A 144,179-nucleotide genomic window follows, 5' to 3' on the forward strand; every position below is an offset into this window, starting at 1 on the left:
AAGCTATTTACCTGTGTTATATTTGCATTCTCGTTGGCATTTCTGTAATGTTTGGACATTCTTTTATTGCAGTACCTTTTAGCATTTTGAACTGCATTTTGTAAAAATGTCTATGCTTTCTCTGAGGGCTCAGATTTCTCCTACTATATGTATGCATCTTTAGGACTTACTGTGTACTGAGTTAGTGTTCAGGATACAGATTTTGTTGGTTGTAGGCCTGACTAAAGGGAATGCCCTTGATTGGATGGAAAGGCCACAGATTGGAATCTAATCATCTCCTTGCCCAAGTGCTCCTCTCTTCCCAGCCATCATCCATGGGAAGTCAAGGTCACTTTCCTGAGCAGATTTGAGATAAGTGGAGCCTTTCCTCCTTGCAGGTCTCTAAGCCAGGGGCACCACCACATGCTAGCCCATCAGTTGGCATACTATGTGCCTAAGGGTAAATATAGGTGATTGTATGACTTGAGACAGATTAACTCATCACCCAGAGTGAGGAAACAATAGGACCACTCAGGTTCCTTGTTATCTTTAGAGCAATTGAAATAAAAACATTAAAATAAATACAGTGACAGCCTGGGTAAGTGTTCTAAGGAATAGCGATTTAATAGGACTGATACTTCTGAAGTTTTCTTGCTAGTATGGTTGCTAGCTATCCAGTTCATCCACATGATTGGCAATAGGCTGCTTGAAGTGAGAATCCTAAGTCTGGTATAAGCTGTGAGTGATGATTGGTATCTTGATGTGCATGTAGGCCACATGGGTCTCCTAAGCAGCTGAGCTCTCAAAGCCCATCAGTGGATGGATCCCAGAAGGGAGTTTCGCACCAAGCAAAGAGCAATTTGAATGGGGCAGCTGGTATTGGTAATAATAGCATAGGATTTAGGAAATGGTAGAGTGGAGGGGTGAAGATGTTGAATGTGACATGAGTCTGGCAAGTACAAAGAAAAAAATACTTCTGAAAAACTTCAGAGTGCTCCTCTTGGTTGTGTCCTGAGTTCTCTGACAACAACATTGACCATGTAAGATTGGAATGAAGAGTAAATAACCCGTAAAATGCTTAGATGGGGAAGAAGGTAAAGGCTTCTCTGTAGAATGTCTGTGCTTTTGGCAAAGTGTTGTTAACATAATACAGAGAAATCCTTACCTTCCTTTCCAGTTGAGGATTTTACATGTTACCCCTTTTAATCTTTAGATCAATCTTACATGGTTAGTGACTTCATTCTCAGGGTATAGAAAGAGAAACTGAGGCACAGAGCATTTACATAGGTTGCCCAAGGTTACACAAGCACATCCTCAAGAGATGAGATTTGAGTGTAGTTCTGTATGAATCCAAAACTACTCTGCTTGGCCACTCTGTGCTACCTTCTGCTCCTCTGCTTCTTCACACCCAACAATTGAGCTGTAACTTACCCTCCATTCCTGACAGGCCCTGTGCTTTCTTTTTCTCCCCATGTCTCAGTGCCAGCTTTCTGGTCGATGACTCACCTGAAGTGGAACTAAGGTCTTTTTTAGTACTACTCTATTGCTTGCTTGCCATATACCCATGACTCCTCATGATCTTTGGGGAGGAAATTCAGTGTTTAACCTTTTTAGCTCTTTAAATCTTACCTCAAGTTGCATTTTCAGTGTTCTTTCCCAATGGACTTCTCGTAATCTGTACTACATCAACTACATGAAAGTGCCCAAATACCCCCATGTCTTTACTGGCCTATGTCCATGGTGTCTAGCTAATTCCCAGAGGGTGTTTCAAAACCTCTTTTAGGGATCCCTGACTGACAACCTCAGGCTAGGTTTGTGTTATTTCTTTATGTTCCTGTAATACCACACCCTTCATTCTGTCAAAGAATGTTTTACTCTCTATTGAAATTTTCCATTTATTCATCTAGCTTTCTGATCAGATTGAGAACATATTGAAGGCAGGAACTATGAACAATTCATTATGTTGTTCACAGTGCTTAGCATGGGATCTGGCCCATAATAGGCCCATGGTAAATTAACGAAAAGAATAATGAAAGAATGAAAAAAATAATTTGACTTTAATTTATTCACTCCTTTAACAAAATTTATAGAGTACCAGTGATATTCCAGTCTTACGCTAGACACTGAGGATGCTAAACAAAGCATATAGTCCTGCCCTTAAGCCTGTCGTACCCTAAGCAGAGACACAGATGTTTAAGCAAATAATTGTAGCAGTGTGCTATAGGGTAATTTAGATGAATGTGTATTACTATGGAAGCTCAGAGAAAAATGCCTACAAAATCAAGTGAAACTTTGCCTTTGGTAGTATAGAGTACATTCTATTCCAAAGTGCTGAGAACCCTCCCCCAACCTTTTTTTTTTTTTTTTTTTTTTGCACTTGGACTTCAGTAAGTTATCACACAATAGTTGACAGCATTGAGTCAATCTGTTTGAGTGCAAATCTTGTTATGTGATCTTGGCCAGATCTTTGACTGTCCCTGTGCTTCAGTTTCTTTAATTTTAAAGTATGGGTAATGACTATATTTATCTACCTCTTAGGATTGTTGTGAGGGAAGATGTAGTAATATGTTAGAATGACATCTTACACTCAATACATACTAGCTTATTGGTATTTTGATTATAGTTATTGTGCTCCTCAGGAAGCTAGCCATCTCTACGACTCTGGGATAGACATGCTCAAAGATACTAACATACAGACTGGCAGCAACTATGTACAGACTTGTGGTTTAGGGATTTGTGATTGGGACACCAGAAGTAGGAGAGAGATAGAGACTTTTCTTTGAGAAGAGAGTGTCCATTTTAATAAGCTAACAAGTTAGAAAGTAAACAACAAAGATACCCTAGAATTTGTCACTGCAAGTACTGGAGAGACTTCCTGATTTCTAGGAGCTGGAGAGAAAGAAATATTTATTCTCTTCAACCCAAGAGCAAAACTGTCATGCTACAATTCAGCTTTCTCAGGTAGATGAGAAAAACAGACTCAAAGCTTTCCAATGCCTTGAATGTTTAGTGAAAGATGTGAGTCTTATGGAGTCCCCTGGTCCCAGTTTGTAGCCTCATTATGCTTTCTCCTGGAATTTTCCAAATTCCTCTTATGCTCGTGAAGAATGGTGAGTGCAGTTCTGACTCATCACAGCCAACTTTGCCACATGTCCCCTTCTGGGAATTTTCACCAACCCCTGAATAACTCTTCAGTTAAAATTTCACAACCACTCATGTCATCCCCCCCCCACTTTCAGGTCTTGAAATTTGCAGTTTTCTGCTCTTCAATCAGTTCCCAAACTTAGAATTACTATATTCTTTGTTTTATATTTGCTGAGTTTGCACATGTATTTCATTCCAGGGATGGAGCAATCTGACATAACTAACCTATCTTGCCTAGAGAGGGAAGACTCTTGGTAGCAATCTCCCTCGGGCTATCCTAGTGTTTTTAGTTTATTCTTGATTTAGAATCTGTCACTGTGCCTGTTGACCCATTATTCTCAGAAAGAAATCTGATATTCTCAAGCAGCCCCAAACACCTTCACTGGCTGCCTCCCCATTTCTCTTTCCCTGTTCTCACCCGGCAGCCTCCAAGGACTAACTCCACACATTTTCCCTACAGTTCTTGGCCTAGCACTTGCTCTACTCCTCTATCCTGGCCTCCTCCTGTCCCCCTTCTGGTGACCTCAGGCTGTAAAATGCTATAGTATCTCTGGCTTGGGTTCCTTATCTGGCCTTAAATTCTTTCCTTCTTCCCTCCACTGAGGAAGAAGGAATGTTCATTTATAATATTTTACTTCTCTTTTTCCTCCAGGCTCCTTTAGATGACATTTTTGCTCATGCTGCCATAAAATTGAAATGTTCTTTTTTCACTTGCCCTAGGAGATGTGGCATTTCCCCAGAAGTAGTTGGGATGTGATCCCTAGGTTTTTGTAGAGGATGAGAAATAGTTTCACCAAAGCTGGTGACGGGCTGTATATCAAAACACAGAGAAGTGGGAGGCACTAGCTGCTTTGAAGACAGCATCCTCCTTCCAAAATGGAATTTCTGGCACAATCTTCAATTTCTTGAGTTTCCTTTTCTCCTTTATTCCCAGGACTGTAGAAGACAGTGATTTCATATTATTTGGGCTTCTTACCACCACTTTATTGTCCTGCCATGCTTTGTAACATGCTGTAAGTGAAAACTGAATATCACACAAGGCTTCCAGGTTCAGGAAATGTGTGCAATGACTATTCTAATTTTTCTGAACAAGATATAAAATTATGTTAATAATAGTATCTTCCGGGTGCCTGGGTGGCTCAGTGGTTTAAGCCTCTGCCTTCGACTCAGGTCATGATCTCAGGGTCCTGGGATCGAGTCCTGCATCGGGCTCTCTGCTTGTCAGGGAGCCTGCTTCCTCCTCTCTCTCTGCCTGCCTCTCTGCTTACTTGTGATCTCTCTGTCAAATAAATAAATGAAATCTTAAAAAAAAATAATAATAGTATCTTCCACTGCCTGTACTTTCATACGTTTGCAGAGCACTTTCACATACATTTTGATCTGACTTCAAAACCTGGCCTACCTATTTTCTGTCCAGGTGGTTGCCTGTGACTGAGTGGCTACAATGTGGTCAGGGGAGGAGCCCCTCCCACCTGTTAAATTAAAAAATTGAAACCAACAGAAGTAGGGAACTTGGGTATATAATTTTTTTCTGAAATTCAGAGATACTAGTACCTGCTGGAAAAATTGTTACGGGAATTAGAAGTTAGATCATAGAAATTGCTTTGCACATAGCTGGCACTGAATAGATGGTAGTATTATTGTTATAAGAAGGCTTTCACATGTGTTCTCACTTGATTCTCACAACCACACCTTGAAGATTTGTGTTTTGGCAGAAGCTTGGGGTCTGAGAGACATCAACAGTGACCTCAAATTTTGCATACAGGAGACATTGAAGTTAGGACTCAAATTTTGCTCTTCCCATCATACCTTACTGCCTCCTATAAGATTTAATTTTTACTTTGTTTATTTAGCTTATAGATATTTATTAAATACCAACTGTGTGCTGAGTACTGGACTAAGCACTGGGGATACAGACCTAAGTAGACCCAGAAACTCTTTTGTGCTCTCTTCAGAATGCTCCAGGCCTACTTCTGATGACTTTGAGGAAATATGTGTATTTGCAATATTTTGAAACCTGAATTTTAGTAAGATGTATAGCTTACACATTTCTCCCTTTTATAATAACATAAGCCAAGAACTTTATAAGGTACTAAAAATATTTTATGAACAGTTTATGAACCCAAATATAAATGTGATCATTCATTCTATGGTGGAGTTCACATATAGGTTGCAAGGAATTAAGAGACTGCTGACAGATAGTCTGAATGTTGGGAAGTGGATCTATGCAAAATGTATAGATAAATATATATAAATGTCTATAAATAGACATATACATATAGATATATTGCAGAGTTAACTTTGTAAGTTATCAATTTTTTCTGAATAATTTGTTTACTTTGTGGACAAATAAATTTTATTCTTACAAACAGCATTTTCTCAATAGGATTCTACTGAAGCAACCTTTGGTTCATTGCAGTGATTAGGAGCCTAGTGATGTTGACTTGGAAAACTGGAGTGCCTACTGTCATCACTTGTCACAAAGACCTTGGTGTAGGAGATGCCTCTTGTGGGTGGGCGGGGGTGAGGGGTACTCATAGGGAGAGAGTTTTTTTGTAAGGGAGTCATCCAGATGTTCAAACAGCTGTTTTAGCAGGGTTGTTTGGACAATTTTACATAGTAATATTTTGTGATAAAAATTTGGTATGTGATGGGGCACCTGGGTGGCTCAGTGGATTAAGCCGCTGCCTTTGGCTCAGGTCATGATCTCAGGGTCCTGGGATCAAGCCCCACATCGGGCTCTCTGCTCAGCAGGGAGTCTGCTTCCTCCTCTCTCTCTGCCTGTCTCTCTGCCTACTTGTGATCTCTCTCTCTGTCATAAATAAATAAAATCTTTAAAAAAAAAAAATTTGGTATGTGAAATGCCCATTGTTTCTCAAACTTCTTTTTTTTTTTTTAAAGATTTTATTTATTTGTCAGAGAGAGAGGGAGAGAGAGCAAGCACAGGCAGACAGAATGGCAGGCAGAGGCAGAGGGAGAAGCAGGCTCCCGCTGAGCAAGGAGCCTGATGCGGAACTCGATCCCAGGACGCTGAAACCTGAGCCGAAGGCAGTTGCTTAACCAACTGAGCCACCCAGGTGTCCCATCAAACTTCTTTTATTTGGAAACAGAACATGAATTGAGGGGGCTCACAGTTTAATTGAAAATATAAAATATATCCTTTTGAGACATTATAACAAAACATAAATGGCTTTTCTTACATCCCAGACATTAATTTGAAGCAAAGCATTCTGCTGGAGAAGAAACCCATAAGGGCTTCTTTAAATGGGATACACTTTGATTGTGATCCAAAGAAGAGCTGATAGTGAGAGATTAAAACATTTTCAGGATAATTTATAGCTTCCTGCATTTTTTAAGGTTACTTTATTTTATGCCTTAATGGTCAGGGATAATTTATATATGCCATGGCAAAAAGAAGCATGACCAGAGGCTTTCTCTGCTGCTCAGACTCTTGGTTGATTTAAGAGAGGAGATGCTATCTTGTGCTGTACCAAATGGAGCCAAGACCTTTAGACTTCATACAGCAGCCAAGTATGTCCATATATGTTGACAAGTCTTACAGGCAATATATATTTCTGAGTTCTTGATCAAGATAATAATGATATGAATACTAATGGCAACAACAACAATAGGATTCAAAGAGGAGAAGGAGAAGAAGAGGAGGAGCAAGTGGAATTGCTGCTGCACCAGAAGTACTAGGATTTACATCAGTAATTAATCACACTAAGTCTTCTGTAATTCTAGTGTATACATTAACTAGGTTAAACTCAGTAAATGTGTTTTGAGTGTGCCACATGTGCCCACCACTGTGCTAGCTAAGGACAAGTTAGAAAGATGTATCAAATTCAGCCCTGAATGGTCTAGTTGGGAGATTCTCCTGCGAAAATTGTTACCACCACCCAAACCAAACCAACAAAAAGCAACATTAAATGCAGTATAGAGGCACAAAGAAAAATTCTATAGGAACAAAACCTAGAGATTAAGTTAGATTTAGAGATTGGGAAATACACATAGAAGAAGAGAGAGATGGGGGAAAAAGAAGGACTTTGTTGCAAGTGTGAATTTTGGTAAATGAATACGGACGAGGGATAGTCATTCTAGAAAAACATGCCATGAAGAGAAGTGTGGAGATAGGACTATATAGACTCTGTCTGCAGAATGAGGAGCAGTCTGAGTAGCTGGAATGAAGGATGCTTGGTAGGGAGTGTGGCATGGGAAGGCTGGATCATGATTAAAAGAATGTTTGTTCTGAGGCACCTGGGTGGCTCAGTTGGATGTGTCTGCCTTCAGTCAAGTCATGATCTTGGAGTCCTGGGTCGAGTCCTGCTCAATAATTAACCGGGAGTCTGCTTGTCCCTATCCCTGTCCCTCTGTGCTCTCTCTCTCTCAGATAAATAAAATAATTTGAAGATAAATAAAATCTTCAAAAAAAGTGTTTGTTTTTAGAAAGATAGGTTTACTCTAGTGCCAATTTAGAATATTCCATATACTAAATAAAACCTGATGTACATCAACACTGCTTTATGTACATAAACACTACCTCCTATTCTATTCCATCTCTTCAAGCTGCCGTTCCACAGTGCATTTTGGCATAAGGTTATTTTAAACCAGAGTAGATTCTAGGAAAACTGAAGAGACCTCTAGTCCAAAAGAGATTCTCTACTGGTGAAAATGTCAATCAACATGTCAGACTAGAGAGGATGCCTGGCTTTTCTTCAGTCCTGTTCCAGAACATCCATCCTTGGGCTAAGCTAGTCCTCTCCCTGCCTATATCCTCCACAGAGTTCTCATTTTGTTTCTGGACTTAATGACTCCTTTGTACAACAGAGAAGGAAATCATGGACATTAGAGATTGATTGTACATGATTCTGAGAGGTGCTGCAGGAAAAAGTTGTAGATGGAAACCCTGACTGTTCTGCTGACTAGCTGCAGAGGAAGCCTGGAAGGATACTGTGTTATAACTGTAAATTGGTCATTGTGCTCGAGTACCCATTAGTATGATTGGACTGAGAGTCATTGTCCTGGACTTTTGTCCTGGCTCAAGTAAGATCTAGCTTGGACCCGTTACTTAACCTGTTTGAACTCTAGTTTAAGCATTTGTAAAGTGATCTAGTTCTTCTTCTTTTTTTTTTTTTTTAAGATTTTATTTATTTATTTGACAGAGAGAGACCACAAGTAGACAGAGAGGCAGGCAGAGAGAGAGAGAGAGGGAAGCAGGCTCCCTGCTGAGCAGAGAGCCCGATGCGGGACTCGATCCCAGGACCCTGAGATCATGACCTGAGCCGAAGGCAGCGGCTTAACCCACTGAGCCACCCAGGCGCCTGATCTAGTTCTTCTTGATTGCCAAGTTTTCTTCTAGCTCTCATTTTTATTGTTGTTCTACAGAAACATTTTGGTTATAGTTTTCAAAACATTAAGAATATGAAAATGGGTGAAACTTTGCATTTCTTCTTGACTTTCCAATGAAGTGTGCATTCAACTGATATCATTTGAATTTGATATGAAATGTCAGACATATCAAACCATTCCTTCCCTGCAAGTGCAATTCTAAAATCTTTAAGTCTACCAAGGAGAAAAAAATGTCAAATATTTTTGTAAACAGTTGATAGGAATGCTAGGTTTATTTAAGTTTTGGAAATCTGTGCAGAGGAAGTAGTATCCTGTAGTTATTTAATCAAACAGTGATATTAGGAATTCTTTACCCAAATTGGGTATTTACACTAAATTTTGTGGTGGTATGTTGGCTAGTTTCTGTATGGTTGTGAGGTTATTTTGCTTCATCTTGAGAAGAGTAGGGCATTAAAAGAGTGCCATGAACATTTTACCCCAAAGCCTAGATGCTTTTTATTTTAGAGAGGAAAAGGTAAAAACTTTGGAATCTAGTAGTATTATGTAGTGTAATGTAATATACAAAGGAATGCCTACATGTTTAATGCCCCACAAATGGAACTTCAGAAAAACCACAGTAGCTCTTAAATGGTGCATTGCAAGAATAAAAACATGATCCAATCCTGAAAGCATTCCTGCTGGGTGGCTGGGCCTTACTTTCCTCAGGAGTAAACCAGATCTTGTACAACCTTTTATAGAGTGAGGCCTAGATTATTCCATTATGCTTAGGAAAATATGGAGAAGGAGCTAAGTGTTTCAGCAAATTTTTAAGCTAATTGAATCAATAAGGCAGAAGCCAAGAGAAGGAGAAGTTCTAATTCCCTCTCTGGGCTTTTGTTTTGGGTGATGATATTGGAGGCAAATGCATAAAACATGAATTATATATGCCTGTTGGCTTGTCTGTCTTTTTGACTAAGCTGAGTTCCTTGAAGAAGGGACATTGACTTATGTGCATTTCTGTCTGTAGTGACCAGGGCATGTTTGGGACATAGCGGGCCACTAGTACTTATTTATAGAGTTGAACAGAAAAAACAAAACAAAAAGACAAAACCCATCTCTTTAGAGTATAGAAAAATACTACCACTAGTAAATAAATGAGAAGAAAAATAAACAAAAAATGTTCAAGATTAAATAATAGGAAGTTTTAGTTTTATGGAGTTAGGATTCTTAAGTGTTTGTTAGCTTTCATAATGTTCTTTTAAAAACACATCCAGCTTACTAAGCCCTTGTTTCTGTCTCAGGGTGATTTTTGTGAAATTGGAGTCTTTGCATTTCAATAAAAATAGGAGTAAATCTTGGAAATTAAATATATATTTCACAAAGTTTTTTCTTTGAGGAACTGTGTAGTAGATGGTATTGTCTCCTGGTATCAGATGCTGGAATTTGGCCCATGACACAAACACAACTTTCTACTACCCTTTTCCTTACTGCTATGAAGTTAGAATTTTCATACTGGCTTCCTGGTCATCCATCTGGGGACAAACATTTTGATGCGGTATAGGGAGAGACTGCTAGAGCTCTGGAAAGCATTACATTTGGCATTCTGGAGTGGTGTGTGGGTTCATAGATCAGATTATATATTTGTGTGTGTGTGTGTGTATGTGTGTGTGTGTGTGTGTATCCTTGCCTATTTGACTTCTTAAACCCCTAAATACTCAAAGTGAAAAAAAAAGCAGAAAAAGGTGTTTATTCTCCTTTTCCTGATACTGGTTTGCAACATCAAAGCAAAGTCCCAGAGACTGGTAAAATATTTAGCAATTAATTTTCTGTCTCTGCTTTTAAGCATGCTGCTGGTTTATAACTACTGCCTTGAAAAAGCGTGTGTGGTTTAAACACAGATTTTACACTTTAAATTGAGGCCATAATCTCAGTTTTAGAATGGGGAATTCCTAAGATAATTTTGTTTTGTAAAAAATGAGGTCACTCAAATGGTAGACAATCCCAAGTACTTTAATTGTCATCTAAAAACATGAAGAATAAAGTGTGCCGTTTCCTTTTTTATCTTTTTCCCTTGCTTTGTTTTGGAGAAAATAATTTCCTTATCAATTCTGCAGACATAGTGCTAGCTTATATCTTAAGAGCGGATACTATCAGTTTTAGTACATTCACTGAAGTTAAACTGTCTACAGTAAGAGAGGGGAACTTCCCTGGCATCAAACCCAAACAGAAACTTAGTAAAATTTATAATAAATCTACTTGATTATTGCATTATGTAAATGGTCTTGATCCTACAAATTGCTATTAATGTGGTGTCCTTTTTGTATTTTGGTACCACAAGCATTGAATGTGACATAAAATTGGATGAAAGATGAGATTCATTCATTTGAGTGTGTTATTTTTTTTTTCTCCTCTTAGCTATGCTAGAGATTACAGCTAAGGAAATTTCTCTAACTGTGATATTCTTTAGGTGCAATGCAAATATGTTTCCTTTTAGAGATTGCACGGAAAGACATCATATTAAGTATTTGCTTGTAAAATTAGTCAGGAAATTTTTGAAATTATTATTTAAATATGGATAAAGCTGCTCTGCAGAGCTTATAATTGGAAATGTCTCTGATTCAAAACAAAACAACAAAATGAAGTAATTCTGAGTCACTCAATACATTTTTTTAAATTTCATTCAGCAGTTAGGTACTGACTAAGCATGCACTATGCTCTGAGATACTGACCCTACAGTCTATTCCTATCTCTTCATCCTTGGGCTAATATCCAACCAGCTCACTGTTTATACCTCCCTCCCTGGAATGATTCTACTGTATTGAATTTGGCTATTTATATGTTTATATATATATAAATATGTGTATATTTATATATATATATGATATATTTATATCTTCTCAACCAGACTGAGATTGTCTTCCTTTTTTTTTTTAAATATTTATTTATTTATTCTTAGAGAGAGAAGTAGAAAGAGAGAGAGAGGGGGAGAGCAAGCAGGAGGAGCAGGGAGAGGGAGATAGAATCTCAAGCAGACTTTGTGCTGAGTGTGGAACCCAAGACAGGGCTCCATCTCAGGACCCTGAGATCATGACCAGAGCTGAAACCAAGAGTTAGACGGTTAACTAACTCACTCAGGTGCCCCGGACCCTGAGATTTTCAAGTGCAAGAGCAATGCTTCTTATAATCCCGTGTCCCAAGCAAAAAAGGGTCCTGGTACAAAATGCTTTGAACCCCTACCTTGAGTCATTAGGTTGTTTCCCTTTTTTCCAGCTTTGCTATATGTAACACTGCAATGAATATCTTTTTGTACAAAGCTCTGCTTGCTTTGTCAAATTTCCTTAGTAATACTGATAATAATAATCATAATAATAACCCATTTATATTTATTATTTTAATTACATCAGTAAGTACCTTACGTGGGTTATTGTAATAATATCCCTCTGAACAGATTACTAGCCCCATTTTACAAATGAAGAAATGGATATTCTGAGAGACTAAGCAGTCTGTCCAGGACTGCACAGCCAGTAAGTGAATCCAAACACTATCTGAGACTAAAGCCTGTGCCCTTATCCATTATGCTATATTTTTACTTATTTTCCAGAGTGGGATTAATAATGTTTTAAATTCAGAACCTAGAAAAAAAAATTTTTAAGGTTCTTAAAAAACACTGGATGTGCTACAGGTAGGTAAACAAGATATCTTGCTATAGTGGTCAAAGCTTTGCATCACTAGTTTCACAAATTCGCAACACTAGTTGGCATGTGTGCCTTACTGTGCTTCCCAAGGAGAGTTCTGTGTTTGTGCCATGTAGGAAGAACACTAGGGCAGCTCAGCAACGTAGACTGTCCTGGCCTTCAAGTTGTTCTAATACATCTCCTTGATAGGAATACCTCAGAGAAGAAGGTGGCCAATCCTGTTAGGTCACACCAAGAACACTCTATGGGCCAGGAATACCTCACTCTCGTGGCATGGAACCATGATGCCGTTTTGATCCCTACATGCCCTTCGTCTGTTTGTGACTCCTCTAAAAAGCAGTGGTGGCTGCTGTTTTAAGCCAGGCATGGCCACAGCTCTGGAGCACAGACAGCGAGTCAGAAAGTGAGGCAGGAACTATTCGCCCAGGGAAGCTAGTTGACCAGTGTTAACTTTCCAGATTTAATCACCATATGCCCTATGTCTGGTTCTGTCTGAGAAGCATAGGCCCAAGGATTTCCCTATTTGGTGTTTCTTTACATTTGCCCTAACCTCCCAATAAATATAGCATGCATAAAACAGCATAAAGGGTTCACTGAAGGGCGTTAATACTGCAGGAATGCATGTACTTGACATGGTATACTGGGAGGAAGGACCGAAGGCCTGTGTTAACATCATGGAGCATCTTGTGTGTCCCTAAGTAAAATTCATCTCGTGGATAAAATTTGTTTCTTCATCTGTTAAGTAGATTACTAGATATTTTATTTAAGGAGGCTTAAATAAAATAATCTGCTAAATTTCCTTTTCACTTGGGAGATAGTATAATGGAGTATTCTATAATGTTTAAGGGCTGATGATTCTGGCTTAGAAAGTGTATTCACATTCTGGCTCCACAACTTATTAGGGCTATGATCTTAGCTACATTACTGAACCATTCCAATTTATATAAAATGGGACTGGTAATACCTTTCTTATTTGATTGTAGTAAGAATTCGTTTAGAAATATGAGGTGCTCCGTACCTAGCACACAGTCATTCTATAGTTATTGAATGCAGGGTAATGACAATAGTGATATCTGTGACTCTACTTATTCCAAGACTTTCCATAATAAAACATCACATCAGATGTTCACATGCAGTATGTTCCTTGGTCTATACAGCATGTTAGTATCCTTGAGATGCTATTTAACATAATGCCACAAATTGGGTCGCTTAAAGCAACAAAAATTTATTCTCATAATCCTAGAGGCTAAAAGTCTGAAATCCATGTATTGGCAGAATTGGTCTCTTCTGAAGACTCTGGAGTAGAATCTGTTGCACGCCTAACTCCTAGCTTCTGACGGTTGCTGGCAATTTTTGACATATCTTGGCTTATAGCTACATTACTCAAATTCTGCTTCTGTGTTCACTTGGTCATCATCCTTTCATGTGTATCAAAGTTCCCATGTTTCCAGATGATCTTAAAAGGACAGCTGTTAATTGGATTTAGGATCCACCATAATAAAGTGTGAACCCATCTTAACTTGATTGCATCTGCAATGACATCACACTCTGGGGTCCTGGGCATTAATATTTCAACAAATATTTTTGGGAAACACCGTTGCACCCACAATAGTCTATGGGGAGCTGTACAAATATAAAGTAGTGAAGTTAATGTTACTGATAATGATGAGCAGGATTATGAAAAGTCAGACTATGAGTGACTGATTTGTTCAGGTTCACCCTGATTTCTCAATATGCCAATTGCTTCTAGAAATCAATAGTCAGAGAGTACTGGGCACTTGGGTGGCTAAATGGGTTAAGCATCTGCCTTCGGCTCAGGTCCTGATCTCAGCAGTCCTGTAATCTAGGCCTTCATCAGGCTCCCTGCTCAGCAAGGATCCTCCTTCTCCCTCTCCCTCTGCCTGTCACTCCTCTGCTTATGCTCTCTCTCTCTGCCAAATGAATAAATAATTAATCTTTAAAAAAAAAAACAGTATTTTAGATACTCTCAGAGTTCATAGATTGCCAAAGTAATCTGAGTTTTCCAACTTTTGGAGATGGTTGGCATTCCTAAATGAGTGTTGAATTGCCACAGAAAAAAAACTTGCATTCATCTGTCTTTGGGGATGGTAGTTGGCCAGGGCAGTTAAAGAATCTTAGAGTTCCAGGGAACTTGAAAATGACCCATTTTTAGAATGGCTACTCATCTTGTGTCCATCAGGTCATGGAGCAGATAATCAGCTAGGAGTGATTTATTTATTATTCTTGTGACCTAGCTGGGTTTGTCCTTCAGAAAGCTCAGATCTGTTTCACCTGCAATTTGGCCCTACCAGCAAGAGCCAGGCCCTAAGGCTGCACAACACATCCCTGCACCAAGAAGTAGTTCCTTTCTGAACTACTGAGAGGAAATTCTTTGATCTTAAACCCATCATCCTTATGCCTAAAATTGGGGTTTAAATTGTCATTTTCCTTGCAAGTGTGAATTTTGGGAAGTAGTTTCCAAAGGCCCCAAGATATACAACCTCCACAAGGATGCCAAAGAACTGTGACAATTTAGGAAAAGCTTTGGGCTAAGAAAAACATCTTTCCTAAGAACCTCTAAGTTTTCTCTCTCCCCAAACACATGAATTACTGATCCCCTGTGTGATTTTCAGAGCCAGACTATGATGATTCTGACAAACCATCCTCGATTTATTTTCTCTTGTGTCCAATATGCTTGGAAAATAATATTTTGTTGTTGGCTAATTTGTAATTTAGACCTACCAATGAATGTCTAAGATTGCCAAATACCTACTGTTTTCTTCTCTCATATACATATCTGAAATGTCGTCTAGAAATCTAACTTCCAGGTCAACACTTTGTCAAGGCATAACATAAAGCTGCCTTCTTTCCATTGAGGATTCCTGTAACTTTCGTTGTTTCCCTCTGCTCATTTCTGCAATCTTGTGATTATAGTAAAGCCCTTTCTAGGCTCTAAAATCTATATTTATATCGGTCTGCAATAATATGTTAGTTCTTTGGCTATATAAAAAATTTTAATGAACTAAAATATTTAATGAACAAAATCAGAACTAAAAATAAGAATAATAGTAGATTCTTTTCCAGAAATAATAAACAATTTTTCCATGAGCTCCAGTTTCCCCATTTCCCCCCTTTATTCTCATTATTTTTGAACTTTTACTTGTGATTAACACTTGTATACCCTGCTAGATTTTCATTTTCTTGGTGTTTTATTTATTTTTCCCATCATCATATCTTTCCAGATTACTTTTTTTTAATCCCTGTGTTCTCTCCTCCCCCTTCCCTCCTGTTTCTCTCATTTCTTTCTTTCTTTCTTTCTTTCTTTCTTTCTTTCTTTCTTTCTTTCTTTCTTCCTTTCCCATCTCTTCCACAATGAATAAAAATTAAAGGTGTGTCACAAGATTTAAAGAAGGCAAAGAGAATAAGAAACAAAAGGAGGAGGAGGAGAAGTAAGGAAACAAAGAGACAGAGACATAAGGGGAAGGAAAAAGAAGCACAAAGTGGGAAGATGGGAAGAAGGGAACAGGAAAGAAGACATTACCAAGAAATGCAAACTATAATATTAGTGGGAACTATTTTCAGCTTTGAATTTTGGTCTAGTGAACACTAAAAGGAAGTAGGACTACTTGCAAAATGTACATTATCCCTAACATAATATCATACCATTTGCTTAACAAAATAAGAAAATAATAAAGGTTCAAAATTAAGGTAAGGTAAAGACATCTTAAGTAACTGCCCTTAAATTGGCAAAAATTTAGGTCTATTAATTTCAATTCAGTGAGAAATAACGCTGGTTGGGCACTCAGTGTAAAGCTGCACCCAGAGCTCTGTGTCAAGGAGGCCCCGTGGTGACAGCCAAGGTTTGGGATCGCAAGACCAGGGTCCAAGTGTTTCTGTCACTTACACCTCATGTGATTGCAGACAAGTTTCCTCCTCTCTTTGCTCTTCAAGGGGATAATGAAGGAAAAAGTTCTTCTATATGTGCAAGCATTATTACTAGTTGTTTTTAATTAGTGTGACTCAAAATTATTATGTTACATGTAAACCTCACATGACACCATTGTACTTGGATTCTATTTAATTCATTTAGTAATTGGTGTTTTCATGAAAAAACTTTCGAAACTTTTTTTTTGGTCAAAGTCTTTTATTTTCTAGTTTTCAGGTCACGTTTTTCTGTTGAAACATAAATAAATAAGTAAGTAAATAAATAAATGCTTGTGGAGGGCATCTACTGTAACAGTTTAATATTCTTTCAGATTACTTTTTCAGAAAAAAAAAAAAAGAGAGAGAGACAGAGAGAGAGAGAGAGAGAGAAAGAACAAAACACTTACAACAACACCTGCTATTCAGCAGAATTTGACCTGACCCCTTTCTCCTTTTTTTGTTATTATAAACATCAAGCTCTTTAAGTGAGAGCTGTTTAAAGGATCCAGGGTCTTGAGTGTTCCTTCCTAGATCCCAGATGCACGGGGAGACGGATGGGCTTTCTGATCTTTATTTTATGAGCGTCTGATAAATTACCTCTGGCACCTGGCAACTAAAATTTCACTATCTGAAAAGTAACCCTCATGTCAAACAATGTAGCCAGCTTCGGCCTCTCAGCGGAGGACCTCTGTAGCTACGTGGAGGACGCCTTCTGCTTCCTGGACGGGTCTCCTGCCACGCTCAGGGATTCACATACTTCTAATCTTGGAGGGAAGAAAGGATTATTAAAGGCTTTATATGCTATGCAAAAATGTGTCTTTGGAAGGATTTCATCATTGCTTTTATTTTTGGGTTTTTGGAACCAGCCAAATAAAGGCTTCAGAACATGGCCTAGCCTGAAAAAAATGCTGGTAACCGGATAAAGATTTGCAGCTCCGGGTCAGGAGCCTCCCCGCACCAGTCTGGCTCTGGGTGTTGATACAAGAAGAATGCAGGTGGTCTTTTTCTAGGGACAGAACAGTTATAAACAAAGTCATCAGTGCAGGCTATTATCGCCTTTCCTTTAACGTCTTATCCGGGGGCCCAATGAACTCAACCCCAAGAAGAGCTATATATTTTTCTCTCTATTTATAGAGATTCAAATATATGCCGATTTTTAATTTTAATGAGAAGAAAGAGAATGATATAAACACTTCTACATTGTGTTAGTTCTTAAAGGAAAATGAAGTCCAGGAGTGGTGATAAACAAAATATGAAACCCTCCGAATCTTCTAGAGAGTGTGTCATGGTTATAGAGTGCGGCTCAGCCCTCATCACCACCATTGCCCCCCCACCCACCCCCACCCCGCTTCCAAGGCATCTCTGTGGACCACCTCCCCAATGATCACTCTTTGTCTCTCTTCCTTTGCCTTTTAAGCTTGCTGATTTAGAAATCGCTGTTAGCCCGGGAAGGTGATAGAGCTGAGGTTTGTTCTCTTCTCCCAAACTCAGAGGGGATTGTTGATTTTTGAGTTGCCTTCTGGATTGCTGCCTTAGGTATTCTCTGGGATATCATACAGAGATCTAATATTTTGGCTTAGTGCATTTGGGTTTCCACAGGCTGACGTTTTAATTTTTTTGTTTGTTTGTTTTTTGCAGCTAATAAGAAATTTCTATGTTAGGCTTAGCCGTCTGAAATTCGGTGAATCTGCAATAAAAGCAGAAATGCTCTCAATCATTAATTTATCTAGCAGCATCTGTTTATTATTTAGCAAACAATTTATTAGGCTTAGCTCTGAGTATATAGAAGTAAACTGGATGTGTATCTTGCCCTCCAGGAGCTCGTAGTCAAATGTAAACAAATAAATGAACCACAGTTTTTGTTATTGCTTCTTAGAGGTCTGTATTGGAAAGAATGAAGCTACAACAGAGGGGAGGGGACGTTTAGAGGTGAAATTTGGGCTAAGTCTTAAAGTTGAGTATTCTCCAGGTAGGAGAAGGATAAGGAAATTTAGACAGAGACGGCAGCTTGAGCAAGGCAGTAGGGGATGTAATGAGCCGCAAACAGGTTGTAATATGTAAAGTGCTTAAAGGAGGGTCTGGCACATAATGAATGCCAGTGAATGATGATTCTTATTTCTAACAATTCCCCCACAATATATTTTAATGTACTGAATATCCTCTTTTTTTTTTTTTTTTCCAAACATGTATTATCTCATTGATTTAACTTTTAATCTGAATTCTATCCAGAAGATCTGGAAAGTCCTCTGACTCTTTTGACTTGAAACCTTTTTTATGAATCTGCCTCCTCCTGGCTGAGAGGTTGGAGACATTATTAAGCTTCTGAACTTGGGGCAGTAAAATGACTTACCCCAAATCTCCTGGCTAATCAGTGATAAAGATAGGCTAACCTCAAGGTCCCCTGTTCCCCAAGGAGACCAAGAACAGGGACTCCGATTTCGTGGTTCCTGAGGTGCTGGTGGTGCTCTTGCCCAAAACAATTTCAACAAGTTTTCCTTTCTATTGAGTACATTATTTGAATGTGTATTTTTTGAGCAGTGACTTCGGTGGAAATTGGTCCTTCGCTTCAAGGCACTTTCAATATATTCGTGGTTGAGGAGTTGGGGTGGGAGTGAGTAAGGGACAGAAAAGATAGCCATGACAGTTTGTAACAAAGGGAAAGAAAGAGAGAATGTATTTTAAATTTCTTTTCTTCATTTTATTTTATTTATTCACTTATTTATTTTTCTCTGACTTTTGGAGCCCTGTCAGCTGAGGCATATTGGTATCTGCTTCCACGGCCTTAGGTTTTCCTTGACTTATGACTCAAAGCCGTAAGTTCCATTTTTGTTATTAGATTCTGCATTCTGCTCCATTAGAGCATAGGCTGAAATGTACCATTCTCTTGTGTATAGACTCTGACAGGGTGGGAGGAAGGGGGGTCCTCTCCAGAGGCTCTAGGGAAGTCCCACATGGAGATCCAGAAGGAAATTTCTGAAGCTACTTGGATATTCCTTCAGTGCCCTTAAAAGTCTCCCTGAAGAGGGGAGAACACGCTGTCAACTCCTAGATTTTTATCCTGGGAGATCAGGAGACAAAGACCCCTGACATTTTCTGTTTGCTCCTGTGTGGCCCATACACATGTAGATGTGCCCTCTTCTGGGAAGCCTGGGCTCACCTCAGCACTGAAACCACCAAACCAAACCCATTGCCTCTGAAAAGAATTTAAAATAATTTAGTAAGATAGAGATATGAGGAATATTTCCTCACTAACTGTTGCTCCCAGTGATCTAAAGCCAGATAGGATTTTAAATTTTTGAGTAAATCGACTTTGTTTCCACACAACAATACTTGAGTTATTTTTTCAATGGGGAGTAAACAAATTCATGAAAATATGTTAATGCATCCCTGCCTAGGCATACCTGACACGTGTAATACAAATAGTGGGTTTTAAAACTTTGGATCCGTAGGATCTGCCCTGGACCTCTCTGGATATGTGGTAGGTTTTAGAAAGACAAGCAACCCACATAGTTGTTTGCACTGATATTTAGAGTATTTCCAGGGAACTGCAATTTAACAGCAATGTTTTTCATGTTCACGGGGAAAAAAAAATAAATAAAGGTTGGTAAGGTAAGTATGGGACTAATAGGAAACTAATAGGGCTAAAAAAAAAAAAAATGAAAGTACAGTACCAGCCCTCTCTCTGACCTTATCTTGCTGCTGTGGGTCAGAAAAACTGAAGCTTTGGGGACTAAGGAGTCTCCTATTATGCTGAATGGAAACATCATATTGACTTTTTTTTTTTTTTTTGGTGCATCTTCTTTTTGTGGGGTGATAGTTAAACTGGGTCTTGAATCCAGGAGTGCTTCAAAGGGTATTTGGTGAATGAAAGGAATGTCTGCATAGCTTGATCTTTCACTAGCTGACACAGAAACTAGACATTGTAGCCTGAATTTGTATGATGCATTATTTAAAAACTTAGCTCCGTGGTGAAGAAATCAGGCAGGAGAACTTTACAATGTTAGGTTAATTTTATGATGTTAGAGGCCTGTCACTACAACCAGCTTCATCTCTCCATAAGTCAAGGGTAAGGTGGATGGGCTCTCTCTCTCCCTCTTTTTCTCTCTCTTTCTCTCTCTCACACACACACATACGGCATTTGGTGTCATTGTATGTGAGTGCATACTTGGTATGGCTGAATAAACACATGTGTTACAGGCAGAGAAAGCTTACCATGAGTAGAAAAGAATTGGGCATGCCTTACATTTTTGTATTGCTACTTTCGTTGGAATCCAGAAGCAGGACATCTGCAGTGTGTCAGGGAACGGAGACATTGGGACATGTCTGGTTGTGATATCATTAAATGACCAATGAATTAAAGTGAGGGAGGGGATCAGAGTGTGGCTCTCTCTGCTTTACAGATAAGCTGATACTGGAGTGTGCGATCGTACAGTCTCGCCAGGCTAGGAGTGAATGATCTGTTACTGATGAGAGGTAGTTGAAAAATAGTTCCACTTTAATTGTTTTATTGTCTACTTTGTATTATCAGGACTCGTGGGAGAGAAGAGTTATAGATAACAAAAGTGACATAACCCATGTGCCTAAGAAGCCTCTGTCAAAAAGCCTGAGATGCTTCTCTGGGAATATCACATTGCATTTGGCAAGAATTTCTCCTAGCATATCTGGAAAAATACACAGGAAAGCCCTATATGTACTTTTAACACGAGGCCTACCAGAGAGCAGTTTAATCAATAGGATAGCAAACAAATATTTAGAAATGAAAAAGCTTGCCAAAGCCCAGCCTTTGCAGTGTCCTCTGAATCATTCGTGGCCACAGGAGGGACAGGTGTGGTCTTAGTTAGCTCTGGAATTCTGTTAGGTGGCTGACTACTGTGCTCTTCCCGTGACACATTAACTCCTATAATGTGGTCATTGAGCAATGGACCCCGACGTAAGAGGGACCTGGGCTCACAATCTGGCTTAATCCCCTCACAGCTGCATGATGAAAATGGATTTCATCACTGTCTGAATTTCAGCTTTCTTACCTGTAAAATGGAACGAATATATCTCTCAGATAGGGCCGATGTGAGATTTAAGGAGGTAGTAAAATCTAGAAGCTTCATACAATGCCTGGTAAATACCCAGTGATTACTCAGTTTTATGGTTTTGATCACATGTCACCAAATCTGTGATACCAACAATGATAAAGTGGTCAGTGGATTTAATGCTAACATTTTGGGGGGGAAATAGCTTAAGTGTGTTCTTTTAATTAATATTTAACTGACAACCATTAGAATACATTAATCCATATGGTACGTGTTACATTTTGCTTTAGGTTCAGCACCAATATTTGAGGCTAATCTTGCAAATACAGAGTCTGTAGGGTTTTTTTTCTGAATCAATTTTGGCCATTAGGGATTACAGAGAACATCACGGTGACTCTCTACCTTTCTCACTCAGGCTTGTTATCTTGACATAGCGCCCTTAGGACTGACAGTATAATTTGAGGTTTGTCAAAGAAGACCACAGAGTTTCCCTTTTTCCCTCCTTAATTGAATTACCTCTCACTGGAAGTTCAAAACTTCTTTTGAGAGAAGCCAGAGTCTTTTGACAATTTTCTAATGCTTGAAAGACAGTACCTCGTGTCTGAGAGGATATGGACAATATTGATAGTTGGTTTGTTTATCTCTCTGTTATCATGGCTTTGGCCCTAATTGCTGCTGTATCATTGCTGCTTTCTGAGCTTGAAAATCTTTGTTAATTTTGAGAAATTTTCAACTTTTACTGACTTTATTTGAATTGCCTGGCATGTGACAAGCAATCTGCTTACATAAAAAACTCATTGTCAGTGTTGCTTGTAGAGGACAATCTTGAAACATTTTAAGCAGCAACTGATGTTGTAAATCTGAGTTTCAAGCTGTGTGTGATGTTACCAATGAAAATTATTAACCAAAGGTGACTGTTGATTTACAGATATCCTGTGTGTGAGTCACGTTCACGGATGAGTAAGCAATGACAACAACCTCACAACTGCTTCTCTGTCCAGTTGATGACAAGTTGCTTTTGGCAGTCAGTGTAAGCTGTGTCCCAGTTTTGGAAAACAGCAAACATGCAAAAAAAAAAAAAAAAAAAGTGCGCCTTTGAAATTGAAAAGAATCAAGGAAAAATGGCTATCTGTGGCACATCATAGCTTGTTCTAATTATTATATATGACATTTCCTCAAATGCTCTTCCTCCATGAGGAAAAAGCCCTGTGCTTTTCCCTCTGTGCTTCTGCAGGATCTCATTCTACTTGATTTCTTTTCTGTTAGCAGATCCCCTGGAGGCTGATCTATGAACCTAATAGAGAACTTGAGCTTAGAGATGGTGCATCCCACTGGTGTAGACCCAAGAAGGAATGACTCCTGTAAAAGCGGATGACAGCCTTAATGTCAGCCCTTGCAACCTGGTAGCTGCATGGCTTTGGTCAAGTTGCTGATCTCTTTGAGCCTCAGAATCCTCATCTATAAAATCGCTGGACTATACAGTAAGTTTATTTCACTATAATATATACTAAGTTTAGATCTGACCTATATGCTCCACTCATCAATTACTTCTCCGAGTGCCAGCATATATGGTGCTCAAAATATTACAGCTCAGGAGTATCACCAGAGAGTATCACAATGATTGCAAATAAACTTGCTACTTTGTAGTTTACAGAATATTTTCTTAACGCTAGCTTCCTTAAGTTTTATAATAGTCCTGGGAGACAAACAGAGCAGTAATAACTTTCATAATTGAAAGATGAAAAGGGGCTAACTCCCTCTGACTTTCTTAGTGCAAGATCCACTACCTTTTTGGGTCACCAGAAGCCAGATTTGATATTGTTACCTATTTATGTCACATTCTTTCACTATTAGTGATTTCTGAGTAAATGTAGTTTGCTGTTGAACAGGAAGATACCCACATGTGTTGGTGTTATTTACGTCCAAGAAACATTCAAAGGGCTTCGCGTGGAGTGAAGTAGGATGTCGAGGCAGGGTTACTGGGCCCAGAACAGGGCAAAGCAGAAGGTTGAAGCGTTGCAGATTGGGTTGTGGAAGAGCTGAGGGATTGTGGGTGAAAGAAGCATATGCAGAGACAGCTCTGACGGCCACAAGAACGGTACCCTGTGATTTTAAAACCTTCTTTAAACCTCTGTGAGAGAATGTTGCATCTAGATATTTTTTTTTTCACTGCTGTCTCCTAACCCTAAACTTTCGGTTACCCCATGATCCAAGCATGATATCAGGCCTTGAGCCTGGATGAATTTCAGCCTAGAATCACTAGTGAGTTTCTGTGTGCCAAGTTCAAGCAGAGTGCAGGGATTTTGGAATCCAGCTTTGGTGCATCCCATCCTGTAACTATGATATATGATTAAAAGGGAAAATTACAGCCAAACTTGACCATGTTCAAAGCAAGGTGCTAGTGAAAGGATGGGATGGAAAATAAGTCCTAATGGATTAATGACTCATGATAAACGTTTTATTATAACAGCTGTGAATGATTAGATAATTTTTACTTCCAAGAGTATAATTTAAATATTTTTTGCCTGGACTATAACCAAAGTAAATAAATCACTCAAGTATCTAGTTAATACTCAAATCTTTATGTACAAAAAAGTTAAAAATAGGAGAGGCAATTTTTCTTGTAAATAATCAATATCCAATTTACTAACTGCTTACTTTTGATAATATTTACTGTTGGTTGAACCAAGACACTAAAAAAAAAAAAAAAAGAATACTTTTAGCAGACCATGAAAGATATTCCATTTGACATCTATCCATTCAGCAAAATAAAAATAGAATGGAGTGAAGATTTTTGGGAGCAGTTGTACTTGTTGGTAGAAACCAAACATTTAATGAAATATTTTACTCAAGTTTGTAAAAGTCTCCGTCATTATTCCAGGCAAATTCCTCCCTCACTAACACCCATGCTATTCCCACTGAGTCCTGCACGTGCCTGTCTGAGGCCAGAAATCAAACATGCTGTCCACTTGAGCTAATTTTCTGTCTCAGTGTGCTAAGGTCAAATTATCTTGGACACCCTTATGAATTTGATTTATATCTTTTTAAAGGCCTGGAATCATATCACCTATTGATTTAAGCTTAGGATAAAAAATAAATGTTATCATAATTTAAAGTGTGGTTCACGTGCTTCTTCCATCTGGATGAGTGATTTGGTTTTACTCATTTTTACTTAACTTTTAAAAAACTACTTTCAGACACAACTTCAGACACAACATATGAAGAATGACCATTTTGTTCTGACCCCATTTTTACAGCATTGTTGTTTTCTTTGTAAGACATTTCAGAGCTTTAAAATGACGATGGGAAAGCTCTACGAAGGACACATCTAGGAACAAAATATAATCCATCTTCTTTTGCTTTTGAGGCAACCAAATCAAAATGCCTTTCATTGCACTTGCTATAAGGACTTTTAAGGAACTAGTAGGTTGTGAAAGTCTCTTATAAATTCTAAAGTGTTTTAACAATGACAAATGATAGCATGTCTATGTGCTTTCCCGTTATTGAGATAATTGATCAGATGGTCTGACATTACATTGGTTAGCACAGTGCGTAGCATTTAAGAGGTGCTCTTTTTTTTTATTATTAGACACCTCTTTTCTTTGTTTTGTTCATTTCTGCAAAACCCATCTGACAAATAGTTATACTTTGTGACCATTTCTCTGGGCTACAAAACCCAGAATTTCATGTTCTTGCTCTCTTTTGACCAGAAATGTGATTTATTTATTTTTTTTAAAGATTTTATTTATTTATTTGACAGAGAGAAATCACAAGTAAGCAGAGAGGCAGGCAGAGAGAGAGGAGGAAGCAGGCTCCCTGCTGAGCAGAAAGCCCGATGTGGGGCCGAACCCAGGACCTGGGATCATGACCTGAGCCGAAGGCAGCGGCTTAACCCACTGAGCCACCCAGGCGCCCCCCAGAAATGTGATTTAAAAAAAAAAAAAGAGGCTGGATTGTCTGAAATTCACAACTATGTTCCAACCCTAAGGCTAAGTTTTCCTAAGAAAGTTCTGTCTTATTCTTTTTTTTTTTTTTTTAAAGATTTTATTTATTTATTTGACAGAGATCACACGTAGCAGAGAAGCAGGCAGAGAGAGAGAGAGAGGAAGAGGCTCTCACATGAGCAGAGAGCCCAACGTGGGGCTCGATCCAGGACTTAGGATCATGACCCTGAGCCGAAAGCAGAGGCTAACCCACCAAGCCACCAGGTGCCCCCTGTCTTATCTTGAAGCAAAGATTTGCACAGTTAATTTGTCCATTATTTTAAAACCAAATGTGGCTTTGGAGACTGCATATTTTTATTCTAATGGGTAAACTAGTAAAAGGAAAAATCAAAAATACAAAGCTATGACTTTTCCATTTATTCAGTTTTGCCTTTTGCTATAAAATTAGTTTTATGAAAATAATATGTATTATATAAAGTTCTTAAACCTAGGACACTCTTTATTTACTAAAGCACATTTTATATTCTTAGCAGAATTGGCTATCTAACATTTCTTGATGTCATCACCCTGCGTGAGGCAGATAGATGGAGACAGAAATGTGTGTGTGTGGTGTGTGTGTGTGTGTGTGTGTGTGTGAATGAACACATATGCATATATATATAAGATTTTATTCATTTAGAGAAGGAGGGGGAAACAGGGCACAGGGAAAGGGAGAGAGAGAATCTCAAGCAGACTACCCTCTGAGCACGGAGCTGATGTGGGGTTTGATCCCACAACTGTGAGATCATGACCCTGAGCTGGAATAAAGAGTTGGATGCTTGACCGACTGAGCCACCCAGGGGCACCAAGACAGAAATGCATATTAATTTAATATTCAAATCTATATTTCTTGGGGTTAGAAGCTATATTCCATAGAAATCAGTTTGCCCTTTTTATGGTCTTCTCTGTGGGGCATTGTGAGAAGTGATATATTGGAAAAAATCCATGGACAATTCTGTTTCTCTAAGCGAGAGGAAGGGAGTTGGGTGGGGATCTCTGTTGGCATAATGAGGGCAAGGAGGTAGACAGGGGTGGTATCTGGCAGGATTTAAGTTGATGTTGAAAGCAAGGATTTGTAAGAGGAGTACATGGTGCAGACTGACGTTGGCAAGGTAAACTGGTAGATTAGGAAATGGTCTTGGTGCAAGGGACTGCTGAAGTGACTCCAGTATCAGGATCAGGTGGCAGGGAGCAAATTCATAACATTTTAGAACAAAAATAAAATCAAGTGGGATCAAGTTTAGGGACCTGAGTATTCAACAAACGCACATTAAAAATTTTCACTCCTTCACTGGAGAGCAAAGAACACATCGTACTTTCCACTTTCAGTGTTACTGGCTTGAGGAGATTGATACCGAATTGCATACAGTGCAGGTTTCCTGTAAGAGAGAATCTTCTATATACTAAACACTGTGCTAGGCACTTTACCAACGTTATCTTAGTTCAGTCTCATGATGACCTTTTTTTTTATGGGGCAGTGGGGAGTGCTCACCTTTTGAAGAAAGGAAACAAGGTTCTAAGGGCTAAGAATATGCTCAAGATCACACTGCTGGTGGTTTTCAGGTCCATGATTTAAATTGAAGACTGTTTGAAGCCAAAACTCAGAGTACTAAAAAGTAGTGGACATTTAAATAGAACCTTAGTGCTTCTCTAGGCCTCAAACTGCTATTCTTTCTTCCAAATCTGCTGTGGCATGTCACGTTTGACCTGGCTTATATGGAAGTTTTATTAGTACCACTTATAAAGGTACTCTGGTGTATTTCTTATTTTGCAACATCAGTACTAAGTGTAGAACATTAATCCAGAAGAGAATTCTTATGGAAATGGAAAGAAGTGGGGTGGAAATTAGGTGTGTTTATGTACATGCATCTGTTTATGTAAGATTAATGTTCTCACCAAAATGCACATTGTCCCATTTGGTTCTGTTTTCCTAAGGTTTACGCTGGTATGAATGGAGTCTTCATAGGGATTGTGATGGAGTGGTATTTACTGCGGCTTGGAAGAGAATCTGGACCACACATCTAGTTTAAAGAAAATTGATTTCTTTAAAATAAATACTTATCACAGATTCTCTACACAGGAAAATGATTGTCCACCATGCATGGTAAATTTTGTTTACTTTCCTGGAATCCTGCTTTCTCATCCAGTGAGTTAATCAGCCAAGCATATATAAACAGACTACCGTTCCCTACACCTTCCTCCTTTTCTCTTATTGTTGTCATATGTGGTTGTAGCTTCCCCATAAAAGCTCGCCCAGCTTTTATTTCTTCTCCAAGATAATCATACATGTGTGTATGTGCATGAATGTAGAAAATGATAACCAGTTAAGGTTTCCTTTCATTTGTAGAATTTTCTGCTTCATCCTCCTTACTTAAATGTCTTCCAAAGTTTCTAAATTGAAAAAAAAAAAAATCTACCTTATTTTTAACTTCACCAAGTAATGGATTTGCAAATGACTTGGAAGTCATTGCTTCTCTAGTGGTTTATAGAATGTCTGACTTTTTCTTCTGGGTAAGGGGTATATGATAAACTCAATTTAATTTGATATTCTCTATGGTCCTCTCTAGCACCTAACATTCCTTGATGTGTTGATTCAGTGATTTCACATAATTTGGGTAATATTGCATGAATTATACTATTTTAGCAATGGAGTGTAGTTGTGAACAACAAATGTTTTCCCTCATTAAGCTTGCATACCAGTAAGGGGAGATGGATAATAAGCATATGAACAAATACACAGACAAATACACAGATATTAGAAATACTAGGCCAGATAATAGAAATACAAGGTCAGATTCTCTGCTGCAGAGAGAAGAAAAACACAGTATGGAGCATAGGGAGTTGGGGTTTCTTTTTTAGATAGGATGGTCAGAGAAAATGTTTCTGATAAGATGCCTTTGCACATCTGAACATTCCTGTTGAATGTCCAATAAAGTGCATGACCTGGAGGAAGTAAAGTATTAAGCTCTGCATATATTCAGGAGATGAACACTGTTGACAGAGGAGAGGCAAAGATAAGAGAGTGGTTATTGAGTTTAAGAAGCAGCAAGGCATGCTGTGTGAAGCAGAGCAAGGAGTGGAGAGAAGTAGCTGGTGCTCACATTGCTTGGGGTTTTTAAGGCCACAGCAAGGACTTTTAGGAAGCCATTGGAGGGTCTTAATCAAGGAGTATCAGGGTCATGATACTTGATACTGTACACCAAAGAATTGATTTTACTGCAGGATAATTTAAAAGACAAACTTTAAATATACATTTCAAAGGATCTCTTTGCCCATTTTGTGGAAAATATGTTTGGAGTCAAGGTAGAAGCAAGGAATTCTCCTAGGAGGCTTTGGCAGTAACCTGGTTCCATGATGATAATAGCTGGAATTAGAGTGGCTACAAGTAATTAGATACCAGAAATAAAATAATTTTCTGGCAGACTGGACATAAAGCACCAAAAAAAAGGGAGGAGTCAGGATGACTTTAGTTTTATGAGGGATGGGGGATGAGGTGAGCTGGAATTGCCTGGAGAATGGAATTGCCATTCACTAAGTTGGCGAAGACTTCAGGAGGAACTGGGCTGTATGGAATGGACAGGCTAAGCTTGATATTTCTCTTGGACATCCAGTGAAGGTGTTGGGGAAACAGTTGGGGTCTGGAGTTCAGTGGAGAAGTCCTCAGTGGAGATACACTTTGGAAATCATCCACACATAGGTAGAATTGAATCCTGTGTGTCTGGACAGAGCTATCAAGCAAGAGAATAAATGAAAAGAGATGGGGTCTGAAGACTGAACTTTCAGACACTTTGGTATTTAGAAATTGGGGATGTGGGGATGGATAAATAAAGGAGACTGAAGAAGACTCAGCCAGTGAGCAAGTAAGGAGTTTTTTGGTGACATTAAAAATAGCTGTTTTGGTTGATTGTGGGGACAGTAGCCTGACTGGAATGACTCCAGGAAAAATTGGAGGAGAGGAAATAGAGACACAGATTACAACTATTTTTTTCCTAAGGGTTTTGCTATAAAGAGAAGGACAGAAATATGGCTATAGCTGGAGGAGGACATGGGACAAGGGATGTGTTTGGTTCTTTTAAAATTTATTTTATTTTTAAATAAAGATTTTAAAGATTTATTTATTATATATAGAGAGAGAGAGCACAAGTGAGCAGTGGGAGAGGTAGAGCGAGAGGGAGAGAAATCTTCAAGCAGATTCCCTGCTGAGAAGGGACCCAAAGTAGAGCTCAATCCCAGGACCCTGAGGTCATGACCTGAGCCAAAATCAAGAGTAGGATGCTTAACCGACTGAACCAGCACCTGCCCTCATTTTTTTTCTTTTTAATAAGGGGGATGCTTTTTATCTTATATGGTGATTGGAAGGGTTCAGGAGACTATGGCAGCGGGTAGAGATTTATAATTGTGCTTTTTGACAAAATATTCCTATTGAATGTCCAATAAAACAGATGTATTTTGGCATTTGGGCACCTCTTGGTCCATGGGTGGATGGGAATTCCCTTTACATTTTGTAACAGAGTCAGCACCATGACAGAAGCTCACCCATCACTCCATTTGCTAAACTAATAAAGAGGCAATCAAAGGCCTGTGTGTTCACAAGGTAGGTTAGTACGATCAGAAAAGAGATTTATGTACCACAGTGAGCCACAATATTAAAAGGTCACAAATAACATTTCCCTATTGTATCTACTTTCTACATATTCTAAGCCCCTCTATTTCTGGCTTCTTTTAGGGAATTCGTTTGTGAACAGTTGTGGCAAACCATGATTCCTAACCCATGGGGTGGTGGATTCCCGGTGTAGGGATTGACGGAGGATGTTAAGAGTTTCACAAGGAGAACTAGCCTTGAGTCTTCCTGAGCAGGAATCCCTGCCAAACTAGCAGGACAGTGCCCCTTCCTGATGGAATGTTCTAAGACTTCCTTCTAGCACTGTGTTTCTGTGATTACAAGATAGATTTTCAACAACAGTGAGAAATCAGTTGTCCTTTCCAGCCCTCACTAATAAACAGAGCTCTGTTCTCTTCTACTTTGGGTATACTGTGACTATCAGATTGTTCCTCAGGAAATTTTCAGTTTGACTTTCATCTTCCTTCAGTGTCTCCTTTGCTTCACTTATCATATCCAAAAGAATGTTCAAGTGCCTTCAGTCATGTGGTGTTCTGCTGATTAAAGGGATTTGTAATGCTATTATCAACAGAGGCTAAACCAAACTTTACTTTTACTCAATCTGTATCAGAAAACAGGTGTTGTGTGTGTTTGTGTGTTGGGAGAATGTTAGAAGTATATTTGGATTGATAAAAATTGTCCTTGCAAATATTAGAAGCTCTTGTTTTTGTAGAAATAGCTATTTTTTCATTACAATAGGCTGAGCAGGGACTCTATGGGGCATTGTTATGATACTTAAATGATTCACGTGCACAATGAGTTTAAAACTGCATTTCCTTACATTCTTAATTCATTTCTGCACTGGATATTGGTAAGAATGGCCATGAAAAATGGTTTCAAGCGAGTCAGTGGTCAGTAGCACTAGAAGAATTTCTGGCCAATGGAAGCTGCAGGGTGGAAATAGCAATGACACAAAGATGGTCTCTTCCTGGTTTGTCAAAAACACCACCACCAAAATAGTAATTCACGTTCTTACCTTAAAAAAAAAAAAAAAAAAAAAGATGATAAGGGGCTATTTTTATTATCAATTAGGGAGCACTAATATGTAAAGCCTGATCATGGAGATATTTAGGGAACTAGGAATCTCCCTAAAAGTGGCCTTTTGCAGCATTTGGGCTAATCCCAGTGTTTTCTTTTGATTACTTTGGGTATCATTTAGTCCACTTACTGTATCATCTTATAATTGCTCTGAAGAGTTTTTCATCATGATAGTAGTTACGTTCTCTCATTGTTTGACACAGAGTATAAAGAAAAAAGTATTTAAAATGTCAGGCTACTTTGGTATGGTCTACCACAAAGGAGGGAGCAGATGTTTTTAAATAAACATCAGCCCTGGTTGTGTGTTAAGACACTGAGAGAGCTTTTTTCAGAAGCACGGGAAGCTTATGAATTTAGAGGAGGCTTAAATACTGTACTTTCACATAAAACCATAAAAAGTTGGCAGAAGTATCAGGGGCCAATGAATGGGCATAGAGTTGAACATGTTATAACTCAGATTACCAATAAAAATGTCAGCCTCAAATCTGAAGTGAATCGTTTTGTAATTCAGAACTGAAAGCATTTTTTAATTGCTTTCAAATGGAAAAACTTCATATAATTTAAGAAAATTTATCTACTTTATTATCAAGAAGGCTGTTATTGCAGTAAAGGGAAATGGAGGATTTAAATGTCATTCCTAGCATCTAATTTCCCAGCTCTTTTATTGGGATGTTATTAAAACAAAACCAAATGGAATTCGCTACATCCATAAAAGCCAGCCAAGCAAAAGAGTTAATCTGAGCACCGTAGAATCATTAAATGTGGCCCGTGGCTGTAGCCTGGCTGGTGTGGGGTGAGATGTGCCCTGGGAAGCAGGTGCGATGTGTCAGGAGCAATGTTTTGGCATTCTTTAGTTTGTGGAGCCTAAAGAGCAGCTGGATTCAGGGAGAGGCATGGCAGGCATGGTGACTATCTTTGTACCCAAGGGATCAATTTCATTCTTTAACATACATTGTGAGTCAGCTAAAGACTTTGAAACAAATGGTGGTAAGGTTGGGCTGATAGGGGAGGTCTTTTCCTCTGCTGGAAAGCAGTTCCACTAGCTTGCTAAGTGGGTCCCTGGGTCTGGTGTACTTTCTATGAAGCTGTGGAGAGAGATTCTAGGGTTGGCAGGATCAAAACAACCTGTAAATGGTGGTACTATTATATGAAGTGCAATATAAAGGAGATAAAGAGGTAGCTGTGATTATGAGAAGGGACCTGTACCTACTGGGAAGGCATGGAAAGAGAGAGAAACATTTTCTGAGCATGTTTAATGTGCTGGGTGTTACTTCATTTGCTTTAATAGTAGCAGTAATTATAGTTTGCTGAGAACTTATCCGCCAGCCATGCTAAATACTTTGCATACATTATTTCACTTACAATAATCTCCTGAATCTTCCCACTTCACAGATGATTCTAAAATCCAAGCTTGTTCTATTCTTTCTTTTTAGTAAAAATTGTATATGTTCAAGGTGTACAACTTGATGGTTTAATATGCATGTACATGGTGAAATGATTACTATGGTCAGGCTAATGAACACATCTCCTCTCACAGTTAGCATATTGTGTGTGTGTGTGTGTGTGTGCACGCATGTTATGAGAGCACGTGAAATTGATTCTTTTAGTAAATTGTGCCAGGATTCAATACGGTCATCATACTGTACATTAGATCTCCAGACTTACCATCTTACATCACTGTGACTCCTTACCCTTTGACCAATATCTACCTGTCTCTCCCACCCACTGCCCCTGGAAACCACTCTTCTACTCCCTTCTTCTATGTATTTGACTTTTTAAAATTCCACATATATGTGGATCATGCAGCTTTTCTGGTCTGTGTCTGACTTATTTCATACTGTACTCTATGTTCATTCATATTTTTGCAAATGGCAGGATCTCCTTTTATAAAGCTGAATAATGTTCCAGTGTATTTGGAAGCCACAATTTCTTTTTATATCCATTGATGAACACCTACATTGTTTTCATATCTTGGCTATTGCAAATAATTTTGCAATGAACATGGGAGCTGCCTCTTCAAGATATCAATTTCATTTCCTATGAGTGGATATGCAGAAGACAAATTCTAGCTTATATGGTGGTTCTGTGTCTTGAGGAACATCCATACTCTTCTCCATATCGGCTTACCAATTTACGTTCCCAATGACCATATACAAAGGTTCTCTTTTCTCTACATCCTTGCCAGCATTTGTCATCTCTTCTTTTTTTGATAATAGTCATCCTAACAGTGTGAGATGATATCCATTGTGGTTTCGATTTGCGCTTCCCTGATGATTATGATGTTGATTACCTTTTCAAGTAACTACTGGCCATTGTATGTCTTCCTTGGAAGAATGTCTCTTTCGGTCCTTGTCAGTTTTTTAATTGTTTTGTTGTTATTGTCATTGAGTTGTAGGAGTTTTTATGTATTTTGAATATTAACTCTTTATCAGGGACATGGTTTGTAATACATTTTCTCAATCTGTAGGCTTGTTTTTCATTCTTTGATTACTTCCTTTGCTACACAATATTCTATTCTTTCTATTTCTTGTTTCACACTCTCTTCCATGGTGGCATGTGTATCATGGAGCATGTAATGCCAACTTGATTTCCTATGAAAGGAAACATTACTCACAGTTTCAAAATATTACGAACATATGTTATAACCTGTACTAAGCAATCACAAGCCTACAATTGTATAGGCAGGTTGTTCTTCTGGGCACAGAAATTAGGTGATGAGTTCAAAGGTGAAGTCACATCCTTGTCTATAATGGAACACATCATGTATATCAACCTAAGCTCTGACCTGAGAATTATGCCATCCTCTTCTGGATGTTCTGCCTGTGTTCTGTATTCCACATTTCACCTGAAAAGAGAAGACAGATGGCCACTGTGAGTGAATCTGTCAGGTTCTTGGAAACCACATTATAGAATTACTGAAAGGAACTTCAGAAATCATTAATCTAGTCCCCTCGTTATTAAAAAGGAACTGAGGTTCAGAAAGGAGCTGTAACTAGATGGTGAGCTCTTTAAAAATGGAGGCTATCCCTTAGTCTCCTTGCAGCCCTAGCAGGCATGTAATGCCTGAGATAAAGTACGTTCTCAAGTACATGCAGCTTGAGTGATACATGCTTTGTATCTCAGGAAAGTGTTAAGATGAATACATATCAATAAACCCCACACAAAATATTTTTCCAATTCTTCAGCAAGCCTTACTCACCTGTGGAATCCTACAAAAGGCAGCCAACATTCTAGTTGGGGTTATAAATGCTTAGAAATGCCAGAACCTCCGGTTGATACCCTTTTAATAAGCCTACAGAGTGTGCTAGGGAAATTTAATCACACTGACATCTACCTTTGGGACCCCAGGGCTTGTGGAATGTTCTAACAAAGTTCTACTTAGCATACTGATACGGATTTGTTTGTTTATTTAATGAATCTCCAGAAAAAAAATTATATATATATATCTTTGGAAAGACCTTCTATCCAAAGTACAGTATTTATTGCTTTTTCTTCCAAGACATCTGGAATATAGCTGGAAATTTTGGACCCCTACCATCTTAGGTTTTTTTTTTTTTTTTTCCTTTGGGGTGAAAGCCAAATTATAACAATTTGGGATTTCTGGAAGTAATAATATTATTTTACGGTAGGAGTTTGTGCCCATTTCAGACTATAATTTCAAATTCTTTTTTCACACTCAAGGGTACAGGTGATGAATGGTACCAGCTGTGTAATTGTACTTATGGAGTTCCTCAGTAGACAGCAGTGTAATAATATGAAGCCCCAGTGCTAATGGTAGTCGAGGCTTGGCAACATTCCGCTTCTGCATAAGCTTTGTTCATCACTGTATTGCAGCACCCCTGAAGCTGCATAGATATTCCCAATTTCAAATCAGAAGGTAGGTGACTTTCTACCCATGTGAGCTGAACATCTAGGCTGGGAGGTTCAGGCAGTTTGAGGAATTGTACAGACTTTACCATTGTGGACAGAGATTGACCTTACTTTTCCTCTGCCTGGGGGAACCTTTCATTCCTCACCCAGTTGATCCTTTCCTACCCCCTTCAGAGCACAACACATTTAATAGCGATTTAACTTGAGGAAAAGAGCTGCCCTAGTTGACGATCTTTAGATAAGTTGTCCTATTCAGGAGGATGGCCCAGGGAGTCACCTTCTGTAGCATAATAATCAGCATACAAGCTGTTGGGCACACACCTGCATAATGGAAGCTGCTGGGGTCACAGCAAGGGGGTGGCACAGCAGAAATGTGCAAGTCCTCCTTCTGAGCCAGGCAGAAGTGGCAGACTGGCAGGCTGCAGGCTGGACCTGGCCTCAGGGTGTTTAGCTTGGCTCGTATAGCAGGGGCCCACACAGTGTTCTACATTTGCATGACTAAATGACAAAAATGGGGGAGGAATTTCACATAAATGCAAGAATTTCCAAACTCCCTTTGAAAAATACTTGGGCAACACTTGGCCCTGAGCTCCCCCCATACCATAGAAAGGCTATAAAACAGCAGTTTTTGCCCTTTTAGAGAAGCCCAGAGACTTCCAGTTTTCCCTAATTCCCTTGACTCCCTGCTTTTCCCAAACAGAAGTATTATCACCTCTTCTTAGACAACACTGGCATTTAAGTTCCTGCATGGGCTCTGTAAACATTTGAGTTTGTCAAGCGAGACTGTACTCCGACCTATTTTGTAAGGACTTGGGCTGAAAGGTGTTCCTAAGGGAATGGCAAAGTGGTCTCTTTTTCCCCAATGACTTTGGGAGTCACCTGATTAAATATCACAGACAGAACTCTTACCCCATGAAGAATATCGTGTTTGAATTTTTAAGCAACTTTATATACTGTCAGGTAAAATAATGAAGACAAAGTCTCTTTTTATACTTTGTTAATGCATTCATTAAACCCAACAAATATTCATTGCATGTAACTTCAGAAAAGGTTTTCCAAAATCCTAGTCAAGAAATAGAGTGTTGCCAGCCAGTGCAGAAATCTTTCCTATTTCTATTCCTATCTCAACTCCTTCCCCCAAGCCTCTAAACAAACTAAGTATTCATCTGATTTTTAGTATAACCCATTTTTTGTATTACTTTATAGTTTAAAACTCACACACACGTATTTCTAGATATTCTTGTTTAGTCTTTCTCTTTAAAACATTTTTTTAATATAGCTTGTAAGCTAGTAAGCTTTTAGTCTATAAGGTCTCCCTCCAGCCCTGTCTTTTCCCACAGTCTGTCATGTGACACTTATATTCATTCATTCATTCATTCATTCATTCATTTATTTATTTGCAATTGCACAGACATGGTATAATTCAACAGGTTCCTCTGTCCTCTGTTTTCCTGCAAATTGATTTCTGAATCCAGAGGCTTAATCAGAACTTTTTTGATCTCCATGTGTTTTGTGAGATTTCTTTATGTCTTACTTTCTGCATATTTTGACTTTGTCTCTTTTATCATTACAATATCTGATTTCTTGTTGTTGGGTTTGTTAGCAGCCATTGATCCTTATATTAACTTCTATCGCTTTATAACAAAGTGTGATGGATTTAATCATTTAAGACAACACCCACCTATTAGCTCACAGCTCTGTAGGTCAGAAGTCTAGCGCACTGTGGTTTTTCAGCTCAGGGTGTCACAAAACTGAAATCAGGATACCTGCCAGGTTGAGCTCTCATCTGGAAACTCTGGGGAAGAATCCTCATCCACAGTCATTCAGTTTTTGGTAGAATTCTTGTCTGTCTTCTTGCCGCCCGTTGCCTTGGTATTGTTGGTAAGTCCTAGAGTTCTCTAGGACTCTGAGGTCTTTCCATGAGGCCCCCAACCTTTTCAGCATCAGAGAGCCTCCCTTTGTTTTGAATCCCTCTCATGCTTCCAGTCTCACTGACAGCCTCTTATGAGGACACCAGTGAAAGAAAATTATTTGCTTTAAAGAGTTTCATTTGATTAGGTTAGGCCCACTTACATAATCTTCCTATTTTATGACCAATTGATTAGTGAGCTTAATTGCATCTGCATCTTTTGCCAGGTAAAATAGTAAAATTATACTTCTGCTTTCTGGTTCCACATGTAAGGAGTTTGGAAGCTGCCATTTCATCCTAACAACATACGAAGCTGAACAAACGGAAAAAATCAACAACTCTTCTTGGATCCGTACAGAGGGGAAGACACAGGACAAACTACTGCCCCCAGGATTGGAGAGACAGGCGAATATAGGGAGTCAAGTTTACCAGAGCAGACACTCACAAGAGGACCAGGGCAAGGTTAGGAAAAACTGAAGGATGATTTATGCATCATTAGGCTCAGTGTGGATAACCTTGAAAGTTAAAAAAACTCCAGGGGGATCCAGGTGTAGGGGGTCCCCACAACATTGTAAGATCTATCTCAAGCAGCAAAACCAGATTCCTATAGTAAATATCAGAGGAAAATTCCCTCAGGCTTCCAGCAGGGGGAGAAGGAAAGGAACCATTTTGAATTCGGCCAGAGCACGCAATTCTTCTTAACAAAACCTGCCCTCAGAAAAACAGCTAATGAGATCCTGATCTCCCGGTGTATTATCAGAGCCTAACTGATCTAAGGAAGTAGAATAGCCAACTCCAGTCAGCTCTACCCTTCCACCTGGGAGAAAGGAAATGCCCAATTCAGCCTAGTCTAGGCTCTTTTCCCACCTAAGCAAGGGGTAGGGGGAGGAAAACTAAAAACATTTGTGAAGCTTACAGCCTAGAGGCATAGGATCACTGAAGGACAGACCTAGTCACAGGACTACAGAATGCTCCCCCCCCCACCCCCACCTCACCAACATAGCACTAAAGGCCTAGTTACAGCAGTTTCTTTAACACAGTATGTCATGTCTAGCTGTGAAGGAAAAGTGATGACATACCAAATTAAAAAAAAAAAAAACAACACACACACAAACACAATTTGAAGAGATCAGGTGAATATCAGAACGATACATGACAGGGAGTTTTGTCATTATCAGACCTGGAGTTGAAAACAACTATAATTTTTTAAATTGAAGTATAGTTGACATAACAATGTTATATTGTTTTCAGGTATACAACATAGTGATTGACAACTCTACACATTATGATATGCTTACCCCAAGTGTAGCCACTATTGTCACCATATAGCGCCATTACAATGGCATTAACTATATCCCCTGTGCTGTCCTTTCAGTCCTGTGACTTATTCATTCCATAACTAGAAGCCTGCATTTCCCACTCAGCCCTTTTTTCCTGTCCCTCACCCCCTTCCCTCTGGCATCTACCAGCTTGTCCTCTATATTTATGGGTCTGTTTCTGCTTTTTCTATTAATTTATTTGTTTGTTTTGTTTTTTGGATTTCATATGTAAGTGAAATCATATGGTATTTGTCTTTCTCTGACTGACTTATATCACTTAGTATAATACCCTCTAGGTCCATACACGTTGTAAATGGTAAGATCTTATTCTTTTTTTTTTTTTTATGGCTGAGTAATATTCCTGCAACACATCCTCTTTATCCATTTACCCAGTGATGGATACTTAAGTTGCATCTATAATTTGGCTATTGTAAATAATGCTATCAGAAACATGGGGGGGTATAAATCTTTTCATATTACTCTTTTTTGTTTCTTTGGGCAAATATCATAATGGAATTAATAAATTGTATGATATTTCTATTTTTCACTTTTTGAGGGACCTCCATATTGTTTTCCACTGTGGTTGCACAAATTTACATTCCCACCAATAATATGAATAGGGTTCCTTTATCTCCACATTGCCAGTGGTTGTTATTTCTTGTCCTTTTGGTACTACTTATTCTGACAGATATAAGGAGTTATCTGGTTGAGGTTTTGATTTGTAGTTCCTTGATGATTAGTTATGTTGAGCATCTTTTCATGTGTCTATTGGCCATCTGCATGTCTTTCTAGGAAAAAATGCCTATTCAGGTCCTCTGCCCATTTTTAATCAGATTACCTGTGGGTCTGTGAGTGTGTGTGTGTGTATGTGGTGTGTGTGTGTGTGTTGGGGTTGTGTAAGTTCTTTATATATTTTGGTTATTAATCCTTTATCAGATATATAATTTGCAAATATCCTCTCCCATATGGTAGATTGCCTTTTCATTTTGTTGGTGGTTTCCTTTGCTGTGAAAAAGGCTTTTATTTTGGTATAGTCCCAAAAGTTTATTTTGCTTTGTGTTCCCTTGCCAGAGGAGACAAATCTAGAAAAATGTTGTTAAGGCCAGTGTCGAAGAGATTAATTCCTATGTTTTCTCCTGTGAGTTTTATGGTTTCATGCTTCACATTGAGGTCTTAAATCCATTTTAGTTTATTTTGTATATGTGTAAAAATGTGGTCCAGTTTCATTCTTTTGTGTGTAGCTGTCCAGTTTTCCCAGAACCATTTACTGGCGACTGTGCTTTCCCCCATTGTGTATTTTTCCCTTCTTTTTTGGTATTAAATGACAATAAGCATGGACTTATTTCTGGGCTCTCTATTGTGCTCTATTGATCTATATGTTTATTTTTGTACCAGTACAATACTGTTTTGATTATGAAAGCTTTAAAATATCTATGATTAATATGCTAAAAGCTCTAATGGATAAAACAAACAGCATGTAAGAACAGATGGGCAATATAAATAGAGAGATGGAAACCCTGAGATACAACCAAAAAGAGATGTTAGAGATAACAAAACAAAATGAAACAAAAATAAAAACATCGAAGCAGAAGTGAGGAATGCCTTTGATGGTCTATTAGTAGACTGCACATGGCTGAGGAAAGAATCTCTAAGCAAGAAGATTTATAATAGAATCTCAAAAACTGAATAACAAAGAAAACCAAGGCTGAAACTAAAAAACAAAAACAAAAACAACAATAAAACAACAACCAAAAAAAAAAAAAGAAAGAAAGAAAACAACACACACTAAAACAGAATATTCAAAGACAGGGTTTACTACAAAAGATGTAAAATCCACATAATGGGAATACCAGAGGAGAAAAAAAGAGATAAAGGAATAGAATAAATATTTGAAACATAATGACTAGGAATTTCTCCCAAATTAATGTCAGATACCAAACCATAGATCCAGGAAGATCAGAGAGAACATCAAGCATTGTAAATGCAGACAAACAAACAAAATCACTATAACCAGGTATATAATTTCCAAAGCACAGAAAAATCAAAGAAAAAGAAAAAACAAAACAAAACTGATGCTAGGCTTGAGGGGGAGACCCTTACCTATAAAAGAATAGAAATAAGAATTACATCCAACTTCTCTTCAGAAATAACACAAACAAGAAGAGAGTGAGGTGAAATATTTAAAGCGTTGAGTGAAAAAAATCATCAATCTAGAATTCTGTACCCAGAAAATTATCCTTCAAGTGAAGGAGAAATAAATACTTTGTTAAACAAAGAAAAAATGAGAGAATGTTTGCCAGGATACCTGCCTTCCATGAAATGTTAAAGAAGTTCTTTAGAGATAAGGAAGATAATATAAATCAGAAAGTTCAGATCTACATGTAGAAAGAAAGAACATTGAAGAAGGAAATAGTGAAAGTGAAATAGAAACTTTTATTTTCTTACTCTAATAGATCCAGTGTAGCAGTTTGTTAAAAATAATAATAGTAACCATGTATTTGATTATGTATGTTTATGTATATATCATATCTATGCTTATGTATGCTTATGCATAAGTGAAATGAATGACAGCAATGATACAAGGGATGGGAGGAAACAACTAGGGTTAATTTGTTTCTTTAAGGTACTCATACTATCCATGAATTTCTATAGTGTTATTTGAAAGTGGACTTGGATTAGTTGTAATTGTATATTGAACACACGAGGGCAACCTACTGAAAAAAGGAGGAAAAAGAGTATAACCATTATGCTAGCAAAGGAGAGAGAACGGAATAATAAAATGTGCAAATAAAACCATAAAAAACATAAAAAAAGAGTGAAAGATTGGAAGACAAAACTAGGAACAAGGAAACAAGAAACAAGAAAACACTAACAAATATGGTAGGTATGAATCTACCTATATTAATGTTTACTTTGAATGTCCATGCTCTACATGTACCAGTTAAAAGACAGAGGTTGTCAGAGTAAATAAAAAATGTGACCCAACTGTATACACTCTACAGGAAACCCATTTTAGATAAAAAGGCACATAAAAACTAAAAGCAAATGGATAGGGGAAAATACACCATGCTAACACTAATTAAAAGAAGGCAGGAGTACATATATTTGTACCTATATTAATTTCAAACAGAAAAGACTTCAAAGAAAGAAAGTTATCATGTATAACAATGGGCACTACATATGATAAATGCATCAGTTCTCCAAGATGACTTACTAGTTCTTAATGTGTATATGCCTAACAACAGAGCATCAAAATATGTGAGGAAAAAACCTGATAAAATTGCAAAGAGAAATACATGAATTGACTATCATTGTTAAAAACTTCAACACCACCCTCACAAAATTGGACAGATCTAGCAGGCAGAAAATCTGTAAGCATATAGTCAGACTAAACAATACCATTAATGAACAGGGTCCAATTGACATCTATTAACTATGTTATCCAATAAAAACAGAATATCATTTTTCCCCTCAATCTCACATGGAATATTCATGAAGATAGACCAAATAGGGCCATAAAAACAACACATTTAAAAGAATAGAAATGGTTGGTTTTAGACTACAATGGAATTAAACTAGAAATCAGAAGAGAGAAATAACTAGACAATATGTGGAGATTAAATAATACATATATCAAAGAAACTACATTTTAAAGTATTTGGAAAACAGTAAAAATGAAAACACAGCTTATTAAAATTTGTGCTCTGCAACAAAAATAGTGTTTATATGGAAATTTATAGCATCAATGCATAGATTAGAAAATAAGAAAGATCTAAATCAACAATCTAAGTTTTTAATTGGGAAACTAGAAAAGAAGAGCAAATTAAATCCAAAGTGAGCGGAAGAAAGAATAGAACCAAAGCAGAAATCAATGAAATTGAAAATAAGAAATCACTAGAGAAAATCAACAAAACCAAAAGCTGGTTTATTGAAAATATCAATAACATTGAGAGGACACAAATTACTAATATCAAAATGAAAGATGGCATGCACATCACTAGAACCCCTGAAAATTAAAATTATGAGAAAGGAATACTCCTGAACAATCCTATACCCACACACTAGATGAAATCTAGTTGAAACATACCAATTCCTTGAAACATACATTCTGTCAAAGGTCTCACAATAGAAATAGATGATCCAAATAGGCCTATATTAGAGAAATTGAAACAATAATTATTACAGTTCAAAAACAGAAAGCACTAGGCCCATATGGATTCATTGGTGAATTCTACTAAACATTTAAGGAAGAAATTACATCAGCTCTCTATACTCTCTTTCAGAAGATAGAAGCAGAGGGAATATTTCCTAACTCATTCTATGAGGCCAGCATTACTCTAATACCAAAACCAAAGATATTACAAGAAAACCACAGACCAATATCCCTCATGAATATAGATGCAAAGATTCTCAACAAAATGTTAGCAAATTGAACCCAAAAAAGTATGAAAAGAATTATAAACCGTGACTAAGGAGAATTTATCCAGGTATGCAAGGCTGGCTCATTTGAAAATCAATTATTGGGGGCACCTGGGTGGCTCAGTCGTTAAGCATCTGCCTTTGGCTCTGGTCCATGATCGCAGAGTCCTGGGATCTGATCAAGCCCTGCATTAGGCCCCCTGCTCTGCAGGAACCCTGCTTCTCCCTCTCCTGCTTCCCCTGCTTGTGTTCCCTCTCTTGCTGTCTTTATCTCTCTGTCAAATAAATAAATAAAATCTTAAAAAAAAAATAAAAAGAGCACTTACACTATTAGTGGATAGCACTACATGCTATAAAAAGTCTTTGCTGGGGCGCCTGGTGGCTCAGTGGTTTAAGACTCTATCTCGGCTCAGGTCATGATCTCAGGATCCTGGATCGAGCCCCACATCGGGCTCTCTGCTCAGTGGGGAGCCTGCTTTCCCTTCTCTCTCTGCCTGCCTCTCTGCCTACTTGTGATCTCTGTCTGTCAATAAATAAAAAAAAAATGTCTTGCTATGAAGCTGGTAATCATTTAAAATGGATTTGTAGTTTATTAACACACAATTACATTTGCATATTTGAAAAAAATAATTTTTCATATATGTCCAATCCATATTATTTATTCAGTCAATAGACACTGGTTGATATATATTTGTATTTGCAGTCTGTGGGTTATGAACACTGAGCTATAAAGAGACCATCTACCAGAATGCTATATTCCTACACCACTGACTGAAATATAAATGAAGGAAATGGAAATTCAGGAAACAGTGACTCACTGCTATTATTTAAAGTTATTTTGCAGAGATAGTCTTAATAGAGTATCATTTAGATGTACTATTCTTCTTTTGGACATTAAGGCTGAGTCCACTTGACTGACTATCTTAAGTAACCCTGCAATGAACATGTTTGGGAATAATGCTTTGTCCAAATCTCTGATTATTTTCTTAGAATAGAGCCCCACATATAATGTGTGGATCAGTGGTATGAAAAAGTCCATTGTACTTTATACAAATTGCCTTTTAGTAGGTTTATTCTAGTAATGCATTTTATTCTCACCAATGATGTATGAATAAGAAGTATATAAATGCCTTCATATTTTGCTAGTATTTATTACATGTTTTTTACATTTATAGAATGCCCTCTCATATCATATCTCATTTAGTCCTCCAAGAAATCAGTGAAGTTTAATATTATTCCATTTTACATAAAAGGAATCTAAGGAACCAGGAAATTAAATTAAATGATTTTCCCAGACTTATGCTAATAGGTAGTATGACAGAGACTGGCTTTTTGAAGACTGTCATTTTCCCTTAAACTGCACTACTAAAGAGATCTGATTAGAGATCTGGGTCTCTCTCTCTTTCTTTCATTTAACTCTGTCTTCTGGGGATTTATTGATTCTTTTTTCTATATTGTGACTGATAACTCTATGAACTGAATTGTATCATAAATGTGTGTGTGTGTATGTGTGTTTAGTTTAGAAGATTAGCTCTAAGACTGAAATCTTAAAATTCAAACTATGTTTGTTCTAAAGTATTACTGATCCAGAATCCTAGGGTGTTTCCTTCTAGTTGCCATTAGCTTGATATTATTTATTCAGACTTTTCCAAAAATTGAGTCATGTGCACCCTCTCTCTATTCTTCCTCATTACCCGCTTTTCCCCACCCCTCACCAGTCTTTCCTAAGGCATAAATCACATTATTTTTTGGCAATTTTTTTGTAAGGGAGAATTTAGCACAAACATTGAGATTTATTCTGTTTAAAATTAGCTGGTCCTAATTCTCTTTATTTGGTTGCACCAAATGGCTACATTAACTCACTTAGACATTGCCAGAAAGACCTGTGCAAGCTTTGATGTAGAAGCTGGGGAAAATGACCAGGGCAAGGAAACCCCAGTTTGGTTATGCTTGGTGCTTTGTTGTTTGATCAAGTAAACTAGTTCTCTTTGTATGAAAAACACCCATAAACATATGTAAATGGTTTTATCTTCTCTTATAATCAGGTAAACATGCCTAAGCAGGAGCAAAAAACAGAGGAAAGACCCTGAGATGTTCATTTCCTGAAATGAAATACTGTGTAGATTTGGCCCCTTAGCCCTGGGGGTAATTGGGATGTGTATTATTCTTGGATGTGAAGGCCAAAGGAAAGAATTCTGAGAGACCTCAGAATGGAAAGGTTGGGTGTTACTCAGCCTCTGATGATTGTCTTCAAAGTCAACAAATTCAGAGTTAAGAGAAGTTATATTTGTGGTGGGGAAAAAGATCAGGCTTGGTCTTGTCTGCCCCCTTGGTTTTTACTTTAGCCGCTTTATTTTAACTGACTTATTACAAAGATGACTCTTTTCATGAGCTGAGCATTAAAGCATTTGCAAATGCCTATTTGAGGATTTTTTTTTTTGGTGGGAGTGGGAGTGGGTGGTGTGGGCTGAGAATCTTTGTCTTTTCCTAGTCTCTTCTTAGCAAACATTTGGATTGCATTTTATTTTTGGACCCTAAGTTCCTAATTTGAGAGACTATCTTCTCTTTGGTATGTGCTTTTGATTGCAAAAAAGTAGATTAGTCCAATATTTCCCACCCTAAATCAAGTTTTTGAGAACCATAAATAGGCCATTAAATACTTTATACTTTTCCAGTGAGATTAGGTGGAGAATGTTCCAGTGAGTTCACACCATTGTTTTAATGTCTCTGAGTGATCACAAGAATAAGCCAAAAATCACACAATCAACCTCTAAGATGAATAAGACCTAGAATAAGAAACAAAACAGTTTAAAACTGATATACAATTCTTTTATAAATAACTAAATATCTTTCCCAGGAGTGCCATATATAGGGTAATATTTCTTATAAATATGAAATTATTGTTTCTCATGCTTTTTTTCCATATTTATTATTGATCTTTCTTACCACTACCTCGACCTTGAAACATGTAGGCTTTTCCCTCATGTAGCCAGCAGTCCTTCTGGTCTATACATTTTGGTTATTCTAATGGCTACAGATAATAAATTTTAGCATTGAGGAACAATTAGAAAAGTAAGCAGCAACATGATGTAATGAGGATAATTATATTAGGTATAACTCAAAGATGATTATTTGATTAATAGCTATTTGCCAGCTATGATGAGACTAGAACTATAGTAAAAGTAACCCCCCCCCCCCAGGATAAATCTATATGGGAGAAAAAAAAAAAACTCGTTCTGAATATGTAAATGTCATTTAAACTTGGTAATAGATATTTGCATTAAAAAGTGAAGAGTGGCATACATAGATCATTTTATAATCCGTATTAGCAATAAGAAAGGTCAAGTAAGAGGAAAAATATTTAGGAATGCACATGGAAGAGAATCTTGGATTAGAAGATCAGAAATGACTCCACATAGGCCTTTTTTCCTGGTAAATTACAAAACTGATTCCCCCTTTTAATCTTTAATATGGTAAAGAGATGTTACTGAGATTGCTAAAGCTCATGTCTGGCAAAATATCTTGATATTCTGAAGCAGAAAATGTCACTGAGCATCAAAGGGCCAGAAATCAAAGTGAGATACGCATGGCTTAGGAAGGTATGTGTGTGGTTATATGTGTCTCTTTGTATGTTTCTGGTTAGAGGAGATTAGGCTAAATGGATGGGTCATCTTCTATGGTAAACTGTCAACCCAGGGGATTTTTAATTTTTAGACCTGGAATATAAACAGCCTTGGCTGACATATACTGGAAGAGGGATGATTAATGGAATTGGAACAAATTTTAAGGACATGTCTATCTTTAAAAACAAAACAAAACAAATAAAAAACAAAGTCGGCATGTGGTATTATTGGCAAACTGGTTGCATGATGATTCTTAACAGAGTTCTTTCCACATGGGTTACCTGAATAAATGAAGCAGTAAGCAGAACTAGCTTGTACTGAGCAACTATTATATATGATAATATATTCTAGAAAATAAAAAAAATGTATGTTACTTGTGTAAAAATGGATCGTTTGATTAGAGTATGATTTCTAGAAATAAAACTAACTTGGTAAGGGTGCCTGGGTGGCTCAGTGGGTTAAGCCTCTGCCTTTGGCTCAGGTCATGATCTCAGGGTCCTGGGATCAAGTCCCGCATCGGGCTCTCTGCTTGGATGGGAGCCTGCTTCCTCCTCTTTCTCTCTGCCTGCCTCTCTGCCTACTTGTGATTTCTCTCTGTCAAATAAATAAATAAAATCTTAAAAAAAAAAAAACAACTAACTTGGTATATGTCAAACTAAACTCAAAAAACAAGGAGAACATAGTGATTATTTATTAATTGGTGCTCTTATAGGAAAACAATTTGGAAAATGAAAAGTTATATTAAGGACTTCTAGGTTGAAGATGAAGGATGAGTGTCTTTACTTCCACTGTTCCTTGAAACCTCACTAAATGGCACTAAAAGATTTTATAAGCATACATGTACAAAAGCAAGAAAAACTGAGAAATGGCAATAGCAACAAGATGGGTGCTAAACCACTTAGCTAACTTGAAGAAAAACAATAAATAAAAAACAAAAACAAAAACGGAATCCTAAGTCAGCAGTAGAGAAAGCTGAGCAGCTACTCAATCTATACCACAAATCTACCAAAAGGCTCAGAAATTGTCAGCACTGGGTACCTCTGCAAGCAAGGAAGATGAAGTGTATAAAGAAGTTGTTGAAAACAGGAGGTTGGATTAAATTCTGCCTCAGGAAACTGTTAAGCCACCAGTTTTACTCCCTCCTTTGGTCAGCTGGAAAACTACTCTTCTCCCATCTTGGCAGAAGACTGGACGTTTAGTCTCTGGAGAGGTAAGGCTGCATATCTCTGGACTGAGAATATTAGGTATAGTTGAAGGAAGGGAAATCTTACTACAAATTGAGAGATTTTTTCAGTTTGTGCACTGAATGTTGGGTATCCTACATCACTCTTTTCCTACTGTTCTCTTAGAACCCTAGGAGCCTGGTTTGTATTTCCTTGGCTTGTGTTTCTTTAAGAGACTGGTGATGCTTTTTTATGCAGAATTTGAATGGTCAACAAGAAAATACCTGAAGATACACACCAATGCTGCTTTCAATGAAATAGACTGCTCACATCACCCCTTAAAATGAAACCCACAGTTGACAAGCAAGCAGAATGTTCAATGGTTTCCATTAGCCTTTAGAGATCTACTCATAAACATGGGCAGACATCCAAAGATCCCAAAGTATTTGAGCAAAGTGCCTAATTGAAAAGATAGAGACTAAAATGAATAAAGAGAAAGCAACAATATGAACGGAACAGATTATGCAGGGAGATAATATTAAAAGTATCTCTGTGTTGAAAATAGTTGAAAGACATTATATCAGTGAAACAAGAATTAGTATGCCACAAAAAGGGATACCTTGACTCTAAGAAAAAGGTCTTGAAAATTAAATTATAAAATGTGATGAAGTGATTAGAAGCTTTAGGAGCTGATGGTGAGGAATTCTCTCAGAAAGTAAAACAAATAGAGATCAAAGATGGGAAAGAAAAATAAGAATATTAGAATATCATCTCAGGAGGATCAATATCCAAATTATAGTTTTAAATAAGAAAAAAAAAAAAAAAAGAAAGAAACAGGAGCACCCGGGTGGCTCTGCCTTCACCTCAGATCATGATCCCATTGGGCTCATGCATCAGGCTCTCTGCTCAGCAAGGAGCCTGCTTCCCCCTCCCTCTCTCTGCCTGTCTCTCTGCCTACTTGTGATCTCTGTTGGTCAAATAAATAAATAAAATCTTTAAAAAAAAGAAAAAAAAAGACAGAGAAAATAGAAGAGAAAATCATCCAGAAATAAATCAAGTATCTCCCAAAATTGAGGAAGATGAGTTATATAATAAATAGATAGCAAATACCCAGCAAAATGGATCAAATGGATCTTGTGGCCAAGAGAAGATCTTCAGGCTCCCAGAAATGAAAACAAAAATCAAATATACCAAAGATATGAATAGAATGGCTTTAAACTCTATAGAAACAGAACAATATCTTTGAAACTTTTATGGAAAACCCTTCCAAATTTTCAGAGAAAATGTTTTCCACCCTAGAATTCTGTATTTCATTAAAACAGCCATTAAATATGAAAGTAGAATAAAGATATTTTGGGACACCAATATCACTAAAAATATACCTTTCTCAAAAAGCTACTTTAGCATGTACTCTACCAACTAGGAATGTAAAAGTAAGAGAAGAAAAGAGGATCTGAGAAACAAGATCTCAGTTCAAGCAAGTGGCAAAAGGAATACCCTTGATAATAATTGGCAGAGGTTTCTAATAGTCAGTAAAAGTCTCTTTTCTTGTCCTTTTGGGCACATATTTAGACTGTATCTATCAAATCCTTTGCATTTAAATGTGGCCTCAGGACTAAGTGCTATAAACTTGTCTTTGTTACTTCCAAGCCACTGTTTTCAAGAAGAGAAAGAAGTGTCTCTCCTAACTCCCCTTGAGATGACCTTGAGGATTCAAGGTCCCAGTAGATGGTAAATTTACAAGATGAAAAAAACAAAACACAAAACAAAACAAAACAAAACCAAAAAACCCTGGATTTCAACCTGACCACACAGAGGAGAAGACAACCACTAACCATGGGCCGCCATCTTGGATTGTTACATGAACAAGAAAAAAGTTCCTGCTCTGGGAATCTGTTATTGCAGCCTACCCTAACTACTAGGGATGCTGAAAAGAAATGCTAGGATAAAAGCTGGATAACAGGCTTAGAGAGAAAGTAGTCCAGATGGGAGCAAGTCAGAGGCTCTGGAATAAAAGTTTTCCAAGAAGATGAAACTGATAGAAAACTGGATGTATTTGAACACTGGGGAAAAGTTTGGGGGTGAATTAGTCATAATAGCACAGGCAACGAAGAAAACAAAAGTAAATAAAACATCCATTGAATCCAAAGAGAACAAAGTTTGTGCAAGATAGGAAAAGTAATTAAAGCTTGCTGCATGCCTCAGTTATAAATAACATTTAGGTAACCTTAATGGATTGTCCTGAGCAACATAAAAGTATCTTTATTGGGGGGATGGAAGTCTGAAGGTGTGTGTGACATAGTAATGTAGTCTGTGAAAGGAGAATTAAACCCATATGTCATCTCTTGAGAAGATAGTATCTATGCGTAAAATTAAAAAATCAAAAATTAACAATATAAATACTCTGCATATATGTATAAACATGTTATAAACATGTTTATACATATCTCTGAGATATGGAAAGTAGAAAGCACTGAGGAAGGGGAATATTCATAGTGTAGCAATAGGTATAGCAGTAAGAAACCCTTATTTTATGATAAGTCTCTCAGATATATTATATATATATATATTATATATATATAATTGTTCAAGTTATATGCATGCATAAACTATACAAAAACAAAAGAAGCTGTATTTCTAAAAAGTTATATTCAAATTTCTTATAAAAATATTCCATATTGATCAAAAAACAGAGCTATGATTTTAATGTTTAGTTAGGGTGAAACAGAAAATGGTCCTGAAAATAGTAGAGTGAGGGGAAAACTTCCTCTGCTTTGAGGCTACAGAAGAAACTAGAGAGGAAAAATAACTGTGTAATAAAAAAATAAACTAAAGAGAAACAAATCTGAAAAATACTTCATCAATTATGAAAAATATTGATTTTGGGGCGCCTGGGTGGCTCAGTGGGTTGAGCCTCTGCATTTGGCTCAGGTCATGATCTCAGGGTCCTGGGATCAAGTCCTGCATCAGGCTCTCTGCTCAGCGGGGAGCCTGTTTTCCCCTCTCTCTCTGCCTGCTCTCTGCCTGCTTGTGATCTCTGTCTGTCAAACAAATAAATAAAATCTTAAAAAAAAGTTGATTTTTATCTTAAAGTATCTTATTCAATATATAAGAAAAAATATCAAGACCTTAATAGATGAATGAAAAAATATATATGATAGGAAATGGAGTTAGCTAATTATGGAAAAGATTCAATTTGCTGTTGAGTAAGTGAATAAATGAAGTTACCTTTATACTTATTCCAACTTAAAAATGGTAACTCTTGGAGTTAGTGATAAGCTTGTGTTGTATTTGCAAACACAGCTAGTCTCAATGCAAATTTTTATATTTTACTTGAGAATATGAACTTGTAGCACTAATGATGTGGAATCTTCAAACTCTTTGACAACAGCTCATAGACCTAAAAATTTATCCTAAGTCAATGATTAAAGAAAGAAAATCATGTAGAGTAGAATGATGAAATAAATTATAATTCCCCACACCATGGAATAGCAACATGATTATAAAAACTATGCCATGATGTGAACAGATTATTATATAATAAATATATAAATGCAGAATACAATACTGTAATTCTGATTGGTATGTAAAACACAAATGCCCATGGACCAAATTTTAACCAATTACAACATTTGGATCAATCACTATAGGCTGCTTGGATATCTATTTTTAATCTTTAAAAATTTCTTTAATGTTACAAATGAGATTTGAAGTTCAAGTGTTGTTTGCAACACTTGCTAGTTGATTAATTTAGATAAGGCACAAATATTATTTCCATCTGAGGATAATATAAATAGTATCTGCTCACCTACCTCAGAGCATTTTCATGAGAATTTAGTGCTATAATATATGTGAAAACACTTGGTAAATATAAAGCACTTTAATAATACATGGAGTTATTGTTATTATTATCATCAGTGCTATTGAGAACACTGCTTTGGCAGAATTATTCTTTCTCAACCACAGACAGAGCTTATCTCCCTGCCTCCATATGTGACACATTAGAAGTTACTTGAGCTCAAGGTCAGTTTTTAACTTTGGCTTCTTGGAGAAGCAATGGAATAAACCAAAGATCGATGTGAATTTTTTCCAAGAATATCATCCAAAAGGAATACCCAGGGAGTGATGGAAAGCAATCCAAGGACCCCACAGGAAGAACAAGTCTTTGTCTTAGAGCTCTGGACTGCTCTAACAACTTTCTTAGCCATTGTTCCTTTCTTCATTGGAAGACTGGCTCCTTGGGCAAGTCCTATTACATTTCGTGTCTATTAGGGGCTCAGTGTCTTTGAGGGGTTTAATCAGAGGGGCTTAAGCATAGGACTTCAACTTAAAAAGTTGGTGATATTTAGATGCAAATATTACAGATGCATTCAGTATAAAATTGAAATTTTTCCACATAATTAAAAATATATATTGGTAATTTTTCAACCTGGGAAGCTCTTTGAGTACACTAATTAAAGTTTAAGAATAATCATTTAGGAATATTTCTATGGACATTCTACTTTGGTTTTTTACTATTGGAGTAAATGTGGAAAGGTCAAAAGGGACCTCAATTGCTATTTTCATGTTTGCTGTGTTGGAAACATGAAAAGTAATATAGATATGAAAATACGTACTGAAGTTGCTTAGTTATTATTTCTGAAGAATAATTTTACTTATTGTAAAATGACTTTTGCTAATGGGTTTTTCATCTGCCTTCTCTATGTCTCCTTCAGTAAAACAATCATTCATGTCTTTTGCCCATTTCATAGTTGGATTGTTTGTTACTTTCCTATGAGTTTATATACATATAAACTCTCTCTCTCTCTCTCTCTCTCTCTATATATATATATATATATATATAATGACACTAATTCTTTGTCAAATAATAAGGTTTGCATATTTTCTCTAGCCTATAGCTTTTCCTTTCATCCTCTTAATAGGGTCTTTCAAAGAACAAACATTTTTAATTTTGTTTAAATCCCATTCATCACCATTTCCTTTGTGTATCATGTTTTTGGTATTGAGCTATTGGGCTATGAGTAGCCCTTTATCCTGAAGATATTCTCTTATATATTTTTTACACTTTATATTTAAGTCCATGATCCATTTTGAAGGAAATTTTATATCAAGTGTGAGGGGATTTTGGTTTTGTTTGGTTTTGGTTTTGGTGGTGTGTGTGTGTTTTTTTTTTTTTTTTTTTTTTCACTTGGATATCCAATTGTTCCAACCTTATTTCTTGAAAAGGCCATCCATCCTGCATTGAATTGCTTTTGCAATTTATCAGGAATTAATTTGATCTATCGATCTATGTCCCATTGATCTATGTGTTTATACCTCTAATACCACACTGTCTTCAATATCATAGCTGTATAGTAACTTAGTATTGAATATAGAGTGATTAATCCCACATTCTTCTCTTTTTGGATTTTTTTATGTATTATAGTCACTGTGTTTTCAAATAAATTTTAGAATAAGCTTTTATATGTCTACAAAGTACCTTGAAGGGATTTTGGTAGGAATTATATTAGATCTTTAGCTAAATTCAGGAAAACTGACATCTTTACTACTCTGAGTCTTTCTATAAATGAGCGTAGTATATATTTCCATTTATTTAGGTCTTTAAAAACTTTCTTTCATTAGCATTTTGTAATTTTCAGCATATAGTTCCTATACAGGTTTTGTTACATGTATACCTAAGTATTTCATTTTCTTTAGAGGATAGTAAATGACATTGTGTTTTTAAAAATTGTCTCCACAGAGTCACTGTTAATATAGAGATATATGTCATAAGCTTGTTTTCTGTAACCTTGCTAAACTCACTAATTCATTCTAAGATTTTTTCTTTTAATTTCTTGTGACTTTCTAAGTGGAAAGTCATGTCATCAGCAAATAGAGACAGTTTTGTTTATTCCTTTCCACTATGATTGCTTCTTATTTCTTTTCTTGGTCTCATTGCACTGACTAGGACTTCTAGTACTATGTTAAATAAGAGTTGTGATGATGGACATCCTTGCCTTGTTCTTGTTCTTGTTCATAGGAGGGAAGCATTATCTTTTTCTGTTAAATATAATGGTAATTATAGGATTTTTTGCGTACGACTTTTAAAAAATAAAGTAAAGTAGTTTCCTTCTATTTTTAACTTGCTGAGAATTTTTTATCATGTGTGGGTGTTGGATTTTGTATAATTTTTTTGCATCAATTGACATGATTGCATAATTTGACTTTTCTTCTTTGGATTGTTGATGTGGAGGATTACATTGACTGACTTTTTAATATTGAACCATCCTTTCATAACTGGAATAGATACCATTTGGACATGGTGTGCAATTCTTTTGATTCATTGTTGGATTTGATTTGCTGACATTTTTGTTGAGGATTTTTGTCTTTAAATTCATAAGAGATATGGCCATATTTTTCTCATGAATTGATTTATGTCTTTACTTCTCTGCTTAACCATTACCATACCATTACAATAATGTTCCATGTCATTTCAGTTTAAACATTATTCATGTTATTGTAAATTCTACAGAATTATTCCTGTACATGGTTGCTCACTTTAGAGTTGTGCCGTGATTGATTCTCTCATTGTTATTCCTTTACTTGTTTTCCCAATTCGAGATTTTTTTCTATCATAATGTTGATGTAATATTTTAGTGTACACAATTATTTTTATGTTTTGCTTTACATACATGCAAAAGAGTCCTAGAAGAGGATAAACAGAAGAGATAAAGTTACAAAGAACATAGCCTTTGGTGTCAGAAAGACAATTATTCAGTTCCTAACTCTGTTGCTTTCTAGATGGTCAGTTAATCTTCCTGAATCTCCATTCTCTTCTCCTTAACATGGGAACTAACCAAAATAATCTATGTAAAACACCTAGTCCACATTGGCTATTCACACATCTTATGTAGCAGTTCTTTTCCCTCTTCTGCTTCCTCTATTCCTCTGTCTCACTCTCTTCCTGAAGATAATGATGATGAGTTAGCCAGCATGGCCCTTTAAGCAAGATTTTTTAAATATCAGATTTTAAAATAATAATTGATACCATTATTTTAAACAATCTTCATTTTACTTTTGTAAAATTATCTTTTTTTAGTGAAACTGAACTTATTGGGAATGAGATAAAGAGACTGTAGGATTTATTGTGTATGAATGTGAATGTGGGTGAAACACAGAGAGAGAGATTTTGTGAGATACAAGGTTAAATAAAAGAAAACAATAGGGAAACCATATTAGTAAACACTAACAGAAATAGCACAATATGGCATGGCAATCATGTGCCTCATAATTCCAAAAGTCTCTCTATCCTTTAATAACCATATTTGAATTTCTCACAGGTAGTGATTTCACTGTAAAGAGACCCAGAGGATTTCTACCTGCTGTTTATTAGTGATGATGATGATGATGATGATGAAGGAGAAATAGGCAGAGGAAAGGAAGAAAAAGGGAAAGGAGGTGATGCTGGGGAAGATTAGTTCATATAAATCATTTATTAAGTGCCTACTGTTTGGACATTTGTTTTTATTTCTGATGATGAATCTAGGGTCATTTCTCCGATCCCCTTTTTATTATCTTGTATTTACTTTCATCTTATTTGTGCATACAGAGAGGGTGTACCAGCAATATAAATGGTCCATTTCTCTTTGATTCCATTCATTTGATCACATTGCCTACTCATCTTTTTAAATCATTTACTAACTTTTATAATAGTGATAGCCATTTTGTTTATTAGTCATTCATGTTAGTGAGCTGCGCCTCTTTATTTATAAATTATGACTGGTATAAATCAGAATTGAGGATCAAATTATGGTGAATAGAGAATGATTATTCATTTTTTTTAAGATTTTATTTATTTATTTGTCCAGAGAGAGAGAGAGGGAGAGAGAGCAGGCAGACAGAATGGCAGGCAGAGGCAGAGGGAGAAGCAGGCTCCCTGATGAGCAAGGAGCCCGATGTGGGACTCGATCCCAGGACGCCGGGATCATGACCTGAGCCGAAGGCAGCTGCTTAACCCAACTGAGCCACCCAGGCGTCCCTGATTTATTCATTTTTATTATTTTATTTATTTTACTTGGTTTTTATCTGAGTTATGTATAAGTTTACAGGGTGATAAAGTTTTATCTGTGTTTATTATACTTTTTTAACTCAAATAGAATTCTTAGATTCTGGATCATGCACCTTTGGTTTTGGGACCCAGATGGTTTTATTTTTAGAAATCATGTGGCTCAACAATTTTGGGTCTAACTATGTCTATGCACAGAGCCCTGCCTTGGCTTCACCTATGAACCTGGGTTCCTCGAAGACTCAATTTACTATTCATTTCAGCTCATGATTCCCAGAGGGAGAGTGAGGCACTGTTCAGCCAAGTAGGCTTAGCCTGGAAGAGCCTGTCTTTCTTCAAACAAAAGCTAATCATGAGTTTCCTAGATGAGAGAGCTAGTTTGACTGTTTGCTCAGGAAAATGCCATGGTGAGGTAAACTTGCCTGACTCTACCTGGTCTTTAAGGCCTAATCTTTTTATATGGGAAGCATTACAGAGAAGATTCCATGTCTCTAATGGGATCCAACTCTAATGAGAACCAACTAAGCTCTTGGAAAAAGGGAGATTGTTTGGAAGGGATGCTTTTAGAATACATGGTATAATAGGTGGTATAATTTAACCTAATGCAATATTTCTGTCATTTCTCTAATAATTATTCTAAATCTAAATATACTGTTCATTAAATGCATCAGCTTAAGAAATCTACTAAGCTCATAGTTGAATAATATATCACCTCACATTTAAAATATTTTATTTATTTATTTTGAGAGAGAGAGGGAGTGAAGGAGAGAGAGCTTGAGCAGAGGAATGGGGCAGAGGGAGAGGTGAGGGAGAAGCAGACTCCATGCTGAGCAGGGAGACCAATGTGGAAGTCAATCCCAGGACCCCGGGATCATGACCTGAACCAAAGCAGATGCTTAATGACTGAGCCACCCAGGTAGGTGCCTGTCACCTCACATATAATCATGACAATCTTTGGATAACCAACCATTAAGTGCTACTTTTATGATGTTTTTGCTAGCAGATTTCTACTTAGAAATGTGAACTTTCAGCAGATATATTCATATTTAACTAAAGTAGCCAGATTCTCACTTGATAGTCCTTGAATCTTTAAATTTTTTCATACATCAATAAGGATTTTTTTTTCAGGCAAGGATTTGAAGAGCCATATGCCACATCCTTTGTTAGTCATGGGAGTTTAAAAAAAAAAAGTGAAAAAGACATTAATTTGTTCACTCATTCATTTAGAAATCAAGAATACATGTCCCAAACATCATCCTAGTTTCTGTGAGGTGATCTAAAAATGGGTACAATAAATCTATCCATTCATTCATTCATTAAGTCAGACAATCATTCAATAAACATTATTGAGGCAAGTTAATAAAATATAGTTTTTGCAAGTTAAAATATAGTTTTCCATTTTGGAAAAACTTACAGTGTAGTGAAGGAATCCCAATTAATAATATTATTGAGATCCTTTGGGTTAATTATGAGGTGAATGTAAGAGATCATAAATGCAAACTTTATGCTTTATGAAACTTTATGCTTGAGGACATTTGTTCAACATCAAACTCATTAACCTCTATGTTCTCCTGACTATACAAGGTACTGTGAACGCATATTAGTTTTAGCTCAATTGACTAAAATTCATCATATGCCTATGGAGTTCCATGTCCTAGGTCAGGCACTGGGAATAACCAGATGAAAGAGGCATGTCTTGGAAGAAGTTACTAATAACGGAGATAAGGATTCTTAGGAGTGGTGTAATGGTATGAGTGATGTTGAGCACTGAGGAAGGAGAAGAGAAGTTTGCTGACAGTAGTGATACATAGACTGAATTTCAAAGCACTGAAGTAGATGGGACATCAGTGTTTCTGAGTGAACAAGTGAAAGGAATCAGAGGTCTGAGACAGCTAGCTCTGTTGGAGCGATTACATGTCATGTGTTAATACTGGAGCATGAAGTCAATGGAGGAGCATTGGGAGAGGCCCTGGATGCTGGGCAAGAGCATTTGGAGTTTCTTCTAAAAGGAATGGTGAGTCAGAGATCTACTTTCCATCTGATCTGCCAGTATTTCATTGGCACATTTTCCCCCCCTGCACATCCGATGAGTGTGTTGTATTTTACTTAAAATAATAGTAGTGTTGTTTGAGCTCCTCAATGGTAGAAAACAAAGAACAATCATGAGGACAGCTCCAGTATCAAGACATGTTCCTCACTGATGCTACCTCTCGTGTGAGTTATATGAAGCACTTTCACTTGTATTTATCTCCTCTGGTCCTCCTCACAGACTTATGGGGAAATGTGGAGTTTCTTTTGTTTGCTAGATGAGAAAATGGAAGCCCTAAAATGTAAATTGGCTTTTGCCAAGCCACACAGGGAACCAGTGGCTGTATCAGAAACCAGATCCAGACCCCAGGCCTCCTGGTGCTAGTGCAGTGTTCCTGCCACAAGTCATGTACACTCTGTTCTGCTGTGATCCCAGTGGGCACTGACCTACCATCAGGGTGTACAATTTAGAATGTGAAGCAAATGGGTCCCTTACCATCTCATGTTTTTAGATAGCATTCACCCACTTATTAACCACCCACTGTGTGCATTTCCATGCCCACATGTGCACAGTGATAGTACCTAAAATACAAGATATTATGTCCTTAGCAGAGGGCCTGGCATATGTTAATCCCTCAAAACCACTATACAGTAGCTGAAGTGATTAATGAGATCCTGGCCCTGCTTTCTCCATGCTTTAGCCCAGTGAGAACACCAAAATTCAGAAGACAGATTTAAGAAGTATCAATAGGAGAAAAAGGCAGAAATTCAGGGCATTTCAGATTCTGTTTAGTACAATGGAGGAAAGCGTTTTGGCTATTTACCCTTTTTCTGTAGCTTCTGACAGTTCTGGCCAAAATGCATGGTTGCTAAAGAAAAATGCCTACTGGTGAGGGAAGTGGGTTGACTTAATCTTGGGAACCACAGCATCTTCTTTCCCTCTATTCCCTTCTGTACCACTAACTGCTCTTAAAGTTCATTTCTCCTCTCTAGCTGTTTTTCTTGGCCTGCTGAGGCTTTTTTTTTTTTTCCCCCTGATTGGCTATCTTATGGAATTGGGAGTTACTCCATTAGTTATGGCAGTACCCATAGGCCTGTCACAGATAGACATGGAGCCGTGGATAAGTATGAGTTAGGCCCTGACTCTGCACAGACCCACATATTCAGACATTCTACATAAACACACACACACACACACACACATCCCACATACACATGCACACAGCACATGCACATACACAGACAGAACATGCCTGTTTCCATTTAGTTTGGCTTCTTGGATGAAATAGCTTATATAAGTAAGACCATAGGTTAAGTATGCCTATGTTGAAAGATCTGGCAAGTGAGTTTGGCCTGAGAGGTATTTTTTATATCATACAGTTTAAACAGCATCATTTTCAGAGGTCAAGCCCTGCTGGGCCTGGCTTGGGGTTCTTTGCCAGTTTTAAGGGTGTGGTATGGAGAATCTGATGTTTACTTTAATGACTATGAGAAGTCTCTTAAACAGATTGACTGCCTAGAAAAACACTTCAGATGCTTCTCAATCTTGAACTTTGGCTTCTCCAGCCATGACCAAAGGAGTATTAGTGTAAGTTTAAAAGCTTCCCTTACACTACATTATGATCATTCCATAAAAATTGTGGTTTCCCTTCTCCATCAAATTAGCTAATCTCATCTAACCATGACCACTGCTTATATATAATCAAACTGTAGGAATAAAATTACAACTTTGCTTTACCAAAACCTAAACTGAAGCTCACATATTGATGAGTGTAGCCCTCACAGGGTTGAGACTGATGTAGTACAAGCTTCTTGACAGCAGGTGCCTTATTTTGTTTTCTGGTGTGTCCCCAGCTCCTGGAACAGAGAGTTCTTTCAGGGAGTTTTATTGATTCTTTCATCTTGGTGGATGTCTGGCACATAGCAGACTTTTCAATAAGTTGAGTACTGACCCCCACAATTCTGTCTTCTGACCTTCATTATGTAGGTTGAGGTGAGTCACAAAGTTGGATTTCATGCATGCTCCTATGTATGAATAAAAGATGGGGAAGTGAGAGAGACCATGATGTAGTAGAAGAGTTACAACCATGGGGCAGGTTAGGGAGATAAGGCTTTTTCCTCCTGCCCCTCTAAATTGCAGCCAACCATCAGTAAGCCCTGTCTCTACCCCTAGCCCATTTTTCTCAGGGCTCTCTAATGCTGCCTATTGCCTGAAAACAGGGAATATAACTACTGCCATACCCTTAGGAATAACAGGCTGAACAATGAAGATCTATGGATGGATATTTAGCCATTTTTCACAGCTCCAGTGAATCTTACACATGGATTTTTTTTTCTCAAATACACATTTTTATATGACTATAAAAGCAAAGTGTACTCATTTGAAGAAAATCAGGGCTACCCATAAGGTATAAATAAACAAAATAAAATTACTCATTAACATTTAGTATATTTCATTCCAATTATTTCTTATGTCAATTTTTTCTTTTACACTATTCAGATCATACTGTATGAAAAATAAAGTATCTTGACTTTTCACCTAATATAATTAGTATAAACAAGTTCCCATATCATTAAGTGGCATTGCAAATACTATTTCAAAAAACCACAAGCTTTTTTATGATGCAAGTATAACATAATTTACCTTGACCTTCCTCCATTGTTTGGCAGAAATTAATAAATAGCAGAATAAGGGGTTTTTCCAAGCATGGAGGTCAGTGTTAGGTCATGCTTGGGACTGTGTAAGCCAGGCCTCTGATCATTCTGGATTGAAATAGTCATTTCATATTTTCTAGATATGGTCTTTATTCACTGCCATTTGATTAACATAGATGATACACTGGATATGCATACAATAAGATGTCTTTAGAAATAATAATTTCCCCATGTTGTACCTTCTGACTTTTATAATTTTGAAAACATAAAAATGACCCCCAGTCTGATAGATGACTATAGGCAAACAAGTCACAAATACCGATGCAGATTTTCAAACTTTAAGACTTATCAAACAGTTCAAAAGAACATAGGCAGTGCATTTCAACCTTAATTTGGATGAGTAATGGTTCAGTTTGATAAAATTTAATGAACACTGACTGAGCCTCAATCAATGACAGGCATAATTCAGAAGGCTCTGGAAGAATATGAAGTGGCCACTTTAGAAAACCACTTTAGATAACAGTATGGCAGCTCCAAACAAAAAAAACTTAAAAAAAAATGTAATTACTATATAACCCAGCAATCTCACTTCTTTGTATATACTCAAAGTAATTCAAATCAGAGACTTGAACAGATATTTTTATACCAATGTTTATGGCAGCCTTATTCAAAATTACCTAACATAATTGTCCATTGATAAATGACTGAATTAACAAAATGTGGTATATACATTTGGTGGGATGTTTTTCAGCATTGAAAGGAAGGAAATTCTGATACACGCTATAGTATGGATGAACCTGGAGGACATTATGCTAGGTGAATAAGTCAGGAACAAAAAGACAGTTACTTGATGATTCCACTTAAATGAGACACCTAGAGTAGTCAAATTCATAGAAACAGAAAGTAGAATGGTGGTTGCCAAGAGTTAATAGGGGAAGGGATAGGAGTTGTTATTTAATGGGTTTTTCAAAATAAAAGTTCTGGAGAAGGGTTGTTGATGTTTTCACAATATTAATGTACTTAATATCACCTAACTGTATACTTAAAAATAGTTATGATAGTAAATTTTATGCATATTTTACCACAACTTTTTAAAGCATTATGGAAAAACAAAATATGTATGAAATACTTTATTTAGGGAAACCTTAGGGGTATGTGATATATCAATGGGAGGAGATTGAGGGAAAAAAAACTAGTTAGTAAATTATACCACAGGGATGGAGAGAAATGTACATTAGGTTTCCAAAAAACACTAAAAGATTTAAGCAAGAGTGTATATATGAGGGCACATATTGGCAACTGGGGACGAAAATCAGGGAAGCCTTCATGAAGAAAGTGACCACGACTTCCACAGAAGGATATGGGGGGATAGATAGGGTCATCTGCATGGAGAGAAAAAAGGAAAGTAGGAGGCAAAGCATGGAAATTAAAAGTTCAATATGCTAAGAGTATAATGATAAATACCAACACTAAAAAACAAGAAAGAAACTTAACTTTATAACTCAAGGAACTAGGAAAATAAGAATAAATTAAATTCAAAGTTAGCAGAAGAAAGGAAATAATAAAGGAAGATCAAAGCAAAGATAAATGGAAAAGAGAAACACAATAGAAAAAATCAACAAAAATTTGAGTTTTTTTTAATAAAACTGGCAAACACTTAGCTAGACTGAGAAAAGAGAGACTTAAATATGTGAAATCATAAATGAAAGAGGAGACATTACGACAGATGCCTCAGAAATGAAAAGGATCATAACAGACTATTATAAGTAATTGTATGTGGACAAATTGGATAACCTAGACAAAATAAAATCCTGGAAGCATACAACCTACCAGGCCTGAATCAAGTAGAAATAGAAAAGCTGAACAAATCAATAACAAATGCGGATATTGAAGTAGTAATCAAAAATCTCCCAATAAAGAAAACCCCAGGACTAGATGACTTCATGGCTGAATTCCACCAAATATACAAAGAGGAATTAATAAGAACCCTTCTCAAACTCTCAAACTCTTCCAAAAAATAGAAGTAGAGGGAATACTATCAAACTCATTTTGTGAGGCCAGAATCACCATGATACCAAAGCCAAAGATGACACAAGAAAAAACCACAAGCTAATATCTCTGATACAAAAATCCTCAATTAAACACTAGCAATCTGAATTCAGCAACATATCAAAAAGAGTGAATATCATGATCAAGTGGGATTTATCCCTGGGATTCAAGTTTGGTTAAATATATACAAATAAGTCAATGTGAGATACCACATTAACAGAATGATAAAATGATAAAAACCACATAATCATCTCCATGTCAGAAAAACATTTGACAAATTTTAACATCCATTCATGATAAAAACTCTCAATAAAATCGGTATAAAAGAAAATTTACTCAACACAATAAAGACTATTTATGAAAAGCAGCCCACAAATAACAACACAATTAATGGAGAAAAACTGAAAGCTTTTCCTCTAAGATGCAGCACAAGGTATGAATGCCCACACTTACTGCTTCTATTTAGCATAGTACTGGAAATGATAAGATAAGAAAAGTAAATAAAAGGCATCCAAATCAGAAAGATCAGAAAGGAAAAAAATATAATTATCTCTGCAGATGACATGATCCTAGTTGTAGAAAAGCCTAAAACTTTGCAGGAAAAAAAAAAAAAAAAAACTATGAAAGAAGGAATTTAGCAAAGTTGCAGGATACAAAATCAACATAAAAAATCAGTTGCATTTCTCTACATCAACAATTATTTATCCAAAAAGGAAATCAAGAAAACAATCCTCTTTACAATAGCACCAAAAAGGATAAAATACTTAGGAATAAATGTAACCAGAAAGTAAAAGATCTGCATACTGAAAACTATAAAACAGTGATGAAAGATAATGAAAAAGACACACATAAATGGAAAGATATGTTCATGGATTGGAAGAACTAGATATTGTTAAAATGCCCATACTACCCAAAGTGATTTACAGATTCATTGTACTCCCTATCAAAATCTCAATGCCATTTTCACATAAAAAGATAAAAAACAATTCTAAAATTTATATGAAATAACAAATATCTTGAATAGCTAAAATAATCTTGAGCAAGAAGAGTTGGAACCATCACACTTCTTGATTTCAAATTATATTACAAAACTATATTAATCAAACAGTATGGTACTGGCATATAGACACATGGACCACTGGAACAGAATTGAGAGCCCAGAAATAAACCTGTGCATATATTGTCAACTAATTTTCTTTTTTAAAGATTTTATTTATTTATTTGGGAGAGAGAGAGAGAAAGAGCTTGAGTGGGAGGAGGGGCAGAGGCAGAGAGAGAGAGAGAGAATGAGAACCTTAAGCAGACTCCACAACCAATGGGAGGCTTGATCTCATGACTCTGAGATCACGATGACCTGAGTGGAAATTAAGAGTCAGATGCCTCACTGACTGAAAAAAAAAAACATGCCAGCACCAGGGGTCAACTAATTTTCTACAAGGAAAGCAGAAACCAGGAATGGGGAAACAATAGCCACTTTATTAAATGATTCTAGGAAAACTGTGGATAGCCACATGCAATGAATGAAATTTGACCCTTATCTTATACTATACATAAGAATAAATTCAAAATGGATTAAATATTTAAACATAAGATCTGAAACCATAATATTCCTAGAAAAAGTAGAGAGAAGCTCCTTTTTTGGGTCTGACAGCAAAAGTTCAAGCAACAAAAGCAAAAAGAAACAATAGGGACCTCGTCAATTTAAAAAAAACTTTTTCATGGTAAAGGAAACCATTAGGAAAATGAAAAGGCAACATAACAGATAAGGAGAAAATATTTGCATACTGTTTACCTGATAAGCAGTTAGTATCCAAAATATATTAGGAACTCACACAACTCAAGAGCAACAATAACAAAATTCAAAAGTGGGAAAAGGACCCAAATGGACATTTTTCCAAAGAAGGCATACAAATGTCCAATAGGGATACGAAAAAGTGCTCAACATCACTAACCATCAGGGAAAGACAAATCAAGTTATCCTTGAATTATCTGTTGAATTATCTGCTCAAATGGCTATTATAAAAAAAAAAAATAACAAGTGTTTTTGAGGATTTGAAGAAAAAAGAGCCCTTATACACTATTGGTGGGAATATAAATTGGTGCAGCTCTTATAGAAGATAGTATGAAGTACCTCAAAAACTAAAAACAGAATTCCATATGATCCAGCAATCCTTTTGCTGAATATGTAATTAAATGAAATTAAATCACTATTTTGAAAAGCTATCTGTGCTTTCATTCTCGTTGTTATTTATAATAGCTAATATGTGGAAACAACCTAAGTATCTGTCAATGAATGAAGAAACTGTGGTTTGTATGTATAGAATGGAGTATTATTCAGCCTTTGAAAAGGAGATCTTGCCATTTGCAACAACATGGATGAACCTGGAGGATATGCTCCGTGAAATAAGCCAGATAAAGAAAGAAAAACGTTGCATGATCTCACTTTTATGTAGACTCTAAAAAAGTTTGACTACATCAAGTAGAATGGTGATTACCAGCAGTGAGGAGGTAGGAGAAATGGGTACAAAGTTACAATTATGTAGAATGAATAAATCTAGAGATTTAATGTACATCATGATGAGTATAGTTAATAGTACCATATCTAATACTGGAAATTTGCTAAGAGAGTACATTTCTGGTCCTCTCCTAACACACCGTCACACACACATACACACATGCATGCACACACAAAATTGTAATTATGTGGGTAGATATGTTAATTGGCTTGATTATAATAATTATTTCACTATGTGATTTGATCAAATTTCAAATCACCATGTTTCACATGTTAAATATATACATTTTAATTTAAAACATAAAAGATAAAAAAAGATGGAAATTATCTAAGGACAAGTTTGGGGCATAAGGAAACAAAGTAATATGGAACATAAAGCCCAGAATCTTCTTTTGAGTTGTGTCAGCACTGGGCCAGCAAGTTCTGTACGATGGTTTAATGTAGGAGTCAGGGTGTCCTAGTCTTACACCTGTCTGTCTAGGAAGTTCCTGTCTAGGAAGAGACAGAGCTGGAGGTTTGGAAGCATTAATTCAAAGTGAAACCAGGTCCGTTTTGTTGGAGATTCAATAGATCTGGAAATGAAATCTTGCAAATTGTTTATCAAATTGGATTTGTGGGAACAGATTGAATTAGATATTATTCAGTTGAAGATATAAGTTAGAAATACACTGATATATTTGAGATGCATTGGTGCTATTTTTAAAGTTTCCTGAAGTATCTTTTTAAATTTTAGCATACATAGTGACTCCTGGATGAATACGATAATGTTAGAAGAGTGGTGAGAGGGAAGGAGAGGAAAATTTAGACCAAAATTGGATATAGTTTCTCACTCAAGGGAAATTATGATTCAGCAGGGAATACAGACGTCACATGATTAATGTAAGGTGGAATGGGTGGGGCCTGACAATGCTAAACGGGACTAAAGATGGACATAACCGGCTTCAGGACACCAGTTTAGAATTTGATGTTAAGGAGACAGTGAGGCCCCCCAAAATCATGCCTCTTAGCCCAGTGGCTTTGGCAGAGAGTCCTTTAGGGTCTGGTGAGAGAATAGATTGAGATATGTAGGGTGACTTAAATATTCAATCTAGGGGATGTAGAAGCAAAGATAAGTTTCTACCTGGTAGGATTTTTCAAACTACAGATTGTTACCAGCATTTAAAAACAACAACATAAAAGTAGGCCAGGATTATTTTGTATGCAAAAGATCAGAGTGATATTACAGACAGCAAAGAGACATAGGATTTCATAAAACTTTGATTTCAGTTTTGAGAGGAGGGTAAAATATAAAGTACATATCTGTGTTCTAAAGTTCTTCTGGAAACAAACTAGGGAGACATTTGAATTTTTTTATGTTAATAGGACAATGAAGATTTCATTATAGTATGTTCTTTATTTTATAAAAGCTTTAATTAAATTGTTTTAGTATTAAAAAATTCAATCTTGCCCTAGGTAATTTTAAAAAATATTTCAAGGAGGGGCGCCTGGGTGGCTCAGTGGGTTAAAACCTCTGCCTTCGGCTCAGGTCGTGATCCTGGGGTCCTGGGATTGAGCCCCACATTGGGCTGTCTGCTCAGCGGGGAGCCTACTTCCCCCCTCTCTCTCTGCCTGCCTCTCTGCCTACTTGTGATCTCTCTCTCTCTCAAATAAATAAATAAAAATCTTTAAAAACAAAAATAAAAATAATTTAAAAAATAAATAAATAATAAAAACAATATTTCAAGGAATAGAGTTAAAACAAACAAATATAACAAAACACTACTAGGGCTAAACACTAGACAAAGAAGAAAGCAGCTATAGCATGCTTTATTTGTGATTGTGAATTTATGTGTATGTGTGAATGTGTTTACATCTATTTATAAAATATTACTCAATATAGGGGCGCCTGGGTGGCTCAGTGGGTTAAGCCGCTGCCTTCGGCTCAGGTCATGATCCCAGAGTCCTGGGATCGAGTCCCGCATCGGGCTTGCTGCTCAGCGGGAAGCCTGCTTCCCTTCCTCTCTCTCTGCCTGCCTCTCTGCCTACTTGTGATCTCTCTCTGTCAAATAAATAAATAAAAAAAAAAATCTTTAAAAAAAAATATTACTCAATATAAAAGAAAAATTAGATTATTCTTTACAAATAACAACCTGGCACTTAATGTACTGATAGAGCAAATTAAATGGTCTTGTTATTTGGTTCCATGGCTCTGTGGGACACATTGGATATTTTTTAGGACTGATAAGCTGCATAGGATCTTCTTAATCAATAGTCTAGCTATATTTTCTTCAGAAAATTGAAAAATAAATACTTTTTAGGAGAGGAAAATCTCTATCTTTTAGAGAAGTGTGGTGTCAGATACATGGCTTTGTTTGTTAGGCTTATAAAGGCCATTACTATCATTGGGAAAAATTAATTACTATATTAAAATATATAAGCCTATGAGCATTGCTACCAACAATGTTAAGGGTTTTAAGACCAAAGCAAATAGAGTGAGATGGTTTAATGGAAAAAAAAAAAAAATGGTTTCTAAGTGAAGGTGGTCATATATGTAAAGGAGTTTTGGCAATTAGCAAAATGATGCTGATTGTTTTGAAGTCCTGTCCACCCAGTGATTTCATGAGCATGTTATCATGTCTACCATTCTCAATGCTGTTTCTTAAAAAATATTCCATTTGTATAAGCACGTGCTTTGCCAGCTGGGTAGAATTCCTTTTACAAAGACCCAACTGAACGTACTGGAGAGGACTCTTTCTTTATCCATGATTTCAACTCCACCTGTTTACCATTTTCTTGTTAAAAGGAATTAGTGAGTGTTGGGTATGTGGCTATGAAGCAATTGAACAATCTCCACTGCAACTATAATACAAATCCATCTTCAATCCCAGAGCAAATTGTCCTCATTTTGGGAAGGGGAAAGGTATTTTCTCAGCTAAAAATAAAATAAAAATATTTTGCAGAAGGTGAACTCTAGGGTCCCAACCAAATCCTGAACAAATTAGAGTGAAGCAGAAACAGCTGTTGGGTAAAATGCACATCCTAAGAGTAAGTTCTGGGCTGTCAGGCCAGACTGCTTGAAGCCAGCCGGTCCCAGCTTTACCATTTCTCAGCACCTTGGCAAAGAGTAGGAAATGTGGAAAGAGAAGCACATGTTCATGAAAAACAACAGGAGCCCCAGGTTCTCTTTCCTTTGGCACCTACGGGATTTCAAGGTGGTTCCTCACCCCCCTTTTGTACCTCTGGAAGCAGCCCATGAAAATGAAGAAGACTTGCTTCTGTGACAGGAGGATGAATGAAGCTGTGATTGAGGATGTGAAGAAGCAGCAAACTTCTCAAAAGAAATGAGAAGTTTGGCTTTTTTGCAAGGGCTCTCCCAAAACAGAGTTTATTTAGTGTGATAATCCTGCAACCTTCACACTGGAAGGTTATACTTTGCGTAAAAGTGCATGAAACAATTTCTACATTTATCCAATCACAATTTAAATTGAGAGATGTGGAATGATGAAAAAAGACCTGAAATACAATCTTGATCATTTTTTAATTGCAAATTTGCTTTTACTCCACCTAAAACTGTTATTTCCGAGTCCAGGAAGGGTGTCAAATGGTTCCAAGCATCCTGCGGTATTTTAGATATGAAATTTAGATAAGAAAATTGTAAAATAATTTACTGCTGTTCCTCTATGTCAACTTTATGCTGTTTTTCTTGTTTAATTTGTTTTAGTTTACCTAGGTACGCAGAGGAAAAGCACACTTCTTCTTTCCATTCATGTTCTGAACCAGTTAGAAATAAGAACAAAAAGAGTGAAAATTTCAAGGCCAAAATATAACCTTTAAATGGATAAGGCAGCTATGGTTCAATATGACTTCTTTATTGGGCGATATGGGCTTTTTAACACTGGCCTAGAATTAGAAAGACTTAGGGAGACTCTTCCACATATCACAGGCCTTCTTCAGGGGAAACTTGCTTGCCATGTAGCCAAGAGCAATCAAGAACATGTGTTTTCAGTGGAATATACCCCCTCTTACATTATTATACTATAATTTATCTTTTTATATATATCTTAGTTTCTATTTGTAATACATACATACGATGAAAACAAATGAGAAAGGTATAAAATGAAAAGATAAAGTTTCCCCCCCATTTATCTACCATTTTCCCCCATCGTGCACTCCAATGGCAACCAATTTTAATAGTTTCCTTTTCCATTTTTATTTTCCTTGGCTGTAATAATGTTAAATAAATACTTCTATTTCTACTTCTAAGATTATCTTTATACAGTAACTATTGATGATCTTCCATAAAACATGAGGTACTTTGCACACCCATACTACTAACTACCTCCTCTTTTCTCTTCACCTTCCTATTTTTTATTGGGCATTGTCTTGTTTTTAACTTTATTTTTGGGAGGGAGGAGCATGCTGTGGGAGGAACCTATTTAAAAATAAGCTCCCAGAATTCAAACTGCATTTCATCACTTATTTACTTATTAGCTATGTAATCTTGAAAAAGATACTTTGTCCAGGGGCACCTGGGTGGCTCAGTGGGTTAAGCCACTGCCTTCGGCTCAGGTCATGATCTCAGGGTCCTGGGATCGAGCCCCACATCGGGCTCTCTGCTCAGCAGGGAGCCTGCTTTCCCCTCTCTCTCTGCCTGCCTCTCTGCCTACTTGTGATCTCTCTGTCACATAAAAAAAAATAAATAAATAAAATTAAAAAAATAAAAAGATACTTTGTCTGTCAAAACTTCAAATTCCACTTGTGTAATTGGTATAATAATGGTAACTCTTTCATAAGTAACTGTGAGGACTAAATTGTTCAATCTATATAAAGTGCTTAGCACTGTGCCTAACAGTCAGAAAATACTAAACCAATGTTACATATGGTTCTGTAACAATAATACACTTTGTCAAGAGGTTGATTCTAAAATCTGAAATCTAAGGAACAGGATCTACAATGTAATGATTACTTAAATATTCTTAATGGTAGAATCGAATAGCATGATCGGACTCCTAGAAACAGATGTAAATTTTTGTCACTAAAACTTTGTCTTTTAAAAAAAGATGCTTCAATGTATCAATGATGTATCAATGATGTATCAGTGTTTAATGGATATTCTTAATTTCTTCCAGGTTTCTTCTGTTTATTTCTTCCAGTCATACTAATATTTTATATTTTTTAAATTGAGAAGATATACAGTACTGGTATTCAGCTCACAGGTTCTGTGGTTTATGTGACCTTATGCAAGTGACTTAGATTTTCTATATTATATTTATCTTATCATGAGATAGAGGTAATAATAGTATCACTCATAGTGTTATAAATAATAAAGGAACATTACATGGCAGCACATAGTAGGGCACCACTTTGCTGTTTTCCCCCTTTTTTTAGTTTTGAAAGAGTATTTTATTCACTTATTTATTCTTATAAAATATTGAGGCATTTAATGTTCTATGTACAAAATACATTTTTATATTCCTCTTCTCTCATAAGGGAGTGCTTATAAGATTCTAAATTCAAAGTTGGAATTTGGAGTTCTGTTTCCAATTAATGATGGAGTAGTTTATTGCAGACCAACATTCCCACCAAAAACATCTAGACAAGGTGGGGAAAAAATATCCATATAGGCACTGGAGAGCCAGTATGGCAGCCAGGACTGACCAGCTGGGCTAGAACATGGAAAGAAGTTAAGTGCATTGAAGTGAACCCTAAATTTTGCATTGCTTTCTACTCAAGATATGTGCTGTTCTTGGCATGGGGCCAATAGCCTAAAAAGTTGAGCAGTAAGTGGCAGCTAATTGAGCAAAACATTTGGCAATCTCATGGACCTGAGGAGATAAAAACTGGATTCAATATATCAAGGAAATGGGCCCATGGTAAAAGTCTCATACAGCCAGTTAGGACCCCTAAAGGGAGTACACAGTAGGAGTAAAAGCAAAGTGGAAATAGATCAATACACATGCATGCACACATGTGCGTGCACACACACACACACACACATACAAAGATATTTAGCTTTGTCAATGCCAGACATGGCATTGTTACGGTGATTTGTACCTATTCTAAATGCCTACTAGAGAATAAACTCTGCCCTCATTGGGGAAGATAAGTCCCAAATCTCAAATTATTTCTACATATTTTTTCATTCACAGTATATGTCATTAAATAAAAATAACCAAGTATGTCAGAAAATAGGAACAAACAACTAAACCGAAGAAGAAATACAGATAATAGAATCAGACCAATGGGTGATCTATTTATTATTTGACATTTACTTTTATGTTACAGTGATTACTGTGTTAAAAAAAGATGTCCAGAGTAAGAATTTCCCTTGGGAACTAGGATATATAAAATAATGGAAATTCTAGAACTGAAAAGTACATAAAAGAAAATTAAGCACTGGAAATACATATTAAATAGATTCATCACAGAAGAAGAGAGGATAAATGAATTAAAGATAAGTTATCAAATATCCAAACTCATACAAAGAAAAAGATGTAAGATAGCTAAAAATATCGGGCAACTGGGCAGCTCAGTCAGTTGAGCATCTGCCTTCAGCTCAGGACATGATCCCAGGGACCTAGGATGGAGCCCTGCATGGGGGGCGGGGGGTGGGGAGAGGAGGGGTCCCTGCTCATAGGGGATCCTGCTTCTCCCTCTCCCTCTGCCTCTGGCTCTGACTACTTGTGCTTTCTCTCTGTCAAATAAATAAATAAAAACTTTTAAAAAATGATAGCTAAAAATGTGCTAAAGTCATGTGGGCTATGGTGAAAAAATCTGACACGTATAATTGAAGTCTTAGAAGAAGAGGGAAAAGGATTATGAGAGAAGCAAAATTTGAAGAGATACCAGTCATCAATGACCCCAAACTGATGAATACCATTGAGACACAAAATTCAAGAAAAATTACAAAGCCTAAATTGGAGAAATAATTTAAAAAAAAATATGTATAGCATGGTAAAACTACCAATAACAAAAAGATAATCTTAAAAGCAGTCAGGAAAAAAAAAAAAAAGATATTGTACCTTCAAATGACCAACAATAAGACTAACATTTAAATTCTCATCAGAAATAATGATGGAAACCAGAAGATGATGGATGAACATCTTGAAGTGCTTAAGAAAATAATGAAAACCTAAAATTTGTATCCAAATAAATATACTCCAAATGTGAAGGAAAATAAGGAAAAAGAAAATCAAGAAGAGAATTTGTTGTAATAGATCCATGCCAAAAGAAATAATCAGAAAACAAATTGTCAGATTATTGATGCAGACCTCAAATATATAGAAATTACTTCACTCTAGTTCTCTGGGTTACCCATTTAATGCACAAAGGATGTGCAACATGAATGAGAAATTATCTGTTTGTTTTTTAAGTTTATGATATAGGAGCATTTTTAGTACAGAATCCTGACTATACAGACTGACCAATAGATTCAAAATTTTTTTCTCATTCCATCATTTTCTGTCTACTACTTGTAAATGATGCTCTATATTGATGATTTTAGTGGTCCTCTAATTAGTTTTTAAAATAATTCTTAATTAACAAATTCTAAATATTTCAAGTAGCTTTCTCAAATGTTAATATATAGTCAATCATCTGAGGATCTTGTTAAAACACAGACAGCTTAAGTTGGGCCCTGAAATTCTGCATTTCTAATAAAATTCCTGGGTGATGCCCATACTACCAGTACTTGGACCATGCTTTGAGTAGCCAAAGTCTTGAAATACTTACTTTGGCTTACTTATCTTCAAACTATATTTTACTGTTGTTCCATTCTTGGTTTATTCCTCCACAAATTAAACATTATTATCTTACATAGTATTTAGTTAGATTAACTCACAATTTCTTTGCTTACTGCTTTTGTATTTCATTTTATTTCTTTTAGGATTTCTTCAGTGAAGATATGTTGATAATAACCTCTGTGTTTCATTATACAAAACTGTCTTTATTTTCTCCTCCTTGTTGAAAACAGTTTTACTGGGCAAAGCATTCCAAAATATTGCATTGGTCTTCTGATTCTCCATACATACTATTATGAAATGAGACATCTCTCTAATTGATATTCAGGTATCTATCCTTTCATCTGTACGTACTTAAGGACTAATTTGATGTTCATATTTCACTATGATACTATCTTTGTGGTGAAGTTATTTTTTATTTATTCTTTTTGGAATATACTAGACTTCCTTGGATCTGGGAATTGGTTGTTCTTCAATGGGTCTGGAAAATTCTCAAACTTAATGTCATTAAATATTGGCTTATCCTCATTCTTGTTTCTTTTATAATTGCAATTGGACATTTGTTGGCTCTTGCTCTCAGTGCCTGGCTCCTAATTTCCTCTTACATATTTTCTATCTCTCTGTCTTTCTGAAGAGTTGAACTTTTAATGTTTTAGGTTCTATATCTAGGTTACTAATTCTTGTCAACTTTAATCTTCCATTAACCTATCTATTTATTTTAATTTAAATATATTTTTCATTTCTAATATTTTATTTGCATCTTTAAAAATATTGTTACATTTTAAAATACCAATTATCATTTTGTATTTTCATGCTTCTCTCATTTCTTCAAACAAAGTAATATGGTTGTTATATATTCTCTGGGAATTACAATGGTCGCTATATTAAGGAATGGATTCTCTAGAATTTAATTCAAGGTGCCTGTCTCTTTGTGTTTTTCTTTTCTCAGTGAGTTGTTCATTTCTTTGGGACTTTATCTGTGGGAGTTCTTTGAGGCCTGTTTCAATTAGTGCTCCTCCAGAAATGATGTGTGTTTGCTTCTGCCAGCTTCTGGGGGCACCATTGACCTAGGACCACTTTAAATTAAATTGTCCATTTGAGATTTTTCAGACCTCACAGGTGGCATAAATTTGGATGGTAATCCTGTGAAGGGGTCTGTTGTGATTATAAAATCTTCTGCCCCCCTCCTACACTGGTACCAATTCAGAGATTGGAAAATTTTCTTGATCTTCTATTTTTGGCAGAGAATTTGTTTCTCATTCAACCTTTTATAAAGGGTATAGCCCACTGGGACTCTAGCTTTATGCAGGGGTCTCCTAACAGAATACCCACCTGGAAGCAGCCCCTCACCATTTTATCCTACCCTCTCGACCCTATGCACTTTTTATGATGTTATCTCAACATGTCTAGGGTAAAAGAACTCTTTGTGTCCTAGAAGTTGAACAAATTTGTCTTCCTTCCTCTTTCCTTCAGTGCCTTGTTCAGCCAGTGTGGGCAGGTGAGGGAGGTCAATTATATGTTCAAAGCACTTACTTTCTACCCACTACACAATCATATAATACTACTTTATACTCCTGTCTCAAGGTCATCGGGGGAAGACTACAACATAGTAAAATTCATTTCAGTCTGTTCTTAACTAGATTGAAACTGCTAGTAAAATGAGGTGTTAAGATGTGTCACAGCCTTCCTGCATAGTTCATACCTTCTTTTTTGCACATAGCAGCTTTTCATTGAATGTCCAATGAGGTATTCAACTAATAACATTAATACCAACATTATGACTAATCTGTCTGTGAAAATAAATCAGCAGAAATCTTGAATTTAGCTAATAATATGTAAGTCCTAGCTTGATTATTTCTATATTCGGGAACCTTCAATTAATTCTGAAGAAATCAAATTCAGTTTCATGATTATGTGTTTGAGAATGTTATTCTTTCCAGAAGCAAACCTCCCTCTGATTTTCTAGTCTCAGCCATCTACATGGACAGTGGATGGAATCAAAAGTAGATAATCAGGGGCGCCTGGGTGGTTCAGTGGGTTAAAGCCTCTGCCTTCAGCTCAGGTCATGATCCCAGGGATCGAGCCCCGCATCGTGCTCGCTGCTCAGTGGGACGCCTGCTTCCTCCCTTCCTCCTCTCTCTCTGCCTGCTTCTCTGCCTACTTGTGATCTCTGTCAAGTAAATAAATTCTTGAAAAAAAAAAAAAAAGTAGATAATCAAGTGGAAGAGATTTAAGATGTGTGTTTTGAGACTGTTCCCAGACCTGTCCCTGTGGTTGAGACCACAGATATTGTTCATACCCAAGTCATAATGCGAGAATGATGGAGGCCCTCGTCAGGGCACGAGATGAAGCCCAGTGAAGGGGTTGTGGTCAGTTCCAGTGTGATTCTTCACCATTCCAAGGTCAAACCTGTCAGGATCTCCATAAGTCACGAGTTAGTCATGCACTTGGGACCTAGGCAGCACTCCAACCTCCCTCTCTGAGAAGCTCTCTGGCTCAGGCCATCTGTCACTTTTCTCCAGCAGACAATCAATGGGTCTGCTAACTCTTCTCAAGCTTGATTTCAGGCCCCAATGGATGGCTTGAACCCTGTACTGACCCACCATATTTCCTGAACCTCTCCCCCTTCCTCTATCCTGACGTCTTTTATAACTGCCAAATTTCTCAGGGTTAGCCTTAAAATAAAAATTCTAGATTTAAAGAAACATTTTGGAGTAATTGTAGATAATGTCTGTAGTGTTATTCACAATTCATGTTATTTCAGAAGGAAGGGAGGGAACAAGCACTCAAAGACAACTTCTACACTGTTTCTTTTTATTGGCTGCCATCTCTAAAATCTCTGACTTATTCATGGCCATTCCACTAATCTATTTAGTATCCTCAGGGATGATGCTGTTCTCTTCTTTCCAGCCTTCCTGGGAGATGAATCTCTTCTTTTTATTTTCCCCCTAATTTTTATTTCTTGTTGAATCTGGGAAACTTCTTCTTCACTCAGTCCAAACCACTGTACCCCATTCTTTTTCACTGCATACTAGTTAAATGAGAAAAGTGTTTCTTCTGGCCAGTGAAGTGTTCCAATGGCTCCTTGGATGACAGGCCCCAGTACAGAAATCAGTTTCTGGAAGTTTGTTTTGAAGGCCCTTAGTCTCTATGTTGTGCTTCCTGATCCCCACATTTTACTCAAACTCAGCATAATTAAATGGAATTTGCTAGCATAGGTTTGGGAGCTGTGATCTAGGTTTGATTCCCTATTCTGCCATTAATTTAACAGTCTGGCCTCGGTAAGTTTATTTATTTATTAATTTTTGTTAGTTTTCTTATTGCAAATTGTGTAAATTATTACTTACCTTGTATAGTGGTCGTGAGTGTTAAGAGTAATTGTCTAAACAAGACCAGTGCCTTACAAAATAGGAAGGACCCAAAAAATGTTAGCTGTTATTATTGTTGTCATTTGTTTATTCCCTAATAAATATGAATCGTATGATTGCAATTGTGGCAATGGTAATACCTCATGATTACAGTAACTTGGAGTTGCCCCAGAGCCCTGGCTAAAGCACACATTGCTCTGAAGGGAGGGTGAGTTTCTAATGGAGTCAAATGCCTTGAAGTTCAGAGCTAAGTGACCATGAAGCTTCTCTTGTTTAAAATACCATGACCCCCCAACCCTCAGACCCAGTGAGGAATTCCTGCGTTGTTAGTCTCCCTCATGCATGGCTTCTGAGGCTCTTAGGCCAGTGTGTCTGGGAAAGTTTCAGGCTGGAAGCATCAAGGAGTATTAATGTGCAGATGTAGGATCTGTCAAGAATACGAGCTGTGGTGCAACAAAAACCACCTGCGTGGCTTGTGATGTTTTTGAAACAGAGTGCCGGAAAAAAGGGGCCCAGGGCCAAGAAAGGAAAACGGAGCTGTGGATTTGTGTGCAGCTCAGAGCACAGGCCTGAGAGCAAAAGGTGCAGGAACACTGCTGCTGCGCTGCCGCTGCCGCTGCCCCACCCCCACCACAAATGCTGGTGTCACATTTTTATGACTGATGCGCCATGTCAGACCTAGGCGTGCTGGCTTTGCTTCTGTGCATGCAGGGAAGGGAACAGAAAAGGTCAGTGTCTCTCTTCATACTAGATAATGGGTTATCTCAAGGAGGGCCTCCCTTAGACCCCTTACATCAGAACACAATAGGAAGTTTCCAAAAAGTAATACAAAACCATCCCATGAGTTGCCAGGACCTAGGCTGCCTGCCCCTCAGGCCTGGGGAGCAGTAAATCCGGAAGGAAAGCAGTTAGCCTCCCCATTAGAATGCTAACTTCAGCAGTCTCCCGCTCCTGAGCTTGCCAGAAACACAGCAAGGATGCGGCCATAGGTCGGGAGGAGAGCCACTGCCAACAGGCAGCCCTGTGCCTACTAGGAGCTTTGCTTCTGTGGGCCAGAAAACGTGCAGCTGACTGATTGGCTGGGCTGTCCTCCCCCACCACCCCACCCAGGCTGAGAAGGCTTTGCCAAAGCAGGCCTCATGGCTCTACTGATTATTTTCCAGAGCCATGAGTTAAAACTGGATTTTCTGTTCCTAATTTATGCTATGAGAGCCTTGACTACAACTTAATTGGGAGCTCCAAAATGGTGGAGAAATAGCTACTGAGGTACGCAGTGCTGGCAGAAAGCTGGAGTCAGGAACTGCAATCCAAATGGCTTCAGAAAAGCGATGTGCTGAATGAAGGGGGAGCTGAACAAAATCGTTTCCCACCAAGTGGCATAGAAAGAAGTCCAGCGATGTCAGGAGGACGGGGATATTGTGGACATTATCCAGGCTGAGGGGGAACAATTCCCAGACCAGCTTTCCCACCTACAGTGCTATCAACATGCACTCACCTGACACTCCCCGACTTCCTTCACATCTCTCCCTGCGTCGGCAAGGCTCTTGGAACCTCCCGGTGTTCTGTCCACAGCAAGGGCAAACCCACCTGACTCTGGCATTGGCTGATGAAAACCCATATGGGTTTGAGAGAAGGAGCAGGGTCAGGAGCAGAGACAACAGCTGGATGAGAAGAGAAAACTCCAAAGCCTGTGAATGGAGTGATGAGCTGAGTTAGCCTGGGAGTAGGAACATTGATGGAGAAATACATGAAAAATGTGGTGGGTCTTTTTTTTTTTTTTTTTTTCACCATCTGAGATGAGCAGTAAGCAAATATAGAACTCCTAAAAGAATATAAAATGCTGCTGTGACGAAATCTATTAGTTTGCTTAAGTAGAATATTTGCTTTTATTGAGAGAGGAGAACTAAACCCTAGGTTTTTTTTCCCCTGGAATGTACTAATTTTTAAATGATATTGATCATAAAAAATATATTCATATCTTACAACAATTCTGTAAAGTAAGGAGAGTATAGATGTTATGTCCATTTTTCAGAGGGAGGAATTGGAATATCCAAGACCAAACATGTGGGATCTACAGAGCTGGGGTTCTCACCCCAATATTCTATTCTAACTTCAATGGAGTGTTCTTTCCTGCTGAGAATTTTTTTTTTTATTTACCTAGGTGCCTAAGTCCAAGATTTTCCTAGGATAAAATATAATAAAATGCTTATTTTATTATTTTTTATTTTTTTATTATTTTATTATTTTTTAAGTATTTTGACACCCAATGTGGGGCTTGAACTCTGGACTCCAAAATCAAAAGTTGGATGCTTTATTGACTAAGCCAGCGAGGTGCCCCTAAAATGCTTATTTACGCACAAAATATTGCTTGTGTGTATGTATGTGTCTGTGTGAGTCTGTGCTTGTGTGTTTAGGATACATTTAACATGACTTGGCCTTTAGTCAACTTAGGTATAATCAGGAAGACCAATAGCATCATTTTTGAATAAAAGGCACTTAAATAGATTTGTAAATATCTGCTTGGAAGGAAATAGAATTAAAAAGAATATCTGACAGATATGAGGTGATATCTCATTATAGTTTTGATTTGCATTTCCCTGATGATCGGTGATGTTGAGCATCTTTTCATATATCTTCTTTGGAAAAATATGGCTACTACCCATTTTTTGATTGGATTATTTGTTTTTTGGGGTGTTGAGTTGTATAAGTTATTTTTATATTTAGGATATTTATATTTATATATTTATATTTATTTATATATTTTTATATTTAGGATATTTATATTTATATTTAGGATACTAACTTTTTAAAAAATTTATTTATCTGACAAAAATCACAAGTAGGGAGAGAGGGGGAAGCAGGCTCCCCACCGAGCAGAGAGCCTGATGTGGGGCTCGATCCCAAGACCCTGGGATCATGACCTGAGCCGAAGGCAGAGGCTTCAACTCCCTGAGCCACCCAGGTGCCTCTAGGATACTAACTCTTTATCAGATTTGTCATTTGCAAATATCTTCTCTCATTCCATAGGTTGCCTTTTAGTTTTGTTGATTTTTTTTCCTTCACTGTGCAGAAGCTTTTTATTTTAACAAAGGGCTAAATCAGCAACACAAGAAACAAAAGGTGTTGGTGAGGATGTGAAGAAAGAGTAAGCCCTTGCACTGTTGGTGGGAATGAAACCTGGTGCAGCCACTCTGGAAAACAGTATAGAGTTTCCTCAAAAAGTTAAAAATAGAACTACCCTATGATACAGATGTTACACTAGTAGGTATTCACCCAAAGAATAGAAAAATACTAAATCATAGAATAGAAAAATACTAACAAAGGAATACATGCACCCTGATGTTTATAGCAGCATTATCTACAATAGCCAAATTATAGAAACAGCCCAAGCATTAGTTGACTGATGAGTGGACAAAGAAGAATGGTATATATTATATAATATAGTATCATACACACACACACACACACATACAGAGCAAATGTTAGTTCAATAGGCAATTACTAAAAATCTTCTGGGTATATTTCAAACTGCATATATATACACCTATATATAATGGAATATTATGCAGCTGTAAAAAGAATGAAATCTTGCTATTTGCAATGACATGGGTAGAGCTAGAAAGTATTACACTAAGTGAAATAAGTCAGCAGAAGAAAGACAAATACCATATGATTTCACTCATATGTGGAATTCAAAAAACAAAGCAAATAAACAAATGGAAACAGAGAGGCAAACCATGAAACATACTCTTAACTATAGAGAACAAACGGATGGTTACCAGAGGGGAGGTGGGTGGGGGGGGGGGAATGGGTTAAATACATGAAAGGATTTAAAGAGTGCACTTGTGATGAGCACCAGGTGTTGTATCAAGTGTTGAATCACTATTTTATACACCTGAAACTAATATTGAAATGTATGTTAATTAGCTGGTATTTAAAGAAAAACAAACAAACAAAAATATATGATTTCCAAACAGCATTCCTTTGGGGTATGTTTCTATTATTTCAGGAGATGTGGATTAAAAGTTAAAGTAAGAATGATCTCAGAGATCTCAAATTAGTATTGTCCAGTACTGTTGAGAATAGTATGTTCAGTACCACCTATTGTATTAAAATGGGGGTCCTTGCTTCACATGAACTAGCTATGTGACCAAAGCAAATGTTAGTTCAATAGGTATTTATTGAAAATCTTCTGGGTACATTTCAAACAACATGTTAAATTCTGGAGTTGTGGAGGTATTTACTTATCCCTTTCTCTGGTTGGTTTCCATCTGGATTCATTCCATCCAGATGTGTTTCTATGCTATCAACTTCTATTAGGACAGCTTCAGTTATAGTGAGCTAACAAACAACCCCCCCCCCCCATGTCTCAACAGCTTATCACAAGGAAGCTTGTTTTGTCATCACACGAAGTTCACTAAAGGTCCAGATGATTCTACAAAAGCTGTCTTCTATATGGTAACTCCATGACCCAGAATCTTTATCATATTGGCTTGTGACTTCCATATTTGGAGGCTGGGAAACAAATCCATTGATATGTCAGGTTTTCTCTTTTACAAGTAACATACATCAATTCTCATAGCATCTTGGCCACTGTCACATGGCTCCACTTAAATGTGAAGGCATCTAGAAAGTAAATTCTACCTTCTATCCAGAAACAAGAAGACAAAGTGATATCTAGTAAGGTCTATAACCCTATATCTATATTTGAGAGTCTGAGCAAGAGGCTGTAGGCTGTCACAAACAATACCATATGGTAAGAACCTTTGTAGACTTAAGTGGCCTGAGGTGGTCAAGAAGGCAGAGCTAAGTTGAGTCTCAAGATCTGAAGAGGATCTAGAGAGAGAAAGGGAAACTGGTAATAGGGTGGAGGTACAGAGTGATTTTCCAAGAGAAGAATAATGCAGGTGAGCTCTACTCAGGCCCATTCCTGGTGAGTGACTCAGCGTGCACTGTGTTTTGAATAGTGCTAAATTATGCAAGCAAAAAAAATAAATAAATCATGCAAGCAAATTGAGTTGAGAAGTGAAAGTAAGTCATATAGTAGCAAAAATCCTATCTGGAAATGAATCTGTGTAAGATTTTAGTGTACATGGTTTTTCCTGGGGTTATCTTGATGCAGTATGTCTAGAGCATTGATGCCTTCTTGAAAAATGCTCCCAGAGATCCAGGAGGGATGCCAGGTGCTACACCCATCAACCTGTTTGGAACACACTTAGAGAATCTCAGCTTCTTCTCTTGAAAAATATTAAGTCAGGGGCTGCTGGGTGGCTCAGTTGGTTGGGCAACTGCCTTCAGCTTAGGTCATGATCCCAGAGTCTCAGGATTGAGTCCCACAACAGGCTCCCAGCTCCATGGGGAGTCTGCTTCTCCTTCTGACCTTCTCCCCTATCATGCTCTTTCTGACTTTCTCTCTCTCAAGTAAATAAATAAAAATCTTAAAAATATTTTAAGTCAGATTTGTTGGAGTATGACTCATATCCAATAAAATCAACTTTTTCTGAGTAGACTCCTATAATTTTAATAAATGCATATAATCATGTAACTATCAGCACAATGAAGACAGTAAATAATTATACCACCTGAAAAAGTTACCTCCTACTCTTCTGCAATCTATATACTTTCTCTATACTCAGCCCCTGGCTACCAGCCTCTATTGTATGTCTTTATATTTTTGCCTTTTCTAAAATATCGTATAAATGGAACCATACAGTGTGCAGCTTTTTTGAATATGGCTTCTTTCATTTAACATAATGCATTTGTGACACATCCACATTGTTACATCCATAAGTAATTCATTTTCTTTTATTGCTGAAACTATTCCATTCCATGGATGTTCCAGTTTGCTTACCCATTCACTAGTTGAAAGATATTTGGGTTGTCTCCAATTCTGGGCAATTATTAATAAATTTGCATAAACTTTGCCATCTAGATTTTTATGTGAACATATATTTTCATTTCTCTTGGGTAAATATCTAGGAGTGGGATCAATAGGTCAGGTGGTAAGTTTACATTTAACTTTATAAGAAATGGCCAAATTGTTTTCCAAAGTATCTCAACCCCCCCCCCCCCATTTAATTCCAGCTGCTTCTTGATCTCATGATGCACTAGGAAAGTTTCTAAAGGTAATAAGGAGATTTAATCTTCAGGTATTCACAAATGCCTCAATTTACAAAGCACATTCTGCCCACTGTTTTATGTGTTCCTTGTAGCATACAGAGTAGGGATGATGCCAAATTTACGGTCACATGACCTGAACTAGACTATTCCAAACTTAGGTAAATCCTTTAACTTTCGGGACCCCAATTCCTTTATTTGAATAATGGGAATGATCATGAGGTACGATGGGTATAACTGTGATTAAGATCATGGATTTTAATGTCAGTCTTTTTTTCTAGATCTGCTTCTTACTCTTTTTATCAGAAAGTTACTGATCAGGTGATGAATATTAATTAAGGAGGGCCCTGGGTGTTATGAGCATGAGCACTGGGTGTTATAAGCACCTAATGAATCTTTGACCACTACATCAAAAACTATGATGTACTATATCTTGGCTAATTTAACATAATAATAAAAAATAGGATATGTCTTAAATCTTTTCAACACACACATACAGACACACACAATAGTAACCATGTAAAAGTGATGGTTGTGTTAACTAGCTGGATTTTGGTGATGATTTCACAATGTATATGTTTGTTACAACTTCAAGTTGTATACCTTAAATATATACATTTTTATATGCCAGTGATAATAAAGCTGTTTTAAAAGTTAAAAAAGTTAAGAGTTATTTAAAAGTTATTTAAAAGTTAAAAGTTATTTAACTCACATGGGCTTCATGTAAAATCAGAATAATAAAAATTACTTCATGGAGCTATCTGAATGATTATATTAGGTATATGCCAATCACTTAATGGAGTGCTCACTGCAGATGAAGTGCTTCATAAATAACAATTATTGTGTAATTAGACAGTATGGATTACTGTGGACAGAGTATGCCTGAAATTTGCAAATTGCAAAGCATTGTGTGAAAGTGAGCATTTAGCAATGAATAAAAGTAGGATTCAAGATAGTCAATATTAGCGACACTCTCAGTTCACAACACTTCGAATGTGCTTGAACTTGAAGCCCAGAACTCTATCTACCTTACCAGGTGGACTCTAATTTTTTTGAAAAAAAATTGTTAAAATAATTCCTTCTGTGATACGACCTGCCAAAACTATAGCACCATCCCTTGATTGTCTTTGCTCTCCCATGTGTCTCAGAATGCCTTCAGTAATGTAGAGTCTGATGACCGTGGAGGAAGCAGAAACTCACTCTTAAGGCTATGAGGAAGCTGTCTAGGGATGCACCTGGCTTAAGGGATTTGGGGAGGTCATTATTAGAGCCTTGAACTTCAAGATATATGGGATGCCTCTTATGTTTCCAGGGCCCTGCAGGGACTGTGCATCATAGTTACTAAGTCTATCCTTTTAAACAAAACAAAACAAACAAATAAAATAAACAAAAAACAAACAAACAAAAAAACTTACAACCCTGAGATCAAGACCTGAATTGGGATCAAGTGTCAGATACTAACGGACCAAACCACCCAGGCACCCCTGGGGGAATACTTCTGGAATTGAATTAAAGTTGGTCTTATGAGGTACACAGTATTTTTTATGTGGTTTCCTAGAAGTGGCTTTCAGACCTTCTGGCTGTTTGCTACGTCACTAATTAAAAATAACTGGGACAAGTTACACCCATCATTACTTGGGCATATATATTGTATGGCTCTGTTTATTTTTAACTTTTCATTTTGAAATAACTTCATGCTAAAATAATAGTAAACTTCTGTATACCATTTACCCAAGATTTACCCAACTTTTTAAGGACTTATTTATTTTTATTTTAGAGAGAGAGAGAGTAGGAGGAAGGACAGAGAGAGGGAGAGAGAGAGTCCTAAGCAGACCCTGCACTGAGCATGGAGCCCAACATGGGGCTTGATCTGAAGACCCTGAGATCAAGACTGAGGCCAACCAAGAGTCCAGGCATTTAATTGTGCCACCCAGACAACCCCACCAATTTTTAACATTTTGTCATATTGTTTCTATCACAATCTTCACTCTATATGTGTGTATGCATACTTTATAATTGTTCTTTTTAAAAATATTTTATTCTTTAAGTAATCTGTACACCCAGTGTGGGGCTGGAACTCAAACCCCAAGATCAAGAGTCACATTGCTCTACTGACTGAACCAGCCAGGAGCCCTGTATTTTGTAATTTTTTGACCCATTTGAGAATAGTTTACATACATCATGCTCCTTTCCCCCTTAAGACTTTTGTATGTATTTTCTAAGAAAAATGGTATTCCCTATGTAACCAATGTACAGTACCAAATTTAGGGAATGTATCATTGATATAAAATTTTTATTGACCCTGAATATGCATATTCCAACTTGTCAGTTGTCCCGTCATGCCCTTATAGAATTTTCCCCTCCGTTGAATGCAGGTTAAATGCAGGGTCTCATACTACATTCAGGTTGTCATGTCTCTTTAGTATTCTTTAATCTGTAACAGTTCCTCAGCCTTTCTAACACTTTAATGTAATTGACATTTTTGAAGACTACAGTATAATTATTTATATAAATGTTTCCATAATCAGAATTTGTCTCTTCTTTCCTCATGATTACATTCTGGTTACACATCTCTGGTGGGAATAATACAAAAGTGAGTTTGTGTCCTTCTTAGGATAGCACATCCAGAAGTCACAATGTTTATCAGCTCATTTGCCTGGGAAATGTTTGTTGTTCTGTTTCTCTCCTTACAGTTATGATGTCCCTCTGCAATTAAAAAGCTTTCTTTCTCAGATTTAGCACCCTTTAGTGAACCTTGCCCAAATCAATATTTACTATGAATATTATACCTCTTTATTCACATTTAGCAAGTGGCATTTTATTATAAGGAAAAGCCCCATTTTATTTTCTATCTATCCTATATCTATCTATCTATTTAGCATCTATTTAGTCAGTGGCTTATAATGCATTAGTGTTCTTACTTATTTTGATGCTGATGAAAGCCTCTTCAAACTTGCTCCTTTGTCTTTTTGACATCCTCCCAGGTTTTTTTTCAGAAGGTCTTTGCTTTCTGGTACACTAAGGTATTCAGTGTTCATCTGGTACTTTACTGTTCCGTCCTAGAATCTGCCATTTCTCCAATGATCCCCTTTTCCTCCCTAGCAAGAAATAACATTGGGAAACCAAGATCGTTGTAGTTGTAGGTGGGTTGTAGGTGGGCCCCTTGCTACGTTGTGTCACTGCTTCTAAACACTTTCACCAGACAGACCTGGGAGAAGACATTTATACGTACATCTTTCTTTAGAAATCACTAATTCATACCAGTACTTCCAAATTCCAATCCAACTCCACATGATTCTTTCTTGCCTTCCCCCTTTTTGTGTTTCTACCTTCCTTCTTCCCACTACAAAGACCTTGATTCCAAATTACATCAACACATTTACTCAATTTTACAGTGCATAAAAATTAGTTTTAGAATTTTTGGACCCAAAATACTATGGGAAAAAACAAAAAACAAAAACAAAAAACCCTGCTCAGGAGAGTTCAAGGTTTGTTTGTAGTTTCATTTCCTCCAGACTGAAGTTCTGTATTTATAGCACTGTCTTCTATGGTCACTAGCATTAGTTTTGTGTTTTGTTTTGTGTTTTTCCTTCAGTGATTATTCGTTTTAAATACAGTGGATTTATCTGTTTCTTTTTTGCATTGAGTTTGGCAGTTTTTCCCACTGTCTTGTGAATTTTATTTTTTTTATTATTATTTTTTTAATTTGAAGATTTTTATTTATTTATTTGACAGAGGGAAACCACAAGTAGGCAGAGAGGCAGGCAGAGCGAGAGAGAGGGAAGCGGGCTCCCTGCTGAGCAGAGAGCCCAATGCGGGGCTCGATTCCAGGACCCTGAGACCATGACCTGAGCTGAAGGCAGAGGCTTTAACCCACTGAGCCACCCAGGCGTCCCCGTGAATTTTATTTTTGAAAATATAGAACATTTACTATGCTCCAAAATTTAAACTCTACAAAATTATGTACTCAGAGGATTATTACTACCCTCCATTCCTGTTGCTTCCATGGCAGGTAAAAGATTTATTGTTATGTTAATTGCTCTCATGTTTCCTTATACAATAATAATAATATTTTTATATGTTTTCTAATTTCTCTTTCTTTTTTTACACAAAAGATCCCATGATATATACTTTTTCACTATATATATATATATATATTGGTACAAAGACTCACTGGAACAATAGATCATATCCTACTATTTCTGCTTTGTTCTTGCTGTGGATTTGTAACATTTTCATATGGTGGCTAAGTAGAGCAAAGAATATCCCTCTGAAATACTGGAAGGTTTACCATAGAATTAGAAGCCAATGAATATTGTTCTACAGATATGTAATTGACCAGGTTATCAAAGGGGGTGAGGTGAAAAATAACAGTGCATACTACACTGTTTAACAGCTTTTCTGTGGTTCCTGTCCCCTTTAGACTGAAGTCTAAACTTCACAGCTTGACATATCAGGTCTTTAGAATGTATCCCTAATTCCTTCCTCTTTGACTTATCCACATTGTTCTTAAACAGCTGCCACCCTGAAGTCCTCAGTCCTCATTCTAATACACCCTTTCAGACTGTCAAGAGTTTAAAATTCCATTTGAGTTGCTCAGAATTCATTCTCTTCCTGCTTTGTATGCTTTGTCAACAGTTAACATCTCTCCTTATCTACCTTACTCGTTACCTTCTCAAAGAAGCCCTCATTAAATTACGCTGGCAAACTTATTATTTTTATCACAGCACTTGGTACACATATCAAATATAGTATTTGTTGACCTGTATTGTATTACTTGGTTTACTTACAGTCTTCCTTATGAGATTTTGAGTTCCTTGAGAGTCAGGACCATAGTTTATCTCCCATGATTAGCACAGTATCTACTGAAAATATTTTTAACTGATTCACTAAAGTGACAAGATTCTTTTGTTGCCTGGATCTCAATCTATTTTGCATGTCTGATAAAGGACACTACATGAAATTGTGTCTGAGGAATCCATATGATCCTAATAATTTAAGATGCTAAAATGCAAATGCAATTCTTTTCTGTCAATTCATCACTGACAGGAAGGGGGCGCCATTTAACAGCTTGTGGAGAAAAAGTTTTTGTAACTGCTATTTTATAGAAAGAGATGGTATTACAACTCTAGATGAAATTGAAATGTAGTTCATCTTCCTCTGGAGATGTCAATTTACTTAACCTTTGACATTTTAATTGAGAATGAAGCCAAGGATACCTTATCTAAGCTCCATTGTAAAAGTATGCATTGTATTAATTATTCTTCTACGTTCTGGATTTAGGTAAGATAAGAATGTTGATAAGGAAAAGGAATAACGGTTGATAACCCCTATGCTGTTAAAATATATTAATATGTATTATGTATGTGGACAACAATGTGCATACAACATTCAAATTCCAGTACAACATCTGGAATTGGGGGAGGGATTTCTTCGAATAAAGACTGACACCAAGGTGTATGTTATAATGCCTGTTTCCATCAAGATCAGCAGCAACAGTAGAAAAAGCATTTCTGTCTGTTTCTTGGGCCCCTAACAGTAGATGGTTTGTAATAAGGTTGTGCCCACATTTCAAGAGACTTCATGCCTAAAACAACTCAGAACCCAGAGTCTGTGGAGGCCCTGTGGGATTACAGATTAGCTCTGAGGTCTGAATGGTCAGAATGCCCAAGCTGTCTTATTTAAAGGAGGGAGAGTCTTGGTCAAAGCTTCTCCATGCTGCCTGCTCCTGCTTTCTAGGTGCCTGTTTCCATCTAAGTTGCTTTAACTGCCTGGGCCCAGCCCTACAAGGTATAAATAGAGTTTGTTATTGTAAGAGGCAACCTCAAGCCACTCTCTAGTGCGGTTACAGAAATAAGACCCGGGCCGGCTTGGAAGGGGTGTAAATCTCTGGCTAAAATGAGAGAAGAGGGAGCCATTCACTTTAAACCACAGTTAACTTGCTGACTGAGTTTCTAAATAAACTTTTATCTCTTAAGACTGATTACTAGTGATGGTTACAAAAATGAACATGAGAATGTGGCCAAGGAAGTGACCACAACTGTCCAGATTTTTGAGGCTATCTTTGGTGGGCATATTCCTAGGAGCAAGGTAGAGGTGGCTCTGGGTCCTGAGCATAACTCAGCTTTCTCACGGACCGAAAGGGGGAACATTCCCAACCACTTGGCTTTCCTTGTACCAGCCCCCCCACTACCCCTTTTGCTAATTACAGAACACAGAGCTGAACAGGAGAGATGAGTGAAAAGGTAGGTTTCAAGCCAGCAGTTTCCTGCCACATAAGGCCTCCAAAGTCATCCTGCTTTTGCCTTCATTGTGTTGACCAGAAACACTCCAGGAAGTCAAAGGAAAAGGCCTCATCTCTGAGTGAATGCCTGGTGGGTGTTGTGCCAGGAGCTAGACCACTTGCGCTGCCTGCACATTTGGGGACATTGTGCAAGCCAGAAAATGTTGCTGGTAGATTGCAGTTGTCGGTTCTCTTAGAGGAGGGGCGAAGGCGGCGTTTCTTTGACGTGTCGTCTTCATCTAGCTTCCTGGTTTGTTTTCACTTGATTTAGAGTCGTATTTATATTTACAAAGGTTTTTTTTTTTTTTTTTTTTTTTTTGCTGTTGACAATATACACAATGCAAAATAGCAAAAACATGTTTTTTATTAAGCTTATTTGATTTTTCTCTCCTAATTAAACTAAACTTTTCTGCATTACATTAAACCTTTGCAGTGATGATGAATTACTACTTTTCTCTCACTTTTTAGAATCTGTACATCCTAAAGCAGTTTTCAGCACTTTCAAGGAATTTGGTTCGGTTTTTTTGGGATGACTTGTATTTTTTTCCTCCCTCTGAAATAGACATTTTTCTTTTTTCCCTCTTTTTTTTTTTTTTTTTTGGTAAGTCATATTACCAATCAAAGAAAGCCTTTGAACAAACAAACAAAAAGCCCATGGTAATTAAAATATAAGCAGCCAAATAGAATGTCCTGGAAAATATTTATCAATTTGAGATGCAGATTTCTCTCTGACAGCCTCAAGGGCTGGCCATCTTAGGGCACAGTGAAGAATTATGGCTCAATGAACTTCATGCTGGCATATAACTAAGTAAGTGAAGAGCTGGAGTGAAAGCAAACTGCTGTTTAACAGCTTCCCCAGTTACATATACACTTTCAAACAAGCATGAAATGTGGGTCTCTGGACATCACTTAAAAGAACCACAAATAAACAAAGTGTGATCCCACACTCCTGTTCCTCCCGGACAGCAAGCAAGCTTGGCTGGGAATGGGGGTGGTTTTTGTTGCTCTTCTGTCCCATGCACTGTAAACACAAACCCTGTCGCTCAGAAAGCTCAGGGTCATACTGCTGCTGACAGATCCATTGAGCCCGGAAAAGTGAGGAGGCCGAGAGTCTGTGACCCATGGGCCATTGCCTCACCTTTTATTTTGCAAAGAATCACATTCCAGACTCAGATACTTCCATTCTAACATCTGGGCGAAGTCCGCCTATGGGATTGGGAGCCAGATTTGACAATTCTCAAGTGGAGCTCCCTTTTTTCACCTGCAAGATATATGTTGAGCTCACGCCCTGACATGTGGGGTCAAATGGGTGCCAAAATAATAGCACGTGTACGCGGACCACATTCCTTTCGCATTTAACCCGGTATTCAAGCTAAAACACCCATTAGACATTATCTAGTCTAACTTCCTCTTTCTACATATTAGGAAACTGAGGCAGAGAGCAGAGCTCTGAATAGAGGTCAAGTGTCCTGATTCTTGGTCCCCTGCTTCACTTTGAAATATAACTGTGTGTATCAGTTACCTGTTTGCTGTGTGGCAGAACACCCCAAAATTCAGTGGCTTAAAACAACAACGATTTGCTATTCCTCACAGTTCTTCGTCTGCTTGAGAAGTTTTGCTGCACTCTCACGGGCTCGCTTATGCAACCACATCCATCTGCTAGTTGGCTGGAGGCCGGGCTCACCTTCTCAGCCACCATGGCTGGGCCTCTCATTCTGTCTGCTTGGCTTTTACTCCAGACTTCTTCCCACCTTGAAGATCTCAGGGCAGAGATCCAAAAGGGCAGGTCCCCAGTGTGTAGACCCTTATCAAACCACTGCTTGTTTTTTGCTGGTGTCTCACTGGGCAAAATGGACCTTGAGACCAAACTCGGAATGGAAATGGAAGAGGAATGTACAAAGACGTGGATAGAAGGACGGTGAAGAATTGGGGACTGTCGCTACAAAGATCTACCAGGGAGCTCATGGCAGCATTGCCCCAGTGGTGTTCCCATGTAATAATGGTGTCCTGAAAATGTTAAAAGCCTGCCTTGAAAAAGAGCATGTGTAATAATTGCCAAGGACCATGTGCTAATGTGCACTGTGGCCCAGTCCACATTGGAAGAGGAAGAGGAGAAAATGGCATTTTCCATTGTCAATTGCATCTGACAGACATTTCCTTTCCTTTGTGAATCAGCTATTAATATCACAGAAGATGGGTTTTAAAGGCAGTGGCTGTGGACATTAAATAGAATGGCTGCTCCCACCTTTCTGCCCTTCTCCCTCCAAATACAATTTTTGAAGAACTTGAGCTCAGCCAGGGGAGTTTCAGGATCAAATGCTGAGTCATTGACATCATGTGTTTTCATAGTGATGGGGCGGGGTGGCCCTTCTCGGGGGTAAGCAGAGGCGAAGGAACATGAAGCTCCGTGGGCTAGAGTGCCTTGGCACAGCCCTGGGACGATAATACATGAAATGGTTATTTTTAGAGCAAATTTTATTTCCCTAGGAGTTACATAATTCCAAAGAGCATCGCTCTACATTAGAAAGCCAGCTCCAGAATGTGTCAGATACTGCAGGAGTACCTGTGAAGTTCTGCCTGCCTTTTCTGCACTTATATTTTGTTAAAACACATCCTCTGTATTAGAATGAGCATTTTCTTCCAAATATCCTTTTTTTTTTTTCATTTTTAAACTGCATTTTAAACTATGATGCAGGCACAGTGCAACATTTAAAGCAGCACTAATGGATACACAGTGAAAACTAATGTCTGTCGCCCCTCCAGTCCCCAGTTCTCCCCGGAGGCTGTCTCCGATATCTGTTTCTCGTTTGTCATTTCAGAGGTAGTCTATATTAATACAGGAATGGGTATACATGTAGCACCATAATACACGCACATCTCTGTCTTAGCTTATGTGTTTTTTTTAAAAAACAACTTCATCAGAGATATTTTATATAAATAAGAGAGCACCTAGTAGTTCTCACACCATTTCCTCACTGACTGTCACATTTGATCTTTGCTAACTCTCTAAAAGTCTTCTGGTGTTCAGATTCATGCCTTTTCATTTTTTACCGGGCCATCTTCTCGGTCATAAATTTCAATCCACCACAACTGGCATTCTGTGCATTTTACCTGTTTATGTTGTGGGTCACAGTCTGCCTACATGAGCACAAGGACTTTCCCTCCATCAGGGAACTGTCAATTGGCTAATAGTGGTAGGATGAAGGTCCCTTGAATCCAGAGCCTGTCCCAGGACCCCACTTTATTTTTCTGAGTCTCGGTTTCTTCTTTGGTAACCATGAAGATCATCACAGGGGCCCTGTAGTTAATTATGATGATAAAATGTAAAAATATGTTTGGAAGTATTTAGTGATCTCCACATGTTGTACAATTAGACAACTACTAACAAATTAAATACTGATAAAGTTGCCCTCATAAGGGCGGACTTGCTTTTTAAAGTATAGAATCGATCTCCTAAGCATCCAGCTGATGCTGAGAAGGAGTGAAATTCTGAAAATGCAAATCTGATCATGTTACTGAGCTTTTAAAAACTCCAGTGGGTTATCACTGCCCAAATGAGCTTACAAGGCTCTTCATGGTTGACCCTGCCCACATCTGCTGCTCCGTGCCTCACCAGCGAACTCCAACCCCCCCTCTTCTCCTTCTGTGCTTCAAGAGAATAATCTTCTTCTATTTCTTCAATATTTTCTTTGAGGAAACAATCCTCTCTTTTGGGAGACTCTTCTCCTTGAAGTAGGACTCCCTCCGCACACTCACACACCTGTCCTCTCCACTCCCACCTATGAGGAGTCTGGGTTCGGTGTGCCCCTCTTCCAGTGAGCATTCCAAGGAGTCACATCTTCTACCTTTTAGCGCTGATCCCAGTAGAGAAAATGCTTAATTTCTCACCTGTATTCCAAACACTGCTGGATTCAGTAAGCATACACAAAATCCTTTTTGATTGAAGGGATACATGTATTAGGTAATCCATCTATAAGGCAGCCAGTGCCCTGGATGGCATTTTGTGCAGACTGGGAAAGGAGCAGTATGCCCTATGGAGCAAGTTGAAATCAGGGGACCAATATATTTAATATTTAAATAATAAAAAGCTTCCATTTAAGAAAAGAAAACCAGATGATCCTCTCTCCTCTCTCTCTCTCTCAATTTCTTTTAAGGTTTATTTATTTCTTTTACAGAAGAGAATGAGAGAGAGTGAGGTGAAAGGCAGAGGGAGAAGCAGACTCCCCACTGAGAAGGGAGCCTGGTTCGGGACTCAATCCTGGAACTCCAGGATTGTGACCTGAGCCAAGGCAGATACCCACCAACTGAGCCACCCAGGGGCCCCAAATGGTCATATCCAGTCAGTTGAATTCTATTGATTTGTTCAACATAAATCATCCAGTAGGTTCCTATGATTAAAATATTATTTTGAGGGGAGCCTGGGTGGCTCAGTTGGTTGAGCAGCTGCCTTCGGCTCAGGTCATGATTCCAGGCTCCTGGGATCGAGCCCCGCATCGGGCTCCCTGCTTAGCGGAGAGCCTGCTTCTCTCTCTCCCTCTGCCTGCCGCTCTGCTTACTTGTGCTCTCTATCTCTCTGTCAAATAAATAAATAAAATCTTTAAAAAAAATATTATTTTGACAGGCTCTTTGTTACTGCCTGTTTAAAATTTCTTCTTTACCCCGCTTCTCTCTGTGTCCATTTCTCTTTCTCCATCTGTGTGCATGTGCACACATGTATGTGTGTGTGCATGTATGTTTGTGTGTATTGAAGCTTTTCTCAATGTAAATATGCAGAATAACTTTGATTTTTTTAAATGCCAGGAAATCTCCTAATAGTATTGGTTGCTGAGACAAGGGTCACTTCTCCTATTAAATTCAAGTTAAAGTTTGTTTTTTTAAACAAACTTTTAAAGTTTGTTTTTTTTCCCCCCAAAGTTTCAGGTTGGAATATGATGCTTGCATGTACCTGAAAGACATTTATGAGAAAGTAGAGTCCATATTAGCAAACACATTAACCAATAGTGACCTTGTTAAAATAATTAAATGGTGATGTTGGAAACAACAGTAAACATCCTATGAGGTTTGCTCCAGCATTTTGACCTTCATATTAAAGCAGCAGAGTGCTGAAGCCCATGGAAGAACAGCAGGAACCTCTAAATAACAGGAAGCTTGCTTAGGTGCAGACCATGGGCTGTGCAGCACCATTTCCATAAAGCACAGGGTAGCAGTGGGATCATGGTCAGGGTCTGCAAGGAGGGTCTGGCAGATGGCAGAGTTAGCTTTTTTAATACTCTACTTTTAGACTTGAAAAGGTTGATATGGCCCAGATCCCTGATGTGTGAAGAGACTTTGGAAGATCCCATTTCCCAAAGTGCCTAAGTAGGAGGGCTTCCTCTAGACTGATATACAAGACCTTCCAGAGTGTGGTACCACCAACACTGACCTCACCTGGGAGACAACATAGCACGGTGTTTAGGAGACTGGGCTCTGGTAGGTGGCGGACTTTTCAGTAGATTTCAACTTTGTTATTTATTAACTGTAGAAACACAGGCAGTGTACTTAATTTCTCTTAACATATGTTTCTTCATCTTTGAAATGTGTATAATAGCAATAATTATTGCTTGTCATTTGGTTATCATGAGGCTCAAATGGGGAAATTAGTGAATGCCTGCCATTTAAAATGGGCTCAATAAATGTTAGCTTCATATTTATCAGGCATCATGCTCATAGTATAATCTAGGTTTTTATTGATTCCATTTTATTTTTAAAGTTAAAGTAATATGTGGTTATGGTTTAAAATTCAGTGAAGTTCTACAAGGTTTATTATGAAAAATGCTATGTCTTTGCCCCCCGCATGTCTCCTCATTCTGAACCAAATCCCCTCTCTGGAGGAAATCACTTTCAATTCATTTAGCTTGGTTTTTGGATATTTACTTCCTGTCTCTAAATCAGAGCTCAAACAGTAAACAGCAAGTAGATTACAGATATGGGGAGATGGTGATCCTTTCTGTCCTCAAGGAGAACAGTTGGGGTGGCCTGAGCCCCTGCCTTCTTGCTTCCGATCTTAAGCAGTCTTTTCTGTTTATTCCTGTGTACCTGTAAATATGTGTGTGTATGTGTGTATGCATGCCCACCCATGACATAAGCTGAACAAGCACTAAAATATAGTACTATTTACCAGATGTTTCAGTTCAGGCATTATCCAGTGATTACACACACACACACACACACATATACACACACATATTTCCCATTTCTCCCACCTTTCCAATATAATTCTCATGATTTTGATTGTATAAATATTCAGTGTTTCCTGTACTTTGACCACACAAATTCTGAACCATGCAATAAATCATAATTTCTTCTCTTTTCCTGCAGTTCTCCTTTTCTTTTTAGTGAATATTTATCTTGATCTTTCCCCCTTTGTTTAGCTTCTTATGTACTTACTTTCTTTTTAAGTTTTATTTATTTATTTGACAGACAGAGATCACAAGTAGGCAGAGAGGCAGGCAGAGAGAGAGGGGGAAGCAGGCTCCCTGCTGAGCAGAGAGCCTGATGTGGGACTCAATCCCAGGACTCAGGGATCATGACCTGAGCTGAAGGCAGAGGCTTAACGCACTGAGCCACCCAGGTGCCCCTGTTTAGCTTCTTATGTACTTATTAATTCAGCCCAGATTCCCCACTGATTGTCAATATCTTCAAGTATTCTTTAAATTTTGTATTCTGGAAAAAAAATCTCATCCAAATCCTAGTCATCTGCTCTTCATGTATTTGATTACCTTCAATTCCCTCATTAATCCTTAATTTTCTTGGGGATTTTCTTCCTGTTTCTGGTGGTGGACTGCCTTTTACTATAGCCATGCCTTCTCTTTTGATCACTTACTTGTTTTGCAGACATCATCAACCAGTAGGTTCACAAAAAAGGAATAATGGGAAGTAAATATTTTTAAAGACCATGGCATGCTTTAAAATGTCTTTATTCTAGGGGCAGCTGGGTTGCTCTATCAGTTAAGTATGTGCCTTTGGCTCAGCTCATTATCTCTGGGTCCTAGGATCAAGCCCTGCATCTGGCTCCTTGCTTAGTGGGGGAGTCTTCTTCTCCTTCTCCCTCTGTCCCTCTCCCTGCCAGAGCTTGCTCTCTCTCTCTCTCAAATAAATAAAATCTTTACAAAATTTTTTTATTCTGGTATCACTTTTTTTTTACTATTTTATTTATTTATTTGACAGAGATCACAAGTAGGCAGAGAGGCAGGCAGAGAGAGAGAGAGGGAAGCAGGCTCCCTGCTGAGCAGGGAACCCGATGTGGGGCTCGATCCCAGGACCCTGGGATCATGACCTGAGCCGAAAGCAGAGGCTTTAACCCACTAAGCCACCCAGGCGCCCCCTGGTATCACTCTTGATTGAGAGTTTGGTTGGGTATAGAATCTTAGGTTGTAAATCATTTTTCCTCAAAATTTGAAGGTTCTGATTCACTGTATTCTATCTGCTACCTCTGTTGTTATGAAATCCAAAACTAGTTTTGATTCCTTGTCTTTTATCTGTGACTGTTTCTTGGAAATGTGTATAGTCTTCTTTGAAGTTTCTAGATGATATATATTGGTATGGGTCTGCTTTTATTTGCTGTGCCAGGCATTTGGCAATTCATATCTTCAGTTCTGAACATTTTTGGTATATTTCTTCACTGACAACTTCCTTTCTTCCTTTTTTTATCAGTGCTTTCTCCCTGGATCTCCTAAGATTTGAATATCAGACATTCTGGGCTGGTTTTAATTTTTCCTTGTGTTCTCTCATTTTCTATCTCCTAGACATTTTGTCCTGCATTTTCAGAAATTTCTCTAATTCAGTTTTACAGTCCTTCTATTGATGATTTCATTTGTCATAATTATTTCCAAGACCCTTTTAAAATTGTCAGAATATCTGTTATTGTAAAATGCATCCAGTTCCTCTTTTATGAATGTAATGCATGAATAACATTTTTGTTGAAGTTTTTATCTTGTACTTTCTTATTATCTCCAAGTTACTTCTTTTTTTTTCACTTGCATTCAAATCTCTTTCATGTTAGCATATTTTCTGAATGATCTGATTTTTTTAGAGTGATTCTCTTAAAGGCTGATGTGAAATTCTGAGTGCTTTGGTGGAATTTGTCAACCAGAATCTTCAAAGTAGAAAGGCAATCTGGATGGGCTGCTTTGTGGAGGAAATCTCAGTGCCAGTACCTTTGTATCTTCCCCTGTGGGCTAGTCAGATTCCCAGAGACAATTTTCCAGTCTTTTCCTTGTAGAATATAAATTTGATTTTTGGTGTTCTAGAGTCCATCAATGATAGAAGACTAGTAATAGAATAATAAGGTGACTCACAGCATTCAATGTATAAATGTATACATAGTCTCTCTAACTTCAGGAAGATAATATCAGCCTCAACTGTGTTTGTTTCCCCCTGTGTGAGGGCCTTCCGGGGCGAGGGTCCAAAGATTTAAGTATATATTTTTTAAAGATTTTATTTATTTATATGAGAGAGAGAGCATGAGAGGGGAGAAGGTCAGAGGGAGAAGCAGACTCCCCATGGAGCTGGGAGCCCGATGTGAGACTCGATCCTGGGACTCCAGGATCATGACCTGAGCCGAAGGCAGTCGCCCAACCAACTGAGCCACCCAGGTGCCCACAAAAGATTTAAGTATTTCTTACCTCTTTTGGGGAGAGGGGGATTTTTTTTTAATTTTGTTAGTTAACATACAATACAATATTGATTTCTGGAGGAGAATTCACTGATTTATCACTTATACCATCCTGTGTTCATGACAAATGGGCCCCAATACCCATCACCTACCTAATTGATTATGTCTGTATCCCTTCATTTTGTTAGTTAACATACAATGTTATGTTAACATACAATGTTACAATATTGGTTCTGGAGGAGAATTCAGTGATTTATCACTTACAACACCCTGTGCTCATGACAAATGTGCCCCTTAATACCCATCACCTACCTAGCCCATCCCCCACGCATGTCCTTCCATCAACCTTCACATTGCTCTCTATCATTAAGAATCACTTATACCTTATTTCCCTCTCTCTCTTTTTTCTTTTCTCTCTTCCCATGTGTTTATTTGTTTTCTTTCTTAAATTCCACACATGAGTGAGATCATATGGTGTTTGTCTTTCTCTGGCTGACTTATTTCACTTAACGTGGTATCCTTTAGCTGCGTCCACGACTTTGCAAATGGCAAGATTTAATTTTTTTGATGGCTGAAATATATATATATATATATATATATATATATATATATATATATATAAAATCAGTCGATGGACATTTGAGCTCTCTCCGTAATTTGAGTATTATTGGTAATGTTGCTATAAACATTTGGGTGCATGTGCTTCTTCAGATTTATATTGTTGTATCCTTTGGGTAAATACCTAGTAGTGCAGTTGCTGGACCATAGGATAGTTCTATTTTTAACTTTTTGAGGAACCTCCATACTGTTCTCCAGAGTAGCTGCACTAGTTTGCATTCCCACCAACATTTTAAGAGGGTTCCCCTTTCTCTGCATCCTCACCAACACTTCCTGTTTCTTGTGTCATTAATTTTAGCCATTCTGACAGATGTGAAGTGGTATCTCACCGTAGTTTTGATTTGTATTTCCCTGATGGTGAGTGATGTTGAGCATCTTTCCATGTGTCTGTTTGCCATCTGGATGTCTTCTTTGGAAAAGTATCTATTCATGTCTTCTGCCCATTTCTTAACTGGATTATTTGTTTCTTAGGTGTTGAGTTTGGTAAGTTCTTTATAGATTTTGGATATTAACCCTTTATCAGATATTTCATTTGCAAATAACTTCTCCCATTCTTTGGGCTGCTTAGTTTTTTGTTTTTTGTTTTTTTTTTTTTTAAAGATTTTATTTATTTATTTGAGAGAGAATGAGTGAGAGAGAGCATGAGAGAGAAGAAGGTCAGAGGGAGAAGCAGACTCCCCAAGGAGCTCGGAGCCTGATGCGGGACTCGATCCTGGAAGTCTGGGATCATGACCTGAGCCGAAGGCAGTTGCTCAACCAACTGAGCCACCCAGGCGCCCGGGCTGCTTAGTTTTGTTGATTGTTTCCTTCATTGTGCAGAAACTTTTTATCTTGATAACCTCCTGATTGTTCAAGTTTGCTTTTGTTTCCCTTCCCTCCACCAACGTGTCTAATAAATTGTTACAGATTTTAGTGTTTCTTAAGCAAACTTTTAAGGAATCCTTCATTTTAATTTAGCCCTATTCTCACTTCCACTCTTTTCTAGAGGTGCCTGATTCTGGACATCCTTGAATTTGGTGGCCATAAATTTGGTCACATTTTAGCTTTTCCTACTGCCAGCTTGGAACTCACATTTGTCAAGTTTCCTAAACCATTTAGCATTAGTCCAACTGCTAACCAGATTCCAAATGTCGATTGGTGTTTTCTCTTCTATTATTTTTTCTTATGGCTTTATGATTTAAAAATGTTTCCAGGGGCACCTGGGTGGCTCAGTGGGTTAAGCCTCTGCCTTAGGCTCAGGTCATGGTCTCAGGGTCCAGGAATCAAGCCCCCGCATCAGGCTCTCTGCTCATCGGGGAGTCTGCTTCCCCCTCTCTCTCTGCTTGCCTCTCAGCTTACTTGTGATCTTTCTGTCAAATAAATAAAAATAAAATCTTAAAAAAAATGTTTCCATAATGTTATTAGTGGGGTTTTTTTGTTTGTTTGTTTGAGGTTTCAGGAAGGAGCAAGAGTACATGCCTGTGTTTATTTTACTGCCTTCACCTAGAAAGCTAACTGAGGTTTTTTGCTTCCATCTCTTTATTCTCAGGTTGTAACATCTTTCTCTTGACCTTCTTTCTTTTCAGAGAGGCCCAGTGCTCACTGTGGCTGCATCCTTAAGCCTTCTTTAATAGCTCCAGCCTATACAAATACTTTATTGTCTTTGCCCTTAAAAAGTTTTGCTTTCTCTCTACTTACTACTTGGGTTTTCATGTGCCACTGCTGCTGAAGCTCCAACTACTACTAGTTATAGGAATAATAATAATAATGATAATGATATAGTGAACACTAACATTTACTGAATCCTGAGCAGTATTCTAATTGCTATATATACATATGATCTCATACCTCATCTTTACAACAACTCTTTTGATTAGGTACTGGCTATCACCTCCATCTTACAGATGGGAAAATTAAGGCACTCAGAGTTGAAACACACTTCTCCCAAACCACACAAGTCACAATTGGCAGAGCCAGATTTTAAAATGCAACAGTCTGATTCAGCACCTGTATTCATAATGATGCCCAATAGTTATGAGAAGACAGTACACAGACGAGGAAATGGTACTCTAGAGAGTTCATATGATCTTCCCAAAGGTCCTTTATGGTCAGTAGGAGAAAGAACCAAGTTTGGCGATAACTCCAGGACTCCACGTTACCAAGATATTGCATTACCAAGATAAGTAATGCCCTTTTCTAATTAGCAAAACACTGTGTCTCACTGTTTCATGTTTTCACTAAATTGTCGATGAACGGATTAAATACTTCCCATGTGCTGCATGCAAACACAAGACGTGGTGTTAAAAATACATTTCCAGCATTTCAGCATTGAGTTACAGTTTGAAAACATTTAATCCAATTGCCTTATTTGGCAGATACAGGTGATACTCAGAGAAGCTGAGTAACTTATCCAATTGCTAATTGCTAAAGAGGCAGTGTGAAAACCTAGTCATCAAATGTACTCTTGCTTGTACATAATAAAATACCTTTCCACTGACTCATATTGCTAGCAACTTAAAAAAAAAATTTTTTTTCTGAACTGTTTGTTCAGTGTAGCTGAAAATCGCTTTATAGAATGCATTTTGTCTTGCAAGTAAATTTTCTGTATGTCAGATATTATTTTTCATAATAAAATAGAGTTGCTTTCCAATTGATGTATTTTGGCCTCTAAAGCTTGATAAAAATCACACAACATAGCAAACTCATAAATATCTATGTTGTTTAAAAGTGTTTTGTTTTTTCCTACTAAAGCATGCGTGACTCTGAGAAAGAGGTCACGGTATCGATGCAGCCCTGAAACTTAAAATACCACAAATCAGAAATAGGGTTTCTTCTTTTTTTTTTGATTCACAAGAAGAGGGCCTGCATTCTGTGTTCTGTCTCTTTAAATTTAGTCTTGGGTTTTATCTCAGTTCCAAGGTAAATATTCTTTAAAAGTCCAAATCTCTTAGCTGTTCCTTTAAAAGGTTTATCTTGTGCACGTACTACTTGTTTATTTAGCAAACCTGTGAAACTATTAATGTGTTTGTTTAGTGGTCTTTCTAAATTATTTATGGTGAGAGCCAACTAATCTTTGGTCACAGTGAATTTCATGTTCTGGGAACCACTACCCTGATTGATTATATTGGGAATTTCTACAAAGTGATCAAGCTTACATCAGTGTTACCTCTTCAAGAACCTTTCTTCAGAGAGAAGCAAGCCAGTCTTTCGCACTTACTTATTCCCAAAGGAAAGTATGGAAAACCAGTATGCCTGTGGACATGGGGAAGGGGTTAATGACTTCCACATTCATATTCATTCACTTCTCTCCATCTCTCTTTCTCTCTCTTTTAAATTGTTGAGATGGAAGGTAGAGAATTGAGGGAGCCTTAGTCAGGCACTCCAAAGAAACTGGGAGAGTAATGAAGACAAGAGCAAAATATAAAAACTCACAGCAAATACGTCTTATAAGAAATGTCAATAACACAGGGGAAATGCAATTTTTGGCTCCCCATCCTATCTTAAGTCTTGGCAGTTTTACAATTCAGGGCAAATGACCGGCATGCCCTGAGCTATACTTCTCTAGTTCGTGGAAGGGCCTCAGTACTTTTAAGAAAAGGGAGTGTTCAACTTCGTTTTTGAGGGCAAAGATTAGAATCATAGAATGTTAGCACTCAAAGGGAATTCATAGATCATCTACTTTCTAGCTCAATCTCTTTGTTTCACAGTTGAGGTCGCTCTGAGGCCAACAGAAAGGATATAAGTTTTCCGGAGTCATACAGTAAGTTAATGGCAGGACATTGATCAAAATCCACCCAAATTTTGATTCTCAGACTACAATGTCAGCAATAATGCATTAAAATGCAACTAAAATCCAAGCTACTTAACTTGGCTGACCTTGTCTTCTGTCACTCTCCTCATTATTCCCTCTACTGTTGCCACACTGGCCTTCTTCTTGATCCTGGGACATGCTAAGACATTTCCTGTCTCCAGATGTCAGCAATGGCTGTCCTCTGGGTCTGGAATGCTGCCTCCTCCCCCTGCCCATCTTGCTCATCATGAGTGTTTTCTTGCCAATCAGATCTGAGTGTCAGTCTAAATGGCATTTCCTCAGTGGACATTTCCTGACAAGGTGATACTAAGAGTAGCCCAGGATCTCTTTATCATATCATCGTATTTTATTTCTGAGTGTAGCACTTACTTCAGTCTATCGATTGTTCTTCTAATAGAATAAGTTCCATGAGTGCATTGATGTTGTTTGCTTATTGTGTTGACAAGTGCCTAGGATGTGCCAAGTACATAGTAAATATCTAAAAAATACATATTAAATAAATAAATAAAATAGTTGGAATGCACCCAGTTTAAAAAAAAAAAATCTCATGTGGGGCAGACATTTGTTTTACACTTTAATTTTACGGAGTTCTGTGGTTTAGTATTAATGTTAACCTCTGTAAGTACATATATTTCACAATAATATGTCATACATAAGTTTATATATATGAAAATGCATGCCTACATGAGTTCATATAGGCATGCTTCAACTATTGGATGCTATCTAGATAACCAACTGTTGGTTCCTATTCAAACTTCAACTACTGGACCCTGTTTAGATAACCAAATATTAGCATAAGAAAGGAAGAATGATGTACATTTTATGACTTCTTATTATACAGAAAGTCATTTTCCTAGGGAGCTTTTTGAATTTTGCATGTATCACAGTTTCTTTGAAAATGTGAGTCTGCAGCGATATAAGAGAAACAGTCACGAACTGTTGGAGGTGCAGAGGAGTGACATCCACTGAGTTCATCAACAGCTTCACATTTGAGGCTGTTTGGAGACACACAGGGCTTTAATGAGCAGGGTACTTACAGCCCCCACATAGCCAAACAGACTAAAACGCTCATTGTCTTTTTGCCTGGAACTTCCTTGATGCGAGAGTGATGTTTACATTTCTAGCCTCACTCCTTCAAACTTGACAGATTTAGGATAGGTGGGTGGGAACAGAGAAAACCCAAAAGGAGTGGTAAAGGCCCATCTTCCATCTTCACTGTGCCTGCCTCCCTCTCCCACACACACCCAGACAAGGGGTACCCTCTCCCTCACTGAAAATGCACTGTCTGTGCAACAGTGTCTCTGTTGCTTGTATAAGTACTTGCTTGCCATATGGAGAATTGGGGGACTTCTGTAATACCTAGTTGTGGAGGAAGAAGGGATTAATGGTATAGACTGTGGCTAAATGCCAGACTTTGAGCATTTTTATTAAAATTAAGTAGATTTTCTCTTTTTTTTTAAATCACAGTTGACATACAATGTTACATTATTTTCAGGTGTACACATGGTGATTCAGCAATTCTATACATTATGCTGTATGCACCACAACTGTAGCTACCATTTTGTAGATTTTCTTGAATGAACAGTTTCTTCATTTCCTATATGCCCTTAGGAAAATTTTGGGATACTTGAAATGATTTTTTAAAAAAAAATAATAATTTTCACCATTTAAGATGTTTGGATTTGGGGTGGGGACATGTGCTGAGCTCCTCATTCTGTCATTCTGGAAGTCCTGAAAAAATTTTGTTTTTAAAGTTAAAGCTACATGAGAGTTTTAAAGTTAAAAGTTTTAAAGTTAAAGCTTTAAAGAGTTTTAAAAGTTAAAAGTTTTAAAGTTAAAACTACATTTAATTTTTATTCCATCTTTCTCCTACTTGGATGCTGCCAAAAATTCCCCACTACCTTGATTCCACATTATTTATTCTAGGAGATGGTGCTTTTTAGAACCCAGTCTCTGCATTTTTTTTCCTTATTTATCTACAATATTCCACATTTCAAAGCACCTTAATTTCATACAGGTGGGTTCATTTGTCTTCTGTAACTATTTGCACATTCTAGTTTTTGTTTATGCTTCTCTCTTTTTTTTTTTTTTTTTTTTTGTCCAAATTAGCCAAACTTGTCCTTCATGGCCCATTCCAGATATTCACAGACCATCAGATCTAAATAAGTTTCTCATTCACTAGAGCGGCAGGACCACATCTACTGGATTTTTCTGTGTTGCCCTTTACTTTATTACATGCATGCCATTTGAACCCAACTTAGTTCTTAGCACCTGAGGTAGAAATCATTTATTATACTTTTTTACTCCCTTTCAACACTTGGCTTAGGACTGACCATGCAGTGAATATTTAGTGAATTTTGTAGCGTGAATTCTCAGTGCATGTTCAATTCCTGCTTACAGGAGCCTCTTCTCTTTAGAGAAACAAGCACTGTTCTGGGAGATGAATTTCTAGTTAAGCTGTAAATGCAAAAGTATTATGAACTTTGTTCAGTTTATGGTTCTTAACATGAAATGTATCTCAAGTGTTTTCTGATTAATGTCACATTTGTAGTTACACTGGTATGAATATACCCAGTTTTAGTTGTCTAAAACAAACCTCACTTGGGGGCAATTGTTCCAAAGACCCAATGACTAAAGATTACCAGGAAAGATAGTCTCTGGTCTACAGAATTATAATATCTCGTTCAATAGATGCTTATTAAAATGAGACAACATGTGGGATGCCATGGATTTACAAACTTGAATCAGATACAACATAACTGTAAGGACCTTAGAATCCAGTGGAGAAGATTCTAATAAGAAATAAGAAAAAACAAAACAGCACAAATACAAGGCAAACAGTGTCATTAGAATGATGTATTGTGAATCTCTGAAGTCTCCCAAATGGGAGGTGCTGGGCAGTTTATCAATGAGGAGATAGCACTTTAAAGCCTCCTAGGTACTGAAAAATAGACAGGCTTCCATAAAATGAACATGATGAGGCTTCCAAGCCAAAAAGATTTCATGAAGATGCAAAAAGGGGATCCAAGGGACTTTTAAAAAATCATGGGTAAGGTGCAGTGAGATACACAAATGAAGATCAGATTTAACCAGGTCCTGAAGAATCTCAAATGGGAAGTTGTTGAGTTTTCAGTTTATTTCACTCTCACCCTTAAGACACAGTTGAGTTACTGAAAATTTTCAAATCAGGGGCTGGATGATTAGATCTAGAAATGCATTGTATAATATGGAAGCTACTAGACATAGTTGCTTAAAATCAAATTAATTAAAACAACTTGAAATTCAGTTCCCCAGCTTCGCTAGATGTATTCTAAGTGCTCTTTAGCTTGATATGGTAGCCTAATGCCTACCATGTAGGGCAGTTAAAAACATGTCTATCCACTCTGGAATTTCTACCGGACACTATTACACTAGATTTTGGCTCTGACACCCGTATAAAGGAGAATTTATGGAGTTTGAGGAGCAGAGATGGGGATATGGGAAAGAAGCAGTGTAACTGATCAGATGTTCTCAAAGTAATCCAGGTAAAATGTAACTGGCAGCTGAGCTAGAGGAATGGCAATGTGGGGAGAGCTGAGGAGACATTGACGCATGTTAGACACACACAGGGGATCCTACTAATTTTGATTAATTATTATTAATTATTAATCAATTAATTATAAATCCTAATAATTTTAATTAATCATCTGCAAGAAATGAAGTGAGGGAAGTAGATACTCTAAAACCTTGAGTAGGTAGGTAGTAGTGCCATTTATGGAATTAAGGAAAAAAATAAAAGGAGTTAATTGTCAGAGATTATTGAAACAATGAGTAGAGTCTAGTAATGCTGGATTTGAGTTTTCCTGCTTAAGGTAGAGATTTCCAAGAGACTGGAAAGAATATGTTAGAGCTGGTGATAGAAGAATATATTTATATCCAGTACTTGTTACACAGAGATGGTGGTTAAAAACATTTAAAAAAACAAGAGAATAGGGTCAAAGAAAACACCTAGAGGTATTTGATTATGTTTATTTCACTTCTGTTCAAATCTTGATTAAATTAATCTAGGTCAAAATTTCAAGGTTTATGTATTACTTCCAATAATTTTAATACTATCGTGGCTTCTTAAGAGTGACCTTGCACACCCAGCAACTTAAAGGCTAGTTTATTTCTTCAAGGAACCACATGTACATTTTGCCAAATACCATCAAAATGATTTGAAATACCGAACTTCTTCTGTTTCTTTTTTTTAAGATTGATTGATTGATTGATCAATTTAATAGAGAGAGAGTGTGCACAAGCAGGGGGAGAGGCAGGCAAAGAGAGAGGGAGAAGCAGGCTCCCTGCAGAGCAGGAAGCCTGATGAGGGGCTCAATCTCAGCACCCTAAGATCATGACCTGAGCTGAAAGCAGCTACTTTACCAATTGAGCCACCCAGGTGCCCTGATGCTGAACTTCTTATATAGTACAAATGACTAACCTTGACCCAGAAAATGGAGTGGCATATGCATTACAGTCAATTTTTTAGATTAAAAATTTTTTAAACTATTGCAATAACAACACATATTACTTGTTGATTTCTTTTATTTTTTTAAGATTTATTTATTTATTTATTTATTTATTTATTTATTTATTTATTTAAGAGGGAGAGAGAGAGCAGGGGGTAGAGGCAAAAGGAGAGGGAAGGAGAGGAAAGAGAGTCTTAAGCAGACTCTGAGCTGAGCACAGAGCCCTGTGCGGGGCTAGATATCAAGACGCAGAACAGAGCATGACCTGAGTGGAAACCAAGAGTCAGACGTTTAACCCACTGTGCCACCCAGGTGCCCCATTACTCATTGATTTCTAATTTTTAAATTTGTATCCATATATCCTTAGAGGATGTCCTTTTATTCATTTAATTAATTCAGCGTTATTAACTGATTATTGATTATTTGCAAGATGGACAAATACAGGAGATACTAGGACTTCTACAACTCAGACTCTTGTTCACAAGGATTCACATTTTCAGTGAGAGAATAGATACAAACACCAATAATCACAATACAATGTGATCAGTGCTAGGGAAGTATCAACGGAGGAAAGCATTAAGATCTATGTGGACACAGAGGAAGGAAGCATTGTCTGGGGCAGTCAGGGAAGTTTCTCAGAGAAAGTGACTTCTGAGGTATCTTTTGAGGAATGAGGAAGAGAGCACATTCAGAGACACCACCTGTGGAAGACCTTGGGTGACTTATCATGATACAGAGTCCAGAGAAGGTAGGAAAGGCCAGATTCTGGTCAGCTTTTTATGCCATTCTAATGTGTTTGGGCTAATTTTGGAGGAAATATCATCAAGGATTCTGGTTTAAGATTTAAAGGTATAAGATGGTATTGAGTTCTATTTTAGAAAGATATTAGGAACCTGCTGGTGTAAACCAGACCTGAGGGGGGCTGGTAAGAAATTGATTCCAAAGGTATTTAGAGATGAATGACTACATTGAACATTCATGAGAAGTTAAGTATAAGTTAGAAAGAGCATCTAGAATGATGCCCAGATAGCTGGCTTCACAGTCTAGGCATAAAGAGATGCCAGTCCTTGAAGTGAAGTTTCTGGGAGAAGAAGCAAGTGTGGATCATGAAGATAAGGTTCAGTTTGGTGCTATTGAGGCTGAGGGTTCTTTGGATCATCCAAGGGTGATTCACACTTGGAGGTATGGCTCATGTGGTTCAACTATTCTCTCTTATCTGAATCCAATGACCTATTTACTCATCTTGTGTATAGTGGTCCCTAGTTTCTTTCCATTCCATGGTTAATGTTGTGACCTCAGGGTCTAATATATTGGGTAAAAAGTGACACACCATTTACTAAGCTGCCTCAGAGTAGGAATGAGTATGACACTGTGTGGCACTCCAGGTTGCCACAGGGACTTAAATCTCGTAAACTTTCTACTTTCTCACCATGGGGCATCCTGAGACATATTTAACTAATGCTTTCCTCACATAAAATATTCTTTCTTTGATGGCTCTCTCTCTCCCTCCTATCTGCTTCCTTCTCCTGCTTGACCCCTTTCATTTTCCTTCCTTCCTTCCTTCCTTCCTTCCTTCCTTCCTTCCTTCCTTCCTTTCTTTCTTTCTTTCTTTTTTTTTTCTTTTAGATTCCTTTCCTTTTTGGATATTTTTGCCTGCTTCAAGGTTAAATTTTTTTCCTGGGCATATCTCTAAGACACCTTCCACCCTTTCATTTCCATCTGCTGAATGACAGCCCTTAGAAAACCAGCATTTCGGAGCAGATGGAAATGTGTGGGATATCTTAAGTAGTGCCGTGATTTTGCTGATTTTGAGTTTCGAAGAGGAAAGTACTTGTTCATCCACGTCACTAGACAGTGCCTTGCATGCACTTTTAATTACCTAACTCCCTGTCAATTCAATTATTTGAAAGTGCTTTCTATTTATATTATAAATATATATACATCATGGATTTTTATCTTTTAAAAATATTTTGTTTATTTGAGAGAGAGAGAGAGAGAATGAGCAATGAAGAGGGGCAGAGAGGGAGAGAGAGAGAGAAGCAGACTCCTTGATAAGCAGGAAGCCCGATGCAGGGCTGGATCCCAGGACTGGAAGATCATGACCTCATCTGAAGGTAGGCACTTCACTGAATGAACCATCCAAGTGCTCCCTGAGACTTGTTTTAAAACGTTTCCTGTAATTCATTTGAACTTTATCATGTTTGTTTATTAATTTGATGAAATTACATTTAGATTTCCTGGTGAGGTGTTTTTTTTTTTTTTTTCAGTTTATTGCATAAATAGAATACTTTTTAAATTTGTCTAGTAAATTTAATATGGTTTATAAGTTTTGATTTGTTGAATTATAAATGTATTCTTAAATGCTGCCCTTTAAAACACATTTAAATTTTGTCTGCTCTTTAATTAATATACATTCATTATACAAATTTAAGAAAATATTGAAAATTGGACAGAAGATTTAAAAGTCATGCATGTCAGTTATACAACACATTATTTTAGTATAAGTTTCCATTTATTTTTTTCTCTGTACGTTAATGTGACTTTTATATGAGACAAATTTTATTGTTTTTTTAACCTAACATTTAATGTATCTCCATGATATATATATCCTTATTAACAACTCTAATGGATTTGTAATAGTTTATTGTTCTTCTATCAACCAATCTATCAGTGTCCTTATTTTTGGATATTTAGCTTATTTTCTTTTTTTTAGTAGTATGTATAATGCTGCAAAGAATATTGTTGAACTTAAAGTTATGTCAAATTTTAGGGATTGTTTTCTTATAATAGATGTCCAAAAAAGAAAGCAGTGAGTGAAAGGGGATAAACATTTGTGTATGAGGGTAATGATGTTGACCTGGGGTCAGCACAACATACATGCTACCAGTGACTTCTGAATCATCCTGTTGAGTATGATATGAGAACTCTTAATCTTGGGCTCCCCTGGGACCAGTAGAATACATTGCGAGATTGAGCTAGAAGATATAGTTCTTCACTGAGGAAGCAGAAGTTTTTGCCTTGATCATGCTAACTTGCCCATATAGGCCATAAACTTTGAGTATATTAACATAGGACTTAAAACAAGTAAGCTAGTGAGGTTAGTTTTCTATACTGCTAAAGTATGGACTTTATAAATGTACATTGTAGTTACACAGTCTACCTAAATATTTCATAGAATCTTAAAATCTTGGAGCTGAAAAATATCCTAGAAACATTCTAAACTTCTATATTTTGCAAATGCGACAATGTTAATGAGGAAGGGAGGAGCTTCCCCATGGGTCATGCCAGTGCCACAGCTGAAATCTAAGCCTCTTGATTCCCAGATAAGAGATCTTTACCTGAATTCTAAGTCAGAATGAATAGTTATTGCATTTGAGCTGGGTTGAACTTTAATGGTCTCTGCTTCATTAAAAAGCTTGGTCTGCCTCCAATTTCATTGATTCCCAGATACTGATCAACATGGGTGAGGCTAGACTCAATTTGTAACTTGATTACAAATTATTGGACAAGCAAAGGTAGTAGAAATCAATTTATTCTATTAGCATAGCTCTTCATTCAGTTCCTATCATTTTGGTACCCACAGATGAACAAATTAGAGGAGGGACTGATATTTTCCGTGATAGCAATGCAGTATCCATAGGCTACAATATACTGAGAGAAGGAGGATTGCAGATACAGCTGGAGGAGGCTTTGCAGACAAGTGATTCTTTAGCTGGATCTTGAGGAAGAGGTGCTCTGACTCATACACAAGGCAGCGTCCCAAGAACAGGGGTGTTCTATGCAGAAGTACAGAGGCAGGGAACCCCACCGCATTCGTCAGACTACAAGGGTAAGCGAGGGTGGTGTGAGGATGAGACTAGGGCTGCTACCGAAGTCTGCCAGTCAGCCGGACCAAAGGGGGACTTCATTTGATGGAGGGTGGTAAGCCAGTAAATACTTCCAACCAGGGAGGAAAGGTCATCTTGTATATAGAACAATGAAATACAGTTACAATTGTTTAACTTGCCCCTGAACAAACTGCATGTTTTACATCTCCATACGGTATCGGGTTGATGTGTGCTTTGGCTTCATTAATCAAGGGGGGATTTGCTGAGCTCATAGTCAGTGAAGTGTAATTCACCCTTCCTCCATTACTATGAACAGCAATATTTTAGAAATTACACCCAATTGTTTCTTGAGTGAAGTAGCCACAAGAGCGACTAAAAGCAGTGCTTTAGTGAAATCCTTCGCTGGATAATCTCTCGTCTGACCCTCTGTACTTTATCTCCCAAGGATCAGCTTGTGGTGTTAATTATGAGGTAAGTAAGCAGTTACTTCCTACAGCAAATCAGCCAAAGTCCAGGTTTGCTCTGGAGGTCCCAGGGATCAGAGCTCTGTGTTTCTTCAGGTTTCAATTTACCAGCCTCAAACCACTTAAAAGCAGGAGGAGGAAAGACTGGGGAGTGATCAGTTTACAAGTGACCTGGGAGTTCACAGCTTTCATCCCTGGAAATCACAGTCCATATAATAGGCCTTGTGCAGATACAATTGGGACAAATTGACTCAGGCGTCCTGCTTTCAGAAATGAAAACCCTTCTGTTCCCTTATCAGTGTCCCCATGCCCGAATTGTTGGAATCAAGCATTTGATGGAGGATGGTAGTTGTTCTAAGGTCAAATAGAGGATGTAGGTCCTGAGTAAGAGTGGAGGCTGTTAAGTGGCACCCAACTGTGTTAATTGGTTAATAGGGCCCTAAGCTAGTTTAGGGACTTAAAAGTCACTCCAGAGGAACTACGCCTCGCAGCCTTTTTTCCTTTCTAAGCAAGTGAGAGTAGTAACTGTGGAGCAAAGTAAGGCCGGCGCATCTCAAACCAGGCTACTGTTGTACCAAATATTTTTTCATTGTCTTTTTAGATATACTTGGAAATTTGGGGGAAATATATATTTTTTTTAAGTTTTATAAAAGGCAGTGTTTCCAACTTGGTCCTCGAGTTGACTTTCAGAGGCAGTTGAGTTGCCAAGAATCCAGACTAGGGGGTATGGTGATAATTGTTGCCAAATAATCATTCTTGGCAAAAAGAAATGCAACTTTTAAAAAAAGGGGAAAAAATCAGATTATCTTGAGTGATTTGCCAGCTAGTTCTCATGGCACTTTCCAAAGTGGAATAAGTACAGAATCTGAAAGGGAATGCTTTCTACATTCATTTGCATATAGACTATCTGACTATTTATTAGAAATTCAGTGGTCTTGCTTTTTTAAAAAATATTTTTAATTTAATTTAATTTAATTTTTTAAAGGCTTTATTTATTTATTTGAGAGAGAGAGAGAGAATGAGAAGGGAGAGGTCATAGCAGGGAAGCAGACTCCCCACTGAGCAGGGAGCCTGATGCGGGACTCAAACCTGGGACTCCAGGATCATGACCTAAGCCAAAGGCAGTTGCTTAACAAACTGAGCTACCCAGGTGCCCCTAAATATTTTGTTTAAGATTTATTTATTTGAGAGAGAGAGAGAGCACACATGAGGTGTGGGGAGGGGGAGGGAGAGAGAGAATCTCAAGCAGACTCCCCACTGAGTGTGGAACCCCATGCTGGGCTCCATCCCACAACCCTGAGATCATGACCTTAGTTGAAATCAAGAGTCAGATGTTTAACCTGCTGAGCCACCCCTGTACCCCTAGTGGTCTTGCTTTAAAGTAATGTATCAAAGCAAACAGTTGGAGTAAAAGTCGCTTAATATATCCTTACCATATATGCAGGCATTTCATAAAGTCACAAGTCTTGAAGGCCACAGCACTGTCGAGTTATTGTTTATTATAGATGGATGATTAGAGCAACTGTATTGACATTATCAGCTTCAGTAGTGAGAAAAGGATATTGCTCTTGGTTTTGATCACTCATTGAGTAATAGTAAGTATCCCCCAAATTCATTGTTTATTCTATGCCTAGGATATGTTTTAAATTCACTTCTGAACTTGACACCTGCCTCTTTATAGCCTGTCAGCGGCTCCCTAGTGCCCCACAGAACAAGTCCCAATGTCTGAGTCTGGCACATTCAAAGTTTAGAATGATGTTCCCTAAATTGGTCTATCCATCATCTCTCCAGGAATGCTATGCTCAGACCACATCAGACACCTCACTAAACCATGCACAACCCCTACCTTAGCTCTTGTTTCTGCCAGAAGTCTCTACTATTTTCCTCCCGGAAAAAGTTCCATTCAATGCAGCATGTCAGGTCTCCCCACCTTTGTAAAATGCCCAGCTCCTTCCCACCACCGCCTTTCTCATCAGCTCATGAAACTGTCCCCATTAGAGTTACCATCTATCTCCTTGCTATCAAATCCAGTGAACATGTTTTAGTGTTTGTCTTGACTTCTCAGTGACATTTGATGTAATTAACTACCGTGTTCTTTAAAATCTCTCTTTTCCTTGCTTTTTATGACATGATACTGCCCTCATTTTCCTCCAGGTTTCCTCATTCTCCCTTGTGGGGATCTATTCCTATCTCATTGACTCAATTGTCATATTTCTCAGGTTATTCTTTCCACTGTCAAATACTTAATTACTTCCTAGATATTGATCATTTCAAAATTTCCATGTTTAGGCCATCTCTCCATTGTATGCTCGTGATCAATATTTTCAGTTGTCTGATGGATGGACACAGCTTGTCATCCCACAAACATCGTAGAGTCAACATGTTTCACTTGAAGCCATTATTTTTACTCTTAAATCTGCCTCAGCTGCTAAACTCAGATGATGGTACTATCATATTCAGCTTCTAAAATTCATAGCCTGCCATCATCCTGGATTATTCTTTCCCCATATCCAGTCAGACATAAGAACTAAATAAATATCTAAACTTAAAAAATTAAATAGAACTGTTTCTATCTATCTATCCACCTGTCTAGATCTAGATGATGGTAATTTTGATATAGAGATATAGATAGCTATGATGTCCTCTTGTAGTCACCCTTATTCCCATTATTCAAGTTTAGGCTGTTATAATCACTCCCATGGATTTTTTTTTTTTTTAGTTTAGTTTTTATTTTTTTTTTACTTACCTTATGTATTTGTTTCAAGTTTTACTTAAATACCATTGAGATAAAATATACTCTAATATTGGTTTCAGGAGTAGAATTTAGTGATTCATCAGTTACATGTAATACCCGATGCTTATCATAAGTACCCTCCTTAATGCCCATGAATCCATTTTAGCCCATCCCCTGTCTACCTCCCTCCATCATCTCTCAGTTTGTTTTCTAAAGTTAAGAGCCTTTTATGGTTTGATTCCCTCTCTTTTTTCTTTTCCTTTACTGTATATTCATCTGTTCTGTTTCTTAAATTCCATATATAAGTGAAATCATATGGTATTTCTTTTTCTCTGACTTATTTTACTTAACATACTATACTCTAGCTCCATCCACATCATTGCAAATGGCAAGATTTCATTCTTGTTGATGGATAGTACTATTCCATTATATATATATATATATATATATATATATATATATATATATACTCATAATTTCTTTATTCATCAATTGATGGGCATTTGGGCTCTTTCCATAATTTGGCTGTTTCTTTAATAATGCTGCTATACAGATCTGGGTGCATATGCTCCTTGAGATCTGTATTTTTATATCTTTGGGGTAAATACCTAGTAGTACAATTGCTGGATCATAGGGTAGTTCTATTTTTAACTTTCTGAGGAATCCACATACTATTTTCCAGAGTGGCTGAGCCAGTTTGCATCCCCACCAACAATGTAAGAGGATCCCCATGGATTGTTACCAATAGTCTCCTAACTTTTTTAATGCCTCCTCTTCGGACCCCTCCAGCCACTCTTCTCACTGCAAGCCAAGTGATCTTTGTGAAATTCAAGCTGATTGTGTCATTCTCTTACTAACAGCTTTTCAGTTAATTTTCCATTGTTTTCTAGATGAGGTCCAGACTCCTTAATGTATTTCATAAGACCATGCATTAATTTCATCTCTTATTCTCTCTCCCCTGGTACACTGCTCTAGCCATAGCAAGACACAGTCTTCTTTCCTTTTCTTAATTTATTAAAATGTCTCTCACTGTTCTTCCTAAGGCCTTCCTTTTGCTTAGATCATTCTTGCTGCATGCCTTTGCCTTATTCTGGCTAAGGCTTAGGGAGCCTTCTCCTCATGCCTCAGGATAGTACCCTCCTTCACATTTCCATGGAAACCCCTGTTTTTTTCAGTGTGGCATTTTGATTATATTGTGATTTTTTTTTATTATATTGCATTTTCAAATTTCATCGATTCCCTATTTGACTGTAAGTTGATTATATTGTGTGGCATTTTCAAATTTTATCTATTCCCTACTAGACTGTAGGTTGCTTATTTTCATCTTTTAATCCTTAGAACCTAGGGATTAACCTTCATACAATTACCTTCAGAGCAACCCTGTAATACTAATGTAATTATTAAAATTACTATTCTGATGATAAACTGAGGGCAGGTAGGGTGCAGAGTACATCTGCTTTTTTACTAAAGCCTGCTAGGGAATTATCTATATGCCCATAAATATTTCCTTCTGATAATCTGAATTGGTGAAAGTGATGAAATGGCTAATTAAATGCATCTTGTTTTTAAATTCTTATAGCAATATATATCCTTTTAGCACATGATACTCTTATATAAAAAGTACCCAGCACACTACTTAGTATAGTGACTGGTACTCAAAACATGAAAGCTATTATGATTGCATTTATACTTGAAAATGACTTTTTTGTTACATGCACAAACACACTCTAAAGAATATTTTTATACTATATGATGTCAAGTACTACTTTAGTGGCTCACTTTACTGTAGAAGTTTATGATGACAGAGATCTTTATTAACATTAGAAGACTGATACTTCCTTAAAAAGTACTTCCTTTTGTGGTCTCACATCTGTGTACATATGAAAAAAAAAATGAATGCTATGTTTATGGATACTATGTTTGAAGAAGTTATCTGAATTTATCTAACTATATCTAGAGGGAGAGCTTTGGAACAGAAGATAGTTAAAGTCCCTTTCATTCCTAAGAGTCTCAGAAATTTTCTTTCCCCTTTCAATCATTAAATACAGGGGTTAAGAACATAATCCCCTTTATGCTACATATCACTCTTCAGTTTTAACATCTACCCAGAAGCATATAAATTTTCTTTAAATAGCATATGTTATGGCTAAATCCTCTTTTCAAGCTAAGGCATTTCTTGTTAATTTCATCTGTAATTATTAGTTTAGAAAATGTGTTTGTGTTTGACAATGCAATAGTCAATAGATAGCAAGTGGGAAAAGGAATGTAGGGTTCAAAGTATATGGTGAGAAAAAGAAAATAAGTTTTTGGATTAAAAAAAAATCTCCTTAAGGAAAATACATCTTGTAAAAATATGAGCCTATAAAAATTACTGTGATAATTCACAATAGTTGGTTATCCTTCACTGTACAAAGCATTCCAGCATTCTGGGGAGTAAGATAGACAATGTTGGTAATTTGATGACCATTTTCAGAGTTTCTCAGACACCATTTTGTAGGCATATACCTCTATACATATATATATGACATTATGTTAACATTCTAAAATTCTGAGTGAATGTGCAGTGGTGGGGAACTTCATCTGGTCCAGTGGTATAAGGTATTATAAATATGACTTTTGTCCATTATTTTTTCAAGAAATGTACAAGTATTTAATTTTCAATGAGCTAATAATTTAACACTTCTATTATTTGTTTTATCATATGATATGACTTAAGTGTATGTTGGACATATTTATTACATATTTTAAATTCCTAATAATCATTACATATTGAAAGATTCTCCAAGATATCTCTGCTAGAGAATCATGGAGAATCAAGGCTGTTTGCAAGTGACTTGGCATTTTCTAGAGCCCTCCTGCCTTCTTTCCTTCCTATTTTTAGATAAGTCACTTGACTACATGCCTTCTGTGAAACCCTCATTTATTCCATTTTATTTAATATATTTTAGTTTTGTGCCCTAAACGATAGTTCATGTTTCTTTCTTGTGCGTTAGGTCTTAGCAAACCCAAAGAAACTTTCTGAACTTCTAGACCCTTGTGCAGCCCTCCATCAGGCAGTAATTAGATCATTATGTAGTACACTAACAGATTTAGTGTTTTCATTCCCACAGCAGCCTGCAGTTCCCACCTGTCAGCTGGGGAGAGACAATCTCATAAACCTGCCAATACTATGATTTAGCTGAATACATGTTTGTTAATAAATCTTTCATCATATTATAATCAAAGAGCTCTTTCAGTTTATGACCCACCTAATGAAGGATTTGGGGTGTCTGCTCATCAATTTGATGTTTGTAAAGACAAAGCTAACGGGAGTCATTAGCCTGTATTTACCCCCTTGGCTCAGGTGAAGAATGGAGCAGGAGAGGTGGTAAAGGAAATGAGAGAAAATGTTAATTAAAAATAAACGCATGGTGTCAGCCACATGCCTGTTACCTTGAAAAGTAATGTCTTGTGAGAAAAATCAAATGTTTTGACGTCTTTTAAAGTCTACTAAGCCAGTAGGATCTATAGTGGTTCTTTATCAAGTGCCTTTTTCAAAGATTTAACTGCCGCCATTATCATACAAAGAATTCGATGTGTTTCTCTCCATAGGGGAGTGTAATTATTAATATGGTGTGAGTGAAATTTAGGACTTGTTAGGGCTTGCAGTCATGCCAGGGTACAATAGTGAAACTCGTACTGCCTTTTTGGACATCAATGCTACTTGTTCAGATTTCAATTTTATGATTTATTTATGGTTAAAATGAACATAAGTTGAAATATTCTCTTGGTTATCTTTCTTAAGGCATTGAAGGTAGATATGATGATTGTAGTCCTGGTATCTTTTACGTAGAATAATGCATACCCCCCAACCCCACTGAATTATAGCAAAGGGAAAACAAATAGAACGACATATATCATTTGCTAAAGCTATAAAGTAGTTTTTAACTTCTGCTGAAAAATCTTTAAAATTGTACCCACCATCTGCATGACGAATGTCTCATGGTGTTCTCTGCCTTGTCAAAACTTCTCTCTATGGCCCAGTTCTCAGCTGCCATTGACTGAGATCCAGACAAATAAATCTAGGGAGAGAGACAGTACACTGACCTCAGTTTCCTATGTGTTTCCTTCCAACTCTAGAGCAAGTTATATTTCAGATCCACAATCAACAAATAGCTCTGCAAACCAAATACGCCACACTGTTGGAAGTCAGAGTGAGTGAGGTCAAATAGAAGCCTCAATTGGCTGGATATAGTCTTCTCATCTCCTTTGTGGAAATTTCCAGGCTTCACATTCATTCATCCGGATATCCTCTTTGCAAGCACTTACCATTGAAATCTTTGGGCTGCTGCACACTCCACCTGAAGATGACACAGATGGACCAGGTTGGATGACCTTTTATGTCATATCTGCATCCATGGCTTTCTCTGTTTGCTTTCCTTTGTGATATTTTCAGCACCAGGAAGTTTCACTCACCTTGACCATTGTTTTCACACATTTGGGCTACAGACATGAGGTTGTTGTTTCATTTGAATCCAAAAAGATGGACAGGAAGGAAAACAGACAGTAGAGATAGCATCCATTTCCTAACTGAATCATAACACTCTATTTTCATGACTTTGTCACACGGCAGAAAAATGCAGGGAATTCATTTGAAGAAGCATAAACAGTGAGACTGTGACTTGTTCTCTTGTTGAGCATTTCTCAACTAAACATAAAGACAGCTCGGTCGTGGAGGGGATTATTAGCTTCTCTGATGACACATTCCCCTAATAAAGTCCAGATTTGGCTCAAACTTTATGTGTAATTTCCTACTGCTCTAATTATGAGTTCTTAAGTAAAGATTACTGCTTTTACAATTTTTATAATGGTTCTGCAGGAATAAGGCTGCATGACTGATACTTTAACATTGCTGGTGAGACTTTAGCATGGGGTTGTGTTGGATTTTCTTTTTTCTTTTTTTGTTTTTGAGCGAAGGCTTCGGGCTGGACAGATCTGGTTACAAATACTGGTTTGGCCACATGCAAGATGGGTAGCTTTGGGCAAGATAATGAACTTTCCTAAGCTGTGGTTTCCTCACTTCAAACTGGAGATGAATGAACTTGAGTTGTTGTAATTATTAAATGAGAACAACATACATAGAATATTTAATGCCATGAAAAGCACATAGTAAGTATTCATTTAAGATAGCTGCTCTTCTAATAGTGTGAAGACTTCTAGATCTTCAGATCACTGAAATCTATGTGTAGTAAAATCTGCACACCATAACTCTTTTGTTGAATTACCATATCAATACTGTTTTTATTATTTGTGTTTCCTTCATACTTCATACAACTTTTTTAAAAAGGGACTATCTCAAAATCAATACATCAAACATGAGTTATATCAGTTTAAGTATTTACTAAAATGTTTTCTAGTCATTATTTTCAAAAATATTTATTTTCCTGTTTTGATTTCTTTATTGAAACACACATTTCAACAGCTTTCAAGAGTATCTCCAAACTCTGGACTTATTTTTTTGAAAAAAATTTTTAGGACTTCTATTTTTTATTTGTTTTAATTAAGATATAATGTATTATTCGTTTCAGGGGTACAGGTCTATGAATCATCAGTCTTATGCAATTCACAGCACTCACCATAGACGAATGTTTATAGACATATGAATAAAAGTAGCACCTCTTAAATAGATACTAATATTTGGCATATTGCATTAAATATACAACATTTGAAATTAAGCTGAAGGTTAATACAAGTTATGGTCCCAGAGTGATAAAGAATCTTCTGTGCCATGTAATAGTTCCTTTTCCTTTAATTAATTATTACTCCCTATTTGCCAAATGTTGATTTTATATTTCCATCATTCTTTCTATATTTATTCACTGGGACTCTAGAAAATGTTCCTTTTCTCTATGTATCTATCTATCTGTCTATCATCTTTCTATTTAAGCATGGCAGAGGTGTTATTTTTTTTTCTTTTGAGGACTTTTTTCTTTTGAGGATTCTTCATTAATGGGGGATATTTTTCTATAGCTTTCTTCTCTCGTAATGCCTTTATTTGGCTTCTGTAGTAAGATAATCCTGGCCTCGTAAGATGAGTTGGAGAGTGTTCCTTCTGCTTTTATATTGTGAAAAAGTTGTGTAGAATGGCTGTTTTTTCTTCCTTCAATTTTGGTAGAATTTGTCAGTTGAACTCTTTGTACTTACCATGGTGAATGTTCTATTTACTCTAGAAAAGAAAATATATTCAACTGTTTCTGAGTGCTACTGTATTTGCTTTGCTTTCAATCAGGGCACCACATTCTTCACATCCCTCCAGAGATGCTTTCTGCTAGGGTGGTGTGAGGTTCACCAGACCAATATCTGTATGATGCAAACTTTAGGTCTCCCATGTGTGCTATACCTCAGAGAGGGTTTCTTTGTGAGCTTTTGTTCTTCTTCTGTCCCTCTCTAGCAGTGTTCTCCTGTTGCTCTTTATTCTAAGCTTCTTAGCTTGCTACTGGTGGTGGTGGAGTGTGGTCCCTCATGTCCCAGGTAAACCTTGATCTTAGGTACATACCATGTCTGTGGGTCTTAGTATGGTGCCCTTCTCTTGCCTGCCCCTCCCCTGGCTGCACTGTGAGCTTGACACATAATTCTGTTCTTCTCCCAGGACTAGGATTTTCTTCCCACTGTCCCCTTTCCCCAGCTTCAGTGTATGGTCACCTGTGCACTAAGGCTGGTGGTATTGCCCTAATCCCTCAGTGTTCCATAGTAGAGCTAGATATAGGGGATATAGGGAAAGGTTCCAGCAGAGGTTCCTATCCCTCTTGCATGGCTACCGTTTCTCTCATTTAGACCTACACCATGATAGATCCTTTTGATCTTTTATGTGGACCCCTAGAGGTTCATGGCGAACACACATAATAGATACCTAATTTCTGTGCCCATCTCCCACCCAGAGGTGTTCTCTGTCCCACCAGCTCCCACTTGTCTTTTAACAACTTGTTAGCTATTCTAGCTGAATTGTTTTGTTCCTATCTAGTCCTAATCTACCCCAGGTGAGTACGTGTTCACACCTTCTCTTTCCTTTCATATCTATCTTTCCTTAGATTCTGAGCCTGCTCTCTGCAACCTCCATCCTCTGATGGGTTTGAAAAATGCTGTAAACCTGAAGATAGTCTGCTCTTTTTCATTCAGTGTGGGAATGCTGCTTTTTCCCAGTTCTTTATATCCTGGAGCTGAGGCTGGAAGCAACCCACGGACACTGTTTTTTTAAGATCAACTCCTAACTATTGTTCATTTCTTTATTAATCTACTTATTTGTTCATTTACTAAGCAGTTACCACTTGGATTCTGGGACATAATTAGAATAATTAGAATTCTGGGACATAAATAGAATAACATCCTTGTTCTCATGAACCACACTATCTGGTAGGGAAAAGAAACAATCAGGCAAAAGAGCAAGTAGTTATCTGAGAAGGAGATCCATGGGGTGTGTGATCCAGGGCCTTAGGGAACACAGCCCAGTGATGTTTGAGTTTTGTTCTCAAGAATGTACAAGAATATGCCATGTAGGCAAAAGGTAGGGAAAACACATTAAATCTATAAACTGATGTGAAAAGAATTGACATCCTTACTATGCTGAGACTTCCAATCCCTGAACATAATAGGTCTTTCCATTTATGTAGGTCTTCTTTGATTTCTTTCCTGAGCATTTAGTATTGCAGCACAGAGGTCGGTATGAGATTAGTAAGTATTTCTTTTCTTTGGAACAATTGTAAATGACATTATGGGGTTTTTTGTTTTGTTTATTTTGTTTTTATCTTTTTAACTCCTTCACCCATTTCTCCCACCCCTCAGGGATAGTGTTTTTGAATTATAGACTATGCATTTCTAGAGAGGATAGCTTTGGTTGAAGCAAATCAACCAAACTATCATATCTTCTTCATTTTTCCCTTGCTCTAAGCCCTAAATACTCTAGAGATCTCACCGTTTATCCATCTAGTCTCTGGGTAATTGGCAGTTCACTCAAGAGCATAGACACATACAGTTTCTTTTTCTCTGCCATTAACTATCTGCTCAAACTTGTTTTTGTTTGTTTGTTTATTTGTTTGTTTGTTTTACCTTCCCCCGGTGTCCTCATCCATGAATTGTAATGCTCTTTTCCCTGACTCCCTCACAGGAATGGAGTAGGGATATTGTGAGAGAAAGGACAAGAGAATGCTGTAAAAAACAAAAAGCACACTTAAAATGGAACATGAACAGATTTCATTGCTCCCAAGAAATATTTTCTGAATTCCTAGATTGACCGTATTATTCTTCTCTGTACTTTCACAATTCTCTTGTTTAATCTGTTTTATCACTTAGAATATTTTATTAAAATTATCTATTCATGTGCATATTTCCACTAGTGGAGAATGAACCCCTTAAATCCAAGAGGCATGGAGTATTTATCTTCATATTCCTGCCCACAGACTCAGTGTTGTATCTGTTTTGCTGCACTGAAGTTCATCAGTAGAAGAGCTGTGTCTGCCAGAAGGAGGCTCTGTTTCTTGGGACTTTCTCTTGGCCTGGACAACCTTTTATTATTACAATCAGACCCTGTCAGGTCCTATGACCAAGCTCTATGATGCCTCCCATTTCCATGAGGACATCCACCATAAAATCTGCTTAGTTAGGGAAACCCCTAACTGTCCTCCCAAATGACCCCAGCATTTCTGAAACTCCTTAATACCAAAGCTTCATCTCATGAAAAGAAATTGGATGAAATTCAAATAGAACCATAAAATGTCAGAATTTTAAGGGCCTTTAGAGACCACTAGTAAATTTGGTCATGAAAGCAATTGTTTCCAGGAGGAAGAGGAAGGCTGTGAGAGAAGTAGAAAAGATACTTTGATGAGGACAGAGCATGAAAAGGGAGAATAGAGTCTCCCATCTTTTACTTTTTCTCTATTTTGCCAAAAGCCACCCCCTGTTCCTTCCATCCTTTAAGTTTAAGAATACCCTACCCCCAGGCAGGGTACATCCAGACCCTGCTAGGACAATTAGAGGCCAATAAGAGGACATTTCCTCAGAAGATAACCCCTAGGATTCCATGTGCACATGAATTATAAATTGAGTACTTATTTGCATGCTAATGACCTGATTTAACTTACATCAGGTTAAGGACACAACTGTGTTTTGTAAACCATAAGCTGTTTGAGTGTGAGACATAGTATTAGCAATGGGGGCCCTAGAAGAGCAGGTGGGCCTCTCTTCTTGAGGGCCACTCCATAAGGCACTAGTGCATCAGAACAGAGTTGGCTGGGATCCTTGAGACACAGATCTGAGTAGTCCACTTTTGGGCCTGGGTAAGACTTTCATGCCTCAGTATTCAATGCCTACCTCCAGCAGGGCCATGGTAGGCCTTCCCTCACTCCCACAATCAATAACAGGGAAGGGGCACACCCCAGGGGTCACAGCAGAATGCTACAAGGCCCCCAAGTGCTTGGCAGAATGCCCAGCATACATTTCTTTTAACCAGAGAGAGAAGACAGATCTTTGTGGGAATAAGATTCAGAAACTCGGGAATACATTGGAATGGAGCCAAATGTTGAATCCTGAAAGAAAAAGAGAAACTCCAGGCATTGGACCAATGTCCCTGGTTGGAACAATTGAGTTACATATATACATGCATGTCTATATATATTCACATGTGTTTATGTATATATGCATATATTTATTTCATATTTCATAATTTGTAATGTTCAGACATATAACAGTTACACTCCAGGAGGTGGATTTAAACAAGGTCTTCAGGAACCTGAAGGTTTTACCCAGTGAGTTTTAAACTCTGTCCTTGGAAATCTAAACCGGAAGAGACCTTAGAAATCAATCCTGGCCCTTCCACTCCTGTTTTATAGATGAGGAAAATAAGGCCGGGGGAAATGTGGGTTGTGCTCAGAATCATATGGGTGGAACTACTGGGGGTTTTTCTAAATTCAGGACAGTGAAAGCCTGACCCCCTTTCATTATAATATGTGGGTTCTCCTGGATTATATGACTGGGGGCCTTGGTAGACCTCGTCCTATACTGTGTGGAAGGGCTTTCTCACACATTGTCTCCATTTGAGCCTCACCTCTGCTTTTCTCTGGTGGTAAATTCTTTTCTGCATATTTCAGAGGAGGAGGCTGAGGTCTGAAAAGGTTAAGTGACTTGTCCCAGGTCACATGCCTGAGAAACCGAGGAGACTGATTTAAACCAAAGACCCTCTGCGCCTCAGTCCATTACAGCTTCCCCAGGGGAAAGGAGAGTAACAAATTAGGAACCCATGAGTGCTCTTGTTTACAATTCTTTTCAGGTCCTCACCACAATCCCTTGTCATCCAGTGACACCACACTAGGCAGCATTGTCTGGATATCAACTGTACCCTCTGTGCTTTTGTTTTTATGGTTCCCTCTTCTTGGAATCTCCTGTCTTCCCATTCACCTGCTTCATCTGACAGACTCTTGAGTTAGGACTTCCCAAGCACTTTTCTTGCCATGCCCCCTGCCTTCGTCCATTCAGACTGCATTCTAGAGGGTGGAAGTCCAAGATCAGGGCACTGGCCTGTTCACGTGAAGCTCCTCCACCACACTGAAGACCGCAAACTTCCTCCTGTGTCCTCATGATAGTGAAAGGGGTGCAGATCTCTCTGGAACCTCTTTTATAAAGATATTAATCCCATTTGAGAGAGCTCTGCTCACATGACCTTGGTGCCAGATTCTACTTCCTACTAACATCACCTTAAGATTTAGGATTTCAACACCTACACTTTAGCAGCACATACATCCAAACCATAGCAGCCTTTTTTCTTTTTTTTATTTATTTTATTTTTTTTATTTTTTAAAGATTTTTATTTATTTATTTGACAGAGAGAAATCACAAGTAAGCAGAGAGGCAGGCAGGGAGAGAGGAGGAAGCAGGCTCCCTGCTGAGCAGAAAGCCCGATGTGGGGCTCGAACCCAGGACCTGGGATCATGACCTGGGCCGAAGGCAGTGGCTTAACCCACTGAGCCACCCAGGCGCCCCAGCAGCCTTCTTTCTTGAAAGAACATTGCTTCTGTCTACAAGGGTTTTCCAGTGGGTGGTTTGTACCTCTGTTTCAGCAGACATGAGTCAGATTGTGCTAGGATCATTGGTTCTCCTTGACTAAGGTAGAAATAGTATTCAAGCATTCATGCAATCTCTGTGTCAGGCCTGGAACACTGGAGATATTCAATAGGTTCTTGATTAACAAATATAATGTGAATATTAGTTCAAAAATATTAGCTCTTTGGCTCTATGAGACCCTACTGCCCATAATGGACATTCCCAGAATGTTCTATCACCTAAGGCCTTGACCCAAGGCCTCTTTCTTATTGCACTGTCTTCAGCAAGTGACATCTGTCTTTCCAGAACACTGCTCTCCTGGTCCTCAGTCACTCTGTCCCCTACTATGTTGGCTGGGAATATCAGAGGGAAAACTATTTTGATAGAAAATGTTTCAAATGTATGGAATAGAAAAAAAAATGTTTCAAGAAGGAAAAATGGAGACAGATAGGGTAACCAGTATCTTGAGAGTTCATAGAAATGTCCCTTCACAGGTAGACTGAGACTAACACTCCGGTGTTTGGCAAAGGGTCTGATTGGCTAGAAAACCACGATGTGGGGCCATTTTTGTTGGTTTTTGTGACCGCGTTCACACATGAAACTATAAATCTGACAACATGCAGCACTCTGCAGTTGGAGTGAAAGCTCGGGGCTGGGGAGGAGAGAACTTTCTTCCAGTGCCGCTTAACTGCCTTTTGATCTCTGAATGGAGATTTGGCTTTCAGGGACAGAGTCCTGCAGGTGGCAAGATGTAAACAAAACAACATCCTGGGGCTTTTGTCAGGCCTTCTGAAAACAAAGTGGAAACATGCTTGGCTCCTGAGCTGACCAGACCTTAAATAGCGAGTCTGACACATAACGGAGTGGTTCACACCTTCACCCATTCACAGGGTTCTGTGGCAGCTGGAGGATACGCCTTCAGTGAGTAGACTTAGGGCAGTCCCCAGGACCAGTGCACACCCAGAGGGCTGTGCTAGAGGTCTCTTGAAGACTCTTTCAGTAGAATCATGATTGTTCTCACACACAAGACCTCGGTAACTAAAGAGGAATGTGCATCTTTACCCTGGCTTTTCCACTGTGCATTTCCTGTGTGTCCTCCTGCTCTGGAGTGGATGCTATGGGACAGCTGTGGGTGGGGATTAAGAAGGAAAAAGAGGTCGGTGGGTGTTCTCTTTCAGGAGGAGACAATGGCGCAAGGCAGGAAAATGGGTTTGGACACTTTTGAAGTCTCACTCCATTTTGTCACTGTGGAAGGACTGAGGTTTGTACTGTTTATTGACAAGCTGTCCGGCCCCAGGCTCCACACCCAGGTGTCCAGGCTCCCAGGGCTTGGCAGCAGCTGAAAGGGGCAGCTCTGTGAGGAGCACAGGCAGCGTTAGGCAGGCATCGGCTCAGCGGGGGCCAAGTGGTCCGAGGCAGACCAGGGCCTTGTCTCATTCACTTCTGGACCAGAAGCATTTCACTGACTGGGGTACCACCTTGACTTTTCGTGGCGGGCCCACCCTGTGTTTCTCATGAATCTCTTCAGAGCAAGAAACGGCATTTGTGTATTTTGAAAAGTCAGAGGCCAGTGTTAAATGTTCCTATGCTCTGAGAGAAAGCACATTGCCTTTCCCCTGCACGACGACAGGGAAGAAAGCCCAGCTCCGCCGTGTGCTCATGACTCCAGCCAGCCCTGTGGGGTGCCAGGTTCTCATCTGCGTCCTGAGAAGCCCCTGAGAACCAGCAATGGGGCTCAGCTGCAGTTAATTTTCATTTGCTGTTTGTATATAAATGCTTTTAGTACTTAAACTAAATTCAGATCAATTAAACTAATGTTGTTTGACATAATATTCCTTGTTCCAAAATCAATATCCCTTCATTTGACAGACTTATTCTTGAATTCAGGATGTTTATTGTTCTTAAAGCTTACCTATAGACCTGGTTTTTGTCTTTAATGATATAAAACAGCTCTTCCTTGCATACTGTACGCCAGCATGTAATGGGGTTCGAATTTCTCTGGTAAATATCTTTAATTGTACCGTCATGCCTTCTAATCTCAGCAGCACATGACCACTCTTTCTCTGTCTCCATTTGTCTCCTTAGTTTTAAATACATCTCTTTAACGGTGTCTGTTTTAAAAGGAGCTGGGGTGAATGAAGGAGCGAGGGCAGGATTTCAGGACCAGTGCTCCCTCTTTCCAGAGAGCTGAGTCAACTGAGGAGAAGCCCCCTGGCCTTCCAGGTACTCTAGGCTATTTGACTGTGGCCACTTATCCTTTGCCAGCCCCCACCTTCCCTTCTTCTCCCACCCCATCATCATAAAGTAACATACAGCTACTAAAACGTGCCACATTTTCTCATGTGGTCTTTCCCCCTATGCCCCGTGGCTCTTCTTCACCCTGCCTTTGGCTCTTATAAATCTTGTTATGTTTTCCCTGGCCTTTGTCCAGAGACAGGGCTCCCTCAGCTCTGGGGAGAGCAGGCTGGGGGTCATTTATCACTTGAACAGTGGGAATGGGGGACGGAACAGTAGTTCTTTTTTTTTTTTTTTTCCTTTTCTTTCTTTTCCTTTTTTTTTTTTTTTTCCATCACATGACAAAGGTCTATGCACACTCACCTAATTGGAAGAATCTGGCCCATATTTCTATAATTGCTCTACCTTGATAATTTTGCCCAGGTCAGACTTGCCCACTTTGTGACAGAGAAAAGGATCTACTGAGAGTAAGGACCCTTGGTGATAAAACAGGAATGGTTTGCAATGTTTTTCTTTATTTCCAGGCAAATATTTTCTTTAAATTAATAGTCTTTGAAATGATGTAAGTTGGCATTTGTGAGAGCTTTAATCAGCCTCTGAAATACACCCGACTTTGCTCTATGACCAGCCTTCAGACAGGATGAAGCCTCATGAAACCCGAGCTGGGCTTGCTGTCTCGGCCTCCCTACTGGACAGGATCCTGCAGCAAAATGTGCCCAGACCCTGGGAAGGGAACAGCTCTGCCTCAGCCCCAGCTTAGATGCACACAGACACTCACAGTCGCACAAACAATACATGAGTGAGTGCCCTCAGATGCATGCACATGCAAACATTGTCCATGCACACACACACACACACACGCATGAACACAAGCAGCTTTTGTGTGCACAAATAATGTGTACACTCACACACACAGAACACAAGCATGCACACACATGTATATATGCCTTTTTTCCCCTCTATTATTTTTTGGAGGAACATAGACTGAGATCATAGAGACTTGATAGAACTCAGGAGTCCTTCAAACATTGCTGAAGTTGGGGGAAAGGGATGCAGGGGGAATAAATGGTTTGTGCTACCACACTTTATTTTCTAAGAATGATGGATACAGCTTAACTTTTGTTCTGTACAAAAAGTATGACCTCATCCTCCCAAGGATCAATTGTCCACTCTATTCTCCCCTCTCTGTTTTTCTCTGCTCTCAAATTAGTTATTTCTTCTTTTTTTTTTTCCTTCTCTTCCTTCTCCTCCCGCCCCTCTCCTCTGCTTGTCCGTTGTATCCCATCTGGAATAATATTCTGGAAGCCTGAACATGGCTATAGTGAATCTTTTGCAACCAAAAGTTGCATCAAACAGCATTGCTTAATACAACTTGCAGGAAAAAACTTTCCTACAATCCATCTCTTCAATGAGCCACGTTTCTTCCCATGAGACGCCTTTGATCATTGCCTTGACCATACCTGGCTACATTTCACTTCTATTCCTCCAGATTCCTATTGCTTCTAGATGATTGCTCTGTTCCTCTGCTGAGTCCTGTTCCTGTGAGGACCTAGCCCAGCTGGGAGAAAAGGAATGCCCTGTTGCTCCTTGGAGAGGAGTTTCTGAAGAATTGTCATGTTCAACTCCATCCTGGCAAGACTCTCAGCAGAGGCCAGGGAGGGAGGCCTAGGTGCATCAAGGAAGGCGATGAGGGTCCAGCTCTCACTGTAAGGTTCAAAAAGGATCAGGAAGAGGAAAGACTTTGTAGAGTTTTCTCTGGAGATATCCATCTTCTATCACCCCAGGAAGGAGAGCAATGGCTACATTCCTGGGACATCACAAATAGTCATTGATAAAACCATGTGACTCTCAATACTGTATGTCACCAATTTTCAGGTAGTTTGTTTTTGTTTTTTAAATTTTTTTAAATTTCTTTTCAGTGTACCAGAATTCATTGTTTTTGCACCACACCCAGTGCTCCATGCAATCCGTGCCCTCCATAATACCCACCACCTGGTTCCCCCAACCTCCCACCCCCCACCCCTTCAAAACCCTCAGATTGTTTTTCAGAGTCCATAGTCTCTCATGGTTCATCTCCCCCTCCAATTTCCCTCAACTACGTTCTCTCCATCTCCCCATGTCCTCTGTGTTATTTCTTATGCTCCAGAAATAAGTGAAACATGATAATTGACTCTCTCTGCTTGACTCATTTCACTCAGCATAATCTCTTCCAGTCCCATCCATGCTGATGCAAAAGTTGGGTATTCATCCTTTCTGATGGAGGCATCATACTCCATAGTGTCTATGGACCACATCTTCCTTATCCATTTGTCCATTGAAGGGCATCTTGGTTCTTTCCCAGTTTGGTGACTGTGGCCATTGCTGCTATGGACATAGGGATACGGATGGCCCTTCTTTTCACTACATCTGTATCTTTGGGGTAAATACCCAGTAGTGCAATTGCAGGGTCATAGGGAAGCTCTATTTTTAATTTCTTGAGGAATCTCCACACTGTTTTCCAAATTGACTGCACCAACTTGCATTCCCACCAACAGTATAAGAGAGTTCCCCTTTCTCCACATCCTCTCCAACACATGGTGTTTACTGTCTTGTTAATTTTGGCCATTCTAACTGGTGTAAGGTGGTATCTCAATGTGGTTTTGATTTGAATCTCCCTGATGGCTAGTGATGATGAACATTTTTTCATGTGTCTGATATGTCTTCATTGGAGAAGTGTCTGTTTATACCTTCTGCCCATTTTTTGACATGATTATCTGTTCTGTGTGTGTTGAGTTTGAGAAGTTCTTTAGAGATCCTGGATATCAGCCTTTTGTCTGTACTGTCATTTGCTAATATTTTCTCCCATTCCGTGGGTTGCCTCTTTGTTTTGTTGACTGTTTCCTTTGCTGTGCAGAAGCTTTTGATCTTGATGAAATCCCAAAAATTCACTTTTGCTTTTATTTTTTTTGCCTTTGGAGACATATCTTGAAAGAAGTTGCTGTGGCTGATACCAAAGAGGTTACTGCCTATGTTCTCCTCTATGATTCTGATGAATTCCTGCCTCACATTGAGGCCTTTTATCCATTTTGAGTTTATCTTTGTGTATGGTGTAAGAGGATGGTCGAGTTTCATTCTTCTACATATAGCTGTCCAGTTTTCCCAGTACCATTTATTGAAGAGACTGTCCATCCCCAAACTACTAGAACTCATACAACAATTCAATAATGTGGCAGGATACAAAGTCAATGTACAGAAATCAGTGGCTTTCTTATACACTAACAATGAAAATACAGAAGGGGAAATTAGAGAATCGATTCCATTTACTATAGCACCAAGAACCATAACACACCTGGGAATAAACCTAACCAAAGAGGTAAAGGATCTGTACTCAAGGAACTACAGAACACTCAGGAAAAAAATTGAAGAAGACACCAAAAGATGGCAGACCATTCCATGCTCATGGATCAGAAGAATAAACATTGTTAAAATGTCTATACTGCCTAGAACAATCTATACTTTCAATGCCATTCCGATCAAAATTCCACTGACATTTTTCAAAGAGCTGGAGCAAACAATTCTAAAATTTGTATGGAATCAGAAGAGACCCTGAATTGCTAAGGAAATGTTGAAAAAGAAAAGCAAAACTGGCGGCATCACGTTGCTTGATTTCAAGCTTTACTACAAAGCTGTGATCACCAAGACAGCATGGTACTGGCACAAAAACAGACACATAGACCAGTGGAACAGAGAGAGAGCCCAGATATGGACCCTCAACTCTATGGTCATTTTTTTTTTTTAATGTTATTTGAGCTCCATTTCCATGTGAGGTGAGAAGAGCTGAATTATTTTCCCCATTTCACAAATGAGGAAAATGATGCCCAGAAGAGCGACTTGCACAAAGTCACTTAGCTAGGATGTGGGAGTGCTAAGATAAAAGTCTAGGTTCCAGTTCCTGCTCCACAGCTCACTGCATGTACCTCTTCTCAAAGGAACACCCCATCCCTGGTCTCTGTCATCCTGTTGCTTCCCTTGGCCTAAAATACTTGAAAGGCTTAGATCTCAGAGGCCTTCCCAGAGTGCTGAGCAGAAACCATGCAAGTGGCCATGTGAGGAAAAACAGTGCTCCGATGAACTGCTCTAGCAACTGTACAGACAAGTAGCCCTCAGGTCCCCAGGCCACAGATAGGCCCCCCCATATGGTTCTTGCTTCCCAGTCAATGTAATTCTTGATTTATTTTTGGCTTTAAAGTTCTTCATGGCCGCCTCAGAATCCCTGGTTTAGGTGGGTGTAGGGAGGTGATGCAACACATACTTACCTAACATACGCTAAGTGGAGAGAAAATTAAATGAGATGCACATAGGTGGCCTAGTACAGCACAGGACATGTGAGTGACCCAGGGTGATGACTGAGTACTTTCTAGAAGGAGATCTGAGTCTGATTCCAAAAGACAAGGTGGCAGACTAGAAAACTGAAGGTTGAGTGTCCAACTCTGGTTTAGGTAATAATTTTAGCACAGGGTCACTTTACTTCTATTTCTAAGAACTGGCTGGATAGTTTACAGACTCAGAAGGGCAAAAACTTGGGAAAAAGATGGAGTTCTTAAAAGAATTCCTCCTGGTAATTTTGGCCACAATATGGACACATGAACAGGTGTTTTATCCAGTTTCTATTTGAGGAAAAATAATGCTTCAAAATGGTATAGAGAGTGTAGGGGAAAATATAAAGACATTAAAATATGGAGCACATCTAAGGGAGACTTTTAAATATTTAAAGGTCAGAGGTAAAAACAATGTATTCCAAAATTAATTCAAATACAATTTACAAGCAAATTTTAATCTCAAATACAGCATTATTTTCATTCCCAATTTGTGGAGGTTAAAACCCAAGATTCAGGCAAGTAAAGTGACTTCTCCAAGGCAGAGCATAGTTGACAGTTTAAAACCAAGCTGTGCTGTACCCTCTCCTCCTCTCTCCCATAAACACACTGAACACATAGACTTGATAAAGATGACAGAGAGATGATGATAGCCCTCAGAATTCAACATCAAGCCCCCATGGATTTTCAATGACATTGACGTTAGGATTGCTTAGTAATGAGGTATAATTAAATATAATCTCAGAGCCAGGCTTTGGTTACACACTCAATAATTGAGCATCTACCTTCATTTTGTGTAGGTCTGAGCATATATAGAGGCTTCTAAAAAAAAAGGCCGTCTATTAACATTAATAAGAAGGAAGATCTCAGTAAAAGAACCAGAAGTGGGAGGTGGGGGAGGGGAGAAGTTAGGAGGCAGTAGACAATGAAACTGAGGATATAATAAATAAGAAGAAAGAGTGCAAATGGGATATTCTCTTAGTGATTTCCATTAAGGGTGTGGTGTCTTTCCTGGTAGCCCAAGATTGCAAAATTCAAGGCCAAGTGGGGCTTTCTTTTGCATTCATGAACCATCCACAATCCCACTCAACGTTTCCCTTTCAATAGCTTCTCAAAACACACGTTGCCTGTAGCGCTGTTCTCCTTTAATTATAAAAACCCAGCGTATTATTAAGAGAAATGCATGCCATATGTTTCTGATTCATTTAGACTTAAATCCTCAGCTTGCTGTTAGCTAAGAAAAAGGCAATATTCAAGAACTCATCTTAACAAGCAATGTTAGCAAGAACCCTCTTAAGAAACAAGTTTTGATTTTGCTGGGAAAAATGAGAGTGTATGAACCCCGAGAGGTTTGGTTACGATTTGGACCTCAAGCACTGAAAACTGCAAAGTGAGGAGTGCATTGTGAGAAGCCTGCCTTCCCCAGTCACGACTGAGGATCAATCTTTGTCAAACTGGAGTTAGTTAGGTCTCCAGGGAACAAGGGGAAGTAGTAATTTAGGAGAAAAAGAGCTGTTACCTAGGGCTGCTGTTTACCTTACAGTAAATATGGGGGAATAGTGGTTAATAAAATAGTTTTATATTTTTCCTTTCAGAAAATAGCCATAATGTATGAAATATATTGGTATTCAGGCTTTAAAATAAAACAATAGACCTTGCGATTTAATTAACAGAAGGAGGAGGAGGAGGAGAGACACTGCTTCCCTTATATTACTTGCAAACTTACACCATCTAAGTATTAATTGGGTTTGATTTTTTTTTTAAAGGAGTGTTCATTTTACTGTGAACTCCCCCCACCCCTTTGGGCTCATTATGTTAAATGTTGCATTTAAGCTACACTTTGAGGGGGAAAAAAGTAATATTTCTGTTGGTTTAAACTGTCAGATTGACTCCCCATAATGGAAAATGGGCTAACTGAAGTGGAGGAAAGTATTTCAGTAAAAACAAACATCCCCAGGGAGGGATTAGCTCCAACCTATTCCCAGCAACAAAACTGTGTTGCATTGGTGTCTCTTGCCTCTCCCAGGGGAAAAGCATGGGGATGGCGTGTGTGGAAAAGAGGTTGGCTTGCTGGAAGCTACCATTATGAAGCTGATCTATCTGTCTTCTAATCTAATATCACTTATGTGAGAGAAACCCTGGGCAAGACAGCAAGGAATGAAGCAGCTGGTTTCATTCCCCCACCCCTTTTTTTTTCATTTCATGATGCTATGTCCAAATCTGTTTTCTGTAATTCTTTCCAAGTGTGCTGCATCACCATGTATCTTTTCTCCTGAATGACGATGCCAATCTTATTCTCCACATAGAATAAGTTATCATGACTTCTTTTGGGAGTGTTGGACTTTAGAACTTATCAGTACCTGGCATATGGTCAGCTCCCTAACAGTCACTGTATACTGTTGAAAAAATCTCCAGTGATGGAAAAAATGGTGAGAAGCTGGGTCATCATGCAGTGGGTAGTTGCGTATATTTAAGAATTAGATAGTTGGGTTCAAATCCTGGTTGTGCCACTGATTAGTCATTACATTAGGTCCCAGCCATTGGTAAAGTAGGTATAAGAATGGGTACTTCAAATTATGTAAGAATTAATGAGTTTATCTATACTTCAATCCAGATACATGGCAGGCTTTTAATGGAGACTTGCTATCTATTCACTTAAGGCACTGTTTAACTCTGAACATAGCCCTGACACTGCTTAGGTTAAAATCCTATTTAAATACTAATTAGATAGGTTATTTAATCTTTCTAACCCTTAGTAACCCTTATTTAATCTTTCTAACCCTTAATTTCTCCTTGGTAAAATAGAGATATGATATAAGCTCAAGGGTTGTTGGAAGGATTAAACAAGTTTGTTTGTTTTTTGTTTTTTTAAGTGTGTGTGATAATTGGTAAGACCATCAACCTCAGCCTTGTTTTCGAAAGTTTCTGAAAATACTCTTCAAGCATTCTTCATCTTGAAAGCATCTTCCTTAAGCAAGTTCAGAGCTTTGGTTTATGGGATGGCATCAGTGACCATATCTTCAAGGAAGATGTAGAGAAATCACCATTTACTTCAGTCAGTTAGTTTGAGGGGAGGGAAAATGCAGTAACTTGGTACCAACATTGACTTCAACAAAACCTACCTAGAGCAGCCTTGCTCCTGCATTGACCTTGGCTGAAAATGAGCATCTCTTATTGTTGCAATTGTACAGTATAGTGAATGCCAGAGTAATCATCAACTGATACTGCTAAGAAATAATTTTTCCTAAGCTGTATCAATCTTTTTAAAAGTGAACATAAAACATTGAAGATAAATTTGCAATAATATTTACTTTTGATAAAACATTAGATTTATTCTTGTATCTCTAAAAGGCAGTCTCTGGTAGTGTTAATCAGTCTCTGCCTCAGCTCCCAGCTACTTATTGACTTTATCAATCAGCCATTCAGCACTGGGACAAAATTTGTGCACCTTGACGAATGGGTAGTAGCTTTTGAATCAATGTGTAGTCAATTGCCTGAAAATAACAAGCACTCCATGGTTGCATATTTTATTAGTACTGGTTGTGAGGATAAGGGGAATTTTCCCTGGTATCCTAGACATCACAACATAGAGGAGGCTGTCCACTGACAAACTGCAGCTCTTGGGCAAGTTTATTCCTCTTCTTGGCACCTTTTGCTGACATATAAGACAAGGGGAAAGTTTAGATGCCAGAACCTCTAACTCTGAATATTCTTTATCCTCGTCAAGCATTGTCAATGCTCCGCCACTCAGCACGGTGGGTTTCAGTGCAGATCTAGGAAACTGCCGTCTCAGGTGACTTTCTGGACTACTAGCTCTTGATTCTTCATCACAACCCTAAAAGCTAGATTCTCACTTAAGTGAAAAACCTGAAGCCATTAGAAAGAGAGAGGAAAGATGAGCCCCTTCCTAATGATGAAGCATTGATGTGGATATATGTTCCTAAGAAATTGCCCAAATTGAAGACAATAGCATGTCAGTGAAAATTTAAACTAAAAAACAACAAAAAACAAAACAAACAAACAAACAAAAAAAACAACTCTTATTTTGAAGAAAAACCTAGATGGAAATATATGAGACAATGAGCAGTGCCAAGAAGCAGCCCAGCCCAGAGAATCAGTGCTGCGTACATTTCCCGTTCCTTTGTCAAAGAAAACAATAAAGAAGAATTGGCCATTTATTGATCACTATGTTCCAAGCTATTACTAAATATCTGACATTCATTTCCTATCGGCTGCTCATTACAACACTGCCAGATGTGTATTAAAACATGCCTTTTATTGATGAGAGAGCCATGGTTCAGAGAGAGAACAAAGCATGCGGCAGAACTCAGTTGCTAAGCTTGCAGACCATGGAGTCAGAGTCCATGGGTGCGCATGTTGGATTCATCCTTTCTCCATCCAGTGCTCTCAGGCAGTTTTCTCATCTGCAAAATGTGGATGAACATAGTGCGCATGGCTGAGAGTTTAACTCACTTTTTCCTTGGGTAGTTTTTGGGAAATTCTCTGCATAGGTTGGCCAGTAAATCAAAAAAAATCTCAATAGTTGTAGATTAGAGAGGCTGGTCTGGGACTCTTACATCATGTGAACTCAGGAGTGGAAACATTGGGCCATGACACTTAGTCATTTCCCACCTTGAGATCATGAAAGCCTTTGATGTGGGGGGTGTTGAATCTGTGATGCAGATTAAAGTCTTTAGGGAATTCTATGACAGCATCACTCCTAATACCTACACATGTTGTCTCACATGTCTCTTGGGGTTGCTAACTTCTAGATGGATAAAGGGGACCTTCCATGTGACACGTTCAGCATCAGCAACCTTTTCCCTTAAGGACCCTGCTCTTGATGGTTCTTTGCCTGTGTTAGGAATGCAAGACACAGGCAGAGCAGTGGGCAGCTTGTCAGCTACTCTCTCTCTTTTCACACAGAGCTCTTGCTGTGTGGCTGACCTAGAATTAGGACCAAAAAAGGTCTGCAAACAGCAATCTGTTATGAGTTGGAGAAGAAAGGGCTCTGATTAGAAGAAACAAGTAGTGGCTTTTGTGTGTCCCTCCTCCATCACTACTTCTTCCGAGGCAGGGAGAATTGCAGCCAGGGAAATGAATAATGTTGAATTTACTACAAGTTTACCTGAGATTAAGGGTAAGTTGGATATAGCTAGTATCTTTTGTTCCAATATTGACTTAGTCTTATTGTCACAAATCAACTATTGATTTTTGGGGTCCCCATTAGTCTCAGGGAAGAGAGTTAATCCTCCTTTCATGTTTGTTTATATACCATATTTGGCTGGAGCTCAGGGTGCACTTTTCACCTTGGTCTGCAAGTAAGGAGGCAAACACATGACCTCAGGACTAGAAGCCACACTGGCTGGTCACTCTCCACTGTTTGTTTAATTTCGCTCTGACTTCTGCCTGCCTCCTAATCATAGGTATTCGGACATGTTACAAAAAAGAAAGAGACCCGGACATCAAAGCACTGGTCATGATTTTACTAGGGGGCACCTCTGAAAGCATTTGTAGGCCTGTGTGAATGGCTAGTGCTGTGACCTCTAGAAAATACTTTGCTCTCCAAATTGGGGCTAACAGATTTATCACTTGCCAGACCTGGACCCTCCAGGTCAGTGTAGGGTTATTATTATTATTATTATTATTATTTGTATTGTGTGCAAAGATGTGGTCAGTCTATTACAGAAGACTATGAGCAAATATTTAGAACATGTATTAAGGATAAAAGAAACTTTTGAAAACATATTTTTGATTTTAGAATTCCCTATAAAAATGTTAATTCTATTGATATCTTCTTGGGATCATTGTCCCTGGACACATTTCTCTCTGAGCCACCAGAATTGTACCAGTTCAAGATAATGGATGCTGTTTTTCTTATGCTCTGTGAAATTTCAGTTTCTTCTCTATGGAGGACTAAATCAGATTACAAAGGAATTCTGGAGGACAGTCAGATTGTTTTTATTTTATTAGTTATATGGCGTATGTTTCAGTAAAGAGGGAGTATCAACTTAGGCAATATAAAATATTGTTCTATTCTGATTTTATTGAAAGGGCAGCAATTTTAATACTTTGGGGGGCATTCCTGTTCAACTATGCAGGGTAGGGAATTGACAGGCAAGATACAGCAGCAGTTTAGAGCATGAAATTTGGTGGACTTAATGCAAATCCTGAATTATTGTCTGTGTGAACTTGGGTGAATTATTTTACCTCCTTTAACCTTAACTTAACATTATGCATTATACATCAATAAAGGGTAAAGGATATCATTATTATCAATCTCTAAGACTTCTGTTTAACTCCTTATAAATGACCATGACTTTCACTTGACAAAGGAGATTGAAGGTCTACTTTTTTTTTTTTTTTTTACCTCAAAACATTTTTGTATATCTACTGATAAATTTTTAAGAGTGTAAAAATTTGGTGGGTACTTCCTTTGTACCAGGCTCTGTTCTAACCCCTTTATGCATTAAGTTTATTCACTCTCCGCAACTACCACTTGTCGTCTCCATTTAACTTATAATAAAATGGAGGCTCAGCAAGTTTAAGACTTTGCTCAATGTCATATTGCTAGAATATGAACAAAATAATCTAGTCCCAGATCCTATCTTCCCAATCTTTGTGCTATGCTGCATCTCTTCAATGCCTTAGATTTTGAGTTCTGTATACGATCCTCAAGCATGCTCATTTATTTTTCCCTTTCTACTATTATTTTGACCTCTTCCTCAAAGAATACCTTGATTTTTCTCAAATTAAGTGAATGAGTAAATGAATTAATGAGCAGATAAAAAGTCTTCATTACTCATGTCTAAACCCCTTACCATCCAGTTGTCCCACTGCCTCTGAAACTCCCCTACCAAAGGTCACAGTTAAATAGGAAAATAATTGTACATGGATGGGAAAATAGGGAAAGATTTTGGAAACTGTTGCAATAGTCCAAGTGAGAGAGGTTGGTAGCTAGGACTAGAGTAATAGTAATGAAAATGGAGAATGTCAGATTATTTTTGAGATAGTTCATAGATAAAGCTAAGTATTCACTGATTGAGCTAGGAGCTGAGGAGAAGGGAGGAATAATGGATGCCTCCTAAGTTTTTGGCTTGATAATCTGTGGATAATGTTGCTGTTTATGAAGAATAGTGTTCTTGGAGAAGGTTCAGGAAAAATATGGAAATTGAGCAGGCCATTCTTTTGTTTTTTTGTGTTGATTTCTGGGTGAGTGTTGTAGGGTAGAGATGCTAAAGGATTATAAGACTCTGGAGTTCAGAGAAGAGTTGTTGGCATGAAAATAACAGGTGAAGCCATAGATGTGATCCTTTAGGGAGAGAATATAGGCAGAAGAGAGAAGCAGCCAAGGAAAGGGTGCTATCATTTAGGAGCTAACCAGAGCAGAAGGTAATAAAGGATAATAAGAAGGAATAGACAATAATGTAGAAATAAAATGAGAAATGTGGTGTTACTGGAAATTACATATGTACTCCTTGATGTTTTGGGAATCTATACTAATCGTGAATATTCTATACTTTTACATACTCTGCCTCCACTACTTGCAAGGCCTTCCTCAACTTTTCTGACAAACTCCTAGTCTTCCTTTAAGACTTAGCTCAGTTCCTCTGGAAGTGTTCTCTGATTATTCACGTCTTGCTTCGTAGTTGGGCATGTCTACAGCACTATGCACCCCACCTCTGCCTTAGCCCCAATAACTGGGAACTTAGGACTGCCTAGTCTAACTGTCTTAATCTTAATCCTAATCTTACTGTTCTACTGAGGTGAGCACCTTGGGGGCAGTCAGTAAGTCTTTATTTCTGAATCTCTAGCAACTAGCACAGTAACTGTGGAAAAATAAGTATTTAATTATTGTTGGTTGAATAAAGTATATGAATGGCTTTCTTTTGAGCTCCAATATTTAATGTCAAGCCATTTAATTTCTACTTGAGAGCTCCACCTAGAAGCTTAACATTGAGCCCCACCTGGAGTTCAAATTTTGCATATCTCAAATTGATCTTACTCACTTTCTTTAAGATCTCCTTCTTCTATGTCTATTTATGGTGCCAATATTCTCTTTTTTCCTTCAAATGGAAATAAGAAATCACTTTTGACTCTTCTCTCTATATAGCCAGGCAACCACTATTCCTTTCCATTTTCCTTCCATATCTCTTGAATCTGTATCCTATTTCTTTCCCCTAGTTAGCATCTTGCCCAAGGTTACTGAGCTATTTAGAAACAGAGCCAGGATTGGAATCCATTCCATCTGACTCACTAAGTAATATCACCTTTCTGGCTTATGCTTGGTTAACTGCAATCCTTTGATAATATGAGAGGCAATTCCAAGGAATATAACTTGTAAATTTCTGGAACACTTTGGGAAGGAAAATACTCCATGGACTTTTGTTTTGTCTTATGTCTGAGACATAAACCAGCTATTTTATGAGGCATTGACAGAGAAATAGATGGATGGACTGGTTTATTTTCCTCAATAGGATGCAATTTGATGACTGCCTAAGGATATAAAAGTTTATAAAATAGTAAAGTATTTGTATCTAGAATATTTCTTTTAAAAATCATCAGCTGCATTAACTAGGACATCTTACTTTCACTCCCAAAGTTCTATTCTGCTTAGTTTTGATGTCTTCTCCTAAGATTAATTTCCTCCCTGGGCTCTCATCCTAGCCACAAGCTGAACTTTATCTGGATTTTTCTACATTTCTGTCTTAATCCTGAGTGATATCCAGGGAATGCTTGCTGGAAAAATGAGTAAATTATTGAATGTACATAATGCTTAGTAAGTGAATATGTAAATATGTGTACATAGTAGTACCAGCTAGGTGACTGGTTTTTGTTTTTGTTTTTGTTTTCTTCTTCTTCTTTCTTACCATTTGGCTGTCAAGTGAATATGGAGGGGAAATTACCCCCATCACATCATGGCACTATGTCACCACTAAGAGCTGCACCATCTACAAAATCATGAATTCACACATTCTTTCTGTCTTCTATTCTACCTAAATTTTGCACAAACCATTAAATTCATTGGTTCCATCAGTTTATGTGATCCCCTACTTACAAAAATCTCTAGTTCAGTTTTCTACTTCAGCCTGATTAAAATAACTGAATGTGAATTCTTGCTATACACACTGTAAAAAAAACTGTTCAAAATATATGAAATGACTGTTTCAGACAATATGGAACAGGGGAAGTGCCATACTGTGGTTCATCCATGATTATCCAGTTGGTACAAGAACATGGTGCACAGAGCGTAAATTCAAACACAACATGGTAGTGAGATGAAAAGGACAAAGAACTTCGAGAGACCGAGGCAGCTGGACTTTGTAGAACAGAGTACCAGAAATGAGAAGAGCTGAACAAATAAACTGCTATGGACTGAACTGTGTCACCCCAAAATTCAGATATTGAAGCCCATGCTCCAAACATGGAAACACTGGGAGTTGGGATCTTGTATAGGAAATCTGTGAAAAACCTATATCTAACATCATATTTAATTGTGAAACACTGAATACTTTCTTCCTAAAATCAGGTGTGAGGTAGACCTGTCTCTCCTTTCATCTACTCTGTCTACTCAGAATTTCACTGGAGACCCTAGCTATTGTATTTAAGTCAAGAGAGAAAAATAAAAGGCAAATAAAAGGGAAAGAAAAAAGTAAGGCTATATTTCTTTCATAGAAAATATGATCATATATTTAAAAGATTTAAAAGAATCAAACAAAAACCCTTACTCAAACAAATTAATAAGACCTCAGGATACATTGTCAACATATAAATATAGTTTTATTTCTGTATATTAAAAAAATAATTGGGAAATGAAAATTTAGAAATACAATTTATAATAGTATCAAAAACATGAAATACTTAGGTATACATTTAACAAAATATGTAGTCTTTACACTGAAAACTACAAGTCATTGCCAAAAGAAAGAAGACTTAAATAAATGACAAGATATAACATTATACTGAATTGGAAGATTCACTTTTGTTAAGATGTAAACTGTGGAATGAGCCGAGATGCCCTTCCACAAATAGATAAAGAAGATGTGGTCCATACATACAATAGAATACTATTGAGCCATCAGAAAGGATGCATACCCACCATTCACATCCACATGGATGGAACTGGAGGGGATTATGCTAAGTGAAACAAGTCAAGCAGAGAAAGACAATTACATGGTTTCATTCATATGTGGAACATAAAGAATAGCACAGAAGACCATAGGGGAAGGGAGGGAAAACTGAAGGGGGTGAAATCAGAGAGGGAGACAAACCATGAGGACTGGGCTCTGCGAATCAAAGTGATGGTTTCAAAGGGGAAGGGGGTGGGGTGATGGGGTAGCCTGGTGATGGGTATTAAGGAGGGCACCTTTGTGATGAGCACTGGGCATTATATGCAACTAATGAATCATTGAATGCTACATCAAAAACTATGTATTACATGGTGTGTAACTAAACACAGTAATAATATAAAAAGATGTAAATTTTCCTCTAGATGAATTATACGTTCAGTGTAATCCCAACCAAAATACCAGCAAGATTTTCTTTATGTGAAGACATTGAGAAGGTGATTCTAAAATTCATATAAATATGAAAAGATTTAGAATATTCAAAATGATTTTTTAATAGGAGACCAACATTGAGATACTTATAATATCTGATGTCAGGACTTACTGTAAAGTTATAGACATCAGAACAGAGTGAGACTGGGGTAAGGATAGGCAAACAGAACAGTGGAAATTGATACTTATCTCCAACTCAGACGTCTCTTTTGAGCTCCACAACATATTTTAAGGACTATTTTACATCTCTTCTTGAATGCCTTAAAGACATCCCAAGCTCCATATATCTGAAACTCAACCCATTATCTTTTTCTCTAAAACTGATCCTTTCACTCTGTTCTCCAGCTCCTTCATTTGCATTCCCCCAACAATTGTGCAAACTAGAAACTTAAGAGTAATCCTTAAGCCTCTCTCTCTCTTTGATCCTTCACTAATAACAGGGACTTTCAGCCTTCTCTTCTATATGTATTTAGATTTCACCCATATTTCTCTATTTCCACAACCCTATTCTAGTATCTCTTTCTTGGACTTCCATAAAAGTTTCCTAAACTAATAACCCACATCTACTCTTAATACTACCACAGTATATATATATATATATATATATATATATATATATTTTTTTTTTTTTTTAAAGAGAGATCACAAGTAGGCAGAGAGTCAGGCAGAGAGAGAGGGGAGGAAGCAGGTTCCCTGGGGAGCAGAGAGCCCGACATGGGGCTCGATCCCAGGACCCTGGGACCATGACCTGAGCCGAAGGCAGAGGCTTTAACCCACTGAGCCACCCAGGCACCCCTACCACAGTATATTTTTGAAACGAAAATTTTATCATGTTAAACCTTGCTTAATATATTTCAGTGTCTTTAGAATGATTCTAGAAGAAAGGTAAATTATAAAATGGCTTTCAAGATTTTATCCGGTCTAGTCCCTATTTGTCTCCCTGGCATCATCTTGCACCACACTGTCTCTTGCTTTCTTAGAGAATATTGCTTATATTTTGTTTTTACGCAGAGGAATACTAGCACTCACAATATAGTTGTCAACTGAATGAACAAAGACATTACATAACCCAACAATACTATCAGCAAACATATAATAATCTTCCTATTTCCTATCGAAATTTCACAATATGTTGCTGTTACATCTGAAGTTCGAACTTCTGGGACAATTGGTTGAGTTACTGATGTGTGCACATGCTCCACAATGTTAGGAGTTTTATAGTGTCTTCTAAAAGTCAGTGATCATTTTTGTGTTTTTTTTTTAAAGATTTTATTTATTTATTTGACAGAGAGAGATCACAAGTAGATGGAGAGGCAGGCAGAGAGAGAGAGAGGGAAGCAGGATCTCTGCCGAGCAGAGAACCGGATGCGGGACTCGATCCCAGGACCCTGAGATCATGACCTGAGCCGAAGGCAGCAGCTTAACCCACTGAGCCACCCAGGCGCCCAATTTTTGTGTTTTTGATATACATTATGCATTTCTATTTAGCTACCATCTTATGAAATTGAGAATGGAAAGGTTTACCTTAAAATTATATTCCAGCATGTGCTCTCCTGTCCATCATGTGAAGTTCAAAGGCCATGAAAACATAATATTTCAGAATAAAACCCATAACAGAAGATGTGGATAGGACACTTCCAGGGGATGTACCAGAGGTTATGTGCAGTTTCCTGAGTACTAACTAAAACTCCATCCAGTTCTGTCTCTTTAAGAAAGCATACTATAAGCAAGTGGGTGTGAATGACATTATTTGGGGGATAATCTTGTACCTGATTTCTAGTGTTCTAAAATTACATCATTCACAAATTTCAGATTTTACCTACCGTTAATAATAAATTACTTGTAGTGTATCTCACCAGTAAACTGGGCACAGGAATGCATTATGACACTGAATTATACGAACTCCTTTTTTAGGAGGTAACATTGAACAGTTTCACACCATCACTGGGTTCTAGCCTGAATGAATGTAGCAATACCCATGCTGAGTACCAGAGGGTAAACTTTGCACACATTTATATGCCAACATTAAAATATGCTTTTATTTAAAAACATTTCTCTCTTGAATGTGTCCATAGACCCACATATTCATGCATGTGCCCAATAATATTGCTTGTAAATTCCTTACCCACAAATATTGGAGAGTAGAGGTCATGGAATTCTTGTTAATAATATATATTCTTTAAACAGTTATAAGATTGTATAAGAAAGTAATATCCTCAGGGTTTATGTGCTGTGGTTAAATCCATTAGCGGCTCTGTACATGGAGGAGTTAATAGGAGTTTATAGGTTCCAATGAGTTAGCTGTCTCATTTCTCTTTGTCATCCCTGATGGTCAAAGTCTGTGAGAAAAGTTGACTGTTTGTTCTCCTAACCCCTGTAGCAATCTCTTCTATGTCATCATCTAGCCTTCTCTTGAAACCTGGAGCCCAGAGCTCTCTACAGGAGTATATGACATTGTTTTTGTTTTTGTTTTTGTTTTCTTTTTAGATTTTATTTATTTATTTGAGAGAGAGAGAGAGAGAGAGAGTGCATGCAAGAGTTGGGGAAGGGTCAAAGGGAGAAGCAGACTCTCTGTTCAGGAGAGAACCAGATGCAGGCCAGGACCCAGAGAACAAGATGAGGGGCAGGACCCTGGGATCATGATCTGAGCCTAACCAACTGAGCCACCCAGGCACCCCTATGCTGTAAATCTTTAACCTCAAGAAGGGCTTTTTCTGGGGCACCTGGGTGGCTCAGTGGGTTAAGCCGCTGCTTTCGGCTCGGGTCATGATCTCAGGGTCCTGGGATCGAGCCCCACATCGGGCTCTCTGCTCAGCAGGGAGCCTGCTTCCTCCTCTCTCTGCCTGCCTCTCTGCCTGCTTGTGATCTCTCTGTCAAATAAATAAATAAAATCTTTAAAAAAAAAAAAAGAAGGGCTTTTTCTAAAAATATGTTAAATCTGACTTAATACTACTTCCACCCACAGATCCTTGTTCTGACTCCTAGGCCATACTCAACAAACCTCCTCAATTGCCTGCTTCCTCCTGTGATATTTCTTTATCACTCTTGTCTTTAATTTTCATTTTTTCCTGTTTACTCTCCCCAGTTCCACCAACTATTTTCCATGAGAAATGTTTCTCTAACTTCTCACACAATGCCCCCTTGGACAGTAGAATTCCGAAGATAGAAAGTGGTGTTCCAGATTGATACCATTCACCAATTTTTTTTTTTTTTTTAACATTCAGGGGATTCTTGAGGAAGCATCATGCAAGTTGAGGCAGATGGCGAGGGGAAGGTATGCAGGTAGAGGGAGCACTAGTGGGAAAGCACACAACCATGAAGGTCTGTGGTGTCACAAGATTCAGCATGGCTGCCAAGTAGAGTATGTTATACTAAGGAGTTTGGTAACTTTCCTTCAGGTTTTCCAGAGCTTTCGAAGATTTTTAAACAGCCATTGCACGGTATGATTCATGTTTTTAAAAAATCTCCTTTGGTGTTAGTGTTGCAGGCAATTTGCAAAGGAATAAAATCAGTTCAGGAAAACCAGTTAGGAGAT

This window comes from Lutra lutra, chromosome 9 (genome assembly GCF_902655055.1).
Source record: "Lutra lutra chromosome 9, mLutLut1.2, whole genome shotgun sequence".
Taxonomy (NCBI): domain Eukaryota; kingdom Metazoa; phylum Chordata; class Mammalia; order Carnivora; family Mustelidae; genus Lutra; species Lutra lutra.